Genomic DNA, 123,566 nt, shown 5'->3' on the forward strand with positions numbered 1-123,566 from the left:
TTTCAAGTCTGTAGAAGAAGGCAAAATAAATAAACACCTGAGTATCGCTTGATAGTTACACAGTTTAAATCACCTATTGTCAACCTATTATCCATATCAAGCAATACAGCTCATTTCATTTCACTGATGAAACTTTTGTAGAAAAAAAAATGTGTCTGGCATACAAAAATAGAAGCCTCAGTTTTTGGCATGGAACATTTGTCATATTACTCTTCAGAAAAAACAGTGATAATTCCAATTCATTCAAGAATCGAAAAAATTTACAGAAACACAACTTCAAACACTTATGAGACACTAACTTCATTTAATTCGTCAACTAGATACAAATCTAGTTAGTATGTAGACTTGATTTAGTAACTTCTTGACAGCAAAGAAAGTTGTAATACTTGACATGAATCTAAGTCTAGGAAAAGGAAAACTCACTATTGAAAGTGGAAAACCCACTGTTTGTCCTTGTTTTCTTGTGTGTGCAACCAATAATTGAAATATAAGCAATCAGACTATTTCATGTTGCAGGTGTCATTTGTGTTAATGGGAAGGATAAGATGTAACGAGGGGATGAAAACAAACATACTGGAAAAAGAATTATTGTAAAATCTTACTTCTTCAGCTATTATGCTTTAAATAATTTTCATGAAAAAACTGCTATATGTTTGTAAACATTTATTAAATAACAAAAAGCAATCACATCTGTGCAACTTGAACAACTTTTCATACATACAGAATCCACTTTAAATTAAGTTGTATCATCTATCACAGCCTGTACTTCACAAAATTGCACATGCACAACAATACAAAATGTCACAATTTTTATCCTAGGCAAAATATGAACATTAATCTGGCAATATGCTGTGTAAACATTAGTCATCTCTTCTGGGTGAAAGAGTAGAAATTGTAATATTTAATTTTGAATAAAGCAATTCATTTTTGGGCATATCTCTTACTACTGATTGGTTTTTATTTCTATACAAAGCTTTTTTGAGATCAGTGCCCCAAAAAGACTTTATGCTCTGCAGTACTACTGTTTTCATCAAAGAGCTACATTTTTCAATATTTCTTCACTAAATATTGAATTTCCTTGGAATTTAACATCCAAGTAATGAATCTGACCTGGAAGTATTTATTAAATTATACAAAAAATCATAACATGTTAGCTCATAAAAATAAGAAAATTCTTTGAAAAAATATCAACTGTATGAGTCTAGTGGTATTATATTTTATAAAAAAAAAAAGACTACAGGACATCATTATCATCTACTGATGTGATTTTTTGGGTACGGAGAATCCTTGAAAACCATTTATGTTTTAGACCAAAAAAATTGCAATGCAGCCAATCAATTTCTAGAAAATTTAAAAACTATGGTCAATATCATATTTTGGTTTATTTAGGGACATCAAATGATGCTAAATCTAACAGCTAGATACAGGAAAGTTATAAGAAGGAGAAGGTTTTAATATTTCAAAGAGTACTTCTTCCCATGGAAATCTGTTGCAAAATATAGTGACTGTCATATTTCAAGAAATTTCATCAAGTTGTACAAAAATACCGATGTCCTTTCTTACTTACAAGAGTTAAACAATATCAACTTAAAAGTATTATGTTGCTTTTAATATCTCTGCTTTCTTTGATAAATCATGAGCTGTTCCTGTCATGACCTTTTTAACTTCTCTGGCTTCCTTCATTGAATTAACTCTCACTGTGTTGTATCTCTTCTGAATCTGTAAGTAAAAATTAGACTTTCATAATTCTTTGATTTTTTAAAAACTTATCTCTACTTTCACATTTATACTGTTATTTATATGGTTTAAATCTTTAAAAAAAAACTACATGATGACAAAAAGTTATTTGCTTGTAAGGATATTTCTAAATAATTAAATGGATGTAACACGTCTTCTGATTGGCTGATATTTGTTTCTCTATCAGCTCATAGACATAATTTAGTCATATGACCGTAACGTCGTCAATTTTTTTTATGATTTACTCCTTAACAATGGAATTTAGAATTCAATTACAAGGAATGACTGTTATATTTTTTCTGTCTATTCGAAATAACCTCAAAAATGTGGTGCACACTTTTAAATAACCAGCTACAAGGGTTATTCAGTGTGCACCACATTTTTTATGTTATTTCTTCATAGACAGAAAAAATATTACAGTCATTCCTTAAATAAATATTTAAAACATTTTCTGTGTTTTATAAGAAAATTGTTGAATTTGGCAAAAAATAGAATTCCAAATGATCTGTAAAAGCAATTCAAACATGACTCTTACCAGGAACACATATACAAACAGTGGAAAAAGGTGATGATTATATGACTGGCTAAATTGTTGATCTGTTCAAAATATTTAACAAAATAAAAAGTGCACTTGTATAATAGTCAACTTGTCATCATGTAAAATCCTGTGAAAATGGTTTCAATTATTGCAAGAATAACTAGAACAATTTAAACACAGCCTTAAAAATATAGCTTTTTGTAGTAACTCCTATGCTCTACTGATTCCTCCAAAATATACCTGAAAACCTGTTAATCTGCAAACTGTAACCTTAGGTCTCATCTCGAGACACAGGGCTAGCAGATTGTACAGTTGTGAAAACATCTGACTTACTGTTTTTGAGAACAGCTGCATACAATTTCGCAGAGAAAGAAAGAACAATAATTTAACTGGTAATAATTATAAAAGTAGAGAGAACAACAATAAGTATCCCCAATTTCTTTTGAGAGATTAAATTATTAGTAAGAGAATAAGTTGTGGTTCATAACAGCTACAACTACAAACCTCAGCCAGAAGAGTCTGCGCCTCTGGGAACTGTTTTCTCTTAGAACGAGTATCCTTCAATACATTGCTGAGGTTGGCTTCATCAACAGTTTCACGGTGCTTAAGCTTGGTAAGCACATCATCCACTCTCTCTCCCCTAGTCTTCCTTGGCACCTTTGGTGGCATCTCCCACTATAATATAATTGAGTTCATTATCATTTCAGTTAACCCTAGGCATTTCACATTTTAGGTGATTTCTCACAATCAAATTCATCACTGATGTAATGATATATGATGGTTATTTCATAACATTATGTATATCCTGTATCTTCTTATCCTTTCTAAGGTTCATCTGGGTAAATTTAGTCTTGATTTTAAAGTTGGTTTTATTTGAAGAAAATTACAGAAAATTTGGTTGTACAGACAGAAAATTCAGATTAGACAGGTATTCAGTTTACAGTGATTAAATCATTGATTATATAAGAATATTCAATGCTTGTCATGATGTACAATGTATACCTGTTTCTGGTTTACTCAGTGTTTAGTTTAAATAGGTTTCACTGTATATTTATAATATAAGGAAAAACTATCTGAAAACCTGATGGTTACGCTTTCATTTTGCATACTGTGGTTTACAGAAAACTGCAAACATACATGTACAGCACCTTTTGTGAAGCATGGTCAGAAAATCATGAATTGTCCCTGCATTAAATACAGTCAAACCTGTATTATATAAGTAGTCAGTATTTGGAAGTATCAAAAGTAACCGCTCAAGAAAGGTGACCTTTTATAAGAGGTACCGAAAAGTTCAGATTCTATCATCACCTGAGGCCAGGATAGGGGCAAATTGTTTTAGTGTTTTCAATCAGTAGAGTTATCATTCTTGTGAGAGAAATAAGTCGGTGATACGATTTTCAATGGAAACTTAATTGATTGGAACAAGGGGAATTCATAAACCTCGTATTGCATGATCTCTGTTGCAAATGTGTTCCGATTTTCATTTGATACTCAATGCATATATTTTTTGTCATGATTATTTTGGTAGTTAAAAACATAAAAATTACTATTGTCAAAAGTTGAAATGACGATTTTGTGCAAAATTTAGGGGACTGCTCACTGTGTTAGACTGGTGACCGCTGAAACAAGTTAGATTATATAGAGAAAACTTTTGGGAGTATCTGAAAGTGATTGTTAGAGGCAGGTGATCGCTGAAACGAGGTGACTTTTAAGGCAGGTTTGACTGTAGTATGTTTATGGTCAGGTTTAATTTCATTTGCATCTTTTAAATAAGATAGCATGTTAACTGGATGCATACGAGAAAAATATCATAAAATCGAGTCTGGGCATTTACTGGAAGGTCTTCCAGGGAGTTGTAAATAGCTCACCCCTTACTGCAAGGTCCATAAAGTTAATTACCAAATATAATAATCAGAACTGGTTCAAAACAGTATTAAAACAACATAGTTTACTAGCCTAATGATTGTATAAACATCAAAGTGCTTTAAATAATATAATGTTTTATTACCTTTTTATATGGTTCTACTGATTTTTCTATGCGATCTAATCTGGCCGCTGCATCCCTATATACAAGTTCATGTCCAAGTGCAAACTTTAAAGCCTTAACATTGCCTTGCATATCTGATAAAAAAAAAGAAAAACAACATTTGTTGACTGTATGGTGACATGTCATTGTTCACCTCTTTATTTTTTTGTCTTTATGGATAATTCTTTCATTGGCAATCTTCTACATCTCCTTATTTTTATATTATAACATTTTTAAATATGCAGCTTTTAATTTTTGATACAATATATTTACTAAAAAAGGAAACAGATATACAATTAGGCATATAACAACAACACCAATAATAATTTCTATGACTAAATGACACATTCACCAGCAGAAAATTGAAATTATTCATGCTTAAAACAAGAGAGCACAGGCTGAAATGCCTCGCCTGTTTTACTGACCATTGATTTTATGTTGAAAGTCTTAAAGATAAAGGTTTTACTACAAGTATCACATAAGCTTAACATTTTTAAAGATCCATGACAATGAGGTCAAGGTCAGATAAAAACTGTCACACAGACATGTACACCTTACAATTATTTCATACACCAAATATAGTTGACCCATTGCATATGGTAATTGAACAAGAGTGCACACGCTGAAATGTCTGGCCTTCTTTACTGACCATTGATTTTATGTTGATAGTCCTAAATATAAAGCTTTACTAAAAGTATCACATAAACTTAACATGATCCAAGAAAATGAGGTCAAGGTCAGATAAACCAAACCGGAAATACATGTACACCTTACAATCATTCAAATACACCAAATATAGTTGACCTATTGCTGATAGTTTCTAAGAAACAGACTTAAACAGGAAAACTACACATTGACCAATGAACCATGAAAATAAGGTCAAGGTCAGATGAACCACGCCAGACAGACATGTACACCTTACAATCAATCTCTGCATTAAATATAGTTGACCTATTGCTTATAGTATCTAAGAAACAAACTTAACCATGAAAACTTAACATTCACCAATGAACCATGAAAATGATGTCAGATGATACCTACCAGACAGACATATACATTTTACAATCATACCATACAACAAATATAGTTGACCTATTGGTTATAGTTTAAGAAAAACAGACCAAAACACAAAAACTAAACAATGAGCAATAAATCGTGAAAATGAGGTCAAGGTCAAATAAAACCTGCCAGACTGACATGTACATTGTAAAATATTTCCATACACCAAATATAGTTGACCTATTGCATATAGTATTAGAAAAAAGACAAAAACACAAAAACTTAAATTTAACCACTGAACCATGAAAATGAGGTCAAGGTCAAATGTCACCTGCCAGTTGGACAAGTACACCTTACAATCATTCCATACACCAAATATAGAAGACCTATTGCTTATAGTATCTGATATATGGACTTGACCACGAAAACTTTACCTTGTTCACTGATCCATGAAATGAGGTTGAAGTCAGATGAAAACTGTCTGACGGGCATGAGGACCTTGCAAGGTACGCACATATTAAATATAGTTATCCTATCACTCATAATAAGAGAGAAATTAACATTACAAAAAATCTTAACTTTTTTCAAGTAGTCACTGAACCATGAAAATGAGGTCAAGGACAATGGACATATGACAGACGGAAACTTCATAACATGTTCACCTTACAATCATTCCATACACCAAATATAATTTTTTCAAGCAGTCACTGAACCATGAAAATGAGGTCAAGGACAATGGGCATATGACAGACGGAAACTTGGTAACATAAGGTATCTGCATACAAAGTATGAAGCATCCAGAAATATAAAGCTTTATATAAATAGTTTACGCCGCCGCCGCTGCCAGATATATACCTATGTCTCGCATACTGCAGGCGAGACAAAAATCAAATAGTATAGGATTGAAAATTTATTTCCAGAGGCTATTGATGTTTAAATTGGGCTGATGCACACAACTGAATGAATGTCCATATGACTTGCATGTAAATTTTGTGATTACAGTGGCCCAGTTTACATATCAATAACATTTAGAAAAATGTGTTCAATCCTCAAATCTTAACCAAAACAACAAATTTTTTTTCACCTCTATTCATGTGTATTGCCAATGAATATATCACAGTGAAATCGACCGACAGTAATTGTTGTTCATTTTAAGTGCAATACATTTTAAACTACACATCATTGAGATAGGAGCCATCTCTGTGGGCCCCGCTGTGAATAACATGTGGTAAAAATGTGTATCTTTACCATAGGACATGGGGTTGTCAACTGAAACCAAAGTTTTTGACCTTGACCTTTGACCTAGGAAGTTGCACATACATTATGACACACCCTCTGGTGTTGGTTAATATACATGTCCAGTATAAAGTATGAAATTATAACAGTTCTCTAGACAATTTGTTACGGACAGACAGACTGATCACTATAGGGCGACCCGCCATTCGGCGGGGCCCTAATAATAGATCGGTTACTATTTAATTTCAAGAAAAATTAACTGCTAACATTATGCAAGACTTCTTTATTTTGTTCCATATAAGCTCATTGTTCTTCTGTGATAAAGTTGACAATGATAACTGACAAGAAAGAAAAAATGTTTATTGTCAAATCTTAATTATTTTTAGTAGCTTTCATTTTGTAGAACATTCAATATTTAATTGTCAGCATTGTAAATTGTAATAGAAACTTGTTACCTTTTGGATCCATAAAATGAGGATCCTCTTCGAAATCAAGAAGAATTTCATAGCCTTTATATTTATCATCCAATTTTGGTTTGGATTTGCCTTGTTTGACTTTTTCCTTTTTTGGTTTTGATTTTGTAGGCTTTGCTTCCTCTGTTTCATCAACCTAGAATATTCAAATTTATTCAAACCTGTATGATTTGCTTCTCTCATAAATGACTGCATTCAATTATTTGCATGATTATCAAAATGGTAGCTTTCAACCATTAGCAACAGCTTTCATTTTTGCCTAATTGAAATAATTTTTTTTCTGTTAATTGTGCCAATTCCTAAATCATATAATTGTAACAAAGCTAAGTCTCCAACTCCCTCCAGAAAAGTTGATCTTACACCACTTTAATTTTGCTCTTATTCTAGTTTTTATGCTAACAAACATTTTACATTTTTTGGAAACATTTAGTCCTGAGTGTTCTTAATGAGGTTAATCCAGAAGCTATATGTCATGCACATTGAAAACAGTATCATATGTATTGTAAACTAACTATCATGCCATAAGGACTCTTCTTCAATATCTTAAAATTTAATCATAACCATTACTTTGTGATACTGATTAAGATTTTAATTGCAACTTAAATCTAAGTTTAACTTTTTCTAAATTGTTGAGGGCCATATGAATGATATGGTTGCCTATAATTGCTTACATCCACTTCATTTGAACTCTGGTGGAAAGTGGTCTCGTTGGCAATCATACCACATCTCCTTATTTTTATACTAGATCTTGCACTCTGAAGTAAACTTACTGTTTTTTAAATGAAGAGATAACTTTCAAAAGTAATTAGGCTTTACCTGAGTCATAAAGAAAGCTTGATCAGGTTGTGCATCTGACCATGCTGACTTTGATTCTGGTTTATCATCAGGTTCCTTCTGTTGTGGCATTGCTCCTGCTGAGTATGGTCGTTTATAATCAGAAGAAGACGGAATAGTTTGCTCTTGAGGTGAAAATTGTCTTTTGTAGTCCGATTCTGCAGGAATATTTTGAGGGGTTACAGAATGAGCTCTCCTGTAAGTAGAAGATTCGGGAATTCCTCCGGATTCCTCAGATACTCTTCTCTTGTATTCACTTTCTCCTGGTATTGATTGAGGTGTTTCTGAGTGAGCTCGTCTATATGCAGCAGAATCAGGAATTCCTCCAGATTCCTCAGAAAACTGTCTTTTGTAAGCAGCTGCATTAGGCAAGTCTTCAGACTTTTCTGATTGTTCTGAGAACTGTCTTTTAAACACAGGTGAACTAGGAACTTCCTCAGATTGTTCTGAAAATGCACGCTGATAGACAGGAGTAGATGGAATATTATTTTCTCCTGACTTTGAATGATGACCATTTTTATTATTAGCAGTCGGTATTGGTGGAAGGGCTTTCATATGTGATGGTTTTGGAACTGATGGAGGTCTAGGTGGAGCTTCAAGCATGAGTTTCTCTTCTAGTGAAATTTTAGGAATCTTTGGAACTCTACTTGAAACCTGTAAATTACAATTTATTAAGCTAAATTATTTCAGAAAAATATTTGAACACACCAATATGTGTTGACATAAGTAAAAGCTCAAAAAGCCAATTTAAAACTGATTAGGCATTTTTTTTTTAAAGATTTAATATTACAACATAGTGGACATCTTTCAACTTTCTGTAAGGAATTAGAAATTTCTCATTAGTGAAACCATGCATATACAAATTTTCAAGTGATGAGAAGTTTTAGGATGTGTTTGGATATACGCATAAGGCAGTCTATGGTTATCCATAGGCATCTTTGAATACCCATGGTTTGATATTTTGATATATGAAATATCAAACCATTGGTACTCAACGGTACCTATGGGTAACCATAGGCAGCCTTATGCGTATATCAAAACACAGCCTTAGTTTGACCTTAAATATTTTCCCTGTATTTAATGACTGTGTTTGGATATACGCCTAAGGCAGCCTATGGTTACCCATAGGTATCTTTGGGTACCCATGGTTTGATATTTTGATATATAGAATATCAAACCAAAGGTACCTATGGATAACCATAGGCCACCTCTGGCGTATATCCAAACACAGCCAATGTTTTGAGACATGATAATTTATGCCATTTTTTCATTTTCAACACAGGTTATAAGAATTTCCAAATAGAAAGGATATGACAACCCAATATAGGCTGTGTTTGGATATACGCCTAAGGCAGCCTATGGTTACCCATAGGTATCTTTGGGTACCCATGGTTTGATATTTTGGCTGTGTTTGGATATACGCCAGAGGTGGCCTATGGTTATCCATAGGTACCTTTGGTTTGATATTCTATATATCAAAATATCAAACCATTGGTACCCAAAGATACCTATAGGCAACCATAGGCTGCCTTAGGCGTATATTCAAACACAGCCATTGATATATAGAATATCAAACCAAAGGTACTTATGGATAACCATAGGCCACCTCTGGCGTATATCCAAACACAGCCAAGAACCAGGCTTTTTAAAATCAAAATCAGATAGCCAGACATTTTCCATGTTGGCTGTGTTTGGATATATGCCAGAGGTGGCCTATGGTTATCCATAGGTACCTTTGGTTTGATATTCTATATATCAAAATATCAAACCATGGGTACCCAAAGATACCTATGGGTAACCATAGGCTGCCTTAGGCGTATATCCAAACACAGCCTCTTTTTCTAATCTTTCTTTTTCATGTGTATCTAAAGCAGTCAAGTCAATCAAGCTACAAATAAGATATCAATAGCAAAATTTCTTTTTTAACAAGTGGTACCCTCTATGAAGTGTGGAAGGTCAGCAGACAAAGGTTTGTGCTATTCTCATAGTTATTGCAATAAAAACAAGAGTGCACATGCTGAAATGTCTCGTCTGCCCTACTGATCAAAATTGAATAATATGTCAAAAATCTTTGATATATAGGTTTAACTACAGGTATCCTATAAACTTAACATTATAAATGATTCATAAAAATGAGGTCAAGTTCAGATGAACAAGTACAACTTACAATCATTTCATTCACCAAATATACTCTACCTTTTGTTTATAGTATGTTAAATATCTGAGAAACAACCTAATAACTAAAAATGATTGTGGACCATAAGACCCAAGAATATCAGGTTTAAGGTCAGATAGACCCTGTCAGACAGACAAGTACACATAACAGTAATTCCATATACCAAATACAGTTGACCTATTGCTTAACAGTGAAAAACAGACCTAACCCCATCTGAAATAAATGGCATTATACAAATAGTTCAGGCAGTTGTTGCAGCCACAGCAAGATTAAAATCCTAATGTCTGGCATATGTGACATTCTTCACAGGCAAGATAAAAAACCTAGTTTTTAATATCAGATGTTAACTTTACAGACTCCCAGGACAAAGAGGGGATACATCATGTCTGTGTTTAAATTCTTTCTTCAACTGTTTAGTTGTAAGCCAATTCAACATGTGATATAACTTCAGAAAGCAGTTGGTACTAGTTAATCTGTACAGTATCAGATTAACATGCATATCTAAGTTGTCTCGTAACTGCTTTGAAGATAATGTATTGAATTAGGGCTTGTTCTTTCAGTAATTACCCATAATGTCATGCTTATGATTGGAAGGTGTGTCTGTGCTAGGGAAATTTTACTAGCAAGCAAAACTAATTATCTAAATCCCAATTTCTTTTCTTATTCATATGAATTATTCTGCAAGATCTGTTTCAGTTATATTGTATTCTACATTTATAATGAACAAATCCAAAAAATTCGACTGTATTAGTAACCCAGGCATATACTTCTGTTGTAAAATGGAACTTCAAATAAAGACATTCAGAAGTGTGTGCTTTTAGAATGTACATATAGAATGGACCAGAATATGAAAAACAGTAATGTTATGTATAAAAGCCCAATAAAATAGTTTCCCCTGTCAACTAGACAGGTGCTTTTGTAACAATAGACTCTGTTTTCTCTAATTTCCTACTTTTCTTGACTTTCTGGCATGGACTTCAATAGTTGGTTTTCCTGTTTCAGTCTCCTTTTTCCTGACAAGTTGTATTCCCAGTCTATCTTGTAAGAATCTCTTAAGTAATGGAGGATCACCACTTTTCTCTGTTGTCAGAGGATTATTTGCTATCAGCAGTTCTGACAACATTGGCCAAGCTGCTATAGATAATAATGCCTCCTCCTCTGCAATCTAAAATATACAGACAATGTTTCTTCTAATATGTAGAGGTAATAATCAACATTGGTTACATGGAAAAAGATAAAAGGTTTTTAAGCTAAACAGAAAATTTCCTTCCAGAAATTAAATCTGGCATATTTTGAGATTTGGTATCGCTTTGAAAAGACAAAATACTGTGCGTATTGCTATGTGTTTCTTTATTCTACATTGGCTAGAGGTATAGGGGGACGTCCATTTTCACTGAACTAGTACACAATTTTATTAAGGGGCCAGCTGAGGACCACCTCCGGGTGCGGGATTTTCTTTCTCCGTTGAAGACCCATTGGTGGCCTTCGGCTGTTGTGTGCTCTTTGGTCGGGTTGTTGTCTCTTTGACATATTCCCCATTTCCATTCTCAATTTTACCATTCACACATATCTGTTTTGATTTCCTAATATCAAAACTTTAAACTACTTTTTTGTATATGTGTATAATTCTAAATAAATAATAGATTACCAAATTATAAGACAAATTTAGATATCTTAGTTCTGGAAAAGGAGGTAGTGGTGGTCCCTTAGGCTCCTGTCCAAATTTATCCACAATTGGGTTTTTGGATCCATCAGCTGAAAATTCAGTCTCAAGTTCTGTGGGCAAGTCTGTATCTATATCCAAGTCTGCCAAAGATTTGGAGAAGTCTTCAAATTCTTCATTTAAATCTATTCCTAACTCTTCTGAAAAAGTTAAAATGAATGATTATCGATATTTAATCATACCATAGTTAAAAAGTGATGAAATTGTGATTTAAAAATGTATAGAACATATGTAAAAAGCAGCTAAAAAACATTTTTTTCACTATAAATTGCTATTTCTCAAAATTTAGTCCACAGAATTTTGTTAAACAATTTTATGTTATTGCTGTAAACATTTCCATCTTTATATGAAAATATATAAGTGGGTTAACAGATTTGTGTTTGGTGTCTAAATCCTTTAAGTTTGAGTGATGTATAAAAAACATGAGAAATTCTGTTTTTGCTGGGTGAGGTTGTTAAGAAGTTTTGCTTATTTTGTAATTTTTACACTTTTTTAAACTATATATATCTAGACTATTTAAATTCTTCTGAAAAAAAAAAGAATTATGTAACCCCATATCATTAAAAAAAAAATTGTGGATAGAAATTTAAGAAAACCACAATTTAAAGTGACAAAATTGCATTTATTCACTGCTTCTAATATACAGTCTATACATTTTTAGTATAAAAATAAGGAGTTGTGGTATGATTGCCAACGATACAACTATCCAACCAAGTTCAAATTAAGTGGATGTAAGCAATTATACGCAACTGTACGGCCTTCAACAATGAGAAAAACTCATACCATATAGTTGGCTATAAAAGGCCCCTACATGAAAAATATGAAACAATTCAATTGAGAAAACGGCCTAATTTATAACAAAAGATCTACTTCATAACTTTGACTGATTGCATCTCTGAAAGTATTAATGCTACATATATATGTTTTTCTATGACAAGATGCAGTTGGATGAGGTATAAATTCATCTGAAATTTAATAAAAATCTGAAATACCTCCCAATTATGTTAACTTCGCCATATGCATTTAATAATAATATAAAGTTGACAATTCTTTAAAAGTTTTAGCTTTGAAAGGATACCTGGTTAGGTTTAGTTGACTCAAAGGAATTGTACTCTACTACAGATAAGATTAAAACAAAAATGTCTTTAAATAACTAAGATATCTTTTTTTTTTTATGTGATGTATGGTTGCTGTGTGTTTAACATATATCCAAGAAGGCAACATCTCCTTTATTTGTAAACAAACACTCCAAAGATTGATAATATTGTCCGATAAATATTTTTCTGCCAACCTGATCAAGAATTTAACAGAAACAATAAAAGTGGCATTTAAACCTAAATTGTTTTATGTTGAATACACAAACAAAAATATAAAAGAATAATAACATCGATATAAAGCTTAGTAACATCAAACAGTATTACACGTACTGTGAGTATTACCTTTTTTAACTTCTTTCTCTTCAATGTCAACCTTAACCTCTGTATCTGGGTTGTCATTGGAATTTGAGACGACCTCTGAATTAGCAGGAACAGGAATTGAAGCCTCTGTATTCACTGGTACCCCAGGTTCTGATAAAACAGTAGGTAAAGTTTCTGATGTATGGTCAGACTTTCTACGATTGTGTCGATTTGATCTTGGTGTTCTTGATGTTCTCTTGCCTGATTTTTTTCGTTTTTCACCTGTATCGTCTTCACTTACAACCATACTTCCCTCTACTGATTTCAGTTGTGGAACATAAAATATTTCATTTTTCTCTAAATTAAGATGTCTAAGCCTGAAAATACATAAAAAATATTAATTGTTGCTGTTACATTGCCCAAGTATACAAATGACCAGAATTTAGTTAAAAGCTGCTTAATTGAAAACAGATTAATATTAAGCATTTTCAAGTTTAAGATCAAGAATAAACTTCACTCCCAGAATGTTACTTAGTTCCAACCTTTCACACTATATACATTTAAAAATCTATAACGTGAATCCATGAAATAAGTTTGTTAATAAAAATGCTCTTGAAAAGGTAATGGTATCAAGCTAGTATATTAATGGTGCATTTACTATTTCTTCTCGTGCAGTATCTGTGTTTCGTTCACAGTAAAATATCATATTTCCTAATATACAATATATACACTATGCATAAACAGAATAATAATGAAACCTACAATTGAATTTATAACATAACTATTGAAATTCAAAACATGAAAAAGTGAAGAGTTCTAAAAAGAAAACAAAAGAGAGAACTAAACAGCTCTGAATTTCAGAAAGAGTGAAGCAGCTTACCTTCTTAGACCAGCTAAAGCAGCAAATAAGGCAACATAACACAACTTGTTATCATCCAGCATCAGTATCTCTAAGTTACGGAAGCGTGGAATCTTTCTTTTACTGTAAAATAAGAAAATTGTGACAAATAATAAATCTGTATACTTGGTGTCTCCTCCAAGTCTTACACAGCCATATGTCTTGCCTGCTTTTCATAAACTTCCACATTACTACATGGGTATGAGAGAGAATATACCTTTTAAATACATCTAAAACATATTTTAGACCACCTTTTGGTAGCATGCTCCCTGCGAGCACGGAGGGTCATGGGTACAATCCCAAGCTGAGTTAAACAAGACTTCAAAATTGGTATTTGCTGCTTATCTGCTAAGCAAGTGGCATTTAGGAGAAAGTGCAGGTCGGCTCTGAGTCAAAATAACATATTAGAGTAGGATGGCATTTCTGCCTGCGGACAGTTACTTTGTGAATAATTTGCCACCGGAGGTTAAGCAGTCATCCATCATAATCATAAATCATACTTGATTAGAAAACTTTACACAGAACAATGTGATTTCCTCAAAGTTTCCACATCACCGAAATATGCAGCAGCCTGAAGACAAAATTATATGTTTTATACATTTTCATTAATTATGGAAAAGAAATAGAATAATATACATCTCCCACTTTATTTTTAAGGCTGAAGTGCTCCTTTTCTGTCAATAATTTAAGCTCTGTAATTTGTTAAAATGCACCTGAAGAACTGGAGTGCTATGTCATTGACGTATATCCTACATCTACTATATTATTTTTTCATAGGAAAACTTTTGAAGTAAATAAAGCTCACACACACCTCACTTTTGTGTCTCAAAAATTAAATTTTGAAATTTTTTTTAAAATTCTTTGGTTAAATTTTCTAACAAGATATGATAAAAAAAAACCAAAGTTTTAAATCCTACATACCTTGTACTGTCCTGGAAAGGTAGTGCCATATCTGGTGGTAAGGATCGGAAATTATTACCAGTCAGATGTAAAACTTTAAGGTTAGGTAATGTACCCAGTGACAGTATATCTTCATGGGAAAGGTTGTTATAAGAGATATCTACTATCTGTAACAAAAATAGCAAAAATCAATACAGAATATATAGTCTACAATACTTACTGCACTATCAATGTAAAAAAAAAAATTTTTTTACTTTTATGTATCAGGGTACATTTTGCCAGTCGATCAAGATAAAATATGGAGGAGGGTTGAAGTCTCATAAAAAAAACTAGTTCACATGCTTGTCCCAAGTCAGAACCCTGTCAGTGGTTTCCTTATGTCATATCTTAATGTTTTATTGTTGTATTGTTTTTTTAGAATTGAGTGTTGATGGCAGATCTTTGTCTCTGCTTAACTCATTAACAGCTTTTTAGACTTTATGTTGATCTCCAAGCTGTTTTTTTCTCGTTTTTGTCTTTGGTTTCCTGTCTCTTGACATATACACAACATCTCCTTTTATATATTGACTCATTTGTGTTTAAAGTAAATGGTACACTTACATCTTTGTGCTCAGTAAATAATTAAAAAAAAAATGGGTGTCCTTGTGTTTTTATGTTTTTTATAAAGTTTCCTCCTTTTGGTGTTTGAGGGGACTGCCAATTTTGTACTTTCTTTTTGGGGGAAAGTAAAAGTTTTATGTGTCTACTTCTTGAACTTTTTTTGTCACATGTTCTTAGAGCATTGATCACCCCTTTTCTTATTGTTTTTCTTTCATTTTTGGTGTTTAAGATTTTCGTGTAAATTTTCTTCAAATTATTTTAACTTATATTTTCTAGCATGAAATCATGAAGCCATTCAATTTCAAAAGGTTTTTCGTTTATGAAAATACACAACAAATTATTTAAAGATTTCCTTTTATCATCCATATATGTTAAGTGATAAGCAGGTGACTCAGTGTACATTTTCATGTTGTAGAATTGTTTTGATGGTAATAATAAACAGATCCCTATGTAAATTATTGACAAGTATAACCAACAAATCATTGAATGAATTTGATCTAATACAATCCATCACATAATAACAGAAGTAGGTTATTAGTAATCTGTAATCAGAAAAATGGAAACAAATAATTCCCCACTTTTATTTCATACAGATGTGCTGGTTCATTAGCCACACTTTAATAGAAAATGGTAGTGTCTTCCAAAGAAGATGTGTGTCATTTCAAAATAATATAAGCAAACCTGGAAGAGTCTATGTTTTGGTTTGGGAAACCCCAAAAATCACACAGATAAATAATTAAATAGCAGTAATCAATTTCACAAAAGATCTTAAAAGAAAAATACTCTTTAGTCATGATCATTTCAGTCTAACTTACAATCAATTGTTGTGAAAAAGCCCCTAATTGTGCACGACTTCATGTCCTATGGAAGAATCTGTTCAAGTTCAGCTGAACATTGTCAAGATATTTTTAAGGAGTTGGGGATTAACAAAGTGTGAAATAGACGACACTGCAAGACAACAGAACATTGTGTCGCACCAGCTGAATGCTGTCAGACGACAAAATCATAGTAATCTCAAAGACTGTTTCCCTATCATATGGCTCATGGTGACCCTCCAGATGAAGACATGTTTTAAAGGTTTCTACAGATACTTCATTTTTTTATTAGTCTTCTTAAAACTGATATTATGTGTACATTGGGTATGTCCCTCTAAACTAGGCTAATCCCCTGGAGATGATCTTATATTCCTGAGGCTATTTAGTTTACACGGAAAAGAGTTTTTACCTCTAAGGTAGGGTAATCCCCTGGAGATAATCTTATACTCCTGAGGCCATTCAGTGGAATCTCCAGTTCTCTGATTATTGGAAAACCTCTAAAAGCCTCTGAAAGTATACAGTCAAATTTGAGTACTAATAACAGAATGACAATACTGACAAATTATCATTAAAATTTAAGAACTCTTAGAAGCATTGAGTTCCTGTGTAAGTTTACAAAAGAAAACTTTAATGATTTGTGTAATTGTAAAAACATAATATTTGAATAATCTTGAAAGAGAAAATAAACATATGTCATCTATTTTTATCAACCTGAAGATTTGTTGAAAATTTCATAAAGATAAGTGACAGAAAACTTTGAGTTATCAAGAGGGATGCCCCTAATTGTCAAATGTTCAATGTTGATTAAAGTTCCATAATTCTAACACAAGAAATCTGATTGTTGTCAAAATCAGAAGAAATTTGATCTTATGGACCCAAATATTGTGTAAAAATTTTGTTCCAAATGGTTGAATTTTCAACAATTGAAGTCCTATTACTATAAAAATCTGTTCCTAAAAATCATCATATTATCAAGAAGTATTCAATGGAATCAAACGTCCTGTAATAATTTTGTCAACATTGAGATATTGAAGGATGGGCTACGACATACACACAATTGAACAATAGTATATCATTTTAAAAATTAAGAACAAATAATGACGAAAGTAATTTACATCTAAATTGTTACAGTCTTAATAGTAAATAATTACCAAAAGGGAGATAATTTTCAGAAGCATTCACATATGCAACATTATCAAAAAGTGCAAAATCTTCTTCTTTAAATTCTGACAATTCTTTTCCAGCTATGTTGACTGAACATAAATCTGAAGGGTCTTCTACACAGCAATGTCTCATCTACAAGAAATTGAATTATTTATTAGCATATAAACATATAAAGCAGGTACTAACTGATTTTTTATAAAAATAGTTTTACAATGTATCTATTAATAATTTGGCTATTTGTCTCTTGTGGTTCAAACAATGGTATTATATGAAAGAAGAGAATATACATGTATACAATATATACTGGTACACCTCCATCAACAAAAACATGAGTTTTTGGGATATTAATCTTATAGTATAAAAAAAAAACATCAATTTTTAAGTGTCAGAAACTTTACCTTACAACAAGTCATTATGTACATATCACAAACATGTTTAACCCAACCATATTCTTTATATGCCTGTCCCAAGTCAGGAGCCTGTAGTTCAGTGGTTGTCATTGATTCATGTCTGTAATATTTGTTTTTCGTAAATTGTTTTGTTATAAATTAGGCCGTTTTTCGAGTTTGAATTGTTTCGCATTTTTCATGCCACTCAGGGCCTTTTATAGCCGACTATACAATATGAGTTTTCTCATTCTCATACAGAAGTCCATACAGTTGCCTATAATTGCTAACATTCAATTCATTGAACAGGTTACCAAAACAATAAGAATTTTAATTTGATTCTGTCATGATATGAATATATAGTGATAATTAAATTTGAAATGTATACCAAGAAGAAACCATCTAATGCTGGTGCCTCCTGCTGTTCTTCTTCATCTTCATCCAAGTTTGGAATTTCAGCAGGATTAAAAGACGTCCCTTCACGGTCTGATCGTTTTCTTTCTTCTTTTATCTGTGCATATGTTTTTGGCTTTGTACATAGCACAGCCTTAAATCTTCTTCTTTGTTCTGCTTTTTGTTCAAACAGCCATGCACCACTGACTATAAAATAATATTATAACATATATAGTGTTGGGCCCTTTACATGAGGTGGTTTTATTCAGAAGGAGATCTAGAATGAACAATCAAATCAAGCCTCATTGATATGACTACTGGTACTTAGTATCATTAGAATTTGTTTTATTCCACTCAATGAAGCTTTAACAATGACAAGATTTATAGGCATCATCGCATGATATATCTTCAATGCATGTTCAGTTTCATATATATATATATAAACTAGCAGAAAAAAGAAACTGTTCATTTCTCAATATTTTGCAAATTTTGGAAACGCCAATTTTATATGTTAGCAATTTAGATAATTGAACAATTGGTTTATGTATTCAGAATGTTTGACATATTTATATGCTTCTTCTATTTTAACCATGTCATTGCGTGCTAAGCATACTCTCACTCGTTATTCAAAATATGTAGCTAGATCTATGGAGCAGTCCTGGATATTTGTGCACCTAAGACTTTTGGCTACACTTGGTAAGCTTATAAAACCATAATCGGGTAATATTTGGTATAACTATTAAACCAATAATCAGATAATATATTATTAACAAATTCATGACATACTAAAATTTCATGAATTCTTCTTTGGGTATATTTTCACCCTGTAGGTTGCACTTTGTAAATACATCTGATTCACAAACCACACCTCTTTTTGTGAGATATTTAATATTCATAGATATTTTGTTTTGTTTACCTACTGGTTTCAAGATATGATCTCCATGTTTCATCTCATAGAGACATATATAACTTTGCGATTTTACCAGTATAAATAATGTTGCAAAGAGGACAAATTGAATTCTCAGGAAGACTCAAAGTAAAGGGAGGGATAGTACAGAATTTTAGTCTTTGAATAAGTTTAAACCAGAACCAGCTCTGTTGTTCACAGAAATTATAAGGGGGGTCACAAGTTGTAAGTAAGTTATAAACCTTGACACACGGGTGATGTACATGTAGTAATGTCTAAGGACGTGACATCATATCATATTATCAAGATCAAGATGAAATTATTCCTTACAATCTTAAAACATCAGATCATCTTGGTAGCCTATGGCTTTGAAACAAAATCTATGGGAAATTGCATTGTCCATATTTACAGAAGTACAACCTATAGATTTTGTCTAATGTGTTTCCCAAATTAGGGAAACCCCGGTTTTTATAGTTCTTCATATGTCCAGTGATTTTGCGCATGCCCTCTAAATATAGTTATCTTTTAATAATGGAAAGATTTAAATGGCGGACGAAGAAAATTTACAAAAATAAACGATGTTTGACACGCTATTTGGAAGGGAATATGACGTTTTTAATGCAATATAAGGATAACAAATTTACTTCAGGCAAATTTCATCACGTTCTAATGAAGTAACAAGCTTATTTTGCCGAAAGTTAGAATGATTTGATGTACGCTCTCGAGTAACAAGTACCGGAAGTGATAAAAAAATTGTCTTTATGAAAATAACATGCAACCAACTTTAAAATCAATGCTTTAACCTCTTTTCTAAAGAAAATAAATTGTTTATGTCTTTGAATTTCTTTACTTTCAAATGAAAAATTGCTGTTTCATCGACTTGGTAAATGTTGACTATTGCCGATGACGAAAGCGACTGAAAGCAAGTATCGTGAACAACAGGGCGACTAGATTTCGCTTTTGACGGTCGGGCAAAGCGAAGTGACGGATGGGAAAGCGACTTTGTCGCCCCAGTCGCCTGCTAGTGTGAACCCTGGATTTTATACAACAAACAAAATACTGTAAGCAAAAAATATTATATTTTGATAAAATTTGCCTTAAATTTTATCTGAAGATGTCATGCATGTCATGAATTTAATTCAAAATGGTTAAATATTGTTAAACATGGGATTGCAATAATCAACTTATTCTTGAACTTGACAATTTTAACCTTTTCTGTCCCTTCGGAAGATCAAAATCATCAAATAAGGATGATTCTCTTTATCATGTTTATGTTCAATTGTGGATATGTTGAAATCAGGTAATGGCGCAATAGCATCATCCTTGCAGACACAGGGCATTCCACTGTACATAATTCAATGGAGTTTTAAAATTGGATGCATGATCTTCCAAATAGCGCTTTTTCATGGAAAAATTTGACAAGGCAAATATCTTCATGTCACAATTTATCTGTATCTGTATGAGTACTTTGTGGAAAGCAATACTGGCTTTAATACAATGTCCTGTGACACGTTTTCCCAGAATAACCCCAGGTCAACCAGGACAGTATGTTCATAAAATTGAAATTACTATGTATATATTCAGGTTATTTAGTAGATCTAAAGAGGGTAAAAGTCAAATCGGCACCTGGTCAAATCGGCATCTGGTCAAATCGGCACCTATATAAAGTCATTTCGGCATTTGGTTTATCAATTCAGCACCCAAATTTATTTTTACTTTTCTCTTTCCAATATTCTATCAATAATGTTTTGATTGGTTATCTCTTATGAACTTATATCAATTACAAACAATAACCTGTTTTAACAATTTTCATGTAGTTTATGTTGTTTTCTAATTTAAAAACAAACGAAATTAAACAAAGAAGCTACTACACAAGCTGTTGTTTATCATTGTGTGATAGCCTCTTTATTTTGTGTAGATTTAATTGTAAAATAAAGATGTATAATTATGAAAATGTTAAATAAAACTACAAAACATATTGTCTTTTCTAAACTTTAATTACATTGAAACGTTTCCATACATTATTGACGTATTGTTGAATATTCATGATTATTTGGATTTCAAGTAATCTGATTGGTTGGTTTGAAGTTTTAGCGCTAAGTAGTGAGTTTCTTTGTTTGAGTTAGAAGGACTAATGGATTCGAAATGGACAGACGTTTATGTCCCTACGTGGGCGCCAAATGTAATAGCTGACTTTTGGGCTTTAAATAAGACTCAAGTCGCTTGCTAGGGTTCAGGATATTTATTTATCAGTAACGTAAAACACCCAACTTGTGGAGCAAGGTAGTTACTGTTATGGCACAAACCATTTCAAGCGTTCATACTGGTAAATCATACAGTGAATTTCTATACAACAGCTTACAAATTGTTAAAATGTCAAGTCTGTCATTTAATACAATTCTGACTGTTCAATATCAATTCTCAAACTATTTCAATGGCTACTGGACATAAACGTCTGTCAATTTCGAATCCATTAGTCCTTCTAACTCAAACAAAGAAACTCACTACTTAGCGCTAAAACTTCAAACCAACCAATCAGATTACTTGAAATCCAAATAATCATGAATATTCAACAATACGTCAATAATGTATGGAATTGACCTCTTCTGCAATTCCTTCTCTCTCAATAATAAACATCGAAAGGTAAGGTACCAGTTGGTCATATAGTGTCTAGAGATGGAATACAACCCGACCCAGCGAAGATAGAGAAAGTTGTCAACTGGCCACGTCCAACATCTGCAGATGAGGTAAGACAGTTCCTGGGTTTCATTGGATACTACCGGAAGTTTATCAAAGACTTTTCGAAGATTGCCAGACCACTTACTGACCTTATGCCACCACCTAAGAAGACTAGAAAGCGCAAGACGAAACTACAACCAGCTAATACATCATGGTTATGGGGAAAATCACAAGAAGATGCATTTCAACAACTGAAGTCGAAGCTCACATGCCATCCGATACTTGGATTTCCATCGTACTCCAAGCCATTTGAACTTCACACAGATGCATCGATGCTTGGATTAGGTGCTGTTTTATACCAGGAACAGAACGAAAAGAAGACAGTCATCGCCTATGCCAGCCGAGGCTTGAGTAAATCTGAGAAGAATTACCCTGTCCACAAATTGGAGTTCTTAGCGTTAAAGTGGGCAGTGAAAGAAAAGTTCCACGACTACTTATTTGGCAACACCTTCACTGTTGTTACTGACAACAATCCACTCACCTATGTCTTGACGTCAGCTAAACTTGATGCTACCGGACACAGATGGATCGCAGCTCTGTCATCTTACAATTTCAACATTGTATACAGACCAGGAAAGGCTAATGCAGATGCCGATGGATTATCTAGACTTCCAGGATTACCTAGATGTACCGAGAACATTCAACCAGAGTCGGTGAAGGCCATCTGTAACCTGCAACATGCTCAACCTCACTACCAGAGCTTATCAATTAATTCAGATGCATCTGTGGATCCTTCATTACCATCTCAGAAGTTAGTTGATGTTAAAGCCGAACAACGCAGAGACAGATTCATCAAAGACTGGATATACTGGATAAGTGAGCATCGTAAACCAGATAAACAACAGCTGAGTTATTCACCACTCAACAACTGGTTTCTTAACAACTATGAGAAGCTGAAGATTATAGACGGAGTGCTGTACAGAGAGATAGAATCTGATGGTGAAACTTCAAGACAACTAGTTCTCCCAGAAAACTGCATATCCACAGTCCTCACATCTTTACATGATGATATGGGCCACCAGGGAAGAGACAAGACCTTATCATTGGTACGTGACCGCTTCATCTGGTATGGTATGAACAGAGACATTGAGAACTGGATTACCAACTGTGAAAGATGCATTCGTCGAAAACAGCTTCCACATGATAGAGCTCCACTTATCAGCATAGCAACAACACAACCTTTAGAACTGGTTTGCATGGATTACTTAACCCTTGAAAGATCGAAAGGTGGATATGACAACATTTTGGTAATAACAGACCACTTCACTAGATATGCTTTAGCAGTTCCTACAAAGAACCAGACCGCACGAACCACAGCAGAGGCGTTTTTCAACAACTTCATTGTACATTATGGATTGCCTAGACGTATTCATTCTGATCAAGGAGCGAACTTTGAGAGCAAGATCATCAAAGAACTCTGCAACATTACTGGAATGGAAAAGTCCCGAACAACACCTTACCATCCTATGGGTAACGGACTTACGGAGAGATTCAATCGTACTTTATTGAACATGCTTGGAACTTTACAGACTACGCAGAAGAAAGACTGGAAGTCCCACGTAGCTGGACTCGTACATGCGTACAACTGTACCAAACAGACAACGACTGGATTTTCGCCGTACTTCTTGATGTTCGGTAGACACCCACGTTTGCCTGTGGACATAGCATTTGGAATTGAGGATACTGGTACTAAGGAACCATCTACAAAGTATGCTGAAGCCATGAAGGAGCGTCTGAAGAAAGCATACGAACTTGCATCTCGTTCAGCAAAGACAGCACAAGGTCGACAGAAAGAGGGATATGATAAGAGAGCCCGTGGAGCCATTTTGCAACCTGAAGATCGTGTACTTGTTAAAGTAGTCGCCTTTGATGGGAAGCATAAGATAGCAGTTAAATGGGAAGAGGACACGTACAGAATTGTTAGACAGCCTAACATGGACATACCTGTTTACGTGGTCCAGAAGGAAAATGGAGAAGGACGCAAAAGAACACTTCACAGAAACCTCCTTCTACCAATTGGACATCTGCCCGGTTTGGAAAAGGCTACAAAGCCTAAAAGAAACCCTGCACCAAGGAAACAACCTACAAAGACAGTCCTTGAGGAAAAGAAGACGAACTCCGACAGTACCAAAGAGGAAACTGATACAGAATCGGATGAGGAGTCAGAGCAGGGCTATATTATTTATATGCCAGAGGAAGACGCACAGAGCAACACCAACAGTGATGCTGTACCTGTGGTAGATGGGCAGCAAGAGACCGTCAACTTGGCTGGTGACGATCAGACTCTAGTTAATGGTAGTCAAGAGAATGGTTTTGGACAAGACGTTATCCCTCCAGTACAGTTAAACACTGGTGAACCACCTCTGGGGGCTGATGTGACAACAGGTCAAGAAGCGACTGACCAGATTGACAGAGGGGATACTTCTGACAAACAGGATGAGCAGGATGGCAGTACGCTCCCAGACACATCAGGTGATACCGAGGCAGATACAGAAGATAACACAACGGCTCCAGATAACACACCGCAACAACCAGCAAGGCTCAGACGACGCAGAATATTACCTACACCACCAAAAGAATTACCATCAAGAACAAGAATTAGAAAACCACCTGCATATTTGAAAGACTATATCACCAAACAAGCTATTGGGCATACATCTTGGCTACAGAAAGTAGAATGGTTAAAAAGACAACTGAAAGAAGGAATGTTTAGAGGAATGGAGAATGACATCACACGTACCATCATTGAGATTGTGAAAGAAACATCATAGTGAAATACCAGTTTTGCATGCCGATGACGTCATTTCTTCGTCAGAGGGAGGAGGAGTTGAATGACGTGGAAATCATTTTTCCAACACAGGGGAGAATGTGATAGCCTCTTTATTTTGTGTAGATTTAATTGTAAAATAAAGATGTATAATTATGTAAATGTTAAATAAAACTACAAAACATATTGTCTTTTCTAAACTTTAATTACATTGAAACGTTTCCATACATTATTGACGTATTGTTGAATATTCATGATTATTTGGATTTCAAGTAATCTGATTGGTTGGTTTGAAGTTTTAGCGCTAAGTAGTGAGTTTCTTTGTTTGAGTTAGAAGGACTAATGGATTCGAAATGGACAGACGTTTATGTCCAGTAGCCATTGAAATAGTTTGAGAATTGATATTGAACAGTCAGAATTGTATTAAATGACAGACTTGACATTTTAACAATTTGTAAGCTGTTGTATAGAAATTCACTGTATGATTTACCAGTATGAACGCTTGAAATGGTTTGTGCCATAACAGTAACTACCTTGCTCCACAAGTTGGGTGTTTTACGTTACTGATAAATAAATATCCTGAACCCTAGCAAGCGACTTGAGTCTTATTTAAAGCCCAAAAGTCAGCTATTACATTTGTAATTTAAATTGTGTTTTTCCTGCATTTCCTATCTTCTTGTATAAAATGAATAACATTGGCACCAATGTTTTATGTTTACTAGCAATGTGCAGTTGTCATGAAATAGAAATTCCTTTATAATATAAGTTCAGATAAGAACAGATATTATGGCATTGTTTATAACAAAGTTTCCATTGGACTTTCTGTTATGCGGAACAAATATACGTTGAAACCTTGAGATAAAATATTAAAAAAAAATGTGGAAAAAAACAGTCTTCAATAATTTCCTTGCAAAACATAATACTAAATTTTGGGTGCTGAAAAACTACCTTGGGTGCCAAATTAACCAGGTCCCAATATGACTAGGTGCGGAATTGACTATATAGGGTGCCGATTTAACCAGGTGCCGAAGTGACTAGAATTCTCTACAGACTACTTTCAAATTCATGCACTTTCCCGTAAATTTCCTATGTCACATTAATGCTTATTATGTTATTACTACACTGTAAGAAGCTATTGTTTGATGACGTCGTTTACGCCAACCGGTGTCACACTATTCATTTAAAACAACTCAAGATTGGTGTATATAGTAAAAGACTGAAAGGATCTGATAGGTCTAATATGACCTATTTAAGTCTATTCTTTGTGGACATAACTCGTCGTAATAATATAAATTGCATTCATAAAATGAATAATTTTTGTTTACCATCTTCTGGGTGTCTGACAAGACTTCGAACAGGAAAACAATTGGCTGAAAACCCATCGGATGTCCCATCATCATATTTAACCCAAGGGGCAGACGCCATTTTGAAACATCTCTAAGGAAACGACAAGTCTCGTTTATACGGGTTTTATTAAAACGATTTTTTATTTATTTTCCCGAAGATGAACCGAATAAAATATAATTCAAGATGGTATAATTCTGATAAAAAAGGAATCAAATTTATTTCAAACTGAAATTTCATATCCAAACCTTTTTTCGACGCTAATCGTCTACGTCGCACAGACGTTTTGGAAGAAAATGTAAACAATAAGCAGTTCAATAAATCACTTGTTGGGAACATCGTGATTTTCAGGTCTAAAATTAAAATACTTTATTTCCTCTCTAGATATAATCATTCAAATACAGGTTTAATACTTATTTCTATGCTTTCTTTGGCAGACTTACGGTTTATTGGCTGCTTTCAAAGCCATAGGCTACCAAGATGATATGATGTTTTAAGATTGTAAGGAATAATTTCATCTTGATCTTGATAATATGAGGCAGGCGTTACCTGTGAAAGGGGACGAAGTCTATGAATTATTTTTTTTTAATTCAAACATATTTTAACTTCAAAATCTGTTCAAAAAAGAAACGGAAATACCCTTACGTTTCCGATTTCGGTTCTGTTGTTCGGAATTTTAGTTGTGACGTTATTTATGTTATGACGTCATATTCAATGTAAACAAAGAAACGCTATCAGGTAACGTTTTTTCATATCAAGCCATTCAAGGAATTATTAAAAATGGAATTGGTATTGCGTTCCTTCCTATATTTTACTAGACTGATAAATATATATTTTACTCAAAGACTCATGCAAACAAGACCGGAAAAAGGAAGTAGATTTCTGCGCAAATGCGGGAAAATAAAAAAGTCTGAAAATTAAAAAGTTAACGATTTTGAGTTCATTAGTAGAATGAAAATTTCGGGAAATTTTCCCGATTTTTTTTTTTTTTTTTTTTTTTTTTTAATTGATTTTTTTACCGTTATAGGGGACTTTGTCCCCTTAATATGATATGATGTCACGTCCTTAGACATAACTACATGTACATTACCCGTGTGTCAAGGTTTATAACTTACTTACAACTTGTGACCCCCCTTATAATTTCTAAGCTGGTTCTTTTGCGAATTGCATCATGGTGATGATATCCGGAGCTAGAAGGTTCCAATCTTTAATTGTATTTGGTAGGAAGCTGAATTCCAAAGTGTCCGAGTTGGCTGGGATACTGAGAAAATGTTAACTATGCATTTTTTTGTGGTTGTTGAAGATTTTCTGTTGTCATGCTCTAGGCCAATACACCATATTACTATTGGTGTGCGCCATTACTAGACATCACAAACGTTCCAACACACAGGAAAATATCCTCATCCTGAGGTCAAAACATTGACACAACTTGTCACGTTGTGCTAATATACTTTATTGCTATTTATTCCAATCCAGATAAGTTCTGTAATTACACAACTTTTTCAAGGTAACACGAATGACCGAATAACACCGTTATTATCCAAATAACACTTGTAATGACCAAATAACACTTGAAATTTTAATATTAGCACATATTGGTGACTTTTTAACTGATTATTAAATAATATTATATTATAAGTGTATTTTATAACTTAAAAATGATTAACAGAAAGCAGGTAAGTTCATAAAGATCGTTTTAAATTTAGTGTGTACATCCAACATGGCGACCATTGTGATTTCCTTGGTCGCCATGTTGGATGTACACACTATATTTAAAATAATCTTTATGAACTTACCTACTTTTTGTAAATCATTTTTAATTTATAAAATACATTAATAATATACTATTATTTATTAATCAATATTTATAAGTCACCAATATGTGCTAATATTAAATTTCAAGTGTTATTCGGTCATTACAAGTGTTATTCTGATAATAACGGTGTTATTCGGTCATTCGAGGTACCGACTTTTTCATGACATAGCATGTGCATGGAGCTTTTCAAGGAGACCTTTGTAAACCATTATTGATACTTCAAACAAAAGCATTTTTATGACTTTAAGTTGTGTTTTTCAAAACTTTCATGACATAACAAACCATTCAAAGCTGTCTTTAAACAATTTATTGTGCATGAAACTTTTCAAAGAGACCTGTATAAACCATTATCAACACTTCGAACAAAGCATTTTTATGACTTTAAGTTGTGTTTATCAAAATTTTCACTTTTTAAACTTTTCCTCCCTCAGCTCAATATTGATGACCTTTGTTTTTGCGACACTTGACAAAAACAGGAAGTTGTCTACGTTACGTATAGAAATAAGAAGATGTGATATGATTGCCAATGATACAACTCTCATCCAGCATGTCCAGAGACCAAATGACATAGAAGTTATATGTCATAGGACATATTAGTGACCGTTTTTACCCGATTGGACTAAATAGAGATAAGGTGTATTGTTTCATCTGGTGCTCTATTTCTCTAAGTAGTATCTCACACCATAATGCAAAAGTGATTGTTGTATGACGTCAATAGTGCAAGTGTCACAGATTTCCAAATAGTTAAGGTCTACATTAACATAGGATTAAAATGTTGATTTCTCTACACAAACAACTTGTACCTGTTTTTTGATTAACTCCTACTTTTTATTAATAAATGCAATAAAGCTGTTATTTTCTGTCACATGAAATTAAAAAGAAAAAAGAAAATTTGATATGTTGATTTGAAATTGTAGTAATGAAATATACTAATTAGTGATCATTATAGTGTTCCGGCTAACAGAAGTTCTCCTGGAAACTGTTATAAACAATGCCAAAGTTTCTGTTGCTATTGGAACATATATTCTATAACTTTTATTCTGTTAGGAACAAATACTGTAATATTTGTTCCAGTGGAAATAATATTCCAGGAAGGTTACTAAAAACTTAAATTTCAGAATAAAAGCGGCACTTTGAATATCACAGTCTGTTATATGAGGTATACTTTAACAAGTACCATTTTCACCGAAAAGAAAAAAATATGGCTTTGAAGTTTGACATTTTAAGTTCAGTTAACTAAATTGAATGAATCAGTTAAGTATCTAATATATATATAAAATTGAGAATGGAAATGGGGAATGTGTCAAAGAGACAACAACCCGACCATAGAGCAGACAACACTATTATAAACAAATGGATTTGTTTAATTCTTGTTTTAGCTCTATGATATCAAAAAAATGGTTAAGTCCTCAGAGATGCAGTACACTAACCAAAAAAGTCTGCTTCATCATGCACCCAACAAAAATATCAGTTAAAAAAGGTATTTTTCAAAATTTTCTGCAGATTTTAAAAGTGATGATGTGCTTTATATCCTCACTTACCAACACAGTAGAAAAGTGATGAATTCAATATTTTACAATCAAAGAGATTTAAGCAGCATTAAACAATGCCATGTTTGTCAATACACATTAATTTTTTTTATCAGTAGATCAGAGACATGTACATATGACATCTCAGACAAGATCAATTATAAATTGCATAATTTTCTTTTAGATTTGTATTTCTCTAGTTAAATGATACATAACAATGCTACAAAAATGGGTATGAGTTGGTAGAAGTTTGAGTTGGCAAAAGTACTAGTTGGCAAAGGAATGAGTTTACATGTACCCAAATGTTAGATGCAACAAATGTAATCCTTTTTTGAGTTAATGGCTTATTAGTGCCCTACCGACGAAGTCGAAGGGGACTTGAGGTTTGCACTCCGTCCGTCTGTCTGTCTGTCCATCAGTCAGTCCGGCAAATCAGTTTTCTACACTTTTTTTCTTCATGCATGAAGATATTGATTTGATATTTGGTGTATTGTTTTATCATGACAAGTTACAGATCAAGTTCGAATTTTGTTCCCGTCTGATGATTTTGTGCAGAGTTATGGTCCTTTGACTTCGAAAATTCACTAAATTAATCAGTTTTCAGCACTTTTTTTTGTCATTCTTGAAGATATTGATTTGATATTTGGTATATGGTTTTATCAAGACAAGTTACAGTTCAAGTTTGAATTTTGTTGTGGTTTGATGATTTTACTGAAAGTTATGGTCCTTGGACAGAAAATTCACTCCAATAATCAGTTTTCCACACTTTTTTCGTCATGCTTGAAGATATTGACTTGAAATTGGTATACAGTTTCATCATGACAAGTTACAGATCAAGTTCGAATTTTGTTCTGGTCTGATGATTTTGTGCAGAGTTATGGTTCTTGGACTAAGAAAATTCACTTAAATTATCAGTTTTCAACACTTTTTGTCGTCATGCTTGAAGATATTGACTTGATATTTGTTATATAGTTTACACCATGACAAGTTATAGATCAAGTTAGAATTTAGTTCCAATACAATGAATTTTTAACCGGTAGGGGACTATGTATTGCCATGCAATACTCACAGAATGCTTGTTTATATAAATAAACTCTTTACTTTATTATTATTTATGCTTGTTATAAATTAGATGTACAAATGTATCAACAGGAATCTTGGAAACACCAAATTCTTGTCTTGTACAAATAACTCTAATTGTAAGGACAATATCTCTCAAACCTTTTTTTATAATACCGGTAATTCTCAGTCTTATGTGAACAAAATTTATGCTCTGTTTAGGTCTGAAGGCAAGTACAGTTATGGTTCATAGTAGATCATCCAGTCCAGACAATGATAAAAGACATGGAAGACATTCCCATCATGAAAGGGGCAGCAAATACTCTCAAAGGGATGAGGAACGATATTATAATCGCAAGAAATCCAGGTCTAGATCACCTCTGAGACAGTATGCTAGAAGCCCATCTCCAAAACATCACATGTCAAAATATGGATCACATGAACATTCAAGAGAGAATGGTACATCATTTCATCACAGAGACAAAAGTTACAATCAGCATGGACACAGTAGTAATAAACTTCCTGATTTCTTTGACAGGTATTGATGAATTCAAGTCTTGTTTTTGTGTCACCTGATACTATTTTGTTTTAATTCTTATACTGTAAATTCAGAAATTATTGTGAGGGTTTTATTAATTCGAATAATGCGACTGGATGAGTATCGCAATAATAAGAACCCGCATTCTGACATCTGATACATATATTTGTATGCAGATTTTACTGAAATCGCAATGATTAATCTCGCATTTTAGTCCTTTCTTCAAAATTCGCAATGAAAAATGCACGCATTAATTTCTGAATTTACAGTACATGTACATTGTACATGTTAACCTACCAATGTTTATTGGCAGCTATTGTTTCCCTAACACATCTTATAAATACTTGTTTAACTACTTAAACTTCTGTGCTTCTTGAAAATTTGCAAACTTAAACAAATTACATTCATATGAGATAACTATGAATTTATATAGCCAGTTTCATTTCTCCACAACCAGTGTTGGTACAATTTATATCAATGATATTTTAATTTTATGTAATAGTTAAATTCATTTTTGTCTCGCTTGACGAAGTCAAAAAGCGAGACATAGGTATGCTGTTTCCGGCGTCGGCGGCATCAACAATGTATTAGTTTGTGATTAGGTCTAGTTTATGGTGAACCACTAGTGGTAAGTCAATGACATTTGGTATGCAGTTGTATTAGCATTGGCACATCTCATTTCCATGGAGATTATTTGGCCCTGCCCCCTCAGTCATGGTCTATTGACTTTGAAACTTTTGCTTAGTTTACATGTATTAGTTTGTGATTAGGTCAGTTCAAGGGGAACCATTAGTGGTAGGCCAATGTTAATTGGTATTCAGTTGTATAAGCATTAGCACATCTCATTTCAATGGAGAATATTTGGCTCCATCCCCTCAGTCATGGCCTATTGACTTTTGCTTAGTTTACAAGTTAGTGTTTGTGTTTAGGTTTGTTTAAAGGGAACAACTTATAATAAGTCAATGATATTTGGTATGCAGTTGTATTAGCATTGGCGCATCTCATTTACATGGAGATGGTTTAACCATGTACCTCAGTCATGGTTCATTGACTTTGAATATTAGCCTAACTTGTTAAGTATTGCCATTTTAATTTCAACATTTGCATAATCAAAATTACAAAAAAGCAAGACATATCTCTGTGATAACAGTTTATTATATATGTTACAACATTTTTCATAATAACCCTACATGTTACAACATTATCAATTAGTACAATCAACCTACACATGAAAACAATCAATCCTACCTAGTATGAAAGATTTTTGGGAAATGGTCTCACAGGAGTAGCATTCAATAGGTGTAATTATTACGTCCATACTTTTATCAACCATCTACCATCCCATCTGAAGAGATGATGTCAAAGTACTCATAGTCGAAACAGATATTTCATAGTTCTTACAGTTTTTGAGCTTTAAGGGAACCTATTAGGGTTAACCCTAAAATCTTTTAAAGTCTGATTTTGGTGACTTTTTCATATGACATGGCTCAAAATGTTACTTTTACATGGTACTTACAATTTACATGTCTAATCCAGTTTTGATGGTATTTTTTCTATAGGTTCCTTCTGATTAAAGCTTCCAGGATTTTGGTGACATAAGTAGCATATAAAATACACTTAAACATGACTCATAGAATTAAAATATTGTAACTGTGTGTCCAAGACATTACTTTGTCAATTACGATACTTATCCAAAGTTGATACTGATAAATATCTGTTAAAACGTTTGTTTTATTAGGGTTGACAATTTGCAGTATAAATTATGCTACACTTTACAGAGATCTTTCCTGGGTCTTTTTGTGTGATTTCTTTATTCTGTTCTCTACTTATTAACATTTTGAGTAATTCTTTAAATTTCAAATAGTGGACGAAGCTAAAGGCCTTTGTTTACAATTGGTAATATCATGTAATGTTTCATATATTCCTTTGTTACTTGAAAAAAGCAATACATTTTTATCACTAGTGTGTTTCCATTTCAGGAGACGATATGAAAGAGAGAAGATTGGAGCTGGAGGTGCCCCTGAATGTTGGGGAAACTCACCGGAACATGCATTACATTCTGAGTAAGTGTAAATTAGAAATGACAAATTTTTGTATGTGAAAACCTATTTAGTGTTTATATGATATTTGCAGTGTTATGGAGAATGTCTGTTGTAGATTTTTCACATATTTAGATGTATAAATAATAAATAATATATTTATACAGTTCATATCAAACTGTGATGTCATTAATTTCTTGAAACAAGCTTATCATTTAAGACTAAATTCTGAATCTGAGTTTTTTCACTCTTGGGTGATTTTGTTATGAATTCAAACCTGATATACCATTAAGATACTCAAGTAATTTTGATTTAAACTGATGAATATTTCTTGTGTGCAGTATTGTTGAGCAATGAATATTAATGACTGTAAATTCAGAAATTATTGAGAGGTTTTTATTAATGCAAATAATGCGAATGGGTGAGTATCACAATAATAAAAACTTGCATTCTGATATCTGTGTGCAGCAGTTCCTCAAATTGCAATAATTAATCTCCCCTTTTTTATCCATTCTTCAAAAATCGCAATAATAAATACACACAATAATTTCTGAATTTACAGTACTGTAAATTCAGAAATTATTGTGAGGTTTTAATTAATGCGACTCCTTGAGTATCGCAATAATAAGAACTCGCATTCTGATATCTGGTACATATATCTGTGTGTAGCTTTTCCTAAAATCGCAATAATTTAAACTCACATTTTTGTCCATTATTCAAAAATCGCAATAATATATGCTCACAATAATTTCTGAATTTCCAGTATCTGCATTTATAATTTGTGAGCATATTTAAGTTATAGTTGCAATGTGATGATTAGTATTGGTTAGAGTGTATTGTGAGGCACTTTGCTTAATATACAAAAAAACATAATTGATTAGGATACGTAGTCTAAAAAAAATAAAAGTAAATAAATGATTTCTTTATATTTTATAGGTCAGAGTCTTCGGGAGATGGAGAGTTGTCATCTGGATCAGAGTCATCATCATCAGGTAATCATTATATTGTGCTTAGATTATTTTTTCAAAAATGCAACAAAATAAAGCAATAGATTTTAAGAATCATCTATACTATCAGGGTATAGTATTACCTGTTTTGTGTAATCAACTCCTTCAGTCTTCAACCCAGATCTTTGAAATTTATAGAACAAATTGTGCACATATTGTTTTTTTTTAACATGTTGATTCTGAATACTGTAAAAAGATCTTTTGCATATATATGTTGAAAGGGAAAACAGATTTTCTTCCTATCAAACTTTATAATAAAATTTGATTTCACTACAGTATAAAGAATTAAAATGCAAACAAAATATTTTTCTGCATGATCTCATATTTAAATGCTTTATATTTTTAGGAGATAATAAAAAGAAACACAAAAAGTCCAAGAAAAAGAAAAGTAAAAACAAAAAACATAAGAAAAAGAGTGCAAGGTATGTTTTATTTTAATAATAATTATTGAAATATGTATTAAAGGGGCATTAGCTGTCAAATTCATGATCACCGATTTGATTTAAATTCTCATGTTTGATTAAAAACATTCTAAAACATATATCCAAATTACAAAAAGTCCAAAGGAAACAATACCCATGCATGGATTCGTTACAATGTATCAGCATTTGGTTCGTATTTTAGATTTGACACCATCTAATTAACCATCAATATGACTTCAGAAGACTGCCGTTGGTCATACAGCCGGTATAAACATAAATATAAATAGACAGACAATCATATGCAATCGTATAATGACAACTGTTCTAGGTCTGTTTGATTGATTTCATAGATTGAAAAAGTGTAAATCATTGTCTCACTTGTATATGAAAGATTTTTGTGGGCCAAATCAGTCAACAAAAAGACTTTCTTGTTTCACATTTCACTGTTGACATTTTTTTCTTTTTAATAATTGAACACACTTAGCAAATGCATAACCCGTCTTCAGCTTAGGTTCAAATTAAAGGTAATATGAATACAAATTCAAATGAGGTTGAATTATTGACTTGCAGGCCAACAATACATCAACAATATTATTTAGCTTATTTTGTCATTTCTATATTCTGCTTTTATAAAAGTTTGAGACAAAAGAAAAATCATATTTTATTTTTTTGTTTCTAAATTGTAGCTAATGCCCCCTTAAGCAGTGTTCATTAATTAATTTATAGTCCTAAAATTATTTTTGTAAGTAATTAAATAATATTAACATAATATGGCGTAGGTCAGTTCTAAAATATTTTCTGTATACCTTATTATACTTACAGTAAATTTTAGCAAAGCATGGAAAATAATCAATCTAGAGACAAGTGATAACATATCCAGTCTAGAGACACGTGATAACATATCCAGTCTAGAGACAAGTGATAACATATCCAGTCTAGAGACAAGTGATAACATATCCAGTCTAGAGACAAGTGATAACATATCCAGTCTAGAGACAACATATCCAGTCTAGAGACAAGTGATAACATATCTAGTCTAGAGACAAGTGATAACATATCTAGTCTAGAGACAAGTGATAACATATCCAGTCTAGAGACAAGTGATAACATATCTAGTCTAGAGACAAGTGATAACATATCCAGTCTAGAGACAAGTGATAACATATCTAGTCTAGAGACAAGTGATAACATATCCAGTCTAGAGACAACATATCCAGTCTAGAGATAAGTGATAACATATCTAGTCTAGAGACAAGTGATAACATATCCAGTCTAGAGACAACATATCCAGTCTAGAGACAAGTGATTACATATCCAGTCTAGAGACAAGTGATAACATATCCAGTCTAGAGACAAATGATAACATATCTAGTCTAGAGACAAGTGATAACATATCCAGTCTAGAGACAAGTGATAACACTAGAGACAAGTGATAACATATCCAGTCTAGAGACAAGTGATAACATACCCAGTCTAGAGACAAGTGATAACATATCCAGTCTAGAGACAAGTGATAACATATCTAGTCTAGAGACACGTGATAACATATCCAGTCTAGAGACAAGTGATAACATATCTAGTCTAGAGACAAGTGATAACATATCCAGTCTAGAGACAAGTGATTACATATCTAGTCTAGAGACAAGTGATAACATATCCAGTCTAGAGACAAGTGATTACATATCCAGTCTAGAGACAAGTGATAACATATCTAGTCTAGAGACACGTGTTAACATATCTAGTCTAGAGACAAGTGATAACATATCTAGTCTAGAGACATGTGATAACATATCCAGTCTAGAGACAAGTGAAAACATATCCAGTCTAGAGACAAGTGATAACATATCCAGTCTAGAGATAAGTGATAACATATCCAGTCTAGAGACAACATATCCAGTCTAGAGACAAGTGATTACATATCCAGTCTAGAGACAAGTGATTACATATCCAGTCTAGAGACAAGTGATAACATATCTAGTCTAGAGACAAGTGATAACATATCTAGTCTAGAGATAACATATCCAGTCTAGAGACAAGTGATAATATATCCATGCCAAACATTTACCTTCTATTTTAGGAAAATCTGTAAATTACTTGATGTTTTATTTTAATGTACATTTGGGGCCTTTTCAAACGGGCCTATTTAATTTTCCATAAGGGCTATTGCAGAAAAAAGGATGGGAAGGTTGGACACTTTTTCTGTAGGTTGTAGGGGTTGAAGCAAATACAATTCTGTTACTGTACAAATGACTATAAAAATATGGGTGGTGTGGTATAAAAAAGATGGTGTCCAACCCCATACATTTTCCCCCTGGAATAGCCATAATCAACTTTCTTATTTCAATTTGATTGACAGCTTGTTTACACAAGACAATGGTCATAATTCAAACCCTTTTGTTTTCAAATCACTTCTTTAAAACTATGGAAAAAGAAGTTGACAGATTGGCGATTACACATCCCTATCATATCACAGCTTTATTTTTGGTAGTATTATAAGTATGGTGTACTGATATTATAAGTATTGTGTGCTGACACTGTTCAGTTTAATGTTTAAAGATAACTTGACCCCTCCCTTACAATTGTTCTCAAGTATTTACTTACTAGGTAATTATAAATTGGAATAACTTTACTTGAAAACACTAGTCCTATATATTATATAGATTCTTACATTGGTACCAGTGGATTATCAGATATATCAAATTGAGATAGTTGAATTATCATGTTTGGATAAATTTGATAATCCACTAGTAACTATGTAAGAAACTATTTCTCTAATGATTATCAATAAATTTTTATAATTGATAAATTAAAATCCTTTTTGAGTGCCTTCACATTCATGATTACATCATAAATTTATGAAATTGTTGTGCAAAATGCATTTCTGGATCAAATGGGGAAAAAAACATTATAAAAAGAACCCTTTTAATCAAGAACATTTAATGAAATACATATTTATATGTAATAGTAAACTACTTGTAACAATTTCTGCAGGTGGAACCATTTCCCCATAGTACAAGTTTTTATAAAGTTGTCAAATTCTCTAACAGGTGTTAGCAATTTGATCCATCCTTTGAGCTGATTGATAAAGGCCTTATAACTTAAAAAATCATCTACTGTGATCAGCAACCACACATTGATTCAATTATTTTAAACAATGGTTTCAGAAAGGGTTAAATTGCCAAAGAATTAGAGAAATAGATTTTACAGTCACCAAAAGTATTATACAGCTGCATTCCAAAATTGGGCACATTATTCTAGGGTTGAGAATGCACCATTATTAGGATTTGTATTTTAGATAAACCAAGAATAATATTGCCATTTTTATTTTTGCTGAACAACAAAAGGTCAAAGAAATCTAAGAAGAAAAGAAAAAAGAAGAAAAAGAGAAAAGATGTAACAGACAGTTCTGAATCAGAGAGTAGTGGAGAGGAAGAAGAAGATGGGCAGGTCATGTGGGTAGAAAAAAGTAAGCCGGTAGTCATCAGGGTTAAGAGCAATTTTTTGTTTTTTGCCATAATTTGTCAGTTTCACTATAGCTTATGAATTTTGATTTTCCATTAAGTATCTTCTTTTATTAGTAGCTAGACTTAAAGCTTATATTTTCTAAGATTATATATGAACAAACAGAGAAGTGGGATATAAATAAATGAGACAGTGACTGTATCCCATTGATACAAAAATGTCGAAAGGCATATTGTGTGTGTTTTTCTTATACAAATGAATTTCTCTTTATTATTTTTTGGTAGAATGGTAATATTCATTGATTTTTGTGGGTAGAGAAAATAATGAATGTATGTAGAAAACAACTTTTTCCTTGCTTTGATAGGAGCAGACATTGATACTTTAAATATTAGTATCCTGAATTCCTGATATTATACAATTATGGCCTGTTGAAAAGGTGAATATCCAAAATTGTCAACACGAGAAGGTTATTTCACTGAGGGCGCAGCCCGAAGTGAAATAACTTTTAAGGGTTGACAATTTTGGATATTCATCGCTTTTAAGGGGCCACAATTGTTTTATTATACCGAACTAACAGTGGAAGGGTGTTTTGAATCATTGTAAAAGCACTTACCCTTACTTGAGTCAGTAACAAACACAAGTTGACGTTCAAAAATACATGTAATTTGTGTCTTAGAATTCTCGTATGTACAACAAAGGTAGATTCTTTTTGTAAAATATTGATGGCCCTGAAAAGGACCGTTATTAGAGATATCATCGGCACAAGATGCACGTCAAAAGCCTTATTTCCTCTTCTCTCGATCAATGGGCTTCCTGTAACTTGAATGTTGCCATTTTGTTTATTTACGTCTGTGACGTCATTTTCATGAGTACAAATCAACAAACTAAAAAGGTTATTCGCCGGTGAATAATAGGGTTATTCAACGCTGGTGTAAATTTTTAGGGTTATTCGTTCTTCCTTGCAATTGAATGAAAATTAACTGAATTATTCCATGTCACGTGATAACGTTTTACCCAATAGAATTGTTTGAAATATATGTAAGGTATAATAACAGCAATTATTGCTTACACTATAATCTGTAATTGTTTTATCTAAATATGTCACATGCTTATGTCAAGTTAAGATCAAAATTTTCAGGAGTAAATTGTAACATATACAACTTGTTGGTCATGTGACTAATTTATTCTTTTTGTATGATATTGAAAGTGAAACAAATGAAACACAGTAAATAAGTTTATCTATTTTGTCAACAGAATCAACAGATGTTAATGACGAGGATTCAATAGTTGGCCCACAACCACAGACAGACAAAGGAGGAGTACAAACTAAAGTAGAGTAAGTTTATCGGACAAATATAACATTCATCAGACCACTATTGAAATAAAATGAAAAGATACTTATTCCATAGCTCTGAAAGGATATACTGGTTTACATTTGTCCGTCATTCCAACACTATACGATGAATCTTCTTTAGCGACATATAATATTGACATTTGATCATTGAAGAACATATTTTGACCTCTAGATTATGTTAACCTCTAGATTATGTTGTGTTGTTTGGTTACTCTCATTTTTATACGACCGCAAACAAAATTTTGTGGTCGTATATTGGTATGACGTTGGCGTCGTCGTCGGCGTTGTCGTCCGAAGACACATTAGTTTTCGCACTCTAACTTTAGTTTAAGTGAATGGATCTCAATGAAATTTTACCATAAGGTTCAATACCACAAAAGGAAGGTGGGGATTGATTTTGGGGGTTATGGTACCCACAGTTAAGGAATTAGGGGCCAAAAAGGGGCCAAAAATAAGCATTTTTGTAACTTCCAGACATAACTTGTGTGTAAGTGTATGGATCTCTCTGACATTGTACCACAAGGTTCCATATCACAAAGGAAATGCTGGGATTGATTTTGGGGGTAATTGCCTCCAAATTTTAGGAATTAGGGGCCAAAAAGGGGCAAAAAACAAGCGTTTTTCTAGTTTCATGACAATAACTTGTGTGTAAGTGTATGGATCTCTCTGACATTGTATCACAAGGTTCCATATCATAAAGGGAATGCTGGGATTGATTTTGGGGGTAATTGCCTCCAAATTTTAGGAATTAGGGGGCCAAAAAGGGGCAAAAAACAAGCATTTTTCTAGTTTCCAGACAATAACTTGTGTTCAAATGTATGGATCTCTCTGACATTGTACTGCAAGGTACCATATCACAAAGGGAATGCTGGGATTGATTTTGGGGGTAATTCCCTCAAAATTTTAATAATAAGGGGCCATAAAAGGGCAAAAAAACAAGCATTTTTCTAGTTTCAGGACAATAACTTGTGTGTAAGTGTATGGATCTTTATGAAATTGTACTGCAAGGTTCCATATCACAAAGGGAAAGCTGGGTTTGAGTTTGGGGGTGATGAATCATAAGGGGGTTCAAAAAATTGGTGGAGGATTTTTTTTCCCTTTTTTTTCTTTAAAATTTTCCATTTTAAATTGGTTATTTCTGATTTATATATAAAAGCAAATAATAATGATATGGTTTGAATAGGTAAATTAAAAAAAAATTAAGTTCTTAGACCACATTCATTCTGTGTCAGAAACCTATGCTGTGTCAAATATTTAATTACAATCCAAATTCAGTGCTGTATCAAGCTTGAATGTTGTGTCCATAATTGCCCCAACTGTTCAGGGTTCGACCTCTGCGGTCGTATCAAGCTGCGCCCAGCGGAGCATTTTATTACACCAAAGTTACAGTGATTACAGCAGAGTCCTAACAACAGAAGTTACTGTTACTAAAGTTATCATATAAAAGCTAATCATTGAATCATAGAACTCAGGATACTAATCACTGAACAATTATTACCATTTAGGCTTAGGGTCATGGAGTTAAGGATCCTGGTTAGGGATATTACATGTTTAGAAGTTCCATTGTTTAAATAGTCATTAATCACTGATATGGAAATTTCAATAATAAAAAAAAGTCTATCAGATACACAGGTTCTTCAAACTATATTCTAAATGTATATTCCTTTTCTTTTAAGTTATGGTAAAGCTTTGCTACCAGGAGAAGGAGCTGCAATGGCTGCCTACATAGCAGAAGGAAAGAGGATTCCAAGAAGAGGAGAAATAGGTCTTACCAGTGATGAAATTAAAATTTTTGAAGAAACTGGATATGTAATGAGTGGAAGCAGGTAAAATATTCTGTGATGTGGAATTTGCTTGGTTTTTATACGACTGCAAAAAAATTGCGGCCATATGATGGTATGGCTATGTCATCCTCATCGTTTCACACATTTGGTTTCCAGACAATAACTTGAGTATAAGTGTATGGATCTCTATGAAATTGTACCATACAGTTCCATACCTTAAATGGAAGGTTGAGATTGATTTTGAGGGTTTGGGCCTTAACAGTTTAGTAGTTAGGGGCCAAAAACAATACTTTTCTTATTCTTTGTATGAATTGCCTATTTCTTGACCAATTTCAATGGGGTTTAATTCAAAGTCTATAATCGTTGGAGTTCTTTCATATGCTGAATCTAACCGTGTATTAATATTTTGGATTTTGGACCCCGTTTTTAAATTAGTCCACATTGAGGAACAAAGGGTCCAAAATTAAACTTTGTTTGATATAAAGTTTAATTTCATCAAAAATTAAATTATTGGGGTTCTTTGATATACCCAATCTAACCATTTATTTAGATTTTTAATTTTTGGCCCCATTTTCAAATTGGTCCAAAGGGTCCAAAATTAGACTTTGTTTGATTTGATTTTGAATTTTTAGGGTTCTTTGATATGCTGAATCTAACCTTGATTTAGATTTTTGATTTTGGGCCCAGTTTTTAAATTGGTCCACATTAAGGTCCAAAGGATCCAAAATTTACTTAAGTTTGATATTAACAAAAATTCTTGGGGTTCTTTGATATGCTGATCAAAACATGTATTTAGATTTTTGATTTTGGGCCCAGTTTTCAAGTTGGTCCAAATCGGGGTCCAAAATTAAACTGTTTGATTTTAACAAAAATTTAATAGATGGGGTTCTTTGATATGCTAAATCTAACTGTGTGTTTAGATTTTGGATTTTTGGCCCCATTATCAAATTAGTCCACATTGAGATCAAAAGGGTCCAAAATTAAACTTTGTTTGAATTCATCTAACATTGAATTCTTGGGGTTCTTTGATATGCTGAATCTAACCATAGATTTAGATTTTGGATATTGGACCATAACAGGTTAATGTCCAATTTCAAGTTCAGAGCTGTATAAAGCTTAAATGTTGTGTCTATACTTGCCTCAACTGTTCAGGGTTCGACCTCTGGGGTCTTATCAATCTGCGCCCTGCAGAACATCTTATTTTTCATGGTTCTACAGTTTAGCATTTACCTGTCCCATAAAAGGACAGTTTTAGCTGTTGCAAAATCTTGGTTTCAATCATTTATCCATTAAATTTCACATTTTGATCTTCTCTGAAACTACTTAGTCAATATGACTTAATATTTGGCAGGAATATGTATAAGGTCCTATGTTCCAATTTGATGGAAAACAGAGACAATCATTTTCTTCTATGAAACTACTTGGCAAAGCTCTTAAAACATTAAATGATTTTGAGACCCATTAGTGAATCCTCAATGCATGCTGATTGTGTGGCAATATTTGCCGCAATGATGCCACACACTTTTTTTCTGAATCCTAAGGGAAATATTATTTGTGATGTAAAGGAGGTAAACTTATGAAGAAATTAAAGGTTTCTGACGAAACTTTATATGTGATGAATAAAAGCAGGTAGAATATTTCATTTTGTGTTGATCAGTTAAAAACATGGCTTCAGACTCTGACACGGACCAGAGACAGATACGTAAAATCCATGTACGTTTACAAAGCACGATTGAGTTCAAGTAGCTCTTTCTGCATATTTTCTTCAGGAAAATACTCGAAATGAACGTTAGTTAAAGGTATCAATGATATTTTTAGTATTTTTGAATATTCGGATGCATAATTAAATCTCACACCTGTGCACATGTGCACGAGTGTACTAGTTCAAACAACGTGGTTCTGACAATTTTTCACTTAAAACATTTATACTACCTTTTTAATTTTCATCAAATCATATTTATATACATTTACTGATAATCTTAATCTTGTTGACTAAATTAATTAGATGCAAACTGCTGAAATTTAAGAAAATAACTTTTAATAGACCGATCAATGTCCGTACAAAATAGTTTACCTGTTGCCTGAACAGGTAAATTTCAGCTGTCACAGAACTAATTAACCTTGATTGTAATGGGAGGGTATTAAAATAGGGTTTGTTTTGATAGTAATTATTCATCATGTCACTTATATGACCGGAAATGTGTGGCTGTTTAAGGCAAAAGGTCAGGTCAAAAAGATCGCATAAGCTTCAATTTTTTTTTCTGAACTATGTTAAAATGTCCGTTTCAGCCTCGGCACAACAAGTCATTTATATAATTTATCCGACAATACGAGCATTTTGGAAGCCCTGCTTTAGAGGCATTTCTTTGTTGTGATTGGGGAATTTTTAATTTGAATCAGAAGGATCACACAAACCCAATTGTACAAGACTTCATAAAAGTAATGATTTGAAGATCTTCTACAAGGAATCCTTGTTCAAAGAAGTTTATTACTGTATTAGTGATTAGGTCACATACTTGGTCGCAACTATGCCACATTCTAGGTTCCCATTTAGCTTATGTTGCTTGCTTAACGTCCAGTTGCATGATATTTAAAGCAAGATTTTCCATTGTGTAACAAGGGTGCAAAAGGGGGAGGGGTAGGAGGTAAGACTTGCTCATTAGGCTCTTAAAGGCTTAAGTGTGTTGTCTTTGAAGGCTTATATAGTACCTGTACACGAAATTATTTCTGTCTAAATTGTTTTCTTAAATAGTAAAATTCTGTTAACTGGACATTCAAAATCAAAGAACACAAGAATGTTATTTCTCGTTATCTTTATTCATCTGAATTGTTTATTTTCAGACATCGGAGAATGGAAGCTGTTCGTTTACGTAAAGAAAACCAGATTTACAGTGCTGACGAAAAGAGAGCTTTAGCTACATTTAATCATGAAGAAAGGTCAAAGAGAGAGATAAAGATTCTCTCCCAATTTAAAGAAATGGTTCATAAAAGGACAAAGAAAGATTAATGCAAATATTGATGATATTGTACATAGATGACATTAAATTAAATATGATTTATTACATGTATTTGTTGTTGTTCTGTCTTTTATCTTTTAATGAAAGATTATATTTGACACAGCACAACAAGGCATTCTGATTGATTGATATTTTTTTTAACATCCAGTGGCAAATAGTTCATGCATATTCAACTCAAGGACAGTAATTCTGTGTGAATTTCTAATGATCAGCATTAGTGGACACCATCCCTAAATTCAGAGTGTGGAGTGAGAATGTAGTGAAAGCTGTAATTTTTGGGGAAAAGATTGAATTAAATATATCTCTTGCTTGGTATCTGTATCTTCCAAGTCTCATCTTGAACTTTGAGGGCACAAACAACATAGTGCAGAGAGATGAACATTCTTTAGATCCTATCCATTTCGCTGTCTTGGTATTTGGTTGATTCAACTACAATTATGCACAAAGGAAGATTACTCCAGTTTTGATAAATTATCTTTCATGGCTTTTTTCAGAATAGATAGATTAACTTACTGTGACTTGCTGTTGCTCTCCACCTATTGCAGTTTATTCAAAATTCTTACCAAATTTCATGACTTGACTGTGCTTTTCTACAGTAGTTTGTTAAAATTTCTGACCAGTTGAACAGTTTGGTTTGATAAAATAAATTGAAAGTTGGTCAGAATTTTAAATAAACTGCAATAGGTGGAGACCAACACTTACAGTCAAGTCACAGTAAGTATATATTTCATTGATAAATTGCTTGAAATGTAAATGAAGAAAATACTCAAAAGTAGTGAGGTATGGAAAATAAATCTTTCAAGCCACTCCCATAAGGGTTTTCAACTTTTGATTGCATAAATGTAATCTTTACCCTGAAAAATATATTTTAACAAGTTGAACTGTGAGCTACTGCTCAAAAATGATACCCCTACTTTAACTATTCTAAAAACAGGGAGTTGCTGAGCTATGGATGTGAAAACACATCACACAGTATAGTGTTGAAATGACTCAGACAGGGTTCACCTGACCTTGGTCTCATTTCATGGATCAGTGATCAAGGTAATTTTTTTCTTGGTAGACCATATCCCAGATACTATAAGTAAAAGGTCATCTTCAATTGGGGTATGGAATGATTGTAAGTGTATATGTCTGTCTGGCAGGGTTCATTTGACCTTGACCTCATTTTCATTGTTCTTTGGTTGACTCTTAGTTTTGTGTTAAGGTCCTTTTCTCAACAAAAAAATAAGCAATAGGTCAACTATATTTGGTGTATAGAATGATTGTTAGGTGAACATTATAAAATAAGGAGATGTGGTGTGATTCCAAATAAGAGACAACTATCTAGCAAATGATGTAGATGATAGCACCTCTAGATCACTGTAAGGCCTCCAACAATGAGTAAAACTCATACTGCATAGAAAGCTATAAAAGGCCATAACTCACAAAATGTGAAACAATTGAAACGAGACAATCAACAGCCTGACAGTACAAAGCAATATTAAGGAAAAACAAATGACAATTGACAACCCCTGTATTACATATGCTCCTGACTTGGGACAGGCACATCTGACATTGACATCATTTTTATGGTTCATTGGTCATTGTTTAGTTTTTTTGATTACATCAATTTCTAAGATACTAAAAGTAATGCTGTATGTAATAATGTAAGGTGAACATGTCCATCTGACCATGACCTCATGTTCAGGGTTCATTAGTCAATGTCTAGTTTTCATGGTTTGGTCCTTTACTCAGATACTGTAATCACTAGTATAATTTGTGTATGGAATGATTGTAAGGTGCTCGTGCGTCTCTGATTGGGTTCATCTGACCTTGACCTCATTTACATGGACTGAAAATGTTATGCTTTTGTGATACTTGTAGTAAAACCTATATCATAGTTTAAGTGGTCAATATTGGTCATAATTTTTAGTGATCAGGTCCATTTCTCAGATACTATAAGGAACATGTCAACAACATTTTTTGTATACAAAGATTGCAACATCTCCATCTTGCTAGGTTAATCTGTCTCTGTCATCATTTCATGGATCATTGATCAAAATTAAGTTTTCCAGTGTAAATCTGTTTCTGGGATCAGATAATTAATTCTATGGTTCAAAAGTTTTTGAAAAAAAAACAATTTGTTTTTGTTTGTCCAACTATAAATAGACCACAACTCACAACAATCTTTTTGTTGATTTTAGCTGATTTTTTAGCACATATAGATATGTTATACACCTAGGAACAGATATTTAACCTACTAGTTCTGTTCCAGATAATTTTCTTTCATCTTTTGCTAATGTCACATAGATAATCATCTGAAAGATAATTGACAAAACCAAACATGGTTTATTTTTTGTTAGGTCGTTCAAATCTCTTCATTTCTAGTTTTCATGCTGCTAATGATAGGATTGATTAATTGTGGGTTTACGCCACTTTCAACACTATTGTGCTATTTTGTGGCTGTCAGTTTTTATTGGTGGTGAAGCTGGAGTGCCCCGAGAGAACCACAACCTTCAGCAGGAAAACTGACAATCCTTAAGTCAATTAAGATTGGAGTCGAGTGCACCTGCCATGTGCGGGATTCAACTCACAACCTCAGTGTTGACAGGCTAGTGAAACAGTAGTTCGACTACTTAGACCACTCGGCCACTGAGGCCCCTCTAATGATGGGACATATGTATGCTAATCTGAAGAACACAGTATTGTATACTAAAAATCTTAATATGTCAGGAGGTAGATGAGCCAGACAATCTGTTTTATTTTGTATATAAATGGCTTTAATTTTCTGACTGGCATACAGTAGTTTTAATGACCTTATAATTAGGGTCATAGTTCAATTTATAACTATAGGAGACATGAAGATTGAAATAAAGAATAAGTTCTCATTTACTTTTGATTGGAGCCAACTTAGTTTGACCTCTTGTCACAGATTAATGATCAATATTAAATTTGTATGTTTAAATACTTTGAGTAACAAGAGTGCACACGCTGAAATGTCTCGCCTACTATACTGACCATTGATTTTATTTTGCTAGTCCAACATATAAAGTTTTACTACAAGTATCACATTAACATTTATGATTCAAGAAAATGAGGTCAAGTTAGATAAACCAAGCCACAAATACATGTACACCTGCTTATAGTATAAAAGAAAGAGACCAAACCATGGAAATTCTATATTGACCAATGAACCATGAAAATGAAGTCACAGTCAGATGATCCCTGCCAGACCGACATGTACACCTTAAAATCATTCCATGCATCAAATATAGTTGACCTTTTGCTTATAGTATCGAAGAAACAAAGTTAAACAGGAAAACCGAATATTGACCAATGAACCATAAAAATGAGGTGAAGGTCAGATGATACCTGCCAGACAGACATATACACCTTACAATCATTCCATACACCAAATATAGTTGACATATTGCTTAAACTTTAAGAAAAATAGACCAAAACACAAAAACTAAACATAAGAAATGAACCATGAAAATGAGGTCAAGGTCAATTAAAACCTGCCAGACTGACATCTACATCATAAAATATTTCCATACACCAAATATAGTTGACCTTTTGCATACAGTATAAGTAAAACAGACCAAAACACAAAAACTTAACATTGAGCAATGAACCGTGAAAATGAGGTCAAGGTCAAATAAAACCTGCCAGACTGACATGTACATCATGAAATATTTCCATACACCAAATATAGTTGCCCTACTGCATACAGTATTAGAAAACCAGACCAAAACACAAAAACTTAACATTGAGCAATGAACCAGGAAAATGAGGTCAAGGTCAAATAAAAACTGCCAGATTGACATATACCTCGTAAAATATTTCCATACACCAAATATAGTTGACCTACTGTATACAGTATTAGAAAACCAGACCAAAACACAAAAACTTTACATTGAGCAGTGAACCATGAAAATGAGGTCAAGGTCAAATAAAACTTGCCAGACTGACATGTACATCATAAAATATTCCCATACACAAAATATGGTTGACCTACTGCATACAGTAATAGAAAAACAGACCAAAACACAAAAACTAAACTATAACCACTGAACCATGAAAATGAGGTCAAGGTCAGATGACACCTGCCAGTTGGACATGTACAACTTACAATCATTACATACACCAAATATAGTAGACCTATTGCTTATAGTATCTGAGATATGGACTTGACCACGAAAACTTAACCTTGTTCACTGATCCATGAAATGAGGTTGAGGTCAAATGAAAACTGTCTGACAGGCATGATGACCTTGCAAGGTACGCACATACCAAATATAGTTATCCCATCACTCATAGTAAGAGAGATATTAACATTACAAAAAATCTTAACCTTTTTTTCAAGTAGTCACTGAACCATGAAAATGAGGTCAAGGATTATGGACATATGACAGACGGAAACTTCATATCATAAGGCATCTATATACAAAGTATGAAGCATCCAGGTCTTCTACCTTCTAAAATATTAAGCTTTTAAGAAGTCAGTTAACGCCGCCGCCGCGGATAACTATCCCTATGTCGAGCTTTCTGCGAGAAAGTCGCAGGCGCAACAATAAAACTACTACAAAATTTTGGTCTACATAACCATTTTTTAAGTGAAAATATCCTTCTCACCTTCATCTCATTTTCAGAGCTCAATAGGAACAGTTAGTTTCCACAGTTGGTTAGTTTTTCACATACTGTGAGTAATCAGACAACTATATTGGTGTATAGAATGATTTTGAGGTGTACACATCAATCTGAAACTTTTTTGTCACTAGTCAATTTCCCATTTCCATCAGTAATAAGTAATTGTTTTATAAAATAATTTTAAGGTGTACTACATGTGACATGGGACAGGAAAGCGACTTTTTCACCCCAGTCGCCTGCTAGCGTGAGCCCTGATGTCTTTCTGAAAATGTTTTTTTCTTTACCTCATTTCCAATGGTTCATTAATCAACTAAAGTTTCCCTAATTCAGTCAAGTCATCATATATAAAAAGTAAAAGGTCAACTTTATACATTTTAACGAATCTTGGTAAGGTGTCCTCTCTGTTTGACAGTAGTTATCTGGCCTGAACCTCATTTTTATGTTTTACAGGTCATTTTGAATTTTTCCTGATTATGTCAGTTTCACAGGTCATTGTAAAATTATCCTGATTATGTCAGTTTCACAGGTCTTTGTAAAATTATCCTGATTATGTCAGTTTCACAGGTCATTGTGAAATTATCCTAAATATGTCTGTTTCATAGGTCATTGTGAAATTATCCTGATTATGTCAGTTTCACAGGTCATTGTAAAATTATCCTGATTATGTCAGTTTCACAGGTCATTGTGAAATTATCCTAAATATGTCTGTTTCATAGGTCATTGTGAAATTATCCTGATTATGTCTGTTTCACAGGTCATTGTAAAATTATCCCGATTATGTCAGTTTCACAGGTCATTGTGAAATTATCCCGATTATGTCAGTTTCACAGGTCATTGTAAAATTATCCTGATTATGTCAGTTTCACAGGTCATTGTAAAAAATTATCCTGATTATGTCAGTTTCACAGGTCATTGTCAAATTATCCCGATTATGTCAGTTTCACAGGTCATTGTGAAATTATCCCGATTATGTCAGTTTCACAGGTCATTGTAAAATTATCCCGATTATGTCAGTTTCACAGGTCATTGTAAAATTATCCCGATTATGTCAGTTTCACAGGTCATTGTAAAATTATTCTGATTATGTCAGTTTCACAGGTCATTGTAAAATTATCCTGATTATGTCAGTTTCACAGGTCATTGTAAAATTATAAGTTTACAATCAATATTACATCTGACAGATTTCACAATGTCATAAGCTCATTTTCATGAATAGTTTTTTCTCTCAGTTATTGTAAACAAGAGTGCACATGCTGAAATTTCTCGCTTCTTTTATTTATGATTGAATTGATATTGAAAGTCTGAATATGATGGTTTTACTACAAGCATCACATAAACTTCACATCATCAATTATCCATAAAAATGAAGTCAAGGTCAGATAAACAATGCCAGACACCTAACAATCATTCCTTACACCAACTATAGTGGTCTTATCGCTTAAAGTACCGGAGGAACAGATCAAATAAAAAAATCTTAACATTGACCAATGAACCATAAATAAAGGTCAAGGTAATATGAAACATGCAAGACAGACATGTACACCTTCCAATCATTCCATACACCAGTTGAACTAATGTTTATAGTAACTGATTAACTCACATAACCACAATAAATTGCTTTGCCGAGCGCAGCTGGATACGACCGCAGAGGTCCAATCCTGAACAGTTGGGGCAAAAATGGACACAATATTCGCGCTTGATACAGGTCTGAATTTGGATTGTAATTAAATATTTGACACATAAAAGGTTTCTGACACAGAATAAATGTAGTCAAAGAACTTAGAATTGGTTATATGATTTGAATTTATATTCAATTTTTTGCTTTTGTGCAATACACTTTGCTGTTGCGATTTGACCCCCTCCCCCCACAATAATAAAAAATTTACCCCCCCCTTTATTTTTTGCTTTTGTGCAATACACTATGCTCTTGCGTATTCACTCCCCCCCCCCCCCACACACTTTTTTTTTGCAAAAAAAATAATATTTGAAGAATTTTTCTTTTTAATTTCTGAAATCTGAAATGAGAAAAAATTGACCCCCCCACAATTACTTTTTACCCCCCCCCCCCCCCCCTTTTCCCCCCAAAAAAATCTTTCCCTCAAGATATGGTCATAATTTCAATTCAAATTTCCAATGGAGTTTGCAACCATAATTACCCATTTAAATTTACCATAGTGCTAACTTACTCTATTTTATAATAAAATTTAAAATATGGTGTCAAATCTTTCATATGAATTTTTTTGTAGAAAAAAAAAATGCAACATTTGCAGATATTTTTACTGGTCTTCCTTTACAAATATGCATTTCTTTAAACATAATTAAAACGTTGTATTTGGATTACCTCCCTTACACTGCTTTTAAATTGTCTTAATTGTTCATTAACCATTACTTTATACATAATTTAAAAGCAGTGTAAGGGAGGTAATTCAAATGATGTAATTGAATTACCTCCCTTACACTGCTTTAAATTATGTTTTATACTAAAGTATTTGTCCATTAACCAGGACACCCTTGTTTTTCCCCTAATTCCTAAACGGTTTAAGCCATAACCCCCCAAAGCAAATCCTAATCATCCCTTTGTGGTATGTAAACTTGTGGTATAATTTCAGAGAGATCCATACACCGTTCCACAAGTTATTGTCTGGAAACTAGAAAAATGCTTGTTTTTGGCCCCTAATTCCTTAACTGTTGATACCATAACCCCCAAAATCAATCCCAACCTTCCTTTTGTGGTATTGAACCTTATGGTAAAATTTCATAGAGATCCATTCACTTAAACTAAAGTTATTGTGCAAAAACACGTGTGTCTTTGGATGACGACGCCAACGTCATACCAATAAATGACCGCAATTTTTTGCTGTCGTATAAAAATCAGTTTAAAAGGGCTTAACTCACCAAAAAAAAGTTTGAACTCTTTCAACTTTCAAAGGAGTTCAACTCAAATGGTGATAACGTACTGATAGTAATAAAAACATTTCAATATTTTAATATATCATATCCAAAGCAAATGAGTGTATTCTATCAAAATCTTAGGTCTTACTTATTGTTAACAATTAAACAAAAAACAATTTACAATGCACAAAAAACAACTTTATTTACATACATGTATATTTACATCAGTGATCACAAACAGAAATACATGTCCATCATGAAGTTTTGTACATGAAACTTATTGATACATTAATGATATGGTGATTTAAATTTAAAACAGGCAAATAAGACAATGTTTCCTTTATCATGTTTATGAACAATAAAAGGTATACAGCTGAAGATTTCCTAACGAGATATGCTTGAGAAAAAAAAAAAGAGAGAAAGAATCAAATTAATTTACTATTTTAACTACCCAATTTAAGTTGGTAAAATATTAAAAATTTTATTTCCCACTTCCTACCTACTGTTAAAAACCAATGTTACAGAAACATTTTCAAGAGCATTTTGTTGTCATCTTTTTTATAAAACACTGAAAAATTGTCAGAATTTCCTGACACCGTTTCAGACTTTACATTTAGTTGTTCCCTTGCTTCACAAACTTGAAAATATTGACTTTGACAAGTTTAAATGACTGGTGATGACATGTGAAACAAATGCAGAAATCAACTTTGACAATTTTTGAAGACAATAAACATTTTCCAATAGTAAATAAGGAAAAATATCATTTGCAGGTGGTATCTAGATTAATGTATCTTTCAATATGTAACTGTTTAAAAAAAAAAACCCTCCTACCAACCAACTGTGAAAATGGAGGATCAGTTTGGGAAACATATTTTAAAAGATGGCCTTGTTAAAATATTCTCTGTAAGGGCTCCCACATATTCAAGTATACATTTGCAAAGTAAAACATAAAATTAAAAACTTGGACTACTTTATATATTTCTCCATAAACTTTTTATGAAATTCAGATCTAAGTGTATCGTTTATGAATGCTGACTTCTTCTCCTCTCCTTTTGCACAGTTCTTGAACACGACATCATCATCCCACCTACAAAAAGAATACATATGTTATAAATGTTTGTAGTTTCATATAAATCTAAAGCTTAAATGTAGTAACAATAGATGAGCTGTTAAATTGACAGCAGACTTGTTTTTCTGTATTTTGAAGGTAACAATTGTTGAACTTAACAGGATAGCTAGTATAAATAAAATTGATGTATTATAATGTACAGTGTTTTCAGGCTTGTTTGACCTGCCAAGTTCTGTGCCTTTTTTTCATTATCAACTCTTCTTAACTATTCTAAGGGCATATCAATGAAATACTTCAATCTATAAATGTACAGAGAAAAGGCCAACAAGACTTGATTTTTCCTTCGTAAAACCTAGTTAAAAAGAAGTTTAACTGTGAGCTATAGTTCACAAATAATATCCTTGCTATAAGTATTCAATAAACAGAAACAGGCAATGGATGTACAACACAGTATAGCATGCTTACAAGAAGCTTCCTAATTTAAAAACCCGAATTTTTTAGTTCCTGAAAAAAAATGTGAATTCTGAATAAAAAGTAAATATCTATATAATTTTACCCTGAGTTTTTTAGTCCATTGTATACAGATGTTGCTGTCAGCATACAGAACAATTTTTATATGAAGTACACTCGTTGTAGCTATATATATATTTTCAGTATGTGAATCTTACCTCCTTTTAACATTAAAGTTTCCCCCTTTATCTTTATCCTTATTTAGGAGAGGATTTCCTTTCAAGATATTTTCAGTTCTGATTCTTTCTTCCTCAGCTTTTCTCTCCACGTCCAGTCGAACCTTTTCATTTGCTCTTTCTTTTTTAATCTTTTGTAATTCAGCCATTAATTCAGCAGCATCATCTTCATCATCTGACGAATCATCATCATCCTATATTAAAATATTGGATTTTTAACACTTTTATAAATCAAAATACCATTGTGATATTTTCTTTTTGCTTTTTAAAGTTTCTATCTACATTTGTATCTATTACACTTAAACAAAAACTCCTATCACAAGTTGACTTTCGACCAGGTGGGCTAAAAACTGGGCTTCCTTATTTTGATAATTTTGTTTATCACATTTCACCTCGAGGCATTTAACAAAAAAATGTCATTTTGATAGTCATCTAGTTTTTTTTCATATTATTTTTTTATGTATGGAAGTATCTTGTAATTGGGGAAAAGGTAGGAAAATACATAAACACATGTTCTGTGTGTTTTCTTCTTATAAAATACATATATAATAATAAATCACATCAATAATCAGTGAAGATTTTTATCTCACTACACATCAATAATCAGTGAAGATTTTTATTTCACTACACATCAATAATCAATGAAGATTTTTATTTCACTACACATCAATAATCAATGAAGATTTTTATTTCACTACACATCAATAATAAATGAAGATTTTTATTTCACTACACATCAATAATCAATGAAGATTTTTATTTCACTAGTTTTTAACTATAATAACAGATAACTACTATGGGACTGTTTGACAACCTTGACTACCAATTAGGGTCATGAACAGTTGGTTTAAATGTAAAAGTAAAAAGACTAAGTTTATATTTATAAGTCTCAAAATTTGCAACAAAATCCCATTGCCTTACTGTAAAGTCTACTGAATCTAGATGATTCATTATCATATTTACAAGAAGAGAACAATCTAGCATCAGAGCCAGTAACACAATTGTCTGATTGTCACTCATACTATTAGAGTTAAGAAGTGTTTGAATCAGGGTGTAAACAAGTATTTACATCACAATGATCTGCTGAACAAGATAAATTATGTCCACTGATTTCATAGTATTCAAATACACATTCCTAAACAATAGTCAATGGCATTATCTGTTCTGTTTCACATGAATACTTTACTAAAGGCAAAATTTCACAAAGTCATGCACAACCCAGACATGTGACTTCAAACTATCATGACAAAATACCTGAATGGATGAGAGAAACAGGAATGCATATTTTCAGTCTAATTTGACAGAAGTTAACATTCTCCTTCCCCCTTGAGAGCATATTTGTATATGTATATATCCTACAATTGTGAAAAAATAAAAGTTCCGTTTTAAAAAATTCATTGCTACATTATAATATGTATTTCTATCCAATTAGTTTGAACTTCTAAAACCTCTTTACATACATCATCATCTATAGGATCATCTGCATCAAGGTTAGATGCTGGTATCTGTTCTAATCTTTGTCTCTTGCTACTACTACTGCTGCTGCTGCTGCCAGATTCTACAACAAAATGTAAAGTGAAAATTATGATGGAGCCAAAAAAGGAATCAATATTTGTAAAAAGTTTCTTTTAAAAACAAATTCCTCTTAATAAATTTCATTTTTTTCAAGGTCCTGTGGGTGGCTTGAACAAAGAAGACACCTTCTCTTTCACTTGTTTCCACTGTCTAAAGAGAACTACAGATGCTTTTGTAAATTTTTCGTTTTGATTATAAGAAATTTTAGACAAAACAATCTATTCAGTTCTGTCACTCAGGTGAATTTTTCTAAAAGTTCCATGGCAAAGTAGATGGATGTAGACCAGGAAATAAATGGGGAATGTGTCCATTGCATTTAACGTTATAAAGGGACATAACTCTAGAACAGTAAAAAAGACGCTACCCAAATTTGTACTTGATCTGAGTTTTGTGGTAATAAGAATTGTTTATAAGTTTCATAACATTTGGTTGAGGCAAACTAAAGTTAGAGAACGGAAACAAAAATTTCAGCAATTTTTCCATTTGTAAAGGGGTATAACTCTAGATCGGTAAAAGTTATGCCACCAAAATTCAAACTTGATCTGTGTTTTGTGGTAATAAGTATTGTGTATAAGTTTCATTACATTTGGTTGAGGCAAACTAAAGTTAGAGAACAGAAACAAAAATTTCAGCAATTTTTCCATTTGTAAAGGGGTATAACTCTAGATCGGTAAAAGTGATGCCACCAAAATTCAAACTTGATCTGTGTTTTGTGGTGATAAGCATTGTGTATAAGTTTCATAACATTTGGTTGAGGCAAACTAAAGTTAGAGAACAGAAACAAAATTTCAGCAATTTTTCCATTTGTAAAGGGGCATAACTCTAGAACAGTAAAAGTGACGCCACCAAAATTCAAACTTGATCTGTGTTTTGTGGTAATAAGCATTGTGTATAAGTTTCATAACATTTGGTTGAGGCAAACTTAAGTTAGAGAATGGAAACACATTTTGGGACGTACGTGCAAGTTCATGACTATTATTTAGTAGAAAATGATTTGTATTGGCAGATATTTCATACAGAAATGATTTGTATTGCTAGATGTTTTGTATGAAAGTGATTTGTATCAGTAGATGTTTTGAACAGAAGTGATTTGTATTAATAGATGTTTTGTAAAGAAGCGATTTGTATCAGTAGATGTTTTGTAAGGAAATGATGTTTTTATACAGAAGTGATTTATTTGTATTGGTAGATGTTTTGAACAGAAGTGATTAGTATAAGTAGATGTTTTGTACAGAAGAGATTTGTATTGGTAGATGTAATGTTTTGTAAAGAAGCGATATGTATCAGCAGATGTTTTGTAAGGAAATGATTTGTATTGGTAGATGTTTTGTAAGGAAATGATGTGTATTGGTAGATGTTTTGTACAGAAGTGATTTATATTGGTAGATGTTTTGTACAGAAGGGATTTGTATTGGTAGATGTTTTGTACAGAAGTGATTTATATTAGTAGATGTTTTGTACAGAAGGGATTTGTATTGGTAGATGTTTTGTACAGAAGTGATTTATATTGGTAGATGTTTTGTACAGAAGGGATTTGTATTGGTAGATGTTTTGTACAGAAGTGATTTATATTGGTAGATGTTTTGTACAGAAGGGATTTGTATTGGTAGATGTTTTGTACAGAAGGGATTTGTATTGGTAGATGTTTTGTAAGGAAATAATTTGTATTGGTAGATGTTTTATACAGACATGACAGAAGTGATTTATATTGGTAGATGTTTTGTACAAAAGTGATTTGTATTGGTAGATGTTTTGAACAGAAGTGATGTATATTGATAGATATTTTATACATAAAGGATTTGTATTGATAGATGTTTTCTAAAGAAATAATTTTTATCAGTAAATGTTTGTACAGAATTGATTTTTATAGGTTGATGTTTTGTACAGAATTATTTTGTATTGATAGATATTTTGTACAATTTGAAAAAAAGTGATTTGTATTGGTAAATGTTATAAACAGAATGGATTTGCATTGGTAAATATTTTGAACAAAAGTGATTTGTACTGGTTGATCAGAAACCAATCAATAATTTAGGTCATTTATATATGCACCCCATAAAAGCTGATATTTGTCTGGGACAAAATTTAAAACTTCAATAATATTAATAGAAATAAACCTCTATTTCTGTCCCTTTTTTCTCTGACATTCTTTTCTCTATCGTCAATGTCACGTCTGAAGTCACGGCTTCTCAATTCTTCACTGGTTCCCTGCCCTTCTTGTCTGAAAACAAGGATAAATTGATGATGATTGATGTATAACAGCCAATGGCAATTATCAGGACGAGAACATGTTAATGTGAAATGACTGCTTTGTACTAAACTGACATGTTAAGCAGGATATTCAATGTGCTTGCAAGATAACAGTCCTCAGGAAGACATGTCACCCTACATGGAGACATTATTCTGACTCCAAGCTAACAGTCTTTGCTCTTGCTCCTTAATGCTGTGTGCTTAATGAAGGTGAGCAAATACCAATTTTTAAGTCCTTGGTTTGACTTGGCCGTGAATCAAACCAAGGACCTCCGGCACTCATGGCAAGCAAGCTACGAGACACTTAGGATAAAATGAAGTTAAGGAATAGTATAACATGTAATATGTCAAGAACATCTTTTTTCAATGAATAATTCTTTATTGTCATTAAAAAAATGTAACATATCTGAGAGTCCAAGAACCAACTGTAACATTATTTAGTTTTCTTGGTTATCATTTGGCCATTTCCAGGAGGCTTGTATATTTGTAACTAATTTATCAGTGAAAAATGGATTAAAGCCTCAAATGTTTGGGTCACACAGATTGTTTCTTAAACAATTGAGAATGGTATATGATGAAGATTCAAATACATGGAAATACAAAATGCAAAATTGGTGAAAATCTTCAAACACTCCATAATAGAAGGTGCACAATAGGTTTGCAAAATATCAGCAGTTCCAATGATCTGGATTAAAAGCAAAAATTGTTACCAACTTTTGAAATATTGCTGAAAAATAACTAAGTTTCCATGTCTGGAAAAATGAGAAATATTATTATAAGGATTCCATAATATCAGGTGCACAACTTCAGTATATGTGCAGTCATTCTTTGAAGTTTCAAAGATCTGGATCAAAATCTGTAGGAGGAGTTAATTACACAAAATTGGTAACACATTTTTTAGATTTTGATGAAAACTGACTTAAGTTCTCAAGTCTGGGAAAATGGGAAATCCTCAATTCTATAATAGCAGGTGCACAACTTCAACTTTGCAATCGTTCGGGGAAATTTCTTAGATACATGTATTGGTCGAAAACTAGGACGAATTGATTACATAAAACTGGTACATGTAAGGTCTTTCGTAAATTTTGCTTCTTCGTCTATCTCTAAGAGTATTACAAATATACAAACCTTAATTGATTTTTACAAATTTACATACCTGTATTTTAGTTTAGTGTGTGATGGTAAATCCCTGCTGGAGTATTGCTTTGACAGTGCACTAAGGTCACCTTCATTTTTACCTCTGCCACCCCTAGCTGGTTCAAAGGTAGGCCTTGCTGCTGTAGTCATTGCAAATTATCTGATAATATTTAAAAAGTTGAATTAATTCCAGATTTTGAAGACCACATCTTGGAGACTAGAATCATTTCATTTCATTCAGTTAATTACTTATAGCTTGATTTCAGTGAATTTTACTACCAGCATTCTATGACACTCTATTGTTTTTTTGTGTTATATTATACCAGTCTTACATTAAAAGGGATTTATTGGTCTTTTGGTTTTTGATTGTCGCTAAATGAGTTATCTTTTATATGTATATGTATTTCAGGGGTCTCACTAATTACCAACAAGAAGGGTCAAGAAGATTAATGTAGCGACAAGAAAACTAATTTTGGGACAAGAAAACAATTTTAATAATAAAATTATGTATATTAATTCACAATTCCATTATGTTTTCGTCTTGTTTGATTTCAGTTTATTCTATATCACAAAATATGTCTGTATTTTCTGGACAATGGCATACAAATAATAATACATGTTGCATGCAGTTTTATATTTAACCCTTAATGATTAAATTTCTTCAACAATCAGCTATTTAAGCCCTGAAAGACGTAAACAAAGAGTGTTGAATAAAAATATAAGATAAATGTTCTAAAATGCCGGTAAAAATCAAGATCAATGTTTTGAATAAAATATTAAGAGTAAGTAAATATTTCTTTATAAAAATAAGTATGATGTAATGTATGGAAAATGTCACAGTCAGGAGAGCCAGGTAAAGAATAAAATCTACATATTTTTTTTCTTCAGGAACTGTAGTTTGAACAATTAGAGCACATTAAAATATTTACCCCCATATCTATTATATATATGCCAAACGATCGATAAAAATTGATTTGAAAAAAATAATGATTGCATTTGTTTTGCTTCAAAATATTATAATAATGTTGTAGTGGATTTAATAATAATTAATACAATAGATAATCGGTTCCACTACAGATACGTCTATATATTTAATTCGATAATTGGATTAACTTACTAGTATAAAATTAGTGCCTAAGTGATTGACAAAGGTGTGTGTCTCATAATAAACAAATCAACTTGTAATTTAAGTTGATCATTTGAAAACAAGACTGTCGCCTTTTAGTTTCCTTTTATAAAAGAAAACAGAGATAAAAAAAGAAACAAAGAAAAAAAGAATTTATGGAAATCTGTGGACCTAATTTCGGGAAATTGAAATTCAATGATTATATATTTAATCAATGTTTTTTGTCTATAGATATAAGAAGATGTGGTATTAGATTATATTAAAAAAAAGAAGATGTGATATGATTGCCAATGAGACAACTCTCTACCAGAGACCAAATATCTTGTTCATAGTCAAGTTACAAATGTAACTGTGTTGATCTTCACATGGCCATGCAGTTCAACAAGTTCCAAACGCCTCACAGTGGATACATGGAAATAGGTACAAGGCGGAATATCAAAGGAATCAGTCTATGATTTTAGGTTTTTTTATTTTAACAGTAAATGTACAATGTATGCATAAGCTTGTGCTCAGCTTGGGACTGTAGCACTCTTTAAGACCATTATTCTTTTTGAAACGTGACATATTACAACTTCAAAGTTAAACATTGTGTTCTTATTATCACAGCAATTATGAAAAATAATTGTATTTGTTATCTGCATACAACCTGAATTCACTTTCAAATAAAGAAGACTTTTATAGTAAATATATGTACACACTATTGTTTTTTTATTAAATAAAACAGCATTACAAAAAGAGTATTCTAATATGACGTTCCTTTTTTGCTTTGGAAACAAAGCCATGTTCTAATTCCATGGGCTGCACGTGATTGACGTCAGTTGTTATTTTCAAGAGCGCCAGAGATCAATATGGATGTTGGTGTTGCTCACTAGGAAAATTAATAAAATCATTCTTAAAGAAAGTTCACATGGATCTGTTCATTTTTGATCATGAAACGATTGATTTTCTACAAGGTTTTAACCTCATCAAATGAAAATGGCTTCCTTTCGAACATGTATTATAGGTCCGCTTCTAGGTACAAAGTTCTAAATTTTCCTATTAGAATCGAAATAATTCTACAATGCCATGTTCTATGCTCATTGTAACATAGGTAGGTATTAAATTTGTCAACATTTCAGAGTTATAAAAGGTAACTAAATGAAAGTATATACAACAAAATCTCTTTTTAATATAAAAATAAAAGTATGTCTGAAACAACTTTTATTACATGGCCAAAGTGGTACATGATCGAAACGTTCAAGGCCGAATCGACCAAGCCCGCACTGGCTCCATCACCGAAACATCTTTTTTCCTATATAAAAAAAATAGTGCCAGCAGTGGATGCCAGACCATAAAACAGTTCTAACTGCACTTGTGAGTCTGTACTAGAGTAGTTTATGAGGTGTAAACATAGTCATTTTTGTCCATTTGTTATGATAAACTTTAAACAAACCGTGAACAACTTTGAATAAGAGATAATTTCGGTGAGCTCACATCAAAAACATAATGGTCCAAGTGAAGGGAGATTACTGAGATTTTTCCGGAAGTGACAGAAAATCAAAAATGTGTATGGTTATCCGGACAAGCCTCATTATATTCGTAAAGAAATATTATTTATTTATTTATTTATTTATTTATTTATTTATTTATTTATTTATTTATTTATTTTTATTTTTTTTATTTTTTTATTTATTTATTAATTTATTTATTTATTTATTTATTTATTTATTTATTTATTTATTTATTTATTTATTTATTTATTTATTTAAATCAAGGTTGCACTTCATTATATGATATAAAAATTCTAAATGTTATTCCGTTTAAAATAATTAATAAAATGGTAAAAAATTATGATGTTTCAGATTTTTCCTTACAGATAGAATTCCATTTATTAAGACGAGATTTTCTTATCAATTTTTTTTATGTATGAGGGCAAGAGGTTGCCACAAAAAAAATTGAGAAACAAATGTTAAAGAGGAAATATTGAGTACATGTCAACAAGGATTTGCATATATTAGACTATACAAATCCTTGATGTCTAGGCAGCAATATGAATGTAAGAAGATCTAAGAGGATGTGCTCGGAAGGGCAAGTAGTTCCTGCTCCACCAGTGACACATGTCGTGTTACCAATGGCAAGGAGAAGGAGAAGGAATTAGGAGAAGACAATCCAAGTTGGACTAACTTGTGTCTAATCCTTTTTGTGAGTTTTTTTGCAAATAAAATATATTTAAACTAAACTAAACCAATGGCAAGTAAAAATTCGGTGATAAGTCGCACATTTAGTTCAATAGGTTCTTTAAGTCAGCAACTGCTTCCTAAGGAAACTATGAAAGGAAACGAACCTCCTGGAATATCATTTCAACTATGAGATAAACACTCCATATGCTGTCGCTGCTGAAATTTTGCTATACAGAAATGGAAAGTAGAACTGAAAATATCCAAAGGAATCTCTAGAAGGATGTAATTTGAGATATGAAGCAAAATGAACTGATCTGAATCTGTAGTATCCTTTATTGAAAGTTCAATTCGATACTGGATGCCGTGAATCAAAATAGTCCCCAACTTCGAATTACTCAGTGAGAGGATATCAATAGCTGGAGCTGGCTATATAGACGGGAAGATATTGGCGTTAATAGTACAGCATGTACAGATGACATCGCACCAATCAGTCAAGACCAAGATAAAGTACAAATATTCATTAATTTGGCTTACGATTATGCATATATGGAAGGCTACGAAACAGCGTAAACAAGAACACAACAACCAGACCTTTAAAATGGGGCCAAACAATATGCCATCAGTTGAGAAAGCCACACATCTAGGAATCATCAGAACAACAACACTCAAAGGCAAGATGACAACAAATGTAGAAGATAATATGAAAAAAGCAAGACGAAGTGCTTATAGCCTGCTTGGGGGAGAACTCCATGGTCATAACGGTCTTGATGTAAAGACAATGGTGCACTTGCACAAAATTTACATCTCTCCAGTACTACTGCATTGATTAGAGCTAATACTACCAACAGCAAGCTCCATAACACTTTTTGAAAACTTCCAGAAAAAACTCCTAAATTAGATATTTCCTCTACCAACCTGTGTAGCAGACAGCTAACATCCTAACAGGAATACTACCTGCACATCCCATAGGTACTTGGGGACAGGACATTTTTTTTTAGCCCTCCCCCTTTTTTCCAAAATCCGTTATTTTTTTTTTTTTCTATCAATTTGAATTATTTTCGCGTTTTTTTTTTATATTAAATGAACATGAATATACTAGAAATAACTTGTCACCCCCAGTTTTTGGTGTTGTTCGTGTTGCTTAGTCTAGTTTTTTATGTTGTGTCATCTGTACTATTATTTGTCTGTTTGTCTTTTTATTTTTGGCCATGGCGTTGTCAGTTTGTTTTCGATCTATGAGTTTGACTGTCCCTCTGGTATCTTTCGTCCCTCTTTTGTATTTGCTATTTACTATCAATTCCAAGTTTACTATCCACAGCGGTCACTGGTATGTTATATAGAGTCTCTATTCCCAAGTACCTATGGCACACCCGAGCATTATGCCTATTTAACAAAATATACAACTAGCCTGAAGACAGTGTAAAAAAATCACTTGCAATACGCCACTACTAAAAACGACGGAAGTTCAACCTAGTTCATTGATATTAAGCATATGCTACGAAAGCACGACCTACAAGCTGGTATTTGAAAAACCCAGTTAAGAAGACCGTACAGACCTCAATTATAAAGAAGCCAATATAAAGTCATTGGAATAGGTCAATAGTGCAGCTACAGCCACTATTTAAAGGGTTAAATGTCTTCACATGTGAAAACTTGGGAACCGGAAATATACACCCTCTGATCAAAATCAACTGCCACTCTGCTACTGATACAAGGAGATTGCCAGTAAAAAAAAAACTGCTCACAGTATCGTATATCCTTCAGAGCAAAAGGTTACTACAAATAGTTTCCATAGGAATGCTGATCGTCTGTAGAAAAACAAATTATCTAAGCGTAACAGATATGTTGTAAATCAAACTGAATCAAAGATCTTGAGGATGTCTGTTTGAAAGAACGTTAGTTTGAACAAAAGTTTTTCAACAAAGCAGTGGCTATTTTGCCGGCGCCGGCAAAATAGAAAATATGCTATTTTGCCGGCTCTGATTAAAATATCTTAATTAAAGCCGGCAATATAGTGAATTTGTTATTTTGCTGGTTCTTAGCACTACGAAAATGTGCATTGTCAACATAAAAGAATCAAATTATTACTCATGCAGTTACATAAGATAACAGTAACAATATTTGAGTTACATATAATTGTTTGAGAACATTTATCAGTCAAAGTCAAAATAAGAATTTGTAAAAATAAATAAAAATAAAAATATTGAGCACCATTTGTAGCTATGAAATCATATAAAAACGTGCAGTTGAAATTACTTCTAAAATCAGTCACAATCTAATGCTACGTGCATGACATATATGAATAAGAATAAAATCTCAGATTTTTTAACTGTATGTTGTAAAATAATAAAAGTTAAAAATCTCATTGCATATTAATTTGATATAACCTTATTATAACAAAATCAATCACATAGCTTCAAAATCAAAAATGTTTCAATTAAATTTGCTTTTGAAATAATAGTCAATTCTTTGAATTGCATATCTGCAAACAAAATCGTTTTTTACTGGCACTATTGGCTTCCGCTTCCGTATCCACTGTCTTTTAACAAAGCTTGAGACCAAATCTGAAAATATAAAACGTTGGATACCATAAAAACTAAAAGGGCCCAAATAGAAAGCTAAAACAGTCTATGGTGAATTGGAAGAAGTGACTGAGGAAAATAGAGTGAGCAGACGAAAACAGATCATCAGGATAGCTTCAACTATATGTTGTTAGAAAGAGAACCAAGAGTGGTAGCCAGAGTGAGCAGACGAAAACAGATCAACAGGTTAACTTCAACTATATGTTGTTAGAAAGAGAACAAAGAGTGGTAGCCAGAGTGAGCAGACGAAAACAGATCAACAGGTTAACTTCAACTACATGTTGTTAGAAAGAAAACCAATAGTGGTAGCCAGAGTGAGCAGACGAAAATAGATCATCAGGTTAGCTTCAACTATATGTGGTTAGAAAGAGAACCAAGAGTGGTAGCAAGAGTGAGCAGACGAAAACAGATCATCAGGTTAGCTTCAACTATATGTTGTTAGAAAGAAAACCAAGAGTGGTAGCCAGAGTGAGCAGACGAAAACAGATCATCGGGTTAGCTTCAACTATATGTTGCTAGAAAGAAAACCAAGAGTGGTAGCCAGAGTGAGCAGACGAAAACAGATCAACAGGTTAGCTTCAACTATTTGTTGTTAGAAAGAAAACCAAGAGTGGTAGCCAGACAATGACATAAAGTGACTTGATTTAAGCGCTGTGGACACAGCAGTTAAAGGACGAAAATGGTTTTATAGAGGGCTGAAGCACCTGGTCATGACTGAACACCAACTGAAGATCTAAGAAGCAGCTTTAAGGCTAACAAGGTAAGTGGGACAGCTAGGAACAGATGTCCGAGACATTCAGATTATCGATATCATTGCAAACACTATCTTATGAAAGCCTATTGCATACCATTTGTGTCTTCGTTGATGCAGTAAATAATGCGGTACTTTCTTCTTTGATTGAGCCATACTTCTAACAAACAAACAAAAAACAAAACTAGAAGCTTCTACGAGTCTGAGCCGATCATTTGACTTTACCTTTTATGTAATTGCTCAGGAGTAGATAATTTCTGTCAAATTCAAATACAGTTGACTTTGTTTTCTTCAATCCCCAAAATTTCAAAATGTAAAGTTTTAGTGGAGAAGATTTTGAAAAATTGGCAAATTAGAATCAAAGATTGCCTCTGATGGTCATATTTCAATTCAATTGAAAGCAAATGAAAAAATCCTGTTTCTGTTCCTTGGTGTCCTTGCAAGTGAACAATAAATACCATTGGTACAGAAGTGTTATGAGATGGTGTTCTGTGATTGTTAGACGGGTTTACCTATTATGTCTGTTTTTCTCACACATTGTTGTCAATATAATGGAATTTTATATGACCGTCATACAAGTGAGAGGTTTAGCTAGCTATAAAACCAGGTTTAATCCACCATTTTCTACATAAGGAAATGCCTGTTACAAGTCAGGATTATGACAGTTGTTTTCCATTCGTTTGATGTGTTTGAGCTTTTGATTTTGCCATTTGATAAAGGACTTTCCGTTCGGTATTTTTGTTATTTTACTTTTTATCTTAGTTTTTATTTCTAATGGCCGAAGTTTTGATGTTTTTTTTACATTTGTAGAAATAAAATGTATGTCAAATTGTTTGAATATTGAGCACAAGACCTTCCATACATCATTCCTTGCAAATTTGATTAAACTTAGCCCAGTAGTTTTCACAGGGTTTCAATGGAAGCTAAAATGTATGTGCCATCTATGTTGCAAAGTTTGCCACCTAATCAACATTGAATATGAATTGTGTGTAAAGGGTCTTTCAATCACCTATTTACGAAAGTTCCAAAGCAGATTTTTGGATTTGGTCAACCTGAATCAAAGATATGCCTCGACAGTCTTGTTTTTTATCCCATTGGAAGCAAAGGATGATTAGTTTAAAGTTTATAGAGGGCCTTTCATACATCATTCCTACAAATGTTGGTTACAATTAGCCTAGTAGATTTAGAAATGAAAATAAATCTGTAATGTTCATACATGCAGTTTTTAATGGAAACTATGTTCAACCAAGGTTGTCAAGTTTGTCAGCTGATCAAGTACATTAACTGAGAATCATTTGTAGAAGGACTTAAAATCATTAATACCACTAAGTTTCAAAACATTTTGCCTAGGAGTTTCAAAGAATACTTTTAAAACTGGCCCATCAGAATCAAAGATTACCTTAGGCAGCCATTTCATCCAATCTGAACTAAATTGGGAATTTCTATAAAGGACCTTCCATATACTACTGCAAAGTTTGGTTCAAATTGACTTGGTGGTTTCAGAGGAGATTTTGGAAATGTATTTTGTCTAATGAGGGATGGAAAATAGGCATATAGTGATGACATTAGCTCAGAGAATAACCTCCTCTAGTAATGCATTGCAAAAGTCTTAAGATGTTTTTTGAGTGACATGTTATAAATGCACAGCAAAATATACTTACTTTAAATATACACTAAATGTCACTCCAAACAATCCCTGATGATTGAATTCATGTATACAGAACTACTCCTTCTTTTATAATAATTGCAGTTTTCAATCAATTATAGTTTCTAACTTCTATATCATATGGTATCTGGTGGAGAGTTGTCTCATTGGCAATCATACCACATCTTATTTCTATAAAGTCTATAGTGGTCACATTGATATACTGAATCATAGTCTATAGTGGCCATATTGAAGTGCAGATTGGGTATCAAGATATTATTCTGAAAAGGGACCAAAAATGGCTAAGTTTTTGTTACATCAGTTCTGATATAAGGAAAATACAAAAGAAACTAGAATTGTGAATGAATTCATAAATGGATACCACCATTGAGGAATACTATTAGTTTATTTATTATTTTCCATTTAAAATGAGGTGGCAGAAACCAATTATTTTACATTAAATCCATAGAATTTCATTGATTTATCATTAAAATTTCCTACAAACTCATTCAAGATAATATGCAAATAAAATAAATGGTTTCTGGTAACTAAGATATGTGCATGCTTATGTGAATTAAGAGAAAACCTGTAAATTTGGGTGTTTGTCAGGCATGGAGATTTTTATATTCATAAATTCATTGCAAATAAGGCAAAAAATCTAATGCCCTGAAACAAATCTGATCTTCACCTGCAGAATCCTACTGTCAGGGAAGAATTTTAGGCAAATTTCAAGAGATAACTGATATTCAATGATTAGAGCCTTGTCTGCACCTATCCCATCCATCAAAATCTCAAGATGTTTTTGTTAACATAAAATTGAATTTTTTTCCAAACTTTGACTGGATGAAATCAAGCAAGGATACCCTAATTTTGACTTCTGATTAGTCCAATATGTGAAGCAAATCCCCTTCCTGTGTATGCAACTATTTACTAATGTAGTACAATAGCCTAGAATGTAAATTAATTTGGTTTTGAGCCCAAACGAAGCAATTAGAGATTACTTACCCTTTAGGTCACTATGAATATTGAATCAGCAATTCTATGAAGGTATTGTAATAGGTATTTTATGTCTACTCATCAGCAGCAGACAGACAACTACTATATTGGCATTCCTTGGTGTAACACCTGTTATCTAATCTACATAAATAAACTGTCTCTTTCTGATAAATTTATTTATTTAATACTGCAAGTACAATGATATTATAAAACAAAACATTGTTAGTATATGAAGCTTCATGACACTTTTATAAAACTATAAATCAACACACTGCTCCAAAGCCTTGTGAAAAATAAATGTCAATCAGCACAGATTTCAATGAAAACACTTTCAAAATGTCATACATCATGACAAAATAAGTCTATTTAATAACATTAAATCTATAGGATTGAAATCATGATTATCACATATTTAGATCAAAACTTTCGGCAGTTTTGCACATGTCATACTAACAAAATCTGCCCAGTAATATTTTGATAGGAGCAAAACCATAGGATAGATTGACATGTAATTTTGCCGTATTCAAAAGAACAAACCAATTGAGTTATGACGCCACGCCTGTGATCTGTCTATGATGTCATGTCTCTGATCTGTAAAGGATGTTATTCTGCATTATGGCGGAGCAGGAAGACTTTTATAAATGGGTGTTTTGTTACAGAATCAGATAATCATACCAGATCATTTATTAGGAAATAGTGTTAACTATTTACATTTATAGAAATCCTGTTACAATGTTATTAAAAGATTTCAGAACTTTGTTGTTGTTTTTGTCTTTAAAATTTATTTCAAAAAATATATCATCATTGATACACACAAATAAGTGATAAATAAATAAAATATCTGTCTTTTCCATATCTGCTCTGTTATTATCCCTCGATTGCTATTTACCCTGGGACTAAAGTCCTCTGGTAGATGCCAAGATCTAGGGATAATAACAGGACAAATATCTAAAAAGGCACGTTTTAATCTTTTATCATTCCTGCTGAAATAACATAAAAATTAATGGGATAGAAATAACTATTATTCCTGCTGAAATAACATTAAATCAATGGGATAGAAATAATTATTATTCCTACTGAAATCAAATTAAAATAGGATAGAAATAATTATCATACCTGCTGAAATAAGTGACCAACCACAGTCAATATTTAAAGTACAAAATGTACAAATAATATAAAAATGTATTTCACAAACCAGATAAGAAATAAACACTGGAACCAAATTAATTTTCAATACCCTCTTACATCAATTTAAGATTTTACAGTGCCAAGTTCCAATAACTGTTACAGTCAGCAGCACATACAAGTACATATATTCCATAGAGATGTTCATACAATATCACACTGATTGTTTTATGTTAAAATGTTCAATAATTCATCCTTAAACTGATAAAATAGTTGAAGAAAAAAATTAGCTTATCTCCTGGTCCATATAGTGACAACTTTAATGTTCTCATCTTTTCACAAGTTAAAACAATCATGATTTCTATTATAAGAAGTAAGTAAATAAAGGGTTGAATACCTCTTAGAATCATATAACATTTTTAAATTGATACAATGAGTCCTAAATATGAGAACCCATGTCTTTGTACAAAAATACATTATAATAAGATTTTCTAGCACTCATTGTTACTTAGTACCATCCGTATTAACTTTAGGATATCCAAAATGTTTGACCTTATAGTCTCCTTAAAAATAATATTAAGGTGTAAGTAGGAAATTTTGTAAAATATTTTAAGTCTAGTTTTTATTTAAAGAGATAACTTGTATCACAGATACTAGTCTTTGATTCCTTTCTGGAGATAAAATAACAAATAGAATATGCTCATTGGTTCTCACATTTATTTGTGTAAGTACAAACTGTCAAATTATAACAATTTCACATCTCTATATTAGTGATCAAATCAAATTAAACCAAACAATTGAAGTTCATTTTAAAACAGACATAGACAGGGTACAAGAAACCTTTTTTACACTAGACCCCTTCAATCTAAGATGATACACTTAAACAATCTATATTTTATACATTTTTATATTTAGTACAAATAAAAGAGGATGAACGACACTATCTTTACGCCATCAAAGCATGTCTTTCAATGAAAAAAATAATTAGATTACTATCACAATTATAAAATGAACACTTCAGTTCAATATATGGCACTGATGAAATGAAAACAAAAATGTAAATAATATATATAAACAAACTTTTATGTAATTATGATTAATAAAAATATACACATGAACTTTTTCTACAATGATGTCTAATTTGGCACAAACAACAAATTATACAAACACATTTTTATTTTCAAGGCAAACAACTTTCTCCAATCATCTATAGCTTATTCATTTATTCCAGACTTCCAAATAATCTGCTTGAATAATAAATTGAATACAAAGAAAGCAGACATTTGACCACCATGTCTTACAAATTTAATTCCCCCTTTAAAGGCTTTATCTATGCATTCCACTATTAAGTCACCACTGATCATCAGAAAACTGAGATTAAAAAAAAAATTACTTTGTTAATCATGCAGTTGCATGCTAGTCATTAACAAGCTGAAAGACTGTAAAATAATCTGGAAGAAAGTGATGGTACAATGAACGAAAGAACGAAACAAATACTTTCAATTATAAACAAGTTACTGAAATGTTATAAATTGTGGGTTAAAATAAAAACTGCCCTCTGATTGCCAATACATTTATCTATGGAGCATCCCTCATATTCTGCAATTCAAACTCTTGACAAAATACAAAAAAGTATATAAAAAACAAAAATCTTTAAATTAAGTAGTTGAAATCTCTAAAATCCACATATCTTTTGCTTTAAATCATAAAAATCTATTTACATTAGCTATTTAATTACAATATTGCATTAGCCCATTGCCATTCTAGAACTGATCTGACAAATATTTTGAAACTTGTATAATTAAGTTATTATATTCAAGCTATTCATGAATGTTGTTGAAAAATATCAAATGTTCCAAACTATAAAATAAACCATGATTTTCAGGTCATTAGAATAATACAAAGTTGACAGATATAGACTATTTTACTTTTTTTTTGGCAATTTTGTTTTTAGCTAGAAATCAGACACAAGGAACATATAGAATAAAACAGCTATTTATTAGGCAATTTTCCTTATATCACGATTTTTCTACTGAAAGACCACAGTTGCTCTTTGCATCTCTGGTCTGGTTTATCTTAATTGCTCTGGATTCTTGTTGACCTGCCACTTTCTTACCTTTATTATAATTACACATTTGTTTATATAAATGGATTGTACTGATACCAAGAATTCATAGCTTGGCAAGCTATGAATTCCCTCTTACAAAGTAGTATATATTATCCATAATTATCCATTTTAACACTGACTGAGTGAAGTAAAACATCTATCTGTCATACACATTTCCTGAGCATAAAACAAACCAACAATCTCTTGTAAAACATATTTTCACAAGTTGTCAAAGACCTGATGAACATACACCACAGAAATTGAGACAGGGTATTGTCTGATCTTTGTTGATTATTCTATTTTATAGTCTTTGGCATTGTTTAAGAGTAAAATACTCTTGTCAAATACCTTCTATCATATTACTGATATTTGGGCTATAGTTTGATAAAAACAGGATTTCACAATTGTTGCACAAATATTTGTCACTCTTACTGTCCTCATTTACATATATTTCTTCATTGATATGATTTTGCTGATCTGGAAGTCTATTTGAATATTTCAGCACATTATTCAGTGTCATGCCTTGGATCAGAATGATGTTACACAGAAGCACACAATGGTATGTTAATATCAGACATATCTCCCGAGTGCAGTGTAGAAGTCTTGTAAACAGATAAGTAACTGTGAAAACTTTGGTCTGTCGTCAGGATTAGTATTCCAACAATAAGAAAGCACGGTAAATCTAAAATAAAGATATGATATATCAATTTCATTATCTACTTGAGAAACCTTTTGGATATTTTTTTCTCGTCTTGTTGCTCTCATTCCAGTGTGAAGTAAAAATATATAAATTAATTTGTAAATATGAAAATATTAAAATAATATTTCAGTTTATTGCAAAAGTGAATAACAATACATGAATATGAAAATTTTAATTCAAAACTGAAGTTATTTATTTTCATGGAGTTTTAATTTTATTCATTTTTAGGGCCAAACCTGTGTTTGTGAAATTTTTATTTTTCACTATTATCTTGTCCCTAATGCTGATCATCTTCAAAAATCAAATTTATGTGAGGGCAAATTGCCGTGATTTTATCTAAATTGTAGAATTAGCATTATAACTTTGAAACAACAAGATGGTTGATCGATACATTTTAACTTTCATAACATCCAGTGGCAAATATTACATGCATATTCAGGACCAAAATTAATTAAGCAATAAATCAATAATATAGGTTCTGCCAAATGAATCTACGAGAAGGAAACCTGGAAATTTTGGAATGCCACTGAAAAAGTAGTATGCTGTTCAGAGACAAAAACTTTTCTTGCAACAGATCATCTACAAAACCTCTATAATTCAAAGTTTGTTTTTTTTCACTTGTGTGACAATTTTCCCTCAGCATGGGTCTTACTATGGATTGGGAGATGTCAAGCTGATAACATTTCTTTATACCAGTCAACTCTTGGGTTCACAGCAAGATGAAAGAGCATAATTTATGACTTGGTCATAAATTTAAAAATTCGGGCAATATTCAGGAGCATAACATTCTAAGAAAACACAATTTCTTTATTTGTGACACAAAACTTACAGTTCATCTGGACAGTTCATAGGTTGGGCTATTCTGTATCCTTCTCGTAAATAACCAGCCATTTCAAACGGATCTATTTCTGCATAAGGAATCTGGCCTAAAGTTAGCATTTCCCATACTGTTACAGCAAATGACCACTAGAAACATAAAAAAATGCATAATATCCTAAAACGTTAAAGCAAAAGACAACAAAACATAAAGCAGAAAAGCATATTTCCAAACTGTTACAGAAAATTATCTCTAAACCTAAAACAAGAAATATTTCCATCAAAATATGACATACCACATCAAAGAGATATCTTTATGTTGCTCAAAAACTTAACTTTGACCAATGAAACATGAAAATGAGATTATAGTCAGTTGAGCCCTATTTGACAGAGACATGTAAAGCTTACAATGATTCTTTATACCAAATCAAATTAATATCTAAAATGTTCAGCATGACTCACATTTTAAATTTGAAAATTTTAATGTGTTGAGTGAAGAAATAGCATATCATCCTTGATGCAGAGGTAAAATCTATATTTGTTTATTTTTCATGTAGAGTGAAACCTGTCGGATGAGACTTGTGTTCAGGTAACGGAAGTTAAATCACCAATATATATTTATCTAATATTATTGAATTGGTTTTTTGAAGCCTAGAACAGGACTTATACATCTTTCTCACAACTAAGGATATTTGAATGCAACATACCACATCACTGGGAAATGAGAATCTCCTCTCTACAATGGCCTCTACTGCTAACCACTTAACAGGTCTGTTTTCATTGTCTCCGAGACAGTTATATTCTGATGGGAACAAATCTCTGGCTAAAGAATTGTCTGTTATCTTTATAACACAATCACCATCAATGCTACAAATATACAATATGTGTTAATATTAGAGAATATTTGCAGATAGTCTGTTGAATATAAGATCAATACATGTTTAAGTAATGCTTTGAAAAGTTGTCAAATGATGGAGTAAAACAAGGGAGATAACTCTACTGATTAGAATCAAACATTTCTTAATCTTATATCTACATATCACTTGTACATTGATTTACTCTTCACTAATTAGTCAACTTTCATTACCTTAAACATTTTACATTTCTCGAACTGCTATACATAGTATGACAGTACCATGATATTTCTTTTTTGTTTGATTTAAAATAGACCTTGTCTCCTCAAATATGGATAAGGAATGGATTCCAACTTATTTTTAATTTCAGTGAAATTAAATAATGTCAGTAATCTTCCATAACTCAAAATATTGTTTTATGGGCAAAGGTGTCCAACAATTATTTGTGATTCAAAAGTCGGATAACTGAAGACATAACAATTTTTAAAGAATTTGTTATCTTAATTAAGTAACTTACACACAATTTCTAGCTGCTATATCTTTATGAATGATTCTTTTTCTGTGAAGGAACTGAATCCCTTTGATTATCTGTAATGCCATGAACACTATTTGCTGTGTTGACATTGGCTACAAAATAAATAACAGATTCATTACAAACTTGATTCAACTTAACATTTGAAGTTTGGTTTCTGCCAAAAAGGGCATGATAATCCCCACTGTTTGGCCTCTGAAATTGCAAAATTACTAAAATACTTCATTCCTTTACAAAGTATGTCTATTTAATGATAACCTTGTGTCACTTTCAAGCAATAATTTTAATTGTGATGTCGGTGTGTCATTAAATATTTTACCATAAATTGAAATTTAACACATAATTTTCAGTTAAATTAGCAACAGCATTATCCAACAAGATATTCGACTGACATCAACATCTTTGTGGAAGATATGTGGCAAAACCACTTTTTTGGCAAGATTTTTGTTCAACATTTATATGACCTTCTATTATGAAAATTTTGGCATTTTTCAAGCAAGACATTTTTAATTATTGAAGATAAGAATAGAAAAATATCATAACAAATGTACTGATACATGACAGTCTTCTGTCTTCTGAAGGGATATCACTAGCTAAATTTATAACAGTTTTAGATTTTCAAATTCAAGAGGGAAAGCAGCAGCTTTATCATACATTCTTCTTTCTTATGATTGTACTCCTACATATTTTGCAAAAAATAAAATCTAATTTTGAGTGCTCAATTTAATATTTACTTTAGATTTAAATTCACTTTCATGCTTTCAAAGTGAAAATGTTTTATGATTTCTCTGTGTAAATTTTTTTAGAATTGAATGTTTTTTATGCAGTTTCATTGGTATGTGAAAACACTGACAGCCGCATAGTTTGTACAAAATCTTGGAAGCTAAAAATTTGCATTCAGTCGGCAGAATTTTGGAAGTCTAATGAATTCATTCAAAACTTGTTCACACCTGTGGCAATTAAGAGCTTGACATAAGGTATTGAAACTTTTCTATCAAAAGAAACTGCATGCTGATTTGTTTTCATAGATGTATACATAAAATCTTCTTTTATTTATATGCACCTAAAAATATTATTGTGTTATGACTTTAACTGCCTTTTCATTTCCATCTAAATATAGAAAAAAAAACTGTTTATTGTCTCAAAATATAGAATTTATTTGTGTAAGGCTGAGAAACAGGTAGAATATAAAACTTTGCTGACATTCTATCCTGTTTCAAGTTGAGTACTAAAAAGTTATATTTCAACATAACAAACAAGGCTGTATACGGTCAGTTGAGGTCACATTGTCAACATAACAAACAAGGCTGTATACTGTCAGTTGAGAACACATTGTCAACATAACAAACAAGGCTGTATGGGGTCAGTTGGATCACATTGTCAACATAACAAACAAGGCTGTATACGGTCAGTTGAGGTGACATTGTCAACATAACAAACAAGGCTGTATGGGGTCAGTTGAGGTCACATTGTCAACATAACAAACAAGGCTGTATACGGTCAGTTGAGAACACATTGTCAACATAACAAACAAGGCTGTATGGGGTCAGTTGAGGTCACATTGTCAACATAACAAACAAGGCTGTATACGGTCAGTTGAGGTCACATTGTCAACATAACAAACAAGGCTGTATGGGGTCAGTTGAGGTGACATTGTCAACATAACAAACAAGGTTGTATGGGGTCAGTTGAGGTCACATTGTCAACATAACAAACAAGGCTGTATACGGTCAGTTGAGGTCACATTGTCAACATAACAAACAAGGCTGTATACGGTCAGTTGAGGTCACATTGTCAACATAACAAACAAGGCTGTATACGGTCAGTTGAGAACACATTGTCAACATAACAAACAAGGCTGTATGGGGTCAGTTGAGGTGACATTGTCAACATAACAAACAAGGCTGTATGGGGTCAGTTGAGGTGACATTGTCAACATAACAAACAAGGCTGTATGGGGTCAGTTGAGGTCACATTGTCAACATAACAAACAAGGCTGTATGGGGTCAGTTGAGGTCACATTGTCAACATAACAAACAAGGCTGTATACGGTCAGTTGAGTTCACATTGTCAACATAACAAACAAGGCTGTATACTGTCAGTTGAGGTCACATTGTCAACATAACAAACAAGGCTGTATGGGGTCAGTTCAGGTCACATTGTCAACATAACAAACAAGGCTGTATACGGTCAGTTCAGGTCACATTGTCAACAAAACAAACAAGGCTGTATACGGTCAGTTGAGGTCACATTGTCAACATAACAAACAAGGCTGTATGGGGTCAGTTGAGGTGACATTGTCAACATAACAAACAAGGCTGTATACGGTCAGTTGAGGTGACATTGTCAACATAACAAACAAGGTTGTATGGGGTCAGTTGAGGTCACATTGTCAACATAACAAACAAGGCTGTATACGGTCAGTTGAGGTCACATTGTCAACATAACAAACAAGGCTGTATGGGGTCAGTTGAGGTCACATTGTCAACATAACAAACAAGGCTGTATACGGTCAGTTGAGGTCACATTGTCAACATAACAAACAAGGCTGTATGGGGTCAGTTGAGGTGACATTGTCAACATAACAAACAAGGCTGTATACGGTCAGTTGAGGTGACATTGTCAACATAACAAACAAGGTTGTATGGGGTCAGTTGAGGTCACATTGTCAACATAACAAACAAGGCTGTATACGGTCAGTTGAGGTCACATTGTCAACATAACAAACAAGGCTGTATGGGGTCAGTTGAGGTCACATTGTCAACATAACAAACAAGGCTGTATACGGTCAGTTGAGGTCACATTGTCAACATAACAAACAAGGCTGTATACGGTCAGTTGAGGTCACATTGTCAACATAACAAACAAGGCTGTATGGGGTCAGTTGAGGTCACTGACATATGATACATTTATTTGTAGTAGAAAAATGATTCACGAAACAGCAGCAAAATGTTTACTCAACAAAAGTTGAATATTTCCACTCACACAATGTGAACCAGTATCTGAGACTCTGCACTGAAGTAGGAATTTTTTGAGGTTGCCAACTGTGGTATTTGGATAAATGATATAAGGTAGAAGTCCATCTCCAATACATGAACCTATTACTGGGTAAATATTGGCGTTCACTTGACTTTTCATCATACAGCTTTCCGATAAAAATAGTTGTACTTGGTCTTCACGAGCTTGATCTGAAATTGATAAATAGCTTACTAGATCACAAAAAACATTGCCTATATGTGGGAAAAAAAGTGGTTCAAAACACTTAAACGAAAAAAATGTTATGTGATTATAAGTTAAATTCTTTTTACCATTTCATATCATGGTTACAATTATTGGTGTCCGAGATACTGAAATTCAACAGTAAATTCAATCTAAAAACAATCACTTTAAAAAAAGTCACCTACTTAACTTTTGCTAATTAAAGGATGGTGTATTTTAACCTTCTTCTAGTGAATATTTTTCATCTCAAAAAAAGATGCTTTTAGCCATTAGTTTTCTGGTTTGAATTGTTTTACATTACAGGACCTTTCATAGCTTACAATGCGGTATGTGTTTTGTTCATTGTTGAAGGCCGTATGGTGACCTATAGTTGTCAACGTCTATGTCCTTTGGTCTCTGGTGGAGAGTTGTCTTATTGGCAATCATACCACATCTTCTTATCTTTATATTTTGATTACCAACTATTATATAAGTAGCTATATCTATGTTAAACATACCAGTGACAGTTTTTACAATAATTTCTTGATCTACACCAAACTGATTCTGGTCATCACTTAATAATATTCCTTCATATATCCTTCCAAATGTTCCTGAAATTAGATCAATATTTATAAATTCAGCTACGTTGAGGAATTTTTGGACAAAATTAAGTTTACAAGTTTAGTTCATTTTCAAAATTTTTATTGACAGTTTTTTTTCACTATTTTTTTCACTATTTTCCAGCATGTGAGCTAAATTTTTTTTTATTACATAGCATTGTCTCATCAATCCAATATCCATTCTTTTTCATTCTACCGTTCCTTCATTTTCTAAAACTTTATCTATTGAATATAAAGCTACAGCTATTTTCCATTGAAATAAAACTTTATCAAATCTTTCCTTTCCAATAAGGTTTACCTTCCATTAAGACATCTTTTAATGAGATTCTTTCTCTGCCAATAGCAATTTCATTTAAGACTTCAGCAGGCTCAGGTGGACATAATTCTGGTATTGGTGAGGGTCCACAGGAAAAATTTCTTACTGAAATACAAATAACCTTATTACTTGTAAAATATAGTGAATTCATGCTTCATTAATTGAATCACACATAATCTTTTTACTTATTAAAAGGAAAGTTCGATAATTGTCTTTGGAAAAACAATCTATTAAGAAATTGAACATCCAAGTTTTATTCATCGTTTTCAGGTGAAAAGATACAAGTGACTTAAGTTTTGACAAATTTGTGAACATTTTCATTTTAGGGTACAAAAAAAAAAATTTTTTTAAGGTAAAAACTGAAAATTGAAAAAATGTTTATTTTCACAGAATTTTATGTTTACGACTCCATAAACATTGAGTCAAAATTTAAGCTCATTTCAATAACTATTCAAAAAGTTATATGCAATAGAAATGTTCACTCCAAAGAAATTAAAGAACCTTTGTGAGCACATACCCCACGCCCCCCACCTTGTCACTGGGCAAATAAAGTATCATCAGATTCCTAAGTTCAAAGACTTATAACTCCTACAAAAGTCAACTAATAAATGTTTCTTGTGGATATGCACATTTACATATTATGTCCTTATTATCTACAAAGTTTCATGAAATTCTGTTGTGTTAATTCAGAGGAGTTGCGATGACAAACTGTTGCAGTAGTATATTTAGATTGAAATTCTAAGTTCAAAGGGGCATAACTCCTAGAAAAAATATTGAATCATAATTTCCTGTCGATAAGCACATCTACATAGGAAGTCCTTATTATCTACAAAGTTTCATGAAATTCTTTTGTGTGGTTTCAGAGGAGTTGTGATGACAAGAACAGGACTGACGGACTGACGGACAGACGGACGGTACAACAGACAGACGGACGGGTCAAAAACATTATACCCTACAAAACTTTGTTCTGTGGAGTATAATTAATGGAGTTTCTTTTGTTGTTTAGTAGAAAATGGTATTTGATTATGTTGAAAATAGATGAAGACTTAGTCCAAGGCTAACCTAAGTAATCATATGTAAACAATTTTTACAGTTAAGAAACAAATTCAAGGGACATAACTATGAAATGGTAATTGTTGCAACAGTCAAAATTTGAACTTGGTCTGCATTTTATAATGTTCCTAGAAGTTTTCAAAGTTTTCAGGTCTTCTCTTAACCTTACCTAAGTTATCAGTCTAACTGTTTGTGCTTCTTTGGCCCTTATCTAGAAACAGGTGGGTTACAATCCTTAAATCAATACTAGCTTTTTTATGCAGTAGAGCAATGTGTCAAATTCATAAAGGTTTCTAATTATATACATTTTTTTATGATGTAAAATCTTAAAAATGTTTAGGAAAGGACAATATAGTGATGTATTAAAAATAACTCACTTGAACCTTTAATGCTATTTTCCATAGGAGTTTCTGGTCTGATAAATGACTGGCTCTGTTGCTTTGTTAATGCTTGAGAACTGCTGTTGGTATCACTAAAAAATGACAATATTATTTAACAATTACGGTAACTATAAAATATAATATTATGAATTTTACATTAAAAGCAGTTAATTCATTACTATTTTTGGATAGAATTAATTTAAATAAGTATTGGAAAGTAGAATATAGATAACCATTCAATTTTTAACAGATGATTTCAGAAGTTACAATCTTGAAAATCCTTGCCCAGTGATTAATAAATTTGAAGAAGCATTCTGAGAGTATAGTTAAACAATAAGCTAATGGCCACAGCATATCAAATATGAGCTTTCATGATTATATTTTTGTAAATGCTCGGGACATTAATGGATTTAACACATTTATTCTAGAGGTTATTGGTGTGAAAACTAGGTCATTTAACTCGCATACTGAAGAAAAATAAAAAGGACTTTTATGTTAAGTTTGTGGGTCAACAGCCAAGTTTACACAGCAATATCATCTAGAAAAACGTGTTTAGTCCTTCCTAGGAATAAAACTCGTTAAAAGCCACTAAGCTGGACAGAAATGCAAACTTGAAATGTAACAAGCTCAAGATGAACCTTTTACAACAAATATGAAGCTGACTTTTTTAAAGAGGTTGGGAAAAAGAAAAAAATAGATATGTTATGTAATGACTGACTGCCAGTAGGGAACAAATAAAACTGTGGATTAAAAAAAAAGGGGGGAATGTGTCCATGGGACACAGATGATGCCCCTACATGCATACAACATTATAAAGGGACATAATTCCAGAACGGTATAAGTGATGCTACCCAAATTCGTACTTGATCTGAGTTTTGTGGTAATAAGCATTGTGTATAAGTTTCATAACATTTGGTTGAGGCAAACTTAAGTTAGAGAACGGAAATGAAAAATTGCTGACCATTTGTAAAGGGGCATAACTCTAGAACAGTAAAAGTGACAACACCAAAATTCAAACTCGATCTGTGTTTTGTGGTAATAAGCATTGTGTATAAGATTTATAAAATTTAGTTGAGGCAAACTTAAGTTAGAGAACGGAGACAAAAAAAATCAGCAATTTTTCCATTTGTAAAGGCTCATAACTCTAGAAAGGTAAAAGTGACAACACCAAAATTCAAACTTGATCTGTTGTGTGGTAATAAGCATTGTGTATAAGTTTCATAACATTCGGTTGAGGCAAACTACAATTAGAGAATGGAAACCAATTTCGAGCTTACGTACATATGTAGGGATGTACAGACGGACAAGGGTAAAATTTAATACTCCTCTGCTACGGCGGGGGCATAAAAATTGTCAGGATAGTAATGTCCCCCCCTTTTCCTTTATTTAAAGGCATTAAAGAAGACTTGACTATACATTAAGGGTACAAAGGCTTGATAAGACATACTAATACTTTATTCTTTCGTTATATCCCCTGGATGAGTTCTTCTGTGTATTGAGGTAATAAACTGCGACAGCTAATGCAATGAGGAGAATTACACCACAAGCACATCCAACAGCTATATAGAACACATGGGTTGACATGGCTGTTTCTTTGGACGGTGGCTGATCTGTAAAGAAATATTAATTGTGTATATTGTACCCGTTTTTTTAATGTCACAGCTGAATAGAAAGGGCAGATGGCATTAATAATTTTATTAATATCTGAGGCAGTCATAGCTTTTCAACCTTTTTTATATAATATACTAATTTATAAATAAGATAGTACATGTTTGTTTTTTAAATTTTGATAGGGTGAAATCTGAAAAATAGATGGGTCAATACTGTAAATCCAAAATATCCCTTGCAGATTTATTATTGCTTATTATTTTCAATTATGTGATATAACTTTATCTAATTCTTGTATATGTGACAGAAAAATAAAGCTAGTGTTTGAATGTTTGAATCTCAAGATTTGTATTTTAATGTTTAAGTGGACAATAATGACATCACATCACAAGCGTAAGTTGTTGTTTCTAAAATTTTGAAAGTGTGTACATCTCATGAAAGTTTGTGGATAGATCTTCACTTTTATCATAGCTGAATAATTATTTTTTTTATAAAAATTACTTTCAGAGACAAAAGAAATTAAATAAAATGTAAGTTTGTTCATTCATTGAAATTATTTGCACTGATAAAAATATCACATATTAAATAGATAAATGTACTTTATATGTTTTATTGGTTTAATACTTATTACTTTTAACTAGAAAGGTTTTACCAAGCAATTAACACTGTATATGGTTAAAGGGGTGAGATCTGAAGTATATCTGATAAACTTGACAATTCATTGTATGAGGGGGCAGGGATGACTCTCAGTGGGCAAACCTCTAAATGCATTGAAAAGGTCTTCCCATGGCAATCAAGAGTATATATGACTGAACTGATTATTATAGACGGGCTAGCGGTTAGTCGAGGTTAATTTCAAAGTCCTGTCGATGTAAAATTAATGTAAATTGACCCTCATTTCTAGAAGTTTGAAGTAAAACAATTTTGGGAATCTGATGTTTTTCTTATCTAAAGCTGTGTAAACATACTTATTTACAATCAATTATATCTCAAAAACAAGGACACGGACCTGTCATTTTATTCTACTTTTTAAGATCCGTTATTTATACACTATCAATTTATAACAGTCTTTTAGAAAGCTTGTTACTTTGAAATAGAGGAGCAAGCATCCTTATATGAATTGCTAGAATTAAAACCAATTTATTACAATAATTAAAAGGATTAAGACAATTATGATACATTTACAACCATTAAATGCTAAGCAGACGACCCTTATTAGTGATCTTTGAGGACTTGTATCATTCCGCAAGGGATTCCATACTTCATATTGACGAACCTTTGTATATTTTATTTGTGAATGTTTTGTATCTGTACTTGTGACATCACTTGTGTGTTTATTATTATGATTAACCAAGAAATATGGAGCTTGAATATACAATCATAAATTGTCAATTCGAAAAAATGGCTTGCTGTTCAAAATATCTAGTTAACACTAATCTCATCCTGTATTTCAGGGGCGGATCCAGCCATTTTTAAAAGGGAGTGGTTCTAACCCAGGATAAAGGGGGGTTCCAACCATATGTCCCCATTCAAAAGCATTGATCATCAAAAAAAAAAGGGGTTCCAACCTCTCCCAGCCTGTATATCATACTTTACCTAGAGTATTAGACATGCCCTTGTGAACAGCATGTGAAATGTTTGATGGAGTAGGGACATATTTCTCTCCCAGCCTGTTTATCATACTTTACCTAGAGTATTAGACATGCCCTTGTGAACAGCATGTGAAATGTTTGGTGGAGTAGGGACATATTTCTCTCCCAGCCTGTATATCATACTTTACCTAGAGTATTAGACATGCCCTTGTGAACAGCATGTGAAATGTTTGGCGGAGTAGGGAAAACTTTTGGAGTATCAACTTGTACACTGCCTTCATCTAGGAACGACTGTTGAACTTTATCTGAAAATAATTTTAAGAATATCATTATGATTATTATAAATTGTTTTATATTTTGAAAATGATGAATTAATCCTTGTCATACAAGTTCAGTTCAGGAAAACTATTTTCGCCATCTTATTCTGGATTTCAGATCATTTTCATAAAAAAAACTAATAAACAGATAAATCCTCTTCAAATCTGTATAAATTATTATGATTCATTTCCTATGCACTACCTGCACACTTCAGTATTTATTATTTCTACTTCATTAATTAAATCTTGTAAGCCAAAGTTGACCAAAACAACTTGAAAGCTGTCAATAATAGAAGACACCTAATGCTTTTCCCACAGGTTTTATAATTAAGATAACCTGTAAAAAAAAAGATAGTTAATGTTTTTACCACTGCTGTTTAATTAAGATGCCCCGTATTATCCCATACCGATGTAATCAGTGATGTCAACATTAGACGGTCGGTTTCCAAACTTAAATCTGACATCAGCCTTTGACAGCTGATGGACAAAACATGTCTATAATTTATCTAACATTCAAGTTAAGAATACATGCAGTTTAGAAGTTGCATGTAAAAATAAATAAAATACAATTAATATGACAGTTGCAAAAGATTTTTATCTATTGGACAGGCATAATATAATTTTGTTTTCCATATTCTTTTGTTGTCTTGATTTGAGTATAAGATATAATGAGAACCATTTTCTGTATAAAATTTCTAACCACAAAATAACAATGAATAAGTTCTAAAATTCCTTTTTCTGTCCTGAAATATTTTAAGAGCAAAATTAGGTCTGTAAAGCAATATTTTTTAATTTTCTAATATGTCAACTATTGACTATTCAGTTTTAAATAATATTTTACCTTTTATACACATTTTTCTCCTGACTAGATTTAAGACAGTTAGATTTGATGCAGAGAAAATACTGATATTCAACTGCATGTTGACTATAACCTCTCCACTAATCTTTCCTGTACATGGAAATTCTACCTTGAAAACTGGAAATAACAAAAAAAAAACAGTTTTCAGTAAGTTTTACAATCAGTCTCAAGTATTGCATAGAATGTAAATTTCAAAATAAGCAACAGCTAGGGAATAATTAAATAGCATCAAAGGGGAAAAGTACTACATAAGAAAAAACGAGAGTGCAAACGCTGAAATGTCTCACCTGCTTTACTTATGATTGAATTCATGTTGAAAGTCTGTAACATGAAGGTTTTGATTCATGAAAATGAAGTCATGGTCAGGTGAACCATGCTTGACAGACATGTACACTTTACAATCTTTCCATACATCAAATATAGTGATCCAATCACTTATAGTACCTGAGAAACAGATCAAACCGCAAAAATCTTAACATTAACCAATGAACCATAAAAATAAGGTCAAGGTAATATGAATCTGCCAGTCTAACATGTACACCTTACAATCATTCCAGACACCAAATATAGTGGTCCTATTTCTTATAGTGTCTGAGAAATAGACCAAACCACAAAAACTGAACATTGTCCAATAAACCACGAAAATGAGGTAAAGTCAGATGAAATCTGTCAGTTAGACATGTACACCTTACAATCATTCCATACACTAAATATAGTTGATCTATTGCTTATAGTAATGATAAACTGACATAACTACAAAAACCTATCATTGACCAATGAACCATGAAAATGAGGCCAAGGTCATATGAAACCTGCCAGACAGACATGTATACCTTACAATTATTCCATACACCAAATTTACTTGACCTATTGCTTTTAGTATCTGAAAAATAGATCAAACCACAAAAACTGGACATTATCCAACTCACAATGAAAAGAATGTCAAGGTCAGATGAAACCTACTAGTCCACATGTACACCTTACAATCATTCCATATACCAAATATAGTGGCCCTATTGCTTATAGTGTCTGAGAAATAGACCAAACCAACCAAAACTAAAATTGTCCAATTAACCATGAAATTGAGGTCAAGGTTAAATGAAACCTGCCAGTTGGACATATTAACCTTACAATCATTCCATACACTAAAGAGAGTTGACCTACTGCTTATAGTATCTGAGATAAAGACTTTACCAAATAACTTTAACCTTGATCCCTGATCCATAAAATGAGATCAAGGTTGGTGTCAGGTGAACCCTACCTGACAGACATGAGGACCTTACAAGGAACCCATATACCAAATATAGTTCTTCTATCACTCACAATAAGAGAGTCTTCCCTTTTCCAAAAAAAAAAAAAAAATGGACATATGACAGATGGAAACTTCGTAACATAAGGTATCTGCATACAAGGTATGAAGCACCAAGGTCTTCTAGCTTCTGAAATATTAAGCTTTATACAAATAGTTTATGCCACTGCTTCCACAGATTGTAATCCCAATGTCTCGCATTCTGCTACTTTCATTGCAGGTGAGAAAAAGATCAAACAAGAATATGGGTCCATAGGACACCATGCCCCTCTCACACAATTACATTTCCATATTCAGTAAACTGTGAAATTTGGGTAAAAATCCTAATTTTGCATATATATTAAACAGCTCACTCCTGAAAGAAAATGTTCCACTTTGATGAAGGTTGGGCATAAAAAAGGAAACACAAGTATACTTTCTTCTAATGTATGTTTGGCTATGTTTTCATGTTTTTCTGCACGTTCATATAGAATTCTAACAGTTATAAACAATAAAATAGTTAATTAGTGCAGTTTTTACTTACATATATGTGACACAAGAACTGTCTCTAAGTTTGAAGTGTATAATAACATATAATTACCACAATCATAGACATGCTTCAACAGCACTTATTACCAAGTATCTATCTACACAAATGAAGAATATTTGTCAGATTCCTTATCTTTGTCAACATTTTGATACAAGCCAAAAACCCATCAAGTTTAAGAATAGGAATGAAGTTCTTTTTTTAAAACTTTCCCAACTTACCATATCTCCTCAACAGAATGAAAAGAAAGTATTCGAATGGAAAAAAAAACAATTTGTAGTTAAATCAATGAATACAACAGCACAAATTAAATATTCATCAAGATAATAATGATATAATTTGTCAAACAATGTATATGAACAAATTGAGATGAGGGGATATACATCAATAGACAGCAACCCAACAACACAACTACATAGACTGAAAGACATCAAGTGGTTAACATACAGACTACTCTTCTACTAGATATTTAATTTTAACATGTTATAGATATCTTACTCCATATGACTTACCAGATAATGTGTTAGGTACATAGCCATCACTTGTGATGTTAGCTCTTGGCTGGGACATGGCTCTTGAATTAGACACATTGAATCTCAAGCTAAACAGCATCTGAAAAACATAAAATGCTCAGCAAGGCACAGCTTGATATGACAGCAGAGGTCGTAACCTAAACAGTTGGGGCAAGTATGGACACAACATTCAAGCTTAATACAGCTCTGAATTTGGAATGTGATTAAATGTTTGACACATCATAGGTTTCTGACACAGAATGAATATGGTTAGAACTTAAAAATTTGAAATTGGACATTTACCTATTATGGTCCAATATCCAAAATCTAAATACATGGTTAGATTCAGCATATCAAAGAACCCCAAGAATTCAATTTTTGAAGAAATCAAACAAAAAAAAGTTTAATTTTTGGACCCTTTGGACCTCAATGTGGACCAATTTGATAATGGGGACCAAAATCCTAAATCTAAATACACGGTTAGATTCAGCATACCATATATTAAAGTTTTGTTGAAATCAAACAAACTTTAATTTTGGACTCCAATTTGGACCAACTTGAAAACTGGGCCCAAAATCAAAAATGAAATTTTATGTTTAGATTCAGCATATCAAAGAACCTCAAGAATTCAAATTTTTGTTGAAATCAAATAAAGTTCAATTTGGACCCTTTGAACCTTATTAATGTGGACCAATTTGAAAACAGGCCCCAAAATTAAAAATCTGAATACATGGATAGATTTGAATAGATTTGGTTTATCAAATTAAAGAACCCCAATATTTCAATTTTTGATGAAATCTAAGTTTAATTTTGACCCTTCGGACCTCAATGTGGCCCAATTTAAAAAACGGGGACCAAACTCCAAAATCTAAATACATAGTTAGATTCAGCATATTAAAGAACCCCAAGAATTAAAGACTTTGAATTAAACCCCATCAAAATTGGGCAATTTATACAAAGTATTAGAAAAGTATTGTTTTTGGTCCAATTTCCTAAACGGTAAGGGCCATAACCCCCAAAATGAATCCCAACCTTTCTTTTGAGGAATGGAACCTTGAGGTACAATTTCATAGAGATCTATACACTTAAACACAAGTTATTGTCCTGAAACAAGAAAAAATACTTGTCTTTGACCCTTAATTCCTAAACAGGTACGACAATAACCCCCAAAATAAATCCCAACCTTCCTTTTGTGGTAATGGAACCTTGTGGTACAATTTCATAGAGATCCATACACTTATACTCAAGTTATTGTCTGGAAACCAAATGTCTTCGGATGACAAAGACAACATCATCATACCATTATATGACCACAAAAATTGTGTGGTCTTATAAAAAACATACTCATAAAACTAACAAAAGTAATCAAATTTTGTGCCAAATCTTAAAATTCTTCTATGATTATTCTGAGCAAATCCTTTACCAAGTTCAATAAAAGATGCATTTATTTCCAAACTTAAAAATACTCACTGCAGGAGTCTGACGTAAGCTCTGCCATGTAAAGTAAATTTCTTTAACATCATAGTTGATTGGCATTTCAAATGACAGTGCATAATTATTGATAATTCCATTTCTCACGTAATAAAGTTCTGAGGATTTAATACCTGAAATAAAAAAACAAATCATATTCAGAGAATGAAATTTAGTGATCAATATATGGATATAAATATATACTGAGCAGAAATTTCAATCAATGTTGACGTTTATCAAAATAATCAGTGTTTTGACTTCTGAAAATCACATCAAGGATTTAGTTTTAACATCAGAGATGAACAGATGGAAAATAAAATAAAATAAAAAATGCTCCCTAAACTCTGCATATATGACATAAATGTTCCTAAACTCTGCATCGTGTATACATGACATAAATGTTCCTAAACTCTGCATCGTGCATACATGACATAAATGTTCCTAAACTCTGCATCGTGCATACAAGACATAAATGTTCCTAAACTCTGCATCGTGCATACATGACATAAATGTTCCTAAACTCTGCATCGTGCATACATGACATAAATGTTCCTAAACTCTGCATCGTGCATACATGACATAAATGTTCCTAAACTCTGCATCGTGCATACATGACATAAATGTTCCTAAACTCTGCATCGTGCATACATGACATAAATGTTCCTAAACTCTGCATCGTGCATACATGACATAAATGTTCAAGTGGAAGTCACAAAGGCATCGTCTTTTTAATGAAACATGATTCTTGGAAACAACACTTACAAATACATACTATAAGTTATACGGTTCGCTACTGACCCCCTACGGATCCATAGATGGTTAGTAAAATCCATAGGGGGTGAGGCTGAAGGCCGAATCTCCAATGGATTTTATTCACCCTCTATGGTCCGTAGGGGGTCAGTTGTGTACGTTTAACAAATTTATCGCACGCAGGACTTTTTATGCTGCGTTTTGTAGAAAAATAAACAATGAAACACAACAACATTAATAGATGACGTCACCATTAACAGTAGAAGTGACGTCATGAACCCCCTATGAAATTTACTAACCCCCTACTTATCCATAGGGGGTCACCACGTGACGGCGTTAAACCAATCACAACGTGATAATTTACCCACGGTGCGATAAGAGTATTTGGACCATATTTGAATGGTCATGACAATATACGTATACTCATATGGGGTCCACCATACATATGAATATACACTTATTTTGGTTATTAACGGGCCAGACCATATGAGTATTTAGACCATATAGGTATTTTTCAAATAAATTATAATTCTAACTTCCTTTGCAGGAATACACAGCTCGTTCTCTGAACCAAGTTTGGCACAAGTTACTATCTGAAATACTTTAACCTGTCGACTATTTCGACCGTAAGTGAAACCACAAGCGTTGGGGCATGAAGTTTTTTATCGTTCGTTTGGATGAGTTTTTTAAGAAAAAAAATCTTCTAATTTGTATATATTTTCACTTAATTAAAGTGTGCTTGCTCCTATTCATAAGATCTTACATGTTATAACAGTAGTTTAAAATGCTGTCCTCTATTATTATTATCATTATAGAGGGGCCGACTGTATAAACTACTGTTATTGTAAGATTGAATGAAAAGGAACAAAAAACACATCAAATAACTAAAACTAATTGAAAAAAATTCAATTTAATAAAAAAAAAAAAAATAGAAAAAGAGAGGGTTAAATGAGTAAAACTGTTGACTTCTTGTTTTACAGTCCATTTAGATATTTCCTGAATTTATTTTCCAAAGTCGATATAGTGTGTTTCATAAGGAGAAATCGATAACCACCATATACAAATGCTTTTACTTTAATTTTACCTTATGAGTGATTTTCACTTTATTTCATTAATCATATTAAAATGATTACCATATGATTATTTCATTTTTAAAAACTCTTTATTTACAACACCTTGAATGGTCCAAATACCTTATACAATTGACTGTAAAAGTAACTTTTCAAAGGTCTGGTCCAAATACTCATATGGTCCAGGACATATATTTATTATAATATTATACTGTAGTGTCTAGTTAATACTGTAATTTGATTGGGTACCTTGACGGGGTATGTGAACCAATATACCCTGTGATTAAAATTGAAGATCGCAATGCTTATATATATGTTGAATTCAGGACACTCCAGTATAATATAATTGTTATTTGGGCTTCACAGGGGATATGGGCAAATATTAAATGTAAAATTAGGAGACAAAAAGAATTGCAAAATTAACATTAGATTAAAGTAATGCATTAAGCAAAATTAACATTACATTGAGGGAATGCATTAAGGAAAGCTACATAAAATGGATGGTAAGATTGAAATATTAAATAATTACACTGCTGAAATCTTTCCGTGAAGCTAAATATTGATTACAGTATTCATGAGACCATAGTTCTTCCAAATAAAATATCAGAGTTATTCCCATTTGTTCATTTTCCCTATGTACCTTAAACATTTATCTTAACATTTATATAGCTGTCTTCCTTTCAAAGAAATTATTCTACAATAGATTGAGGAACTGGAAGTTCTTATATTTGCCACTCCATAACACATTATTTAGGGCAATTATATAGCTTGACATGTTATTTTAGTTACATAATACAAAACCTTTTGACCTTATTTATAGTAAATCTAATTAGCTATGACATTTTTATAAACAGTCATATAATTACAAAACTTTTTTTTTGCTATAATGATCTGGGACAACTAGTAATTTTCTTCTATGATGCATATTATATAACTGTTGAAACAATATGGATATAGTTAGTGTCAACTGTTAATTATCCAACATTCTCTGCATCAATATTCATCCGAATGTGTGTAAAAAACTGATATGGATACATATTACCATACACTATTACACATTGATATGCAAAATCTTTGACACATTTATATGCATTAATTATGACACATTAATATGCATTAATAAGGACACACTGATATGCATAAACTATCATGTTATGATGAAACACTGATATGCATATACTATTGACACACTGTTATACATACACTATTGACACACTGTTATACATACACTATGACACATTGATATCAGTGTGCCAATAGTATATGCATCAGTGTTTCATCATAGTATGATAGTTTATGCATATCAGTGTTTCATAGTTTACTGTTATATTCATGAATGTGTCCACTATTTTATGGTCAATTATGAAATATTTATATGACATGTCATTACTGAGAAATAATCATTTAAACCCAAAAATTGTCATTGCTCCCTATACCTATTATTTTTTTCGTAAAAAATACATATTTATCGTAAAATACTGTGAATTCAGAAATTATTGCTAGATCTTATTAATGCGAATATTGCGATTGGTGAGAATCGCAATAAGAACTTGCATTTTGTTATCTGATTCATATATGTGTGTGAGGCTTTTCCCGAAATTGCAATAATTAATCTCACATTTTTGTCCATTCTTTAATAATCGCAATAATAAATACATGCAACAATTTCTGAATTTACAGTAGTCATTTGTATAATAAAGGAAAGAATGTGTCTGAGGACACAAATGCCCCACTCAAGCTTTGCAATTTTCCAAGTTAAAAAGGGGCATAACTCTAGAACTGTAAATGACCAACAACTCATTTCATATTATGGTAATAAGCATTGTGTATGAGTTTCAGAAAATTTGGATTAGACAAACTTAATAGTGCAGAAACGAAAAAATTTGCAATTTTCCAAGTCATAAAGGGGCATAACTCTAGAACTGAAAGTGACTCACAACCCAAATTCAAACTCTTGTCTGCAAGTGTTGGTTCATTGAGAAAGAGTTCCAGAAAATTTGTATGAGGAAAACTTAATTTAGAGTGAGGAAACGAAAAAATTTGCAATTTTCAAAGTTATAAAGGGGCAAAACTCCAGAACGGTAAGTGACTGACAGCCCAAATTTGAACTCTGTCTGCAAGTTTTGGTTCTTAGCATCGTGTATGAGTTTCATAAAATTTGCAGTAGGCAAACTTAAGTTAGAGTGCGGAAATGAAAATGGGAGGGACGAAAGGACAGATGGACGGAAGGATGGACAGATGGATGGAAAGACAGACAGACGGTCAAGAGTAACACTCAATGCCCCCAATGCCTATACACAGACAGAAAGACAGAAAGTCGGATGGACAGTCAAGGTAACAGTTGCCTACAGCGGGGGCATAAAAAGTATAAAAAAAACAAACATTTTAAAGTTATTGCAAGAAACTGCAGAAATTGGTAATTTTTTTTTAAATTTGACAAAATATAACTCAAAGAGAATTTAGAAAATAATGTGTTTTAATATGAAAAATGTATAGCAGAATTTTGTGGTGAAACACTTTTAGCCTTCGACTATTATTTATTTTACAAAAAGATGCAAAGATTTACACTGAACAGGGATCATTATGCTGCCATTGAATATGAAAGTGGCATAAAATTTTGAAGATTTAGCACTGCTATGATTTTGTCTATAAATTTTGTATATCTATATCATTCTTGGCAATTCAAAGGTAACCACAGATTTGATTTAGTAAAGAATTTTTTTATGACTTTCATAGAAGTAAGATACCTCAAAGAATCAAAAATATTTTTTGTGCAGAAGTGACATTTAAATGAATGTTACCAAGTGTAACAGATCGATACAGGTGTAAAAACCCCAAGAAATATCTACATAAAAACAATTATTTTTAGCATATGAAAATCAAAATTTGACATGATTGAACCCTGGGGTACGGCCACTATGTTTTGAATTATAATTATCTGAAGGCAGCATACTTCAGTGCACTTAGCCTAATATCCATTAAAGAAATATAAAACAGCCAAGAAAACATTTTCAAAAAGAAACATAATTATCTTAATTGCTACGCAATACGCATGAATAATGAGCTATTATCTCAAAAGCTGACATAATGAAATACTTGGTTCTATGTATGAAGCTGCTTACAATAGTGTTTTTGTCAACAGCACACGTAAAGTTACATAATGTCATGCAGAAAAGATTTCATATTATTTATTGTTATTTCATATATTGAAATATTGGTAAAGATAAAAGGGAAAATATGCCACTAAATCATTTATATATCTGAAATAAAAACGATCATAATTAATGCCAGGCAATACAGCTATTGATGCTTTAATAAAACCTTAGTGCTATCAAATATATTCAGCATATTTGTCAGGTTTCCTCCGACCAAAACTATTTTTGGTGTCGTTTTCATTTTTCCCCTCAATTTTACAACCTACAAAAATTCATACTTTAGTTCTGTGCATACCTAGTGCAGGTAATCAAAATTATGTGAAGAAAACAGGAATTTATTTCGATTTACTGTCATTTGCTTTGCCATAGTAAAATAATGGAATAAGCTAAAATTCTCAAAAGTGGGGCAGACATTTTATCTGAGAAAATTAAAAACTTCATTCCCAAAAATTTTCTCCAGCAAAACCTTTAATGCTGCTTCATTCCATTTTTGACACAACAAAATGACGGAAGATACATTAAATAGTTGTGCTTTACATATTGTGTCCAATAATTATCTAAACCTAATAATAGTTTTAAATTAGATCTTAGCTCTATGTAATCTGATAATCATTTGTACTATAAATCATATTGTATTAGTTATATTTAAACCAAATCTTAAGACAAAAAAAAAATTTATATGAAATATGCAAATAATTTTCAGCTCCAATGAAATTGATCAAACCCCAGACTTTATACAGCTTGGGTTCCCATGTAAGTCATAAATTATTTTTTTTCTTTTAAATTGATAGCAAATTTAGTATACTTCAAAATTCTAGTTATATAATTATTAATTGAACCCTAATTTTCATCAAAGTAGTTCCAGTCTTATAGTCCAGAACTTTGTGACAGAAGTCAGAGGAAGAAGAATAAATGATTATATTTTTATATTATTTTTTTTATTCAATTTTAATGAAAATATCTTACCAGTGGTTCTATTCACAGTCAGTCAACATGATACATAAAAAAATCAACAAATTGACCCATTACACAACAGATAATCAAAACATACCAAAAGACATTGTTAGTTTAAACTGACTTTGATTAGAGTCACTGGTAAGATATTTTCATTAAAATTGTATAAAAAAAAGATAATATAAAAATATAATCAAGATACATATGAATTTTCAACCCAAACAGATTAGTATGGTTGCAAACTTTCCTGTGTCAGCAATAAGATAGCATTTATGGTACCTTAACTCCATTGGACATTACGGGACATAACTCCCAGAAAGGATTCACACTGTACATTCTCTTTAAGCAGATTTTCTGGTAAAAGTATAAAAGTTTTAGATTTGTTTTCAGGCCACCATACTGGCACTTTCTGTTAGAAAATTTTGGACTAGTCTTGGATTCCACAATCTAGTCTCAGATTTAAAAGTATAAGCAATTTGAACTTATCTTGATATCCATAAATGATAGCAAATTTAAAAATATATAGGCATTTTGGACCTTTCTCTAGACCGTAATCTCAAAGCAGATTTAAAATAATAAATTGACATGAAACTACTGTCTGATCATAGCTTTAAATGTCTAAGCATTGTTGACTTGTTTGATAGCCGATCTAAAAGAATACAGTAAGTATTTTGGACTTGTTTTGAGACCAACATCTGGAAGTGGATTTAAGTGCAAAATCATTTTGGGCATGGTTTTGAACTCCAGCTGATAACAGACATGAAAATGTGAGCATAGTTGCTTTATGCAGTAAATTTTACATAGTTTTTAGGCTAAGTGCATTTTGTGACCCTTATCAAACCCCAAAGAGAACACATGCTTAAAATAATTTCATTAGATATTAGAAAAAGCAGAAGACTTGAAGCTACCACTGTTTTAAGATTACAGATGTTCATTCCTGAGATAAAAAAGTTAACAATAATGAATGTTCCTACTTAGAACCAGCAATCAAGCTACATGAAAATATGTATTGTGTCTACGAATCAAATCTTTTTCTCCAGGAGTACCCTAAATGAGATGATTCCATCTAAAACAAACTCTAAGTCTATCATCTAACTTAATCTTATGTAATCTTGCATTTGTATAATCTAGAAAAAAAGATCATATGATTAAATCCATCTTAATTATCAAGCAAAAAACTGTTCTTATCCCTACATTTTGATAAAAATCCAAAGTGAATTGGTATAGAATTAAAAACATTTGAACTATTTTAATACTTTTTTGGCATCTGTCAAGCTCACTGGGTATGGGAAGTTAAACCCAATACAAATAAAGTACAAGCATAAATAAAAGTACAAAGAAAACTATATGAAAGGGAGATAATTCTTACATACATAATTGTCTCCCTTAATGGGTTATTAAGAAGGATTTAAATAACAAGGGGGAAATGCCCATCAATGGAATTCTCTTTCAAATATGAATAACATCTCTCCCGTAAGTCTGAGTATTGAAGACAATTTTGAAATACAATTAAGAAAATCTTATCATTCAATTACAAAAATTAACAAATCCGACATTTCTATGCACAAAACAATTAAAATCAATTTTAAGAGATATGTTGATAATAAAAACAATTCCTAAACCTACACCCTAAACATTTCGTATTGCAAGGTATCTAAACACATTGTCTTCCATGTGTGTTTAAACATGAAAAATGTGTAATTGAATAAGTTTCTTTAAAAATAATACAAATAGCTTTATACCGTAGACCTGACAAACTACCATTTACTGAAATAAAATATTGATGGGAAACAATAGACTTTGATATATAATTGTACCTCCCAAGTTCATGAGGGTGTTGTGTTACCAGATATTATGATTTTGTCCAGGATGGGTTGTTAGTCTGATGATCTACAATGATCATGTGACATACGATAGGGTTGAAAATTAATTATAGGGGTGAAAACTATGGAAAAAGATACTATCACCAAATTACAATTTTCCTAAGTTGTGGTTTCCATTTAAGAAGTACATATTTCATGTTGAAAACTGTTTTGAACAATGTGAACTAAACTAAAGGGGTTAGAATACAGTATTTAATAAAGTGGGAGAAGATATTCAGGGGGTGATAAAAGTCGAAGAATAAAGACAACACCATGGCCAAAAGAAAAACATGAACAGACAAAAACAGTCCAAAAAAACTCAACAAGGAAAACTCCTACATTTTCATTGATTTTTTGTATAGTTGATTCATGAACTCCAAGATTTGTCAGTATTGTTTTGTGTACAAGACTGTTCTGGAAAATGTAAACATAAATGCATATTTCAATTCAGCAGATAGTGAAGACTGCAGACAGTTCCTACACAAAAATAAATAGCTCTATACAATAAATGCATAAGTAAGCAACCATCACTGAATATTTTCCTAAAACATGCAGGTGACATAATCAATGGTGTATCTTGGAAAGTTGATTGATTTGATTGATGGATTGTTGTTTAATGCCATTTTCAGCACTATTATGTTATTTTGTTGTGGTCAGTTTTTATTAGTGGAGGAAGTGGGAGTGCCAGGAGAGAACCACCTCCTTCGGGAGAAAAACTGACCATCCTAGTCAATTAAGATTGGGGTCTTGCGCACCTGCCACATGCTGGATTGGAACTCACAACCTCAGTGTCTACAGGCTAGTGGTACAGTAATTCAACTACTTAGACCACTCACCCCCAAGGCCCCTTAGAAAAAAGTTGTATTACATTTGAAGTTACTACTAAAAACTTCATATGGACCACATCTCAACTGATGAAATGAAAACCTGAATGACAAAACAAATGAAAAATGCACATGGTAAAATATATTAAGTTATCTGATTTATATGTACTTTCACTTTCCTTATTATTTGTCAGTCAGCATGGCCATAAAAACAAGCAAAAAAAGCCATGAAGAAAAAATAAAAAAATTTCTATTAGTGAATGCTGGTACCCATTTGAGCCTCCACTTACGTCACCAGATCGTGGAATATAAAAAAATACTTGAGACAAGGAAATGAAAGCTCTTCATCATGTGGTAATTTAATTAACAAACTATAATATTCATCCTATTTATATAATAAGAAAACTGGTGGGCTAATTAACCACAGTATTCTTAATTAACTTGTTAACAGACAAACTAGAAAACAATAGAAAAATTGACATTCTTGCATTCAACAACAAGTATTTTAACAACAGAACCAGTAATATGCATATGTGATACATGAAAGGTGTTGAAGTTTAGTCTAGTCATACTGACTGTTTACCATGCAAAATGAGCAAAGCATATGATGTAGTGAAAGATTTTCTTCTATTATAAAGTTTCTAAGTTTACATTGTTATTTTGGCAAAGCAGTTAATTAAATGTTTTGAACTTGTGTTTTGGTTTGAACCAATATATTTTTCTACTTGGTTAATTTTTTTCTTTTCAAAGAAGTAAAAGATACCATACACTGTTCAAACTTTCACTCTAGTACTGTGTCTGCTTTGCCAAATGCCCGACTTTTCTAAAGAAACTGGTCAGCTTAGATCAATAACCTTAGCTACAGAAATAGAGCTTTGACAGTCTACAATGTTCTGATGTGGAGATCAGTCAATGAACTCCAATATCCTCAGCTAAAGATCCAGAGCTCTATCAGCCTACTATGTTCTGATGTGTAGATCAGACGATGAACTTGACTATTCAAAGTTGAAGATCTAGAGTTCTGATAGTACAACATAGTACATGTATATAAGAACTCCAATTCCCTTGACTAAAGAACCAGAGCTCTGACTGCCTGTAATTTGCTGATATGCTCATCATAGTATATCAGAACATTGCAGGTTGTCATAGCTATGGATCTTTAACTAAGGATAGTGAAGTTGATTGACTATGATGACCATATGGTTACCAGTTTATTTTGTGAAAATTCACTGTTTAATGTAACTATTAGATCAAAGTAAAAAAATCTTATTCATGTTATTATTCTCTGTATTCACCACACAAAGTATTCCTTTGTAAACTTCAAGATATTATTTACCCAATATTTAAATAAAATTTGTCATTTTAAGATTATAAACTCCCTTTAATTACAAAAGTCAGGCAAAGGTTGAAATCAAGTACTTAATGGAGGTTACAAGCCGTTTCTATCAATCATTAACTTGTATTGAAATTCAGTAATTATAGAGGGAATTGTAGAATGACCTTATTTGGGTCAAAAACATTAAGAAGTAATTTGTAATGCTAAGATAGAGACAAACTTTACTTAAGATATGACATTAGGCCTATATAGTTTCAAACTTGTATTCAGTTTTCAGCAATTAAATGAAAGCCCACTTCTTCCATTTATATCTTGTATCCTAATTACTTTTGAACAACTGATGTAAAATCTTGAACATTAAACATTTTATATCATTAAGTGTTATCTAAGTATTATTGGCAAAACATAACGTTTATTAAAGTGTGACTTAAGAAAAGTACAAAACTTGCATTCAGATGTGTGAATCATATTTTCCCCTTCTTAGGCAAATTTAAATGTCCCTTGTGCAGTAATGAACAATCTGCATGACACGGGTTATGTTCTTCTCATATATGTTATGATGGTATGATACTAAACCCCTAACGGGAAGGATTGTGCCTGATATTCATATGATGAAGACATAATCTTTCAATCAGTTTAATTGAAGTCTGGAGCTGGCATGTCAGTTAACTGCTAGTAGTCTGTTGTTATTTATGTATTATTGTCATTTTGTTTATTTTCTTTGGTTACATCTTCTGACATCAGACTCGGACTTCTCTTGAACTGAATTTTAATGTGCGTTACATAATTGTTATGCGTTTACTTTTCTACATTGGCTAGAGGTATAGGGGAGGGTTGAGATCTCATAAACATGTTTAACCCCGCCGCATTTTTGCGCCTGTCCCAAGTCAGGAGCCTCTAGCCATTGTTAGTCTTGTATTATTTTTAATTTTAGTTTCTTGTGTACAATTTGGAGTTTAGTATGGCGTTCATTATCATTGAACTAGTATATATATTTGTTTAGGGGCCAGCTGAAGGACGCCTCTGGGTGCGGGAATTTCTCGCTGCATTGAAGACCTGTTGGTGACCTTCTGCTGTTGTCTGTTCTATGGTCGGGTTGTTGTCTCTTTGACACATTCCCCATTTCCATTCTCAATTTTAATCTTGGACATATATTCTAATATATATGTATTCTTAAGCCTGGTTGTCACTATCAAAGTTAACTTGTTCAAAGTTTTCCTTGACCAGGTAAACTTGGTACAAGTCATCGGTTGTCACTATCAAAGTCTTTCATTCAAAACATCATCAAAGAAAACTTTGATAAGGTAAACTTGGTCCAAGTCATCCCTGGTCACTATCAAAGTTTTTCATCAAAAAACTTGGTCAAAGAAAAAACTAGACTGTGATTTGATAATTCCCATCCAAGTCCATTCCATCAAACTTTCAAGAAAAAAAAAAGGATGAGATTCTATTTCGTCATTTCTTGGTCAAAGTTTTTGATGGATTTTTAGATAGCGACAACCATCAAAGAAACTTTGATCAAGAACTTTGATTCAAAAATGGGGATGAAAAAAATAATATGATATAAATATTAGTATTCTGTCCAAGTATAAAGCTTTTTTTTATTATGGAAAATTGATTTCAAGTTTTGATAAAAATGCATTCAAGAATATGGAAAATTTGTATTTGTTGAACATTTAAATTTGTGGTTTACCAAACCCTTAAAGTCCCACATAAATATTGGTTTCCCCAAGAATAATACTGAATCCACAGTAGTCTATTAAATGATGCTATAACACAATAACTGGAATGTAAAGTTTTAAAATAATAGGTCTTCAATCTAGGAAAGATTAATCACGCCTGTAGATACACCCTTATACTGATATAACAAGAAACAACTGGAGATTCTGGATTGAGAATGTTATAGATCATTAGGTGTTGCCCTTTAAGAAGGTAGTTGATGACAGTTACTATCGCCAAGGAAATCGGAATAATATATAATGCCAATGGTGTTATCTCCCTCTTTTGAAATGAACATGATACATATTGTAAAAGGTCACAAGGTCATATTTCAATTTGAACTGTGGTACTATTAATCTGCATGGAGGTTACCATCATTTACTACATATTTAGTTATTGTGTTGATACAACACAACAAATACTGCAATTATAAGTTGGGCAACTGATGCCAGTATTAGTCGACAGACTGTCAATTGTTTTACAGGACTGATTTTGTAAGTATGTTGGGAAATCAATGTTCAATCTTTCCTAATAGAACACATTCTTTTATCAACTTTCTTTAAGGCATATTGTCTGTCAGTTTAATAAAAATTATAGAAATTATATTCTGCTTAAAAAAAGTAAAATGACTGGAAACCACACCAAGTTTACTTTTTACAGCTATGGAGTTAAAAAATCCCAATTCATTCAGTACAAGCTTTCCTGAGACCAGAGATCAGTGAAGTGTTTATTCTATTTCTTTTACTATCCATCCATTACCTAAATGAAAACATTTAATAGAAATAAGAAAATATGTTATCAGAACACAAACAGAAGATGGCATTTCTTACAATGATAAAACCTTCTGTATTATAAACAATCAAACACCTGACTAATGAATGCTGATTTATAGCAAGATATACTAACATATGTTTTTTGTATCTAACTATAAAATAATAGAAATTTAACATCATTTCATATGAAACATCATCAAGTTTATTTTCAAAAAATGGGGATGAAAAAAATAATCTTCAGTCAAATCAAAGGACACACAGAAGTCAGCTTATACTTCAGTATTTAGAATTAATTATTTCATCTTTGTTTAAGTCCAGACATTATTCAAAACCAACTTTAATGAATTTCTGATTAGTTAGTGCCCATTTTGCATTGTTTTGTGAAACAATCAAAATTTCCCAAATATCTAAATGACATTTATTTATGGTCCACATAAATCAGCAATCTCCACAGGACAGAGGAGCTACAGTTTTGCACTTATCAGGTGGTTAATCTAAATTTCTAGATATATCTTTGTTACTCCTGATGTAGGAAGTTAAGTGAATAATTCTATGTACCCTTTGACAGATTTCTTTTGCATTGAATCAGTAGAATAATATGCTCTGACAGATTTATAAGCTTATTTTGTCAGCTTATATAACATTGTAACCACATGACTGAATGACTATAATTCATTTTGGGTAACTGGCTGGCTTTTTAAAAGATCTATCCAAAGATTTGCAGAAATACACACATAAGTATTTGTATTTCAATATAACAGCATTCTTTCAAAATATTCATCCAAGAATGACATAGTTGAATATGAATTATTTCTCATTTCCCAAGTGGAAAGGGGCATAAATGACTTAAAGAATAGCAATGGGAAAAGCAACAATTTGTAGAATTTCTTTTCATGGAAAAAGAAATGAAATATACTATTATACCATCATTCATTCTATATTTTTAAGCAGTTTATGCATCAGGTATTTTGGGGACATATATGTATAATACCAAATATTATTAGGTAATATGAGCAGTGCTTTCCTTTTGTGTGCTGTTGTTCTATTATGCCAATAAAGCAAGCAACATGAAAATCTATTATTTGTATTAGTTTTGTACTCTCAAAAGTTGCTAAAATTATTTGTGTACAGTAAAAACCAACTTTCACTTGTTGAATAAAAGGCACTTTCAAAAAGTAACACTATAAAACCTTTGGACAGTAACTTTAAGAAAACAGGATCAGGATATCTTCAAAAAGTTAAACAAAGTCATTCATAACAAAACCAGGGGCAAGTGAACTTGAAGAAAAAACTACAACATCTCTGAACTATTCATTAAACATCTCTGAACTATTCATTAAACATCTCTGAACTATTCATTAAACATCTCTGAACTATTCATTAAACATCTCTGAACTATTCATTATCAGCAATGAAAACTACACTTAGACATTCTTTCCAAAAAGTCATAAATGCCAAACCAATTACTGCAGAAATCAACAATTATACTAATACTTATTGTGACATAGAAAATCTTCATGTTCAACATGACTTTTAACTTTAGAGATTGAAAATTACCTCAGCTTTCAAAAGTTCTCTAAAAACAGAAAATTTAACTGACATATTTAAATGACAGAATTTTGCTGCAACTTAATAAATATGAACTATGAAGAACAGTAACAAATAAACCAATGAATATTGAACCAGAAGTCATGTCTGAAGCTAGGAACAAAGTAGTGTCTTAATTACGTACTTGAAGGTAACTAATATCTAAACTGCATCTGTTTGGGAGATGGTTATTAAAAACCAATATCCTTCAGAAATCTTATTGTAACCTATTATTTGGAACTATGCAAACATTAGTTAAGAGTTGCTGATATTGTTTCCATGAGCAAAAGTGTATGCTTCAATATCTTACATGTAAATGACTATTTTTTTTTAATCTAAGAATTCCAACTGAAAATGAAAACTCAGATGGAAATGTACTAAAAGGAGACGTGGAGTATATAAATCAATGAGACAACAAGCAAACAAGAGAAAGAAACGCAACACAAAAAACATTTAGAGGAAAGTATCCTATCTAGTGGAGAAATCAGAAAATATTGATAGCATTCGTAGACAAACATAAGGAAAGTTGGACAATTCATTGTAGTGAACAAGGTTGACCAGCTCAATAAATCTGAAAACTTACTTATTTACAGTACTAATATTTCTACTAAAATGTACTGATGTTTATCATACAGAAACTAAAATGTACTATTATGTTTATCATTCAGAAACTGAAATGTACTAATATTTATCATATAAAAACTAAAATGTACTAATGTTTATCATACAGAAACTAAAATGTTCTAATGTTTATCATATAAAAACTAAAATGTACTAATGTTTATCATACAGAAACTAAAATGTACTAATGTTTATCATACAGAAACTAAAATGTATGAAATAAAATTCCATAAACAACAGGGAATAACTTTTTGTCATATTTGTGCACAGTGTATTATTTGTTATTTAAATTTGAAAGTTTATATTTTCATAAGCCTTGCAAAACACTATTGTGAAAACTGATGACTAACTATTGATTAAATCACTGTCAGAAAATATTGTTCCCTATGGAATGAAAGTTTCATTATAAAACCATGTTTAAACAAGATGATCCTGTGCAGGATTATTTTGAGTTCTCCTTCAAGATGGCTTTATGATCATCTGACAATGTAAAGAATTTTCACATAGTTTTGTCAATAAACCCTCTCTTCAACTAATGCCCAACAAAATAAACATACTTCTGATATCGCTGAATTTGAAAGGACAAAACGTGTCAGTTTTAAGTCTCATTTATAAATGTGTCAATATTTCAACATTTATCTAGCAATTTTTAATTTAAAATCACTGTCACAGCATTGAGATAATAGTCATTCACCATATTATTAATAGCTACAAAAACGATCCTTATTTTTCAAATGAAAGTCTGTTAAGTTAGAGATTGAGGAATTAGAACCTATGAACCGTTGGACATTTTTACCAAGTGCTTTTAAGATTTCATAAGTTACTCTTAATAAACCTTTTATACACAGAAAGCTGGAGAATAAATATGCTATATTTCTACATGATAATAGTCTCTGATGGATAGTTGTCTCATTGGCAATCATACCACATCTTCTTATTTTTATATATACACCAGTTTGACTATGACTTAATAATGGAAAGTGGACACAGACTTGTATGTCTAATTATTGTTTAAAATAAATGGTCCAGGGAACACAGTTATCTTCCTTTGATTTTCGTTATCTACAAATAAAGTACCTGGTGTGGACAGTGTACAACTTATTTTTTTCATACACCTTCCAAATTCATTTCTTTATATTTAATGCATAGAGTATTTAGTAGGTATGGCAATTTTTTTTATTTGAATTTATTGTCAAAAAGAAATGCACTACGAAGTAACTGTGTTCTCCGGCCTAATATTAATCCAATTATAATTATGACTCAAACATATTTTCTGAAAGTCCATTATCCTTTCAATACATTATAAAATTTTTACAAAAATTGGAAAACAAAATTATTTTACACTTATTTTCAATAATCTACAACTCCTTAATGAAATAGAAGCAAAATTTGGTTTTGCTTAGCATGACGTAAGGAGTCTTTAATGACATTTTGCATGTTACTCATAATGTGGCTGCTTGTTTTTTCTACGCTTCTACAAAACAATTTAAGAAACGAAAATAAAATAGATTAAACACTAGAAAATGACTGTAGCAATTGATGCAGGTTCATTTTCCACTGTGAATGCCACTCGTTCTGAACTAAACTAATATTTTATTCATAATTAAATCAACCAAAACTGAACATTATAAGGTCCTGTTGAGGCAACTCTGTTTGATTCATCTTCATCATTCAGATGTTTGCATTGGGTGTATTAAATTTGGTTATCAATCAAGAGTGACAATGCTTCAACTCTAGAGTTACCATAGCAATGTAAAACATTGGTAAATTTAATTTCCTTGCTAGTTTTCTGATAAAGGAGACTGATTAAGTTGCTTCTTTCCAAATCTGGACATTAATATAAATTCATGAGATCATTTCAGGGGGTAAAAATCAATCATAATTATTATATCATCAAATTATTTCCAGAATTATCAAATATGGAGGGGATAATTCTATTTATGGAAAGTAAATCAAAAGACCCTTGACCTTTGATTCAATGGAGAAAGATAAGAATTTCTATCCAGATCAGTTGCATGAGTGCTGCAAAAAACAACTTTGATTTCTAAAATTCATTAATGAAGATATATTTTCTGAAAATCAACAAAACTAGGAAAATGCATTTAATTTTTTTTTTAAAACAGCTCTTCAAATAAAAAAAAATTAAAATCTCCATCTAAAATGCAATCTCTTGACCCTAAATCAAATATTTACAATTTCTTGCTTTTTCACCATAAGCAATTATTATAATGGAGAGTAGTCAAGTTATATTACTTAATTTGTTGTTTTATCTGATTAATATCAATATATGGATTCATTTGAATGTTTACAGTTTAAAGGAACAGTAATTTTATAACATATAAATAGTTTACATTTTCCAACTAAAATGGAGGTATTGTTGTACAGACACACATATATTATTGTGGAGGAAGAAAAACATTCATGATTATAACTGATAAAATCAAAGTAATATTATATAATATTATCTTCAGATCATATCACAGTCATATAAACCAGCAGTAAAAAATTGTAGGTGAAAGATGGTTAAGATATACTCCCCAAAACAGTCAAAGTCTAATTCGTTATGTTATGCTATATTAGGTTCTTTTCCATTAATAAAATAAATGTAAATTTCTTAAGATTACGAGGGGGAGATAATTTATGGTAAACTGACTAAATAAGTTTATTTCAATCTGATGTTAAACTAGTTTTAAAACCTATGCTATGTTCTATAGAAAATTGTACAGATTTCTCCTTTACTTACATCTTAACCTTTAATAGGTGTTTCAATTATGACTTATGTTTTATGTATTTAAACTTTTTTTGAAGAGCACCTCATTTAAAGAACCTAACTATTTAAACAGACATACAAAAACATACCAGCAGTTCTATTCAATGGGAAAAAAGCTAGAAATTGTTGACATGTGAGATGGTGTGGAAGTGTCAGCAGGATAAAAAAGATGTTCCATGATGAAGAATACCTCCTCGTCATTACAAATGCACCATGTGTTTAACAAATAAGTTAAGTGAAGCGTAGAGTGCTCCGATTAACCCAGACCTGATATTCTAAGTTTACCTAAACAACTATGTATAAGTGTTGTAAGACATGAACTTCTCGTGTTCATCAATGAACTCACAATTTTATTTATATAAAAGCAGTTTTGCTAACACATTTATTCACCAATAATTTCATCACTATGTTTATGTGTTAAAAATTCCTTTTCAATTAAAAGTTTATAAATATGTTAAATACAAAAGCTGGACCAGAAAGTATAAGTGAAAGGTACTATCAAGGCCAATTTTCATTTTTTGGACAATGTATTTAAAATAAAGGCAAACAAAATTACTTGCAAATAAAAATAACTAAGGTAAAAAATTATGTGGGATAAGGTCAATAAGCCAGCATTAAAAAGACATCTCCCCCCCCCCCCCTAAAAAAAAACCAAAACAAAATAAAACGAAAAAAACAAAAACAGACTAGAAATAAAAGATATAGTCTTTACAGTATTCAAGTGTCTATATGATGTGTCAAGTTCTAAGTTGCTCAGTTTAAAAAGTGGAATAAATTTGATAGAGAAAAATCAAAAATCCGATTAAAAATCTGCCATCAACACCGAATTGTTCAAGTTGTTTAACATTTATAAAATCTAATAATGTGTCATCCATGTGCACAAATGCCAATGCATACACGTAAGAAATGATTTATTTGAAAAGCTTCAAAACTTAATCAACTTATTTAAGAGCTATATTTAATGTTTACAATAATAATTCATACAAAATAACACAATCTATCCAGGTGCAACCAAAAAAACTAATTTTTCTAAACTCATCAGGGATATAAAAAAGAAATATAATGGACATGTTTTGATTCTATGAAATCTTAAAATCTCATAATAATACCACAATATTACACATTTTTGTATCTCTAAGACCTTTTTTGTAGGAGATTTGTGTAATTAAAACTTTTATCAACCCTCTGAATTCAAAAACATCTATTTTCACTTAAAATGATAACCAATTTATAACATAACTGACAGGAATTATGAAAAGATATTTGCACAACTGATTGAGATTTCTGATTTTGAGAGTCTAATTTTAAATGATTTTTAGAAGATAGCATGCATAAATATTTGATTGAAATCAAGGATTTACAATTGAAACTACTCAAGTTTCTACATAAATATTGCAAAATAGTTGTGTAAGCAGGCTTTAACCAGACATTTTAACAGACTTGCTGAGGTGTCCTTAACCACCTTTTATTTTATCTTTATTCCTTCTTTTCCATATTTTAAAATTTGTATTTTAAAATTTAGTTCTTTTTATCAAATTTGCCCTTCTGTGACAACAAATGTACATGTGCTAAAATTTGTATTTTTACACAGCATGCAATGAAAAATCGGACAAAAATTAAAAGAATCTAGTTAGAGGCATCAAACAAGTTGAGATTGTACAATCTTTTAATATAGTAACCAAGGAACCTAATAGGATCTTTAACCTTTTTGAGATCTCAGTCATTAACTGTTAGGATTTTAAAGCATTCATCTCTTTTTATTGCTTTTGTAGGAATCAGACAACCCTATGCTGTCTTTGTACCTTCAAAGTTATCTTTGTGAGTTTGTTATTTCATAATTTGTTTTAACTATCTTCTTTCATATAGAACCTTTCACACTTGTTATGTAGGTTCTCTGTGGTGTGACTTAACCTTAATCAATGAGACCATGCTGCAAGGTCTATGGTGTGACTTAACCTTAATCAATGAGACCATGCTGCAAGTCTATGGTGTGACTTAACCTTAATCAATGAGACCATGCTACAAGGTCTATGGTGTGACTTAACCTTAATCAGTGAGACCATGCTGCAAGGTCTATGTTTCATTCTAATTCATTTGCTATATTGCCTAATGTATATCAAACCCCATCTCTCTTGGGTTTTCACGTTTCAAAGAGCTACAGTTTCCAACTAAGATTGTAAACTGGGTTGAATCCATATGAGTTCTTGTTTTTGTGAATGCAAAGTGTATCATTTATAGACCAGTTTCCAGTTCCTTTTTATGAATGAGTTATACTGGTTGACAAAAGCCAATTAGTGAAAATGACAACATTGAAAAATCGACTCTCACTGTGACATATATAAAAACATAAGAAAGTATGGGAAAAAAGCAAAAATATGATAGTTTCCCAAAAAGCAGAGCAAAAGTTGATTGTTAAGTTGTCAAGTTTATAAAAGGATTTTGTTTTGGATTCAACATTTCTGTTATAAGCACAGGGATACAGTAGCTGCACTAACAGTGATACAGTAGCTAGACCAACAGGGATACAGTAGCTAGACCAACAGGGATACAGTAGCTGCACTAACAGTGATACAGTAGCTAGACCAACAGGGATACAGTAGCTGCACTAACAGGGATACAGTAGCTAGACCAACAGGGATACAGAAGCTAGGCTTATGGGTATAACTTATGAAGAAAATATTTCAGTAATGGACATAACTCCAAATTTTACAATCTGTCTGGTATCAATGCAGCATGATGTAATATGCCTTTTAACTTTACCATTCATCATCTATTTCATCATTTATGTTAAGCTTTTCATTAACAATTTCTTTCTAAGAATTCTCCCCTTGATTTGGCCCCTTTCTCTCCATTGTCTACCCTAGTATAACTGCACATTTTATGTCTGGCTTAGGAAATTATGGGTTATGGGAAATCATTACTGTATTGGAAAGCATTTAATCTTAATTTCACAAGATGTCAAATAAAATATTAATAGATTCTAAATCAATTTTTCAATATTGTCAGACTAAAACCATTTTTACTTTACAGAAAACACCACTTATTTTTCCCAATTACAGGTTATATTTAATGGAATCCCTGGTGTATAAATCCATGTGATACATATTTTGATTCCACAACTTGAAATTTGCAGGTGTAATTCCTCCAGTGTTAAACAATAGCCATCAATGAAAAAATCATCGGATTGCAAACGATACGCAGATTAAACTTTTGAAAGCATGGCGGGTGATCTGAATGAAAGCAATAGAATTGTACAGAGTTAACTGGGTACGTTTAACAACATGTCATTGTATGGATAACTACAGAACATGTTCAACTAATAACTAGTTGTAGAGTATAATACATAGTAATTACTGCTTACAAGTACTCGCCCAAATCGTTGACATATCGTCAATAGGTCATAAGCTCAAGTCATTAAAATAATTTTACATGGACAAATACTCATCTTGTACTTACTTTTAGTTGGTGTACCCACATGCCAAATATGAAAATAGAAATTAAAGTTATTGACCAGGCTTGACCATTGTTGACAAAAGAAGAAGAAGACCTAGAAGTACATGGAGGGAATATTACAGCATTTGTTCCTAATGGTATATAGGGTATATATTTGTTTTTAACGGAATTAAGGGTATAGAATAATTGTTCCAACAGGAACATTTATTATGTAGCATATCTAGTTTCCAGACGAACTTCTGTAAGGAGGAACAAATATATGTTGATAAGAGAACTGTCCAATAGAGGTCAAATGTCATGGATTTAAGCAATTATAGGTCACATTACATCCAATAACAATGAGCAAAACCCATATTGTATAGTCAGCTAAGCATCATAAATAAGAAACATTTTAAACTAAAAAATAACAGCCTGATTTGTGATTGTAGAACTAGGGATGCTTTTGATGGTCTATGCAATTATTTGAATTTCTACATAAAAACATACTTTCTTCACCATACAAATGATGTAGACATAACTTAACTTAAAACTGAAGTAATTAACTTTTTCATACTTAATTCAGTACAATATTGACTTTCTCCTAATGTTGTATCTGTGAAGGTTCCAAGATGTCTTAACCATTAGACAAGATAATAGCTGCATACCACTAATGTAAAATATATCTTATTGGAGGAAAATGGCCTAAATTAGTGGCTTATTATCATATTAGTTTCCAAATGTCCTATAATTCATGTCAAAGGTATCATTCTCTCAAGGAAACTGTGAAAGATAGCTTCCACAATAAGTAGCCCATGATTAGACTTTATTACAAAATAATGACAACCATTTTAATACATCTTTAAAAACATTCTATTCAACCTAATTATCTGTACCTTTTGCTGATATAACTTACTTTATGATCATATTTCCATTTAGTTTTATACAAAAATGTCCTATTTATTATGTCAGTATGTAGTAAAACATATATTTCTTCCTATCTGACTTTAGAGTTTGACAATTTTCCTTGCCCAAGCATGCAATAGCTTCTGGACTTAAAAGGACCGGCTTGGTCATCCGACATGACATCTGATTTCTTGTATAATTTTTTTCTTTCAGTCAAGTCACTTTTTTCTTTAAAAATCATTTTATTATCCTCCTCATGTATGAACAAAATTATCACTAAAATTGTCTTTTAAATAAATGATATATACCAAAATTTAATTGCAAAATTAAAACTATAAAAGACATAATAGATATCTTAGTATTATCGAAAAAGTTAAAATAGAAATATATTTAGAAAACTAATATAATCATCAGTAAGACAAAAACATGTCTTGCTCAAGATGGGTAAATATTTATTTGTACACAATACCTAAAATATACCAGAATAAAGTAATATCTCCAAACACCTGTATATTACCTGCCATGAGGATATGGAAAAAAAATGTAAAATATCTTGTCAAAAGATACTTGTTCAAGATCATGCATCTTATATAAAAGATTGCATCTACTCTATAAAACTTATTTCATTTCAAGATCTCTATCATGTCAGATTCTTATGCTTTAAAATGATATAGAATAGCTATCCTTTAAAATCATATACAATAGCTACCATTTAAAATGCAAATGTAAGCTTCTTTTATCTCTGTAATGCAATTCAGAATTTAAATTAAGTATCAAATTTTAAATTTTGTAAAAAAAACGGTCAAAAATAATTTGGTATTAAATTAACTCCCTTTGTCAGATTCCTTTTCATTGGTTTTTTCTATGTCAATACTTTGTTTAAGTTACTGTCTATAAAAATATTTAATGCATATGAAAATCATTTCTTGTTAGATCTTCAGCTAATAAATAATTATGAAATAATTTTACATGCATAAAAATTTGTCCTTGAAGTGCAGTAAAACATGACACCAACTTGATAGTTAACACCTGTCCTTTCATAATTAAAACTTTGGGAATCTGTCAAACAAGTTTAGTGAAGTTTATAAAATAATTACATAATTTTGATCCATGTTTTCGCATGTGCAACAAGGATCCGTTCTTACTTTCTGCTAAGTACTAATCCTAAGGGTTAATACAGGAACTCATTTTCTCATGCATGCAACTTACATGTAAATCAAAAAATGAAAATAACATGTAAATTTTATACTTATATATAAATCTATATTAACCTGTATCCTTCAATAGAATAATGATACATGTACGGACTACCAAAAAGTGAGGAAAAAAAATTAATCACATCCAAATTATATGAAAAAGAAAATATGACATTTTCATGAAACCTATTAAAACAATGCTCAATTAAAGTAACACATTTTTTTTATTTTAGGGCCTTAGAGCTGACTTATGGTATGGGTTTTGCTCAATTGTTGAAGGTCATACAGTTTCCTATAGATCCTTAAATCTGCTTCATTTGGTCTATGGTTGATAGTTGTCTCATTGGCAATCATATACCACATCTCCTTATTTTATATTTATAATGTATGTACAATGAATGTATGTACAATATATGTATGTACAATGTATGTATGTACAATATATGTATGTACAATGTATGTATGTACAATGTATGTATGTGACCAAAAGGAGGTTGATATAATGTGTCATTTGCTTGATTCTGAAATGGTAAACAACAACACATTTTTTGGGCTATTTGGTATAACTTACTCATATAAAAATAGAGAGGTGAGAATGATGGTCCTGGATCCTATAAGGGCTGTAACTGACACTGTAATTTATTGTCATTTTATCATCTATTCTGACCTTTGTCATCTATAATAAATTTTGAGCACTATCAGCTTGTGAATATTTCTAAAAAAAAATGCTTGTTTTTAAAAAGTTGAAAGAGACCAAAGAATATAAAATATCAGCAGAAAATTGTTCATCAGTAAAATAGTTCACATGAGTTAGAAGACTTCATTTAATCTTATTCTTACAAAATAATGCTAAAGACTATCTGCAATTTTGACTTTTTGTTTTTATTCCAGGGTTAGAATTTATGCTGATCAGACTGATGTTAAACACTGAAATGGACCTGATGGCTAATAGATTTAGATCCATTTTCTGATAATTGCCCAAAAGATATATCAGGTTTAAAATTCAACACTTATTTTACATTATATAAAGATTTACAAAGAGATATCATATGATATATAGTTAGGTGTTTTCATTTCCAATGATATATTTCATTACATGTTATTCAAGGCCTACAGTGTGTCTGAAGAATTTAACTTATTGTTTAAATGAGAAAAATCTGTCTACTTAGAACAAGAATGGACATAGTAACATTGTCCATTCTGTCTATTTACAACAAGACTGGACATAGGAACATTGTCAATTCTGTCTACTTACAACAAGACTGGACATAGGAACATTGTCCATTCTGTCTACTTACAACAAGAATGGACATAGGAACATTGTCCATTCTGCCTACTTACAACAAGAATGGACATAGGAACATTGTCCATTCTGTCTACTTACAACAAGAATGGACATAGGAACATTGTCCATTCTGTCTACTTACAACAAGAATGGACATAGGAACATTGTCCATTCTGTCTACTTACAACAAGACTGGACATAGGAACATTGTCCATTCTGTCTACTTACAACAAGACTGGACATAGGAACATTGTCCATTCTGTCTACTTACAACAAGAATGGACATAGGAACATTGTCCATTCTGTCTACTTACAACAAGAATGGACATAGGAACATTGTCCATTCTGTCTACTTACAACAAGAATGGACATAGTAACATTGTCCATTCTGTCTACTTAGAACAAGACTGGACATAGTAACATTGTCAATTCTGTCTACTTACAACAAGAATGGACATAGGAACATTGTCAATTCTGTCTTCTGCATGTACAGTACTAACTGTTTTATACAAAAAAATAAGTATAATTCAAAATATACCATATTATTAGAAAATTTTGTTAATTCAATTTGTTCATTTAAAAAATGAGAGACTCCATAAATGATCCTCAACAAGTAGGTACAATTTAGGTTAGGTTGTTTTTTTTTCAAATTGAACTTATTAATAAGCTGAAACCATAAAATTTGATAATTTTGCAATCATCAATGGAAATATAACAATGTATTAAAGCTAAAATGCCATGACCAATATTGATGACCAAACAGATTGAAATATTACAAACAATAGCAAATAGTCAATATAAATGTATGTACATATAATAAAAAATATGGGACGGACGGATAGACAAAAAGATGGAAAGATGGATGGACAGACAGAAGGACGGAAAGACAGATGGAAAGACAGACTGTCAAGGGTAACCTTAATTGCCCCTATTGCCTAAGGCAGGGGCATAAAAATATATTATATCTATAAAGGACAAAAAAAGCTTTTAAGTTCAGCATATCATGCACATACTGCAAAACTGTTCTTGAGGAACCTCAATGGTAACCAAACAGTCGTCTTCAGCCTAAGATAAAATTGTACAATCAATTTTCAAAACTTTTGTTGTTCATTTTGCCATTTCAGAATCAAATCACTAACTTGTATTCATATATGATGCCTGCCATATGCTAGAATGGTAAAGCTAAATACCACAGTTTCAGCTATAGCTATTTTTTCCAATTCATTTGGTTTGAGATAAGCTGAATTTTTTGACTTGTGAATATACTAGCTATCAATTTTCAATCAAGTCAATCAAAATTATAATTTCCTCCTATTGATCTATCAATGTGTCTTTTCTATTAACTGTTTTCTGAGGTTATCAGGTTTAAAATTTGTAAAGTAAATATTTATTGGAAGGTTTAATTACATAAACAAGCTCTAAGACAGATTTTGTATGTTTGGGCTTATAAACTAACAATACATGTCAGAAATTTGGTTTATCTTTTCAAACAAAATGGTATATTGATGTAAAGGATTACAAAAGATATCCAAACTTTGAGATCATTGAAATGTACACTTTACATATTGTATGATGGTAAACTCTAATACATTCTATGACAGGTTAATTACAGTGCTGGTTATCCAAAGTCCAATACCTTTCTTATGTAGCACTCAACTTAACATCTACAAATAATACTTATTAAGGAGGGGGTGTAATATAGACATTATCTTCTCACATAAGTTATACTGCTAAGGGGGTGTTGAACAGTTATACTACTAAGGGGGTGTTGAACAACCTTGACTTCCAGTCAGGGTCTTGCACAGTCGGTCATAAGTTTTACGTTGAGCAAGATGCATGCTAAAAACCAATCATTTGTTAGCCTTGTCTTATGTGTTGATCTCCTGGCCTTCAATATACAATATATCTGCTTGCAGATTACAACACTGAACTTGGTCAGAATATAAAAAGCATAACTTGCCAAAATTCATACAGATAATCCTATATAAAACTATTCTAAAAAATTATACTTTAGATTCATTCATTCATTTATTTTTAGCCAGCTAGCCAGTGACAATGATTTTGACTAATAATTTTTATGATTGTACTTGTAGCTGAATGCATGTCCTAATAAATCTTTAACTATGTACATTAAGTTAGATCCATATCTTCAGTGTATACACATGTTCTAGAAGTGGGCTAGAATAACAGAAGAAATTTACACAAAATTGAGAATACTGCTGAAAGTTGATAAAAATGAGACAGCAAACCAACATCTGAAAGAATCAACAGACATCTAGAGGTCAACCTACAGTTTAAGTTAAGCATCTTTAAAGGTGGCAGTAATTAATATTTCAATTGGTAAACAGTATATATAAAAAATATTCTATTGGAAATCCACCTTAAAAAATAAAATTCCTGTTCCTGTAAAAAACATGTTCCTATCAAATGAATCTTGGAACATGTTAGCCTTTTTTAACATAAGATACTTATTATGGAAGGATAATATAGTTGTTTTTCCCTTTTATATAATTTAATTAACCCATCGTACATGCAAATTGTAACTTGATAGATGTATGATATCCATTTAAAATAAAAGTGGAAGAAAAATCATCAAAATTTTGTTATTAAAGTTTTTCTTTATACATGTGTCAGAAAATTATAAAGTTGTAAATGAAATATAAAAATATATGTAAAACAACCAAAAGTAAAAAATGATATACCTACTGTGAAAATTACTTGCTCTTTTAAAAAAAAGGGGGGATTGGGGGTGGTTATCAAATCAAAATGTTTCAATTCTTTAGGCATTTTCATTTTCAATGTTAAATAAGACTTTTTTCCATTTCTGTAAGCGCATGTGTATAAAAAGAAACAGGTCTTTTTCTATTTAATATTATATAACCAACATGGCCGTCACAAATGCGAAAGGTGAATCAATCTAATAACAAGCGCTTACCACAGCGCTATTAAAAAAATCCTGGGGAGAACACTGGTCTTCAACAGTAGACAACCCCTCAAACAGGTTGGTGCTTCCTATTTTTTATTTATATCTATTTAGTATGTCTAAATGAAACACTAAAATATCAGGTAAGAACGTCAAACCTTATAAATTTTGGCAGAATTGTTCTACAATGTACATGTAATACAACAGAAATAATGTTGACTATGTCATTTCAGGGCCTTTTATAGCTGACTATGCAGTATGGGCTTTGCTCATTGTTGAAGGCCGTACAGTGACCTATAGCTGTTAATTTCTGTGTCATTTGGTCTATTGTGGAGAATTGTCTCATTGGCAATCATACCGCATCTTCTTTTTATATATATAGCATGATAAGAGTTTTACCTTTATATTACATATACATATCTTCAAATGAATTATTGCAGAAAACAAAGAGAGGACAATGCAATCTAACATGTTTACAATGCAAATACCATATGCTTCCCAAAATAAAAACAAAATTGTCTACATATGATAGCTTCTCTAATGATCCCATATATACCAATGATGTTGTACATCTTTATTGAATGAAGTTAAATTCCAAAGCAAGTGCAAATTGTAATGGTTGGCATGCAAAGAATAAATTTACAGCATGTAGGAAAACAGCTTAAATTTGTGTTATACAGCAAACTTTTATGAGCTGAAACATGCTGCAAATAAATTTTATCTCTTATTACATAAAATTATACAAATAACAGCAGAAAAATGAGAATATAAGGTTCATTTTCTTTCAGTGAATCAATTCCATTGCAATTTACATCATTCCAGTTAGAATATTTAGTAATAACCATGGCATGCCTTGTAATAAACTGTTCATATTGTTCTCATAAATCCACCTGGCCTCTACTACAAATTCATGTCACAAACTGATTTACAGGAGGAACTAAAGGGACCTCCATGTAAGAAGGTGGAAGCTACTTTCTCCAAAAAAAATCATCTGGTAGTATTCGAATACAGTTTAAGTTCAACAGCTGAAGAGGGCAATGCAAATTATTATTGGCAAAAACAGGATTATAAAATAATTCAAGTTTCTAAAGTACTAAAAGCATTTAACAGTCTTCTTAACTTTGCTCAAATTGGTTATTTATACATTAAGTCTTTTTAAACATCACTTGAATTGTTTTACTTGTGTTTTTTGTTGTATAATACAAATGTATAATGTTATTTTTAAAGAATTGAGTGTTTTAATGTAAGAATCATTGTATGTTCTTCTGTGTACTTTTTTTTCATGTCTTATAAATCCACTAAAAAAATACAATTCAAAGTAAAAAACAAAAATTGAGGATTTTATAATAAAACCCCAAATGTACTTTCTCATTCAAGAAACTTTCTAGACATGGTATGATTTAGCATTGACCTCTATATGTATTTTAGTTGTATAGTGTCATTCAGTTGCTGTCTCATTGACATTTACACCATTCATTTATAAATAGGAAATAAGTCTACTCTTTTCAAAATCAACAAAAAATGAGCTGTCAAATTGACAGCAAACTAGGTTTTCTGTTTTTTTTTTTATTAAGGTAACCATTGTTGACTTTAAGAGGGCAGCGAGTATGAATGAAATTGATGTATTCTAATGTGTGGAGTTTTCAAGTTTGTTTGACCTGCCACATTATGTAGATATAAGAAGATGTGGTATGAGTTCCAATGAGACAACTCTCCATCCAAGTCACTATTTGTAAAAGTAAACCATTATAGGTCAAAGTACGGCCTTCAACACGGAGCCTTGGCTCACACCGAACAGCAAGGTATAAAGGGCCCCAACATGACAAGTGTAAAACCATTCAACAGGAAAACCAAAGGTCTAATCTATATAAAAAACGAGAAACGAGAAACACTTATGAACCACATCCACAAACAACAACCACTGAACAACAAGTTCCTGACTTAGGACAGGTGCAAACAAATGCAGTGGGTTTAAACGTTTTAACAGGTGCAAACCTTCACATAGTAAAACATCACAACACAGAAAGACACACTATAAAATATCAATTGAATTGGCTTAACTCAATCAAAAGACATATTAACAAGCATTCTGAGAGCATTGCATGGCAAAACATAGTACCCTACCGGGTAAAAATTCATTATACTGGAACAAAAAGCTAATACTTTTTTAGCTAACTTGTTCTATAACTTGTCATGGTGTAAACAAAAAGAAAATATCAAGTCAATATCTTCAAGCATGACTAAAAACAGTGTGGAAAACTGATTAAATGAGTGAATTTTTCAAGTCCAAGGACCATAGCTCTGCACAAAATTTCGAACTTGATCTGTATAACTTGTCATGATAAAACTATATACCAATTATCAATCAATAACTTCAAGCATGATGAAAAAAAGTGTGGAAAACACTTTAACATTAGATATGATTAATAGTTCTCTAAAATTAGATATGATGTAATACAGTGTATATCTTTTTTCAAATTATAATCAAATATAATTAATAGTTCCAAATATTTTTTCTTTTATTTGTCACAAACTAATATAGATTTGTAACTTATCTATAAAATGTCAACAATTTTTATCTACACAATGTAATGTTATATATACATTAATAAAAATAGATTATTATCTAATTATAAAAGGATTTCACTTCATAATTTTTTTTATATATATATAGCATTCAGAAAATTAAGTTTATACAAAATAACAAACAAACCTGCCAAAAAAATTCTTCAAATAATTTACCAAAGAATGTCTTTTAAAAAATGAGTTATCTCCCTTTGTACAGAAATATGGTTTAACATAGTACTCTAACATTAGATATGGTCCAGAGTTATGGTCCATAACTCTGGACTAAATCATCAGACCGGAACAAAATTCAAACTTGATCTATAACTTGTCATGGCAAAACTATAAACCAAATATCAAATCAAAAGCTTCAAGAACGAAGAAAAAAAGTGTGGAAAACTGATTTGCCGGACTGACAGACGGACAGACAGACGGACAGACAGACGGACAAAGTGCAAACCTAAAGTCCCCTTCGACTTCATCGGTAGGGGACTAACAAAAACAAGTAAACATACACTGAACGAATAAAATTGATCTATGACACAATGTTAATACAAAATTATTAAAAAAAAGGGGGTGGGGAGATGTAAAACAATATCAGAAAGACAACCATAACCTTGGACAAAATGCCGTCAAATAAAATAACGTACACAGGTAAATAAAAATAATTTTGTTGTAAGGTATACATGAAGTACAGAAATATTTTTAACAAATGTGCCTATTTTCCAATCTATCAAGGAACATATGTCCTGTCTGAGCAGAAAAAGTGAAAATAGTCAATATCAAACTTGACCTCCATTTTGTCATCAGTAACAACATATACAAAATTTGAAAACTATTTGCTGAACAGTTCAAAGGTTTAATTGCATAGAAGCAGCATAAAGTGCCATTTTCCAATCTATCAAGGACCACAACTCCTGAATGGCAAAATTGAAAATCATCAGTATTAAACTTGACCTCCATTTTGTCTTCAGGAACAACGTATTGAAATTTGATATGCATAGGTGAAAAGTTCATAAGGTATTGCATGGACACAACACAAAATGCCATTTTCCAATCAATCAAGGACCATAACTATTGAATGGAAAAAGTAAAAAAACTTGACCACTTTTTGTCATAAGTAACAATATATTAAAATTTGAAAACCATTTGTTATAGCTATAAGGTTCATATGATATTGCACAGAAAAAGTGCCATTTTCCCCAATCTATCAAGAACCATACATGTAACTCCTTAACAGTAAAAGTGAAAATCATCAATTTTAAACTTGACCTCCATTTATCATCAGTAACAACATAATTTAAATTTTATTCGCCAATTTAATAACTGGTATTTCCTTTAAGGAAAACCTGGTTAATGAAAGGAGCATTGTGATTTATAATACCAATGGCTTGCACCGGTGATAAAAACTTACATAATCTTGTCAAATATGTTTTGCCTGAGGTGGCAGGCACCAGTTCTGGTGTATCAGAACATGGATCCCACACAGAAAAAATTCAATACAAAGTAATGAAATATATAATTGCTTCATGTGGACTAAAAAAAACAAATGAATGTGCATGTACATTGTTGGTTATAGTACTACATTAGTACATGTAAGTGGTTGCATCACAGGTACTGGTCTCAGATTTGTTTGTTCATATATGTTATATTAAGGTAAACATGTTTTACTTGTGGGTTGCATACACAAGTTGTTGCTTTCCTTCACAGATTTGACCAGTCAGAAGTCAAAATCTGGGTCTCCTTTATAGATTTCAAAAATTCAGGTTTTTGTAAACAAAAATATCTTCAGATTTTGATAGAAGGTATAGTTGCATTGGAGAATGCAGATAAGGCTTTGATTCGTTGAATTTCATTTATCTCTTTAAATTTCCCTAATATTCTTCACTGACATTAGCAGGATTCTGCAGACTGCCAGTTGTGGAGCAGATTTGTATGAGGAACAATCACATTAGATTTGTATGAGCAATCACATTGTTTGACTTATTTGCAATACATTTATAAATTTTAAAATCTGCATGCCAGACAGACGACCAAAATTCCAGCTTTTTTCTAATCATATACACTGTAAGCCTGTATAGCTTAGTTCCCTGAAACCCTCATTTTATTTGCTTTTTTGCTTGAACAATGTTGAAAGAATTTTAGAAAATTAAATCATAAATCAGTGAATTTTTTAAGGTTTATTAAAAAATAATTTGTTTCTCAATCTACACAAAATATACATGTGCAGAATTAAAATGTTTGAAATCATACAACAATGCTTTAGATCTTAAACATGTATATCAAAATCATTGGAATGGAAGGTTTTAGTCAAGGGGACCTGGATTAAACACACAGGTGCCAAAATTTTAAAATTGTTCAATTGTTCATATAAACAAAAGCAATTTTGGTCCTCTTTCAATCCTCCCACACACAAACAACAGGCACTTGTCTCTGAACAAATTTTGACCTACATACATGTACCATAATTTCAAACCAAGGTATATCGGTATCTTTTTCAGATACAAGTGCTGGTACCACACACACTACATTTTATGATCAAGATTTAACAGAAATTTACAAGCACTTAGACAATATGTAGTCATAATAACTTATGTTTTAAATTATTAAGTACTTGTATGAAAATTGGCTAATTGTGAGCTGGAAATTCTAAACTCATTTTTCTTTAATAATCCCAACAGGAAACTTTTGAATTTTAGCCAACATAAAGATGTTAACATGCATTTTGGATAAAGTTTTTCTTGTGAAAAATCTATATAATTTGTGGTGAAACAACATTAGTAAATTTTTAGTGTTGCATTGACCTGTCAAACCTTTATTGTATATCCAATATAAACCAACTGTTCTAAAGTATATGTACTATATCATGTATGTAGACAAGATTTTTTCTATGATAAAATCATAATAATTTGAATTGTCTAGTTTGTAATTCTCCATATTCAAATAAAAAGGAGTCACTGTAATAGGCCTTATTTGGTCTATATAAAAAAGAATTACATGTGTATTACAAAGTTTTATAAAATTTGTGTTTAAATGCTAGAATGTTACTATTATAGGAATATTCTGTGAAATGTTAAAGCCAAAGAGAGAACAAATTTGCATGTTTATTTGCAAATAGAAAAAGCTTCTTTCTTTGGGCTTTTTTCTATTAAAGTCATATTTCATTTTGACCCTACAACTTTCAAGAACATACATATATATATATATATATATATATTATCTTAATTTTGTAATATTTCCACTTTATGAGGCACCGAGGGAAAATTTAAATTAAAAACCACAAACTCCATGTTTATATATGTTACTAGAAATATTTTATTATGAATGAAATCAGTTGAAAAAATTATTTGATTGTTATATATTTTTTTTTTAATTTTCTCAAGGATTTGTAAAGTTATTATACAAATTTATATTATATTATTTATGTAATAAGTGTTTTTCAAAGCTATCAAAAATAATATTTTATTTATGAAATATTTGTTGTTTGAAATTTAGCAAACAAAATGTCATCTCAATTTTAGTATTTTATATTTCTCTAAAATTACAATGAGCCACTAAAGCTTTAGCTAAGATTACTATAACACAATGTTACAAAGTTTTGTAATCTCAGGCTATAATTATATTTTGACAAAACCTGAAAATAATGTAATTTAATTCTAAGTTTTACATTTTTCTTAATATTCTTTTTAAAACAATACAAAGTTACTTTTGAAGAAAACAATATCAGTGTATCATCCATGCTGTGTAGCAGACAATAAACAAATAAAATGTGTACTGCCAGAAACAACCAAGTAAACAACAACTTACCCAATAACCGCAATGTCTCTTTCGGGTCCAGATATAAATTTAAATGTGAATTTGTCTTAGGTAAGAATCCTAACACTAAAGAAATTGTAAGAATAATCGTAAACGATGACATTGTGTTGAAATCTCAACTTATTCTGACATGATCTGTTGTGTATTGACATTTTCTAGCTGACTAACTAAATTTAGAAATGTGTGACGGAACGGCATTGAAACATCCGCCAATCGCAGGTGCTCGATAATTTGGTATAGCATTTTCTAACAAAAAATGTTTAATAGTTTAAGTATTTGTAGAAGTGAGGAAGTAATAGAACAAACATTTTGTGTTTCTCTTTGAATTGACTTAAATTTGAATCTTACTTTTACCTATATTCACCTATTGTATTTTTGGAATTGAAAGTATATAAATTTCAAGTCATGTGATTACATACGTCGCTAAAAATAATAATGAATAATAGCAGAGACATATAATACAATTGTATTATATGTCTCTGATAATAGTAATAATATCAAATTACTAAACAATTATTTTTAAATACTGCCCTCCCCCTTACAAAAAAAAACACACACACACAATTAAAACAAAACGAAAACAAACAAGAAAGGTACAACCAATTCTCATCATGGCCAATTTAACTTTTCGGTTGGTAGTCGAGACTGTCGTCCGAGTCAACAATCCATAGACTTCTAGTATTAGACCGAATCTAGCAAATAGCATGTGATATCTAAACAAATGTGTGATATAGGGCTTATAAAAAACAATGAAAAAAATGACCATAGTATGCAAAAAAAAAGAGAGGCGAAAAATACCAAAAGGATATTCAATCTTATTAATACAAAAAACAAACGGACAATGCCATGGCAAAAAAATAAAAACCAATCAAAAGACTAACAAAAGTATACAAAATACAACATAGAAACCAAAGACTGGTCAACACGAACCCCGCCAACAACCAGGGCTGATCTCAGGTTCTCCGGAAGGGGTTGAAGATCCTGCTCCACATGTGACACCCGTCTTGTTACTCATGTAAGTACAGACCCGGTGATAGACTATAAGACCGAATCTAGCCAATAGCATGTGATATCTAATAAATGTGTGATATAGGGTTTATAAAAAATAATTAATAAAATGACTAGAGTATGAAAAAAAAAAAAATCGAAAAAGACAGGCGAAAAATATCAAAAGGACATTCAATCTTATTAATCCAAAAAACAAACGGACAATGCCATGGAAAAAAAAATTGAAACAATCAAAAGACTAACAAAAGTATACAAAGCAGAACATAGAAACCAAAGACTGGTCAACACGAACCCCGCCAACAACCCAACCAGGGCTGATCTCAGGTGCCCCGGAAGGGTAAGCAGATCCTGCTCCACATGTGACACCCATCGTGTTGCTCATGTAAGTACAGACCCGGTGATAGGTCTAATTCGGTAGGTCACATTCAAGGAGAAGGGGACGTGATTGTGGCACATGTTCTTTTTTTTTGTGTTTCGTTGTTGTAACGGATATTTTATTCTCTTAGTGACGGCTCTTTCCATTGTTAAAACTTAAAGTAAGGTGATTTCTATATGTCTGCTTTTGTTTACTAATGAACTTGGGTTGCTGGGCCATTGATATTTACTCTAAATCTTTTATTTTTATTATTTGATCATTTTTAGTCTAAAAATAATTGCAATAATGGATATTTATAGATGACACAAAACTTTAAGATGAGACAAGAGAGGCAACTCAAAAAGAAACAATGGTTTAAACTTTACGAGTCGTTTGTGGTCGTTTATACTTAAAAAGGCCTTAAATAGTGAACTAGAGACTTTCATTGGAAAAAGTGGCAGCCATTTTTCGCTCACTAAGTAGGTTTGATCCAGATCCAATCGGATATATGGGGAAATAAAAATTAGTTCTCAGAGAAACGACCGATTAATGCTATATATAGGATTCAATGAGCACGCGAGTTGCGATAGATCTGAATTTTAACCAGATTGGAGAAATAATTAGATGAAAGATATACAGATTTCTGAAGAAACAACCTATTTTGAAATGACGAAAATAATCCTAACGGAAACACACTTACAACTAACAGAAAATTGGGAAAAAAATGGGATAATGTTTTTTTTTATTGATCGACACAGATATAAACCGATATAAGATAAGATAACTTTATTAGCACTAACACATTAACCATAAATGGTTATATATATGGCAACAAAATACAGACAAACTACAATAACATATGTACAATGAAGGAGTGACAGTGGATAAGTATGAGAAAAATATATAAAAATATAAAAAAAAACATATAGATTATTTAAAAAAAAGAAAGAAATCAAGTACCTTTTAATAATGAGTTTCTCACCAACAAGCATTCATTCAAATAGTTCACAACAGTTTTTAATACTGTTGGGGGATTACTATTTAGAATTGATATAAGCAAGTTATATGATAAAGAAGGTAATTTTATTAAAATTAGAATATAAAGTAACAGCAAGTTAAATATTAATCAATGGAGACCACAGGCACTTGTCTCTGGCATTTTTTTACCTTTATACTTTGATATAGTAGTGGT

The 123,566-nt window shown here is 31.9% G+C and overlaps 4 protein-coding genes across 8 annotated transcripts; 1 reads left to right on the forward strand and 3 right to left on the reverse strand.

Moving 5' to 3' along the window:
- Positions 1-648: 648 nt before the first annotated feature.
- On the reverse strand, positions 649-26,138 carry LOC127737331 (X-ray radiation resistance-associated protein 1-like). Its single transcript, XM_052247933.1, has 14 exons — positions 26,034-26,138; positions 18,291-18,502; positions 17,504-17,648; positions 16,762-16,859; positions 14,959-15,104; positions 14,020-14,121; positions 13,182-13,516; positions 11,668-11,882; positions 10,972-11,184; positions 7,826-8,497; positions 6,992-7,145; positions 4,284-4,396; positions 2,780-2,950; positions 649-1,719 (listed from the first exon to the last, which is right to left on the reverse strand). The coding sequence occupies exons 1-14, from the start codon at positions 26,131-26,133 to the stop codon at positions 1,597-1,599; spliced, it is 2,799 nt and encodes a 932-aa protein (XP_052103893.1). The 5' UTR covers positions 26,134-26,138; the 3' UTR covers positions 649-1,596.
- Positions 26,139-26,306: 168 nt separating this feature from the next.
- LOC127737345 (NKAP-like protein) lies at positions 26,307-44,130 on the forward strand. 2 transcript variants are annotated; one of them, XM_052247961.1, is made up of 9 exons: positions 26,307-26,403; positions 30,679-30,994; positions 32,974-33,057; positions 33,970-34,025; positions 34,387-34,462; positions 37,807-37,928; positions 39,179-39,260; positions 40,955-41,104; positions 43,904-44,130. In XM_052247961.1, exons 2-9 carry the CDS (start codon positions 30,699-30,701, stop codon positions 44,067-44,069), a joined length of 1,032 nt encoding a protein of 343 aa, XP_052103921.1. In that variant the 5' UTR covers positions 26,307-26,403; positions 30,679-30,698; the 3' UTR covers positions 44,070-44,130. The 2 variants fall into 2 exon arrangements, with proteins under 2 accessions (XP_052103921.1, XP_052103922.1); XM_052247962.1 differs by having other exon boundaries at positions 26,329-26,350.
- Positions 44,131-51,776: 7,646 nt separating this feature from the next.
- On the reverse strand, positions 51,777-60,954 carry LOC127737350 (protein CWC15 homolog). Of its 2 annotated transcripts, none has more exons than XM_052247969.1 (6): positions 60,876-60,954; positions 58,337-58,477; positions 57,048-57,151; positions 54,816-54,913; positions 53,338-53,549; positions 51,777-52,687 (listed from the first exon to the last, which is right to left on the reverse strand). In XM_052247969.1, exons 2-6 carry the CDS (start codon positions 58,465-58,467, stop codon positions 52,567-52,569), a joined length of 666 nt encoding a protein of 221 aa, XP_052103929.1. In that variant the 5' UTR covers positions 58,468-58,477; positions 60,876-60,954; the 3' UTR covers positions 51,777-52,566. The 2 variants fall into 2 exon arrangements, with proteins under 2 accessions (XP_052103929.1, XP_052103930.1); XM_052247970.1 differs by having other exon boundaries at positions 60,917-60,940.
- Positions 60,955-67,735: 6,781 nt separating this feature from the next.
- Positions 67,736-121,189, reverse strand: LOC127737337 (tyrosine-protein kinase RYK-like). 3 transcript variants are annotated; one of them, XR_007999397.1, is made up of 15 exons: positions 121,003-121,189; positions 87,471-87,604; positions 86,001-86,100; positions 83,636-83,770; positions 82,666-82,782; positions 80,725-80,887; positions 79,275-79,369; positions 77,827-77,949; positions 77,427-77,519; positions 76,696-76,898; positions 73,696-73,805; positions 73,032-73,191; positions 72,338-72,474; positions 68,693-71,490; positions 67,736-68,649 (listed from the first exon to the last, which is right to left on the reverse strand). XR_007999397.1 is itself a non-coding variant. In XM_052247944.1 (14 exons), the coding sequence occupies exons 1-14, from the start codon at positions 121,112-121,114 to the stop codon at positions 71,379-71,381; spliced, it is 1,788 nt and encodes a 595-aa protein (XP_052103904.1). In that variant the 5' UTR covers positions 121,115-121,189; the 3' UTR covers positions 67,736-71,378. The 3 variants fall into 3 exon arrangements, 2 of the variants coding, with proteins under 2 accessions (XP_052103904.1, XP_052103903.1); XM_052247944.1 differs by having other exon boundaries at positions 67,736-71,490; positions 80,731-80,887; XM_052247943.1 differs by having other exon boundaries at positions 67,736-71,490.
- Positions 121,190-123,566: the final 2,377 nt, after the last annotated feature.

The sequence above is a fragment of the Mytilus californianus genome, unplaced genomic scaffold (assembly GCF_021869535.1).
Source record: "Mytilus californianus isolate M0D057914Y unplaced genomic scaffold, xbMytCali1.0.p SCAF_4, whole genome shotgun sequence".
NCBI classification, from domain to species: Eukaryota; Metazoa; Mollusca; class Bivalvia; order Mytilida; family Mytilidae; genus Mytilus; species Mytilus californianus.

What these genes read in the sequence shown, in the direction of transcription:
- LOC127737331 (XM_052247933.1), bottom strand. Translation starts at nt 26,133, where the DNA reads ATGGCGTCTGCCCCTTGGGTTAAATATGATGATGGGACATCCGATGGG. An exon ending in TGAAAATTATCTCCCTTTTG is followed by an intron (nt 16,860 to 17,503) that starts GTAATTATTTAC and finishes GTATACTTTCAG; the next exon opens with AGGCTTTTAGAGGTTTTCCA. An exon ending in CAGTAGAACCATATAAAAAG is followed by an intron (nt 2,951 to 4,283) that starts GTAATAAAACAT and finishes ATTATATTATAG; the next exon opens with TGGGAGATGCCACCAAAGGT.
- LOC127737345 (XM_052247961.1), top strand. Translation starts at nt 30,699, where the DNA reads ATGGTTCATAGTAGATCATCCAGTCCAGACAATGATAAAAGACATGGA. An exon ending in GGAGTACAAACTAAAGTAGA is followed by an intron (nt 39,261 to 40,954) that starts GTAAGTTTATCG and finishes TTTTCTTTTAAG; the next exon opens with TTATGGTAAAGCTTTGCTAC. An exon ending in TATGTAATGAGTGGAAGCAG is followed by an intron (nt 41,105 to 43,903) that starts GTAAAATATTCT and finishes GTTTATTTTCAG; the next exon opens with ACATCGGAGAATGGAAGCTG.
- LOC127737350 (XM_052247969.1), bottom strand. Translation starts at nt 58,467, where the DNA reads ATGACTACAGCAGCAAGGCCTACCTTTGAACCAGCTAGGGGTGGCAGA. An exon ending in CACACTAAACTAAAATACAG is followed by an intron (nt 57,152 to 58,336) that starts GTATGTAAATTT and finishes CCTTGTTTTCAG; the next exon opens with ACAAGAAGGGCAGGGAACCA. An exon ending in AAAAAGGGACAGAAATAGAG is followed by an intron (nt 54,914 to 57,047) that starts GTTTATTTCTAT and finishes ATTTTGTTGTAG; the next exon opens with AATCTGGCAGCAGCAGCAGC.
- LOC127737337 (XM_052247943.1), bottom strand. Translation starts at nt 121,114, where the DNA reads ATGTCATCGTTTACGATTATTCTTACAATTTCTTTAGTGTTAGGATTC. An exon ending in GAGAAAAATGTGTATAAAAG is followed by an intron (nt 82,783 to 83,635) that starts GTAAAATATTAT and finishes AATTATTTTCAG; the next exon opens with ATAAAGTTCAACAGTCGTTC. An exon ending in ATAGCAGCTAGAAATTGTGT is followed by an intron (nt 73,192 to 73,695) that starts GTAAGTTACTTA and finishes GTATATTTGTAG; the next exon opens with CATTGATGGTGATTGTGTTA.